At 40.0% G+C, this 102,180-nt stretch overlaps 1 protein-coding gene across 8 annotated transcripts; it reads left to right on the forward strand.

Moving 5' to 3' along the window:
- The first annotated feature begins 2,941 nt into the window (after positions 1-2,941).
- sulf1 (sulfatase 1) lies at positions 2,942-99,145 on the forward strand. 8 transcript variants are annotated; one of them, XM_053227982.1, is made up of 21 exons: positions 2,943-3,105; positions 3,240-3,320; positions 55,791-56,146; positions 72,624-72,850; positions 74,174-74,413; positions 76,645-76,796; positions 78,559-78,728; positions 81,042-81,192; positions 81,265-81,440; positions 81,563-81,691; positions 82,011-82,067; positions 83,276-83,411; positions 86,112-86,322; positions 87,000-87,255; positions 88,414-88,510; positions 88,915-89,009; positions 90,448-90,525; positions 91,936-92,108; positions 92,253-92,395; positions 93,407-93,530; positions 97,219-99,145. In XM_053227982.1, the coding sequence occupies exons 4-21, from the start codon at positions 72,679-72,681 to the stop codon at positions 98,013-98,015; spliced, it is 3,357 nt and encodes a 1,118-aa protein (XP_053083957.1). In that variant the 5' UTR covers positions 2,943-3,105; positions 3,240-3,320; positions 55,791-56,146; positions 72,624-72,678; the 3' UTR covers positions 98,016-99,145. The 8 variants fall into 8 exon arrangements, with proteins under 8 accessions (XP_053083961.1, XP_053083957.1, XP_053083964.1 ...); XM_053227989.1 differs by adding an exon at positions 95,579-95,612 and having other exon boundaries at positions 2,943-3,320; positions 97,176-97,313; XM_053227987.1 differs by adding an exon at positions 95,579-95,612 and having other exon boundaries at positions 2,944-3,320; positions 97,219-97,397.
- Positions 99,146-102,180: the final 3,035 nt, after the last annotated feature.

A 102,180-nucleotide genomic window follows, 5' to 3' on the forward strand; every position in this document is an offset into this window, starting at 1 on the left:
ATATAGTGTATATATATATATATATACACACACACACACACGCACATACATGTACATGTATTTATGTATGTATGTATGTATGTGCAGTCAGATTTGACAAATCAAAACCTTTGATTTAACATTGATTTGATTTGATTTAACCTTTGAATTAACGTTCATTAACTCGTTCCTGAATCACTGAGTGTTTAGTTTACAGTGTTTATTCATTAATTCTTTAGTAACTGCCTGGTCAGGGTCACAGTGGTTTATATTTTGAGAAATAAAACCAACTAAATTTGTTTAGAAAAAAGTGCAGACAGGCAGTTTTTATTTATGTTTAACGGTCCTGTTCACATCTTCAGTTGAGTTATGAACTTTGCAGTGTTTCCATGGGCAGAGTGGTACGGTTCATATATAATAATAAACAAACAAACAAATTATTACTACTACTACTTATAATAATAATAATAATATGAACCACCTTCCTGTTTAGGCCACACCCAATTTGGGTTTTAAAGCTGTATACACATAAAGATATGCATATTTGGAGTGTTACACACACACACAAACACACGCAGACATACATACATACATATATATATATATATATATATATATATATATACATGTATAGACAGAGAGAGAGAGAGTCAGCGAGACTGTCATTGTTTTACACCCCTAATACATACTGAATATGTACATACACACTAAATTCCGCTTATATATAAAGTGTCATAGTGGAAAAGTCATCTGGATCTAAAGCAGTGCTGAGAGATTTTGGGACTTTCTTAGTGGAAACTTTAGATCATGCAGATAATAATCCTAGCCATATTTAGTTAGGGTGTATTTCTAGACTGCATGCTACTACTTCTATCTCTTCTAAATACATAAACTTCGTAAAACTTCAGTTTATTAGGAAAGTCGAATTCTATCCAGTTGTATTTTTCTCTCCTTGAAGAGACATTTGGAAGGTTACAAATAACATTCGTTATTTTGACTACTGATATGTGCTGACTCCAGACACTGCTGCAGGACTTCTGATGACTTGTAGTTGTCAAGATATACACCAAAGCTGCTCTGACATAGTGTTTAGTAAAGTAGTCTGCCGTTTTGGACATAGCCATACGCCTCTACTGGGATAGAAAAGGATCTGTCATGTTTACTTCCTCCACTTCTAATGACGTTGCTGTCAATAAGCTGAATCCCCTCTGATCAGCCAGGCACACTAGGCACATCTCCCAAGGTTGTAATCTCACTAAAGAAAATAGAGCAAACATGCTTTCGGGTTTGTCCGCATTTATAATTTGGTCACACAGCCCTGCAGTGTTGTTTTGCTGTAGGCTCTGTAAGTCAGCCTTAATGCTCTTATTAAATTGGATCATTCATCATGCAAATATCCCACAATTTGAGATCATGTTGAACTAATTACTAAGTGACTTCGCCTACAGCCCTACAAAGTCGAAACAGGATGTTTACATGGACGCTTTGAGTTAAAAACACAACCATGCTCCTTCTGGAGGCATTATGTAGACTTTATTAAAAAAGAAAATTATTGAACAGAAAAACATTTTGTAGATAGAAAATATTATCTGGCTCATGGGGGAAAATGTTTGCAGCAAAGATACTGCATCTAATAGACTCATACCAACACTGTACAAGAGTCACTGCTTTTTTTTTTTCTTTTTTAATTAATAGCTGGTCATCAGTGGTACAGATGTGAGAAAGATTATTCGATTATTCATTCATCTTTGGTAACTGCTTATCCTGGTCACGGTCATGCTGGATCCAGAGCCAGATCCGAACACAGCGAGACGCCACACAGGCAGGAACCCGAACCGATCGAACCCGGGACTCTGGAGCTGCGAGCCAGCAACGGCAACCTGGATCTTTCATAGAAGTTCAATTCAACTTTATTATCATTATACCAGTCCAAGGGTTGTACAGTATAATGACAGTGTATCAGGCTACTTCTTTGGCACAAGACAACAGACAAAGACAGTAGCACAAAGACAGTAGACGAAAGACAGACAATAGATGCATAGACAGTGAATACAAGACATGTGCAATGAACAGTAACTCAAAGGGAAAATGTAGATTTTTAAAATGCAAAGTATATGTAAGCAATAAATATGAAGTCCTATTGGACAGCAGGTGATAGATAGATAGATAGATAGATAGATAGATAGATAGATAGAATGATACAACTTTATTATTATTGCACAGTACCGGTACTCAGCAATGAAATGCAGTTTAGCATCTACCAGAGTTAAAATTAAGTGCAAGTAGAATACACACACACACATATATATATATATATATATATATATATATATATATACATATATATATATACACACACACACACACACAGGGGATACCTTGGGCAGGGTGCCAACCCATCGCAGGGCACAATCTCACACACACACACACACACTACGGACAACTTGGAAATGCCAGTCAGCCTACAATGCATGTGTTTGGACTGGGGGAGGAAACCGGAGTGCCCAGAGGAAACCCCGCAGCACAGGGAGAGCATGCAAGCTCCACACACTCCACAGTCGAACCCCCAACCCCAGAGGTGTGAGGCAGCAGTGCTAACCACTCAGCCACTGCACAAATATATACTGTACATATATAAGAAGAATTCTTTTTTAAAGGACGTATAAAAAGAAATAGTTTCAGGCAGAAGGTTTAGAGCACGTGTTATGTAAAAAAACAAACAAACAAACAAAAAAAAAAACAAGGCAGATAAACACTGCTGAAATTCTGCTGAAAAGGAGACAAAACCAGGATATTTATTACTCCATGTACATTTGTGTCCAATCTCTTTGCTCGTAACGAAGCCATTTTGGGTCCTCGTTAAGAACCGCAGGGGATGTTGGGTAATAGATGGGGTTCTGTGTGAGGCATAGAGGGCGCTCGTGAGCACCGCTACAGCCTCGCGCGCGCGCGCTCACACACGCGGAGGACATTTCTTCTTTCTCATCAGAGAGCGCGCGCGACATTGTTTTACAAACTTCCGACCCGGAAGTGGGAAATGTATGGGACGCCCTTGATGATGAATTGCTAATGAATGTCTTGAAAATAGTCTCCTTCCACTGATTAACTCAAGCCATGTTAACCCAGGTGAAAGGAGAGAGAGAGAGAGAGAGAGAGAGAGAGAAACAAATCACTAGCAAACTTTAGCGAGCTCCAGTGAGGTCGTTCTAATGAAGGAAGTTAATATAGTTTGTTTGTTTTTGGTTTTTTTCTGGCTGTAGGCTACAAACTCATCACACTGAAGCCCAGCTCTCATTAAACTCATTAAGGCATTAATGGGCTTCAGACATCTGTTTAAGCAGGTAAGTGATACAACACTTCAGCTCAATTAGCCACTTTCCTCAGTGCACAGTCATCTTTAAAATCACTTCTGTTTAAAATGCTTAAACAAAAGGGTTTTGTTTGGTTTTGTTTTGTTTTTTTTTTACAAGTGTGGACTCATATCATTTCATATTAAAGGCCAAAAAGGGGCTGCTACTTTAACTTAAAATTGCTGGTTTTAATAAAATAGTTTTTGTTTGTTTGTTTGTTGTTTTTGACACTCCACGAGTTATAAACAAACACACACTGCTGAAGCAAATCCACTATAGCACAAAGTCAAAATTAAACAAATATTAGGCTACATTATAGACAAAAACATGCAATCTTAGCTATATTGCTAATAAGGTGTTCAAAAAAAAAAAACACTTGGCGGTGTGTTGTTACAGGAAATTAATCAACGACAGGATGGTGTTTTATTTCTCTTATACTACAGAAATTTGACAATGACTACATTTTTTAAAAGTTATTAAAGAACAACAGAGCAACACAACATTTTATATTGTAGTTCCTGTTATAATTTGGATGATAGCAAGTCGTTCCCTTACCAGCATCTTTTTAAAATTTTAATTAAGACAAAAAAAAAAAAGCTGTTTCATGTTACTGAGAAACCCTAAAGTGTCAACTTCTATCCTGAAGACTTTCATGTGGTGGAAAACCTACTAACTGTTACAAAGTGCTGACACTGGAAACTCCTTCCATAAATGTTAAATAAACATCTCCTCACAGAAAACTTCACCACATCAACGACGATGTGTTTTGCTTTGTTAAATAATGTTTTATTATTCGGCCTAGTAGTCCCTGTGAATGAGTTGTTACTATAGAAACAATAACGTGTTATGCTGGGAGGGTCGTGCGTACGAGTTTGGAGGTAGTGTTGTTGTTTGTTTTTTTTTGTATCACAATATTTCCGACAGTGATTTGAATTACAGCTGGAACGACTGCCAGAGCTGCTGTTACAGTAAATTAATCAATGCCTTCTGACCAATCAGCTTTGAGAATTCGACAGTGCTGTGGTGTGATAATTTTTATATGGTACAACAGATCATGACCTCTCGAAGGGGGAAATGACCAAAGTTCAGAACACGGACCGTTTGCTTTTCACTGTGTTTTCGGGTCTCCTTCACATTGAGCTCTGCTTTCTGCTCTACTTGGTAGGATGGATTTTTTTTCTTCTTCTGCTGACGTGCTAAGAAACTTTTTAAACACACTTTGCATAGCGTTTCCCCAGACTTGTGCTGCGTGACCTCTTGCGAGTGATTTACCAGAATTTCTTAGTCATTGTGTGTTTGATCGTACAGCAAGTGGACTGGGAACGGCTCTGGCGGTTTTCGGTGTTATCCTGAGAAACTGATTGGGAAGGCTGCAAATCATCGAATCGCTTATGAGAAATGAATAAGCAGAGCAGAATTACTCATCTAAATAAGCCGCCTGGGAGCGCTGCACTTAGACCGATTTGTTTAAGCGTTCCTCAGATAAGCCATTAGAACAATGCACGGAGACTTTTCCAGCGTTTGTTTTGCGATTGCCAGTCATTTTGCTTTTATATGGAAGTGTTTTGGAAAAGTTCATCACTTGATGAGTGTGAGCGATCGTTCTGCCATGTCTTTAAGTGTGTGAACCTGCTTAGGATCAGACCACACTTGGACTGTTTATTCCAGGAAAAGTGGATTTGAAGCCAAACCTTTCTCCAAAGCGAGGAAAGGTCAAAATACATACAATAACATCCCCAAAGCTTTCTTTTTCTTTACACAGTTGTGAGAGGCCAGGGAATTGTTGGCCTCCCTCTCTCTCCCTCTCTCCCTCTCTCTCTCTCTCTCTCTCTCTCTCTCTCTCTCTCTCTCTCTCTGTTTATCTGTCTGTCACTCTCTGTGTCTCTCTCTCTCTCTCTCTCTCTCTCTGCGCCTGCCTGTGTGTGTGTGTGTGTGTGTGTGTGTGTGTGTGTGTGTGTGTGTGTGTGTGTGTGGCGGCGAGAATTATGACAAGTGCACAGTGTGAACTCAGTGGTGTAGGTTTATGGCTGTGGTGACTGACCAATGTGTGGTCACAGCAAACTGTGCAAAGCTGCTCCACAGGTGTGTGTGTGTGTGTGTGTGGGTGGGTGTGAATGTGTTTGTATGTTTGTGTGTGTCTGTATTGTATGAATGTCTGTTTGTTTATTTTTCTTTGTGAGAGTGTGTGTTTGAGAGAGTTTGAGTGCGTGTGTGTGTATGTTTTTCTGTGTATATGTGGGTTTTTGTGTGTTTGTGTTTGTGATTTTGTGTGTGTGCCTTTGTGTAAGTTTTTTTGTGCCTACATTTTTTGTATGTGTTTGTGTGTATGCTTGTGTCTTAGTTGGTGTTTTCCTGTTTTTGTCTGTGTATGTGAGTTTGTGTGCTAGTTTTTGTGTCTGTATGCCTACATTTTGTTTTTGTGTCTGTATGCCTACATTTTGTTTGTGTGTCTGTGTGCCTACATTTTGTTTGTCTGTGTGTGTGTGCGCTTCAGTCTGTGCTTTTGTGTGAGTTTGTGTTTTTGCCTAGATCTTGTTTGTGCTTGAGAGAGTTTGTGGTGGTATGAGTGAGAGTTTGTGTGTGTGTGATGTTTAAACTGTAAATGTTGTAAACTCTGTAATTCCGTGGCAAGTTTTTTTCAGGCTTCCTGCGTTTGAGTCTGAGTCTGAGGTTGAGTTACACACTGACCTCACTTCGTCTCCCAAACCAAAACCCAGTGATGAGGTTACTGGGGAAATTTCAGCATTGTTCTCGATGTACTTTTGTTGTGTTTGTGTTCACATCGGTTTCTACCACTAAGGTAAACATGCACAGTTTTACAGAATGTGTGTGACTGATGAGCCATGGTGCTTTACTTCGGGAGAATTTGGAGAACCCTCACCCACGCTGTTTTCTGAAGAATTTAGCTCTTTCTCTATCCTAAAATATAAAAATATAAAAGTCTTTTAGACAACATGAGCTATAAGGTCTTAGAGGATACAAAACAGGTGAAACAGAAACACGTATTACGAGATACAACACAATTTACTTTTGTCTATCTTTAAGATGTAGATTTAAGATGCAAATAGTCCAACTTAATAATCGAGATATCGAGATAAATTCCCGATATCATAAATTGTCTCAAATCTAGCTGAGAGTAAAAACTTGTTACTTCCTGTGACTTTTGATTTAGGATTTTGGATATTTCCGATATTGTAACATTCATACTTCTGTGTTATGTAATTTAAATTATTGATATATATTTTAAGCTACACTGTGCTATACGTAAAATTCACGTGGAATTTCAATTCTAGCAGCAGTCCCGCTGAAACGGTTACTACAACAGTGTTGGCGACATCAACGGACACGGCAAGTGATGCATTTTTCATGAATATGACTCTTGATGTAAAATATGAAAGCTCATCAGATGAAGATGAAACGGAAGAAGGGAAGCCGATTTCACCAGATGCACCTATAACGGGACTGTACACGTCAGTGTGAGCACGTGACATTTTATCCATAATACTATGAATGAAGTAACAGTATCATGCTAAACAGTAAAAAATAAATCATGATAAATCACAGTATGTTGTTGAAATGATACTGTAGATTGCCTTATTTCTATATTTCTATGCTTTTTTTGTGGGGGTGGGTGGGGGGGGGGGTGCAGTAAAAAATTCTTGTAATGATACTGCAGGTTTAGTTTCATTTGATTATAATCACTTTTTTTTTTTTTTTTACATGAAATTTTAAATCTAAGATGATTTAGTAACATGTGGTAGCATTGACTGAAAAAGTGTGGAGCAAGTTAGGGAGTCATGATTAACTGTAAGCCTCAAAAATCCCCATTTTTTTCCTCATGATGTGCGTTTGTCCATCTCTGGCCAGATGCTCCTCAAAGCCAGTACGTCTCCTTCCAGATGTTCTTTCCAGCGTGTTGTTCATTAGTGGTTTACCGTGAGTTAATAAACAATACCATAAGGTAAAATGTGCACCATTAAATAGTGAGTAAATGCTTATTAGGCTTAACAAAGAGGCTTAATCTACCATTGCCTTGGACTGGACTCGGACTGCTGATGTTAAAGTTATGATTAGATGATATATGAAGCGTGATGAGCAAAATCTTTTGAAAATGCGGATTTTTTCACAGTGGCTGTTAAACTGCCAAAGATATGGTCAGTTTTAGAGAAACAGGCTGTGGTTTTCAAACTTTTCAAGCCAGATACTTGTCTGAATATGGCCTGTTTGGATTTCCATACCGCGGCCCACCTTTTCATCATGCGGCTCAGCAAATAAATCACTCTAATTGTCTTAGGTCACTGGTGGAACATGATACACTGACAGCAAGTCAGTCCTCTGTGCTGAGCTTTGGGGAACTTTCTGCTGATTGTCCCAGAGTTCAGACCTCAAATCCTATGATGTCCTGATGTCAATACCAAGCACACGAGTTTATCATTGTTCTCCTAAGTCCTATGAGTCAGGGCTGTGCATGATAACACGGCCACTGATGCTGGGTGTGACGGACGAACGCTTCCTTCTTTAATCCTCCCTCAGGGAGAGAAGATCCTTCAAATCGTCTCGGTTCCTGATTCAAAACAGGCTTTGTGATTCATGGAGGCGATTACCATGCAGCACACGACGACTCAATTGTGTAACTGGCAATTAATTTTCAGTGGGTGGGGGTGGGGGGTTCGGAAGTATTTTCAGCTGGTCTGCACCTGCAGCGCCTGACACGTCTTCTCAGTCCAGGCCAGATATGTGTGTTGTGTGTGAACGATAGCTCTAGAGAGAAGAGAGTGGAACAGAGTGCTTGGGGTGGTCAGGAAACGAGAGCGTTTGGATTAATGGGTGCCATGCAACCAGCGAACGTCGCACTGCTCTGCCTTTTCCTCATTACGAGCCAAAAGTCTGATCTCACTTACGCCTGACGCTGATGGGACTCTGGATTTTTCCCCATTCTGAAACACTTTAGCTCCATTTCGAGCTGATCCCTCACCCAATTTTAACAGATGAATCTTCAGAAATGACCTCATGATGAGTTTGATTCTACTCTGTTCTATTTAGCATGGCCCTATTATTCTCTGCTTAGAGCTTCAGCACTTGTGATTCATCATGTTCTGTTGTTGTGGGTGGTCCCATATGGATATCCTGAAGATCTGCACTTGCCTAAAACCCAATTTATATTCAAGTCTCACCCTTGGTGCAGTGGATAATCTCATCTGGAGACTGTAGCTGTAGTCATGAAGATTATCATTTGCTTTTCCCATGAGTCCTATTCACAATACTGAGCATCCTTTCAACACACTTACTTACTGTACGGTTTTATTCTTCCCCGAATCCACACCGGACACATTGCGTAAGCGTTGCTTTAAGACTGCAGACAATCCCCACAGGACATATCTCGGCTGTGTTTCCGCACTCGCTACTGGCAGGAGAAAGAAACAGCAGCGCACTCTTTCTGTTTTGGCAACTCCAGCATTTGTTTATCTGTTATGAGTATGCGAATTTAAATTTCCAGTGATTTTAACTGTTTAATGTGGTGTAATTAATGGAATAAGCTCAGCTGGCTCGTCACAGTCTCCGGAAACTTGAAGGTAGTCCTTGCTGCTGAACCAAAAGTTCAAGGGATGGAGCTAGACCTGATCCAATCTAACCCACGAGATGGTGTACAACATGGAACAATACATTTGTCAAGACTTTCGGGTTCAAAAGTTTCCATGCCCCCTCTCGGCCATGCCAAATTTACTAATTGCACTTACCAGGTTCCTTGTTACCCGCCTTAGTTTCCTTTATAAATGTCCCTTTGTTCATAACTTACATTGCTATACAGGATTATATAACAGTAGTATCATATAAGAACAAGATGAGGAGATCTGTTCTGTACTCCACCGTATTGGGTGCACAGCTACTTAAACATTTTTGCGAAACTGTCATGAAGAGGGCGCTAATGCAACAGACTGGATATAAAGCTGGGACAGGGCAGCGTAACACACTCTATCTGCCCTCTTCCACATACATGCAGCTCACAGATGCTGATACTGTTGGCTAGTGTCACTGTGATTGACAGGGGAGAGAGTATGCCATCCCTCCCACCCAGACAGCACGGCCAGTTTTGCTCTCTTGACACCCAGCCATGGATGGCCATGGATTGCGATCTCACAACAATTGAATCATGACATCTTTGTAGATTATGGATAGCGTATAGAAAGTTTGGTTTTACTGAATTTCTATGGAGTTTATGCTTCACTCACATGTCTGAGTAAAAAAAAAATGGAAGTAGTGTAAAGCAAGGGCAGCATAGTGCAGTATTGTGTGCTTCGCTAACGCACCTTGAGCCGATCATCAAAACTTTTGGAATTGCAAATGGAAGTAAATAAGCCCTTAACATGAGATCCTATTAACAGGTATCACCCAGAAAAGGACAGGTTCCCTTTTGAGTCTGGCTCCTCTGAAGGTTTATTCGTCATCTCGGGGAGTTTTTCCTCGCCACTGTCACCTCTGGCTAGTTCTTTAGGGATCTAAATCTACATGTGAATTTCTGTGCAGCTGCTTTACAACTGTGTCTATTGTGAAAAGCACTATACATATAAAATTGAAGTGAATTTCTTAACGATTGACAAAATGAGTCATAAAAAGTGCTTGGCTGCATGTTGGCTTTCCGGCCTTTTATTTTCTCGCAAATGAGATGTCAAAACCAGCTGTCTGAAAGGACTCCTCTCTGCAGAGTCACCCAGATGAGTGTTTCATTCACCGCTTTGATTTATTTGGACGTGGATTACTAGGACAGTGATGTTTATTCGTCGTTTGACCTCGTCAAATGCTTCAGCGAGTCATTTGAGCCTCGAAAAAAAGCTGATGTCCAAACCATTGGAGAAAGTACATCAGGGTCTGTTAGAAGCAGAGCAAGAAATGACTTAAGACATGTAGCAGCCGGGAAAATATACATGGGTCTAATGTTGCTTTCACAAGCTGGACTCGTCAAGGTTGAACTCGCAATTAGCCTCGTGAAGGAGGCCAAGTTGAGTCCGACTGGAATTTTGAAGGGTGCAGGTGCAGTTTGTGGGGAGGATTTACAAGGGGAGAGACTGCTTCATAAAGCTATCGGAGGTTTTAGGAGCTCTGGATGCGAACAAATCTTGCATGAGCTAATGTGTGAGACAAGTGTGGACATGAAGGGAGAGTAATTTGTACATGTTTGGCAGGCAGACAGTTTTGTTGCTGTTTTGAATGTGGGTGGAAGACAGTTCTCTTATCAATATACTGTTCCCGAGATAAGGCATTCCCTCCTCTCTCGATTTCCTTAATCCACCCATTTGCTTTGTTGCTAAAGTGATCCTACACACTTCCGTGTTCTGCTCTAGGTGTCACTAAACAACATGGTATTGGCAGAAATCGCTGATTTATTGTCTGCAAAGCCGTTCCTTGGCACATCTGAGCACCAACTTTTTTTAACCATCCTATCATGATTTGGAAATTATTGTTCTTTGTGGTCAAATATCCTTTTTGGATCTGAATTTGCTTTGTCACAAGCTCATTCTGTTTCATAAGGCTGGACAGAATTCTGTTCCAGAGGTTTTCAACACAATATGTGAACAATAAAGTGTTCAGAAAGATTGAAGCTGATGACTTCTGTGCATTGGCGCTGCTCACGGTAGTGAATGGATCTGGTTCTGGGTTCAGATTTCTCATGGTCACTCCAAAGTCTCTTTCTCTTCCAATATCACTGGTGGAATATTGTAAATATATACTTACCTTTTATTTCAAGTGGGTGGCAAGTATTGTGTCTTTGTTCTAACGCTGGTTAGTATTTGGCTCTCTGTAGATCTGAAGCAGTGAATTTTGCGCTTGGCTGATCAGGCTTTTCTTTTTTTTTCCTTTGTTCAGCTGTGTGGCATTGCATCATTTGTTCATGCACAAGAGAAATAACAAAAGGTCTGGGTTCTGCACTCAAGGAACGGTTCAGCCAAAGACCTGAAATTTGCACAATTTTCCCCTTACCGCAAATAAAATCCCTTAGCCAAGACGTGTAGTGTCCAATGTTTCCTAATGTAGACGAATGCAGCTAACAAGTGAATGGATGCTTAGTAACCAGTTCATTTATCAAACTCAGTAAACATAAGAAATGTGGTAGTCATGAAAATCCATTTTGTTCTTGAAAACATTTGTATGCACCTAGAGCTCCTGAGCTTGTCTAAATTTGCACATAAATGGGCTAATGTGAACCTCAACTAATGTGAACCTCAATTGATTGGCTTCAAATCAAATAATTGGTGATGATCTCCTGCAGTTTTGTATAAGCGTTTATGCTGTCAAGATGACGTTGCTTATTTATTTCAGTGAATTGAATGAAAATCTAGTGAAAGTCTGCCGTTACATGTTAATAACTTGAAAGAAAGCAAAGAAAACAAATCCATAAACTAAGACAAATAAGAAGCTTATTGAAATAAATTCAATTCAGTTTTATTTTATACACTTTCAACAAAGGACACTGTCACAAAGCAGCTTTACAGAAATCTGGATATAAAATTTAAATTTACATTTTTCAGGGTTAGACATGTGATTGCTGAAAGGATCATTTAAAAAAATGTTACTGCATTGGGAAATGGTAAAAACTTATTTTTGTAGCTAGATTATTTTCATGCGAATATTAGTTGAACCAGGTATTTGTCATTTTTATACATATTCCATCCAGCTAAGAAAAGGATGAGCCTTTTTTTTTTTTTTTTTTAATACATATTACTCAGGTGCAGAGACTAAACAGTTAAAAATGTCCATTATTTATGGACTGCAAGCCCTAAAAAAGGAATTTCTTTCAATTTTCTTTAATAGTTTGCAGTAGTGGTGTATAGAGCAGTGTTCCTCATTTGTGCCAGGCTTCCACAAGAGGGCACAGACGATATGACTTAAACCACGTCCATGCTCTCAGATTTCGTGCGTTCGCTGATGACACGTTGGTTGGAATTTTCCCACTATTAGGAACGGCGTGTCCAACAAGCCTTACGGGAAAAGGCATCAGCCATTAGTCCGTGTGCCGGTAATGGCTCTGCGTCCTCAAAAGCTGTTTATGACTGCTGATCCTAACAGTGAAAGCTGTGTCTAATCATCATGTGTGTGTCGCACGCTGTTTCAAACTGCAAAGAGGTTCGGTCATCACTGGCTACTGACGTTTTCCTCTTACTGTCACTGTTAGGATTTTACTGCTCCTGTTAACATGCTGCTCGTTATTTCTAAACTTAATGAGTGGACCGTCATACTTGGAAAGTTGTGTCGCTGAAGTCTTTAAGTTCACGAATTTCCGCTGTTTGTTTGACGCAGCAGCACATCTGAGAGCCATTTCCTTTATAAGAAGTCTAAAAGTATGTCTTTAATTCTCACATTTGGCATTAGAAGGTATTAATTTGAGTGGAGGCCGCCGCTGATTGCACTCTCTCCGCTGCCGAGCTAATTGATACTCAGGGCTAAAAGGAGGGCAAAGTAAACACAGGACAGCTGCATTGCTGCTTCAGCACGGACCAGGCTTCCCATAATGCCCTTCCTGTGAGGTCGGAGGATGGCCACACAAAAGCAATATTTGCCCAATCCATCCAAGCAGAGCTCCTCAATTGGGAAGTTGAACTTTCCCATCGCTTTGCTTTGCTGGTCCTCTCTCGGTTTTGGGGGTTGTGTGTGTGTGTGTGTGTGTGTGTGTGTGTGTGTGTGTGTGTGTGTGTGTGTGTCTGTCTGTCTGTTGGGGGGATGAATGATGCTTTCGAGTCGATTGTTGACCTGAAGTGTGTGTGAGCATGTATTTAGCTCTCTGTTGGCACCTTGTGGGAACATTCGCCTATTTCCTGATGCGTTGAAATGAAAAATCAAAAAACAAAACAAAAAAAAAAGTCGAAACAAAAAAAAAAGTTGTATTAATGTGAATTAATTAGATTTTGCATAAATTGTAAGCAGTTTTACTCTTAGGTATGAATTAAAAGCAATCCTACATTAACGATTAATTGTGCGTAACAGGTCGGATTTATTCCACAAGACTGAGGTGATAATAAATAAACACAAACATACGTGGTTTGTGTATTAACAGCACTGTCGTGCTTTCAGGTAACGGTAACTTTTTTCGTACAAATGTTTAGCTTTTTACTCATTGCATCCCCAGGGTTAAGGGATAAAATCAAATAAAAGAAATATTTTATTTTGTCTGGTTGGTTGGTTGGTTGGTTGGTTGTGGGGGCGGTGTGATCATTACCTTATTTAGCTACATGGATCGACAAATCATAAATTTATTAGCTAGCTCCAGTGTGCTGCCCAGTATGTTTTTCCGTTGCCCCGAAACCTAATTTACTCGGCTAAAATGTGTCAACTAACATACTCTAATAATGTATTGCGAGCTAGCTAGCTAGACAGATGTGCTACTTCTAATATAGCACATCATGTTTGTGTCTTCAACTAGAATTCAGATAGCCGTTGACCAAAGCTTTAGGTATGAGATGTGATGTTCTGTGGTTAGCACATTTGCCTTATACCTCCAGAGTTTGGGGTTCGGGTCCCACCTCCGTCCTGTGTGGGTGGAGCTTCCAGGCGGTTCCTCAGGGTACTCTGTTTTCTTCCCCCAATCCAAAAAATACAAAAAGTACAGAAAATGAATGGATGGATTCTGACTAGTGTCTTTATTTTCTGTTGACTGCAAGATGAGTGAATGTTGTGCTATCAGGAGACAGCTTTGCACTGCGCTTTATTTTCATCAGTGTTTCCACTAGGCTTGTGAGATCGTGTGTAAAATGCCATTGTCCTATTGTGCCTCTAAGTATCTCCAATTGATGATAGTATCGACTGTGGCTCAAAGGGGGGGAGAAAAGGGGGAAAAAGAGAAGGGGGCGTGTCCAGACATACATAACACATGTCGTGTGTACATTATCTCTTGCCAGTGGGGGAAAAAATACCATAAGTGGGTTAATATTTGGTTGTAGATGCAATCACTAGCAGTAGTGTTTAGTTTAATTACTTGTTAACAAGGTCTGGAATGCTGGCAAAACTGAAATCAAGACTGGAAAAAAACACAACGAGTTATTAGCTGTAACTAAGCTCATTAAAAAAATTTAAAATAAGTAGAAAAGCTACACATGCTCGTGCTCTGTTCTGCAGCAGCAGAGATGCTTGTTGAAATTCTTGTATAGTGAAGTCACCCTGATAAACAACATGCGGTTTCATTTCTCTTATTTTATCTCCGTGTTCATGTTTCTGTTTGGTAAACACACTAAGATGCGTAAGAGAAGGATGTTTTGTTGCTCTTCTTCAGAGTCAGACAGCAGGTTATTAAAATTTGTATAAGATACAAAACAGGCGAAAAGAAATACGTATTAAAAGATACAACATACTTCATTTTTTGCCGATCTCAAAGTTGCAGATGCCACGTTTTGATGTCAAAGATATTTAAATCACCCGACTTCAGAACCATTGCGGTAGTTGGAATCCTGGAATCCTGATACTATCATCAATCTGCCCAAGCGTAGTTTCCACATAGCTGAGTGCTGCTGATTCTGAAAAGATGGTCTATCTTTGTACAGTGCTTGCTAATTAATCCGGCAAGTCAGTAGAAAATCGTTCGTAGAAGATCGCACCTCGGAGGATGTGTATAGTGCAGCAGGGGGTGGAATTCGAATTGAGTAGTAGACACTATAGCAACAGCATCGAGGTGCGTCACAAAACCGTAATGCACATTATGTTTGAACATAGCTACATACCAAACGAAATCTTGTTTCGTGAAAGCCAATAAGAATTAGGTTTGCTTTTTCTGGTTGTTGAACCTTACTATGAAGTAAAAACGAATGTCACGGACACACAACATGGCGCAGGGGTCAGTGATTTGTCCAATGCATTGATTTGTCCAATACAGGAGTCAACAGCAATACGTGCATGTTAGTTAATCTATGTGAACGTAAACAAACTGAAATCCATATAGCTAAACAATTCACCGCTCCTACTTTTGTTCTGTGAAATGGAAATTCGCATTTTTTCCATTAAATTCGTTTGACCCTTGCCCTGTGTAGCTTATTTTAACTAAATGACTACCATGTGCCCGATGTGAATATGCAAGCTGTGATTGACAGTTCGTGCTATTTCAGCTTATATAAGCTCTTAACAGTGTCTTGAGGGCAGGTTCACCATTCGACACAGCACACAATCTGTTCCTTTGGTCAGCTCGTGTTGTTTGAACGTTCTGGATGCAGTGTTGGTTCTGAATTCATTACTGGTCTGTGTTGTCAGTTGCTAGGCTATGAGTGTGGATTGTTTGCTCGTGTCTCAATGCTGAGGATGGATGAGGGCAGCAGTGGACAGATGGGTTGGTCTGACTTTTCCTCGCCTCTTTCTGACCGTGTTTGAAGAGACGTGGAACCCCCTCGAGTTAAGGAGAATTGTATTTGACAGGGTGAAATACATGACCGTGGCTTAAATGACACAGATGGAGGTCTGTTGATGGGTGTGTGAATGTCCCTTAGCTCCTCTCGTTGTGGTCATTAAAATGAGCTCACCTGGGCGGGCGCCAAAGCAAACACCCTGCCTTTTTATTATTGATCTGCTTTGCTTTGTAGAATTTTACAAACGTCTCTTCCATGAACCAGCACGGTCTTGTAGTCTTCAGATTTCCTAAATGGAATAGAAATGTAATGTAGATGATGTTGGCGTGGTTGCATGATTCAGAGATGGGAGCAAGCCAGACAGACGTGCCCACTCTTAGTAAAGCTCAATGAGTAATAATAGCCGTGCATTGTGAAAGGCATTGTGAAATGCCTTTCACAAAAGTTATTAACCAACGTGCCTTTTTGTAGCAAGGAAGTGAAGTGAATCCGTCGGCGTGAAAAGGTCTGTAAGGAGTGCATTGAGTTCATGTTTACCAGGAAATACAGCGCAGAAGAGACTAGCTCAGTGTTCATCCAGCAGTCTGATTCCGCATTTAGGATTTGTTCAGGTCTGTTTATCACATAATAGTAGTAATCTGTATTTATTACTTTTCATTTTGAGTTCAGTTTTTATGAACCAGGAATGCATCTTTTTCAGTCTAAAGCTGGCTATTGAAGTGATTTTAGCAGTCCTTTAAGAGTATTATTTTTATTTTATTATTTTTATTATTTTTAAAGATTATTTGTATTTTATTTTTATCACACTGTATAAGATGATCCCACTAAAATTTTGCCCAAATTTTGTTATAGACTGTGCGATAACGTGTTCTCCATGTCCAATTACACAACAGAGATCCTCTTACGATAGACCTGCGATTAAAGAAAGTTACTACTTTCTGCTTCCGTCATCAATCAACATGATCATAAAACGGACACCTTCTTCAAAGTGAGCTTGAGGTAATAAGAATATGTTTTTCGTTAATGAAAAGAAATGTTTACTTTACATTTCTGTACACTTTTCATACATGTTTTTATTTATTCATTTATTTATTTTATTTTCCGCCCATTTTCTCTCTGATTTGGTCTTACCCACTTCCTAACTTCCCCCATCTCATAACAACTACCAACAGAAGCTCCTGCAATCTCCTGATGATGGGGCTAATGCTTTTCAGTTGGCCACTCAAGAGACTTTTCTTTTAATTTTTGGTATCTCCAGTTCCGTATTTGTAGCCATCTTGTGAATTTTGCGTCATCCTATGCTGTCCTGCTATTGGTGGCTTTTAGATAAGCATCAGCAGCAGTCACACTGAGATTTTAATTAAAAATTTTGAACACTACCAGAACTTTGTCGATTGCTATCTTTGGTTGCAGTGACACTAAATTAGACGGCAGTGAACATGTCATGTTAAAACTCACAACCAAGAATTCTTGAACAATGAGCAAAATCAGGCTGAACCCTGGCTTAAGAAGACACATGGGATGGACACTCACAATGCTATGTGAAAAGCTAAACTAATACTCTTGCTTTTTGCAAACTTTACTCCAGACTCATTTTCCTGTGCTGAGAAATGAATAGAGAAGCTGTTTACTTTTAAACACGTTTACCAGACCAGGTTTACAGGTACACGTTTACAGGTAGTTGTTGGGTGTATTTTTGTGGAAGGTTTTAATTTCGTACCATCACTTACAGTTAGAACTACTCTGAGTTGCTGTCAAACCTTCTGACCAATCAGAATCGAGAATGCTGCGGATCTGGCATTGCTGGATTCCTCAGGTCAGTGAAAGCCGGAGGTTGGGTTTCTGACCTTCTGAGCAGGCACTGGAACCCTGCAGACAGGTGCTTGGAGCTGGGTGGAAAGGTCAAACATGTCAGCCTTTTCTTACATGCTGGAAAGTCATCATCTCTATTAGCTTCATCCACAAGCTGTGAGCTTTTCATCGTTATATCTTTTAATTGCACCATCTTGGCATTGAAGAGCCATTTAAAGGATCATTGTGGCCTCATAAGGCTGATTAAGGCAAAGCTAGGTTTTTTTTTTTAAACACCGTTCTGTTGGTGTTTAGGATCATGCTGGGAAAAGGTAAAGTTCAGGGGCTCTGGGTAAAGGGGTCTTTTTGAAAAGGAGCACCATGGAGCTGTATTAACATTGGGGTTAAACTAACAGGGGGAAAGAAGAGATGATGTGGGCCATGTTTTATGTGTAAAGCCTTGTATCCAGACCACAGGGAGCCAAAACTGTTGGCCTTTCCTCCCTCAGCTCATTCATGCTGATGGGCTGTCAATCAAACGGGTCAGCCTTTAACCAATAAAGTATACATTTGTTTTATGATTAAATTCTAGTTTGCTCTTGTTTTTCCTAAGAAAATATATATATTCTGTTTCCTTCAGATATGGTTCCAAGTTGAACCCCTAAGAAGCTACTTCTTTTCACTGTCCTTCAGGCTAATATATTGGTCAGCTGGCCAGCTAGCTAATTAACTGGTAATACAGATGAATTAGTTTTTCCTGTGTAGTGAAATCTTTAATGCCAACTAAAATAAGCTAAAACAAAATTCATCTTTCTTCTTTAGGTTTCAGGGCTTTTCAAGCAGTTTAAGAATGTTCAGGCAAAAATCTTTGTTAGATAAACTATATAGACTTTTTCCTGAGCGAAAAACAATATTTATAAGTAGCTGTACTAGGGATGTACCAAAATTTCTGACAAAAAAAAACTTTCAAAAACAGTTTTTTGGTTTTTGATGGAAAGATAATCTGAATATTTTCAACAAAAATAAGAGTGCAAATCTGCCCAAGGACTCTTCCACTACAGTTTTGCCACACCACCTTAAAGCCTGACGTCGAGGTTAATATGCAGACCACGTACTAGTTTTATACTGTTTGTTTATTTATTTATTTATTTAAATTTATATGGGATATATTTTTATGGGGTAGTACCCCATGCTATACATGTGGGATTTATTGATTATGTTTTTATTTATTTTTAAAGTTAATTTAAATTTAATTTTTTTTTTAAATCTAATGTCAGTTTGGTTTTGTGCAGAGATCTACTGAAAAGATTAACTTTTCAGCAATTATTAATGCTTAACCATATAATTAATCCTTTTTTAATGTTGACCCAACAGTACAAAATGATAATTAATACCAATTTTAAAATAATCAGCGCATTTTTCAGTTTCAACCTAAATGTTCATTTCAGTGCATCAGGAAGCTTTCCCTCTAACCCCTCTTTTGTTTAAACCCCTTTTTATATATATTTTGAGCACAGTTTTTACTTTTTTTTTGCTAAGTGAAAGCCCTTTTCTAAAAGAAAGTCTGAGGTTTAAAAAAAGCACAGAAGGAAGGCCTCATTGGTTAGTAGTTTGCAGCAAAAGATGTCTTCTGCCAGGTGGTGGGTAAAGGAGAAGTATTTTGTCAGGGCAAGACCAGACCAGTTAGTTTACTCTCCAAATGAGTGGAAATTGCATTGTGAATCATGGCAGAACAGCAAGTGTGTGAGAACAGGATGCAGGCGGGTGTGGAATGAACACAGCTGGCCAGGTTGGGCTGTTTGCTATCTGGCAACATGGAATCCGGGGGCAGCAGATAGCACTCGCTGCTCCAAACGGACGGAATGTGCCTAATTGGTCTAAAACCTTCTTTGGAGAGGAAGAAGAAGAAGACAGGGTGTGGAGAGGATCAGTAAGAAGGTTGTTTTTAAAATCCAGACCAAGGAAGTTCAGCCAAGGGGGCAGAGGGATGTCATGGCTGAAATGTCTCCCTATATGGCAACACTTGGTTAAATAGTTCCACAACATTTTCCTAAGTGAAGACCTGACTCATCTGTCCTGATCTCCACTGTTTACACTGCGGTCTCAGTTTTCAGCAATGACTCTGCGAGATTAGGATTTCGGGTGTCATTGGTCATGGCAGGAAGAGTCAGAGCTACTGTTTTAAAAGGCAGGCAGCCCGAGACACAGGAAATACGCCTACATGTGGTGACATCATCGATGATGAGCTACCTCTTCCAAATATGTTATTTGTTATGTATGAGAATTTTCTATAATAGACCTCAAACAGTTGATTTTTTTTTTTTTTTTTTCCATTTCCAGTATTGTTGCATTTTCTTGCTTTTAGAGAAAGTGTGCATATTCCTAAACACATTTAGTCAGACTGGATTTCTAAATGAAAAAAGAAACACTGTAATGTCCATGGATTTGAATAAACCTGTAAACTACATTTCACTCATGCTAAAGAAATTTGCTGTGGTTAAGGTTTGCTAGATTAAACTGCATTCCACATTTTTTTTTTTTTAATTAAAATTTTTTTTCCTGTCACTTTCTCTTTCAGCTTATACTGACAGTGTGATAAATTCAAGAAATTTTTGGTAATGCAATCATTACCAGTGTGTATCTGGGATTTTAGTCCCAGATGCTTTTCAGTGAGATGAAAACAGATGGGATGCTTTTCTGCTTACCACCGTTGTAAAGAGTAGCTGTGTGATTCGCTGTTAGCTTGAACAAGTTCAGCTATTTTCCTTGGACCTCTCGCATCAGTAAGGATTTCCACCCACTGATCTGTCACTCACTGGATGTTTTTTTTTTTTTTTTCTTTCCCCCCGCACACCATTCTGTGTGAACTCTAGAGAAACTCTCTGTTGTGCATGAAAATCCCTGAACAGTGGTTTCAGAAAGGGATTAACATTGCCTCAGAGCTTCTTCCATTTTACTACATGGTTATACATCCAGAGGTTTATTTCTTTATTACAGCTCATGCCATCCAGTGTATTAGTTAAGGTGTTTTAAGAGCATCTGTTAAGACAAATGTTGTCCTGTTTTATTGTCTTTTTATTGTTACTTCCTCATTCGTCAGGTTGAAGGACTGATCTGAAAATTGCTATGCTATGAATAAATTTTTAGCTCATATCACTCCAATAAACATGGCATGCACTCAGCGTAATTACATTTTGGTGTTTTTTTCTTGTGCAACCACAAATAAAAAAAGTGAGCATAATTTATCTAGCTATCAAGGCCTACATGTTAATAGGCGTTTCCCACTCTAACCTATATACAATCAGTAATTAGACCTATTCAGGCAATTCATGTCTCCTCACTTCCTCTCCTTTCCTACCTGGCTGCTATCACCTTCCTCTTTCTTAGAGTCAAGAGACTGTAAAATGCTAATACTAACTCATTACGAGTGCTGAGTGCAAATGAAAGAGGTTCAGGCTTTTTCAGATATGTATGAGACGCCTGTTATTAAGCCACCTCCTGTTCAGCTGAATGACTTAATTATCAGTAGTCTTCTACCACAGGAAACTGGATTTAACACCCCTCCCAACACACACACGCACACACACACACGGCTGATCTTGGTCTTTGTGCTAATGTTACGCTACAGCTCCACTTTTTCTGTTTGACAGAATATGTCTTTGTAAACATTGGAGCGCTGTAGTTGGTCCGTCTTTTGGCTTAAAGAAATCATTTTTCCATGACGTGTGTCACGCCTGCAGACAACAATGTATGCTTGAAGTCTGGAGGGCTAATTTGCACTCAGACTTGTATTTAACAGATGAAGACTTATGACACCCATCAACCTGATTTACCTCCGCATTCACCTTTCTTAACGCCACAGCATTAGTTTTTGATGGACTAAATTTAAGAGCCCATAAACTCCAGTTGCCACAAGCAGCTGGTAGGAGTTATTCTCTCGAGGATCTCTGAAAATAAAATGTTGCTACGTGATACGGGCCCCTCGGGAGGGCCTGTGTAAACTCCCGATTCAAGTCTGGACTGAAATTTCATTGTGGCCGTTTCTCTGCACCCTTGAGATCATCGAGGAAAAGTGATGGCTTTTGAAAATTAATGGGCCAGTTTGTTTGGGTTAAGTCTGAGACGGTTTTATTTTTAATTACAGCGCGTCTAACTTAGCATGTGCTAAAGATTTATGGTGATAATCCAAACATTAAACCACATGCCCCTCGTCGGCCCTTGTGCTTGGTGCTAAAGCAACTGGTATGAAACCTTTTTGTCTGATGGCAGGATGGATTTTGGTGCTGATTATTCAGAATAAGAAACACTTTAATAATAGTAACCAGTAGGGCTGAGTGATATGACAATATAATAACAATATTGTGATAAATTATGGTACAATATCCTTTTCTGAGATAGTGGTATTAAATTTTTTTTTAAAAGGCTTTTATTTTTTTTTTTTTAATAATTACAAACTGAAAGTAGCTAATATGATGTTCAAATTTTGTTCTTAATCTTGTTTCTTTTTTTCTTTTTGGTGTTGAATACTTTTAAATATTCTAAATAGAATATAATTATCATGAATGAAAGTGTATTTTTTAATATAAAAATATTTTATAACTATAAAATATATTTATAATTTATTGTAAATCCATATTTATGTAAAATTGTTTTAATATGTACAAATTAAAAGCACATTTGTTGTTTATAACAGTTTTTTTTTTTTTTTTTTTTTTTTGCACATGCCACAATTACTAATGAATTTTTAATTTAATTTTAATTTTAAATATTTTTATTTTATATAGTTCATCATATATAAGGTAACTTGTGCATTAGCATTTTTGCTGCAGAGGTTGAGTTTACTTCTTTTCACCCACCCCTAGTGACCAGTGTATTCATGTCAATAAATAGCTGGCTGGAAACTGCAGAAACTAGGACTTATAGCTGGAAACTGCAGAAACTAGGACTTATAGCTGGAAACTGCAGAAACTAGGACTTATAGCTGGAAACTGCAGAAACTAGGACTTTTTGCATTTAGAAAGTGTTTAGTTTATGAAGTGAGCCAGGAATTGGAGAATTGGATGAGGTCTGTGGTGCTAGACCTGGTTCTCAGCCTGGTTCTCTAGGTGTTGGTTTAAATTGAAGCCAGTTTTTTTCTGTTCTGAGAATCTAAATATTAGAGAGCTGTAGCTAGAGCAGGCCAGTCTTTGTCAAGGAAAGAATAATTTCTCACCCTTACGCCTTTTCCGATGTCTATAAAAGCTTGCCGCTGCAGTGCCAGGAGCGCTGGATAAGGTGTGATTCTGTCGTGCTGGAGGGCCAGCTTTTCCTCGCCAGCTCTCATTTCCTCTCTCACATGTCGCCGTTTTAAACATATGCTAACATAATGTTTATTAGCCTGTTGGCACTCATTTCACCAATTGCCGCTTCCGCTAATGTAGCTGGTGTGGCAGGTGTGTTGAAAAACTTGCAGTTGGAAAATACTTAAAATGCTCTTTAAGTAGGGTTCTGGCTGGAGTACTTGGAAGTGCTTGCGATGAGGTTTCCAAATTTGCTTATACCACCGCTCTTGTTAATGCCCTCCCCCCTAATCCCTCCCACGTCTTTCTGAACCAAGCACTCTTCCATCATCTTCTATCCCGAGAGCGGAGATGTGGGTCAGATCTGCTTGGATGAGTGTGTCAGCCTGATGCTCATGAAATTGCCGCACCATAACAAAACTCCAAACAAAAGCGGGTTGCTAATGGAAGGCTTTAGCCAGGGTCACAAGGCTGCTGGGAGCTTTAAAAAGCGCTGGCGTTCTGGGATGGAGCAAGCAGCCAGTACCGCCTGGAGCTGCTCCTTGGGATTCGGGTTATTTCAACACTCACCCAAGCACAGTGTCGCACAGAGTCAGAAAATCAACCTTAACCAGGACAGGAAAGTTACGACCGCTTGTCATGAACCACATGTGATGGTGCTCTGAATGTTTGAAAGGACTTTTGATCATGCAGAATCTTGATTTGTCTTATACGGCAAACCGAGGTCATCACAGTTACATGGAACATTCCAGTGTTTTAACAATGGAATGACTGTTAAATACAACACATTCATCTCTCTGGTGCCATCATGATGCTGTCTCAGAGGATGCTTTTGAGCACGCACCCATGCACCTTCTCTAAACAAACCCTCATGTTGATAGCATCCAACAGACAAAGGAATGCTGCAAACGTAGCCGTGCACTAATCTGATCCTGATGCCTACCTCTGCTTTTCTGTCGTCCATCAGAACAGTGTGTCCTGAATCTGAAGTAGAATCTGCTTCTTTCCTTGGTGAAAAATTCAATTTACACCATCAACCAAGAAATGTTTCCTTGTAGTACTGGAGCTACAAGGCTGATGTAGCTATGTTGCCAAAATCCTTTCAGTAAATATCTGCTGAAAACCACATACAGTTCTTTGGCTAATGGCATTTTAGGATGCAGTAATCTGTAAACATAAACAGAACTGATCTGTGTAGCTGAATGCACCATAATGTTAAGAGGTGGCCATCTTATACAACCAGAATCATAATTTTCCTCAGCACGGTTCGGTATCATGCCCCTTAGTTCCATCTACCAAAGTCTGAAGATGGAATTGTACCCAAGAGCTAAAAGTAATGAACATAAAATGAGATTGCATAGTGGGTGGCACTTTTTTCCCCTGCATTTATTAGTGTTGCCACCACACAGCTCCAAACTCCAATGCTGGTAGTTAGATCAGCTACGCTAAATTGCTCCTAAGACCAGCATCCTATCCATGGTGTATTCTCACCTCTTGCCCAGTGATCCCAGACTCTGGATCCACCATGACCTGATCAGGATAAAGCAGTTACTGAAGATGAATGAATGAGTTCATGGATGAATTAGATTACATTGCTTAATGTAATTTCTTCCCATCTGGAAGGCACCAGGTCAGGTTTCTACACAAAATTGTCTAAATGGCCCAAAAATCTGTTCCAGCATGACGGTGCCCCTGTGCCTAAAGTGAGACATGGTTTGCCAAGGTTGGAGTGGAACTCGAGTGTCCTGCACAAAGCCCTGACCTCAATCCCAGTAAACATTTTGAGATGAACTGGAACACCGAATACACTCCAGGCCTCCTTGCCTGACAATCAGTGCCTGACCTCACTAATGCTCTTGTGGCTGAATGGACACAAATCCCCACAGCCATGCTCCAAGATATAGAGGAAAGCCTTCCCAGAAGAGTGGAGGTTATTATTAACAGCAAAAGAGGACCAAATCTGGAATGGGATGTTCAACAAGCACATATGGGTGTCCACAAACCTTTGGCAGTATAGTGTATCTCGCCTCAAAGTCATCAGTTCTTGGACAACTGGAATCTTTTTCTCTTGTTGGAAGCAAGTGAAGATTTGTACTCACGGTTCCAGTGAGAACATACATGACCTGGCTGACTGACTACTTCTGAGGTAAGAGTGTGTGTACCTTTTTGATTTCCTTCCTTTAAAAACTACATCTTAATCACTGAGTTTGTTTCCTCTCTAACCATACGGGACAGCGATGCTCCTTCCGTCTGCTATATTAAGATACCTTGTTTGTTGATAGCACTGGCTCCAAATAGACTTTAATTGCTCCTGTGTGTCCTGCAGGCTGATGTTGGAGGCTGTTATTACTCTGTGGGAGCTTCCTTACAGACCTGAGCAGAGGAAATCTCATCTCCAGCCCTTCCACTTTCCCTCTTAACTGTCTTGCAATCCTGCGAAGCTTTCAAACAAAAGCCGCTGGATAAAATATCTCAGGAACTACCAGGGGAGTGGATGTTTCTAAGTTTGGTTCCACTTACGGATTTTTTCCGTCTGTCTTAACTGCACCCTACGGTATGCTTGCACTGACATAAATTCTGTTTTATTTGTGTCTCTTTTCCAGAGTCAGTCAAATTTCACCCAGCTTTTCCAATCCTAGAGGCTTTTTTTTTTTCTTTAAGGCAAGACACTACAGGTGATCAGGGTATTCTGTAAGCAATAAATATCACACTCTTTGCCAAAGGATTGCTGTTTTGTTTAGTTTTTTTCTTCCAAAATTTGCATTTGTTTGTATATAATTATATACGTGTACATTATAACACCAAAAATCCAGTTTTGAATGATGTTAGAGTTATTTTTCACTGTGAAGACACTCTAAAGAGAGACTTTTTTCAGAAAAGTTTGTTGGAAAAAAATTTCTTTATTGTTTAAACAAGAAAATACCATGCGATTTTAGAAGAAAGTTTTTATGCCTGTTTTCAGTATAAAGCTACTATCGTAAATTCAATAATAATCAGTATTTTGAGAAATTCCTCTGTAATAAGCTTCTAAATAGGGATAGAAATGAACATTTCATGAATGCAGGTCATCTATAAACTGACTTCTGGTTCTGCACATAAAAGATTGTGGGAAAAACTAGCTTAAAAATGAATGTGATTTCATGCATTTTCACACAAGTAAGTGTGGTTTATAAGGTTTTTATACTATAGCACAGTTGTTGAATCAGAAGGTATGCACTCATTTTCTATAACAGCAGCTCCGACAGTTGTTCCAGCTGTAACATAAATGACAGGCTTATATTAATGGGCTCATTGTAATGCATTATCGTTTCACAGGCGCTTGTATGGTGGCCACTCCATAGAATCTAAGGCTAATAATAAAAAACAGATTTAAAAAACATGTTTTTATTTAACAGAGAAAAACACATCATTGATATGGTGAAGCTTTCTGTAAGGGGGCGTTTATTTAGCATTTATCGAAGGAGTCTGTGAGCTTTCCAACACAGGAAAGTCTTCAGTACAGAGTGTTTTGTGGTTTCTGTTGTGTTGTTTTATTTATTAATAAATTAAAGATTGTAATTGTTGGCAGATTGCTGTGGCATAAGGGGAATAAAACACTTCAGACCATGCTGTTATAGGAAAATAATCAACTCTGCTTCATGTTGGGCAACATGACCCTGCCTCATCATTGATTATTTTCCTATAACATAATGGTTAGTCTTGTGTTACTCCTTATAGCTTTTTAGGGTTATACAGAAAGATTGTGCCAAGTGGGCGGAGCTTAAGCCTTGATCAGAGTTGCTGATTGAAGTTTCAGATAATACAGTGGACAAGAGTGGACCGCAACAGTGAAATAACATTTTTTGCTGCTGAGTTTTGACATTTTTATTACTAAAGTTTATCCAATAGACTAAAAAGGTATTGACGTGACCAAAATCGCAATGGTTTCATTAATTAGGCCACATGGGGAAAATCCACTGACCAACAAGTTGGCCCATTCAGTGTTAGCGTTTTTTTTATTTAATTTCTCTACCCACCCCGACCAGGCTGTCTTACATTCCTTATGCTTGTCTATTGTGTGTATCATGAAGACCAGCCACAGAACCCTCTCTGTCCATGTTCTCCCTGTCAGCTAGGAGTTCCTCTAATTTATGACTCACTTCCTAAACAAAATATAGTTGCAGGGCTAAGTGCACATATCAGCAGCCCTCGGAGAGGAAGATGGGGGGAGGCTTTTAGGGCACGTTGCTTTGGGCGTCACAGCAGGTATAGGCTGAGATGCTGGGGGCTAAAACACTGAGGGTCTCGGGTGAGATTAATGGAGCCCTTGTGACAGGAGCTGACATCTGGAGAGTGACGCAGAGAGCAGACACCTGAACGCCGCCGCTGCTGGAGCGGAGGGTGAGCTCATGGTTTATTTTCACAGACGAAATAGCTGCTTATGAGTGCATGTGAGCGAAATGAATACGCTGAGGTCAAACTTCGTCCCACGAGGACGTGCTCTTGTCTTCAGAGAGGCTTTTTTCCAGATCGATTTATGATTTGCGCGGAACTCTGAGCTGCACTTGAATTCAGCAAGGTCCGCCAAAATAAATCGGTGGATACGCAGGTGTAAATCTGAGCTATCCGTCAGGGATTTGGGAAGCTTGCGTGACCAAACGTGGTAGTTGTCATGTCATCTCCTTCACCTGCTCTGAGGTTCCTAAAACAGAACAAAATTAAGCCTTCAACGGGGTATATAAATGTGTGTTTGAAAGTACATACATCTAGGAGGATGTTTGAATGTAAAAGATTGTGAGGATTTATAGAAAGTCATGTTTGATTATACAATTTGTGATGTAGCTACTCTCTGTTTCTCTCAGCTTGTAAAAAGTTGTCAAGATAAAGATGGAGGTTATGGGATGTTATTTCAATGCCTGGTGCTGAAAAGTGGAACAAGTGGTATACAGTTTCAGATGAGTGCACGTGGAAAATTTCATCTAGAAGGCACCAAGTCATGTTTATAGAGTTGCTCTGGCATTTATATCCATATTTATATTTAACGAAACGAGTGTTTCAGCAAGAAATCACAACAAATGTCCCTTTCAAACCAAATGAATTCCATCAGCCTGGACATGCTTTCACACTGGAGCTACAAGGGTCATGTAAAAAAAAACTAAAGGTAATAGAAATCTTACTTTTCTGTATATGCTTCCCCTTTCTTGCTTTCTTTCTGTCTGCCTGCCTGCCTGATTGTCTTTGAATAATATTTTTCATTAGAATTTTTCTTTGTCTGTCTGTCTTTCTTTCAGTTGTTCTTTCTGTCTCTCTGCCTGTCTCTCTCTTTTTGTGTCTGCCTTTCTTTCTTTCTTTTTTCTTTTTTTTCTTTCTTTTTTTCTCTCTTATTCTGTCTGTCTTTGATTTAGCCTTTTTCTGTTTTTTGTTCGATCTTTCTCTGTGTCTATTTTTTTTCTTTGTCTCTCTCTGTGCCAGTCTTCTTTCTTTCTTTCTTTCTTTCTTTCTTTCTTTCTTTCTTTCTGTCTGTATGTATGTCTGTTTCTTTCTTTCTTTCTTAAATTAGGTATTTTAATTATAATTAAAATTATTAAACTAAACTAATAATAATAATAATAATAATAATAATAATAATGTCTTGCAAGCACATCTCTTGAATTCTGGTCTTTGACAACAGGAATCACATTCTTTGCCTCAGTTTGGTATCATTCCTCCACTTTGGCTTCGTCTGCCAAAGTCTGAAAACAGAATTGTAGCAGAAACCTGTTACTTATGAGGATGACAATGAAGCTCTGCTTTTAGGTTTAATTTGTAAATACAGACTCTTCCCATATATTTTACTTAACTGTTTATTTGGAGAAGAGATTACATAGCCTAACAAGTTCACCTGAGGCATAGGAAAATTTGAGCACGTGTTTAAGAAAAACATTCTGGGTGAGGGAGACTTCCATTATTTCTTGGCTACATCATGTTCTCATATCTCTAGCACAAAACTATAGAAACAAATGTCTTTGGCTTGGTGTAGGATTGTGTTGTTTGGCAAAGAAACCTAATCATTTTACCATATTATGTGCTGAACACAGATGTGCCTTTAATTTATTTGACAAATTCTTCCCATTTTATTAGATTAGTCTTTAGTGGTGGTGTCAGAGTAAGCTTGGTTAAAAAGCACACTATCATATGTAAAACTTAAAGACTACACTTCAGATATGTAAGGGTCCTTTACTGCATAAATGGAATCAATTTTAAATCCCTGTTTTAGGGTGCAACATAGAACCTTTAGGGGATTTCCATAGGGACAAGCCTAAGAACCCTTTAGAAGCATAATGAGCCTGTTGGGCCAAGTGGAAAATGTGCTTGATCAAAGTGTGGTTTGATGAGTTCTCACAGGGCAGTAGGGTAAGTACTGTGTATGGATGACATCGCTGATGTCTATCTGAAATTAGGAATCGGCCCCTCCTTATGTGCATGCCTAACATTTTCTGAGGTAGCATTAGTGGCTGTGCACTATGGAATACAGATTGTTACACCATATAAATAACTCCTGCTGACATAATTCTCCAGCGGATCAAAGCGTTTGCCACAGCAGCGTATGTGCTGAGAGCTACGTCCGTCCACAGCATATAGGAAATAATGAAGCCTAAATAATGACAGATGACTGTCACAAAGTTGTGAGGGGGGAAAAAAACATTCCTCTGTTTGATGCATGTGTTTCTTCTTTTTTTTTTTCTGAATTAGATAATCCAGATGTTCCGAGCAGCATGTACTGAACAGCACAGGTATTATCAGAGAGATTGTAAAACCCGATGCGAGAGGAGGGAGTGAACGGTCTTTTCAGATGGTCAGTAGCATCTTGACTTTCCACTAGCCCCTTAAAGCCTTGCCCTCCTGCAGCTACTTTCATGATGGCAATAACAGGAGAACCGGTCGACTGCCTCAGAACCCCTCTTTCCATGTTCCTCCATCTTTTTTTTTTTTTTTTTTTGGAGATTGCATGCAGTGTAGCACATTTCCACTGCCATTAAAAGCCAAAGTGAACAAATGTATGATACTGGCATGCCTCAGAGAAGATGGTTATTTACTGTACATCATAAAACAAATGCACAGAGGCCCACACGGATGTGATTACGAGCTCGTTTAATGCTAGAAGCAGGATGGTATGCTGTGTCTGTCCAAATACATCTTTATGATCAAATGGATCATGTGCAGAAATGATGGAAGAACCAACTCAGCAAAGTAGATATGCAAGAAACTGAAACATGCAATCGATCTGGAAGTTCATTCTTCGAATTTATTCCAACACCACCAAGCATGTCTAATAAATTCTTGCCATCCTTTTTCAAGTATAAGTATACAGACCTTGAGTTCCATACCCTTCCTTTTGAAGGTTTAAAGACCCAGCCAGAAAGACATTGTAAAAGTGTCTGGAGACTTTTGGAAGTCAGCAGAAAGTCAAGAGAGCAGACAAGCAGCATGTTGTCCAATATAAAGCAGTGTGGAGCCATATTTGCTGACTTGAGGGCTGGCATCAGCTTCTTATTGGGCAACACAAAAACATAGACCTCGTCCCTAGAATTATTAAACTGGCCTGGCCTTTCATTCAAGCATTCTGAGGACAAGAAGGGGGCAAGAGCGCGAAGTTAGCATTTCGGTTTTTCTCCATTTAGTTTGCAAGTTTCAGAGAGAGCTGCATCTTGCTGACAAGTTTATTATCTGGCCAATTCTCCAGAACATCCTCCAGAATAAATGATTCTTGCTCTCCTAAGACCTACCATAAAAGCTTTTTTACACAAGCACTATTCCTGCCAGTCAATAGGCAACGTGTCACCCATCAATATGTTGGCTCATACAGACACTATTTAATTCAAAATGCATCCATTGATGGAGGTCACTCACCAGTAAGCTTCTGATATTAAAGTCTAGAAGTTTCAGGAAAAATCTGATTCTTCTAATGATTGCATGTAACTTAATGAACCAAAAATGCAACAAAAAAAAATAACCTTGAGGCTCTTGAGTGGTGCAACAGAAAAGCATTCATCCTATTGTCGAGAGACCGCAAGTTAGAATCCCAAGGTAGCCACAGCCATCTGTGGCCGGGATTTAAGGAAGAAAATTGGCAGTGGCGTTCTCTCTGGGTAGGAGGGATGGTATACTCCCTCTCCCCTGTCAATCACAGCAAACTTAGACAATCATAGATACCTTTGAGCTCATGTATGTGGAAGAGGATAGATAGCTCTTTCCTCCGAGTATGTTACAATGCCCTGTGATTGAGGATGAGCAGCAGTTTGAAAAGATGCAATTGGCTGGCTTCACGTTCACGTGTCATGTGATAGCCTTCACCCTCCCTGGTTCGTAGCTGGCTCACACAGGTTCACTTCTTGCAGTCGAGTTGATTCAGAGTCACATCTCTTTCAGACTGCAATCGAATCCTGCAATAGTTTGCTTAGAACTAAACTGAGACGCTCAGACATTCTCAGAGAAGTTGTTTTGGTCCGGACCCGAGTGTGATTGAAAACACATGGATTTGCCATTAGGCTCCACAAAGATACCAACTGCTGTATTCTCTCATTCCCTTTTGTCCATTTGTCTTACAAAACAGCAATATACACAGCACTAGCTTTTAAGTTGAAGATGAATTGTGTGACTTTTGTGAAATGCAAAGGCACCATAAAACTTCACATGTGTGTTATGAGGTCTGCTGGGAATTTTTAAGAGGAATAATCGTAATCCTTCTAAACCTGCCTAATAAAACTCACACCTACTTTATTACCGTTAATTTGTTTGAAACGAGAAACTGTTTTATGCCAGCAATAAATTCCCAACATTTCAGCCTTTCCATTTGAGTTTTAATATTTGATATAGAGTCAGCGAGGTGAGCAGATGTGCTTGAGTGTGATCTGAGGATCTTCAATTGGCAGGAAAAGGACCTGCCTTTGTGAGAGCTCAAGCCACTGAGGCAGATTCTGCAAGAATGAACTTTTTTTTTTTTTTCTGTAGGACAGGAATAGAGGAATTGGTTATCTAACAGACTGTGTTCTTGGTAGGATTCTGCTGTCTTCCTGAGTGTGTTATAATATGTAACATTTTACCATCGTGGAGTCTATGCATGTGGTCCAACCTCAGTAACCTTAATGCAATTTTCCGTACTTATCCATTTATTTGATCTCAAAAGTCTCAAGGATTATTTTTATAGGGCACTGATCTCTTCATCTCGCCTGTTTTTACATTTTTGTTTTCTGAAAACAAGCAGATTTACTGTTTTGCACAGCAGGACTGTGATTTAATGCTTGGCATCATGTGCGTCATGATCTGCAACTTATCAACTGCAAATTTTAAGAACACACATACTCTACTGCAAGCGCGGGGAACGAGGTTGCGATAAGGCTTGGTTTATTGGGACGTCTTGCTGTGTTAATTAGAGTCATTCGTATAGTCGCAGCTCTTGATTTGGACCCTCGGTGCTTTCCAGTTCTTGATGGTTTGTATTTGGCGTCATCAGTGGTTCCATTCAGTGCCACACCGAGCTGTGAATTGGGATTTTAACTTTAGCAAACGTTTAAGGACAATATTCTTTCCAGTTTAGGGTTGATGTGGTTTGCTGCACATTCATCATCCAGCCTTCTGAATGAAGCGGTCATGAATGACTGATCATTTGACGAGTCTCGAGCACTCTCGAGTCTGATGACCACCAAGGCACTGGAAGAGGGAAGCTCAAATAGTATCCAGATTCAAACTAATGGCAAAGAACCAACTATGTTTTTTGTTTGTTCTCTCAAAAAGATTTGTTTGATGCTGAATATTGGGAGATGTTCAAAAGCGCTATTTATTTAATAAAGACTTTAGTTCTATAGTTGGATCTCTAAAAGCTTCTCCCTATTATCAGCACACCACCACAGTAAAGACCAGAAAGTTCCACAAGAACTTTGTGTACTGATGCTTATTTTCCCTTTAAGGTATGTCTAGTGTACTGTGGCCAATTTCTTTGTTTTACTGTTAATTATCTTTGCATGTTTAGCATGTCCAGAGCTAGCAATGTCACATGACAGCTTAAAACAAATTCAGAAAAAAATAGGCATGAATTTAGAATTCTGTTTTTCTGACAGTCCAGGCCACCCATTTACTTATGTAAGGAATGAAAGAACTTGGACGTGCAGTTACAGGAAAACAATCAACAGTGTGGTGCGATGGCGCTTAACGTGAAGCGGAGTTACTGTTACCACCCCGCAGTTACCACATATAATTGCACACACGTGTAACAGACGGTCTTAATTGAAAGCCAGAGCAAGATCAACATATTAAGAATGAAAGAACTCCGTTTTGCATTGTGCATAATCATTCATATCATTTTATCATTGTATCATAAACTTTAACATAACTATTGTCAGTGATGACACATCCACACAGCTGAAAATGAGGTCATAAATTCAGTGGCAGCTTGTCCATAGTGACAGGTGGGGAAGAGCCCAACCGTATATTAACCGTATATTAACTAATATTAATGTTTAGAAAACCCTCACAAAACCTTCACAAATCCATACGTTTAAAATTCCTTAGAAATACTAATTTACCTTTTCTGAGTGATCAGTGATTTAAAAAATGTTGCTATTTGAGAGATATAAGCTGATGTTCCATTGATTTGGCCACTTTTGTTGATGTTGCGCAATCGTGGGCAGCAGGCTCAGCTCACTATTTAGCTCATTATTATTATTACTATTATCATTATCATTATTATTATTGCACCTAGTGGTCAAAAATGGGGACTAGAACAAATATTAACAGAGGGCCTTTGGGGCAGGAAGCACCTTGCCCCCTGCTTGCTCTATGAAGTGCAGGACAGTTATTATAAAACAAATAAAACAGAAGAAATTACATTTCTTCCTCTTCGTCTCGCGCACCGTGACAATGGCTGCAGGAGCCACACCTGCTCTATTGAATACATTTTAATTTCCTTTAAAAAATTTTTTTGGTAACTGAGTACTGACTCATTTCACAACATATCTTCACATATACATGCATATTGTCTTGTTGATGGGTGACTTAAGCTAGATTTATCATTGTAGTCTGTTGGTTTTTGAGAAATTGGTTGAGTTCTTTCTCATCTCCAAGGAGCACGTACCTGTTTATAACAAGTACTACATCGATTACATGGGGGAGAAAAACATGTTACTCAAAGGCATGTCGAACTATTTTTTGAAAGGGTATTTGACGTAAGTGTATGTAGAGATCAGGCACGCACTGCCATTGTGCAGCAAATTTGTGGTCACCGCCTCACACATCAAGTATAATTGCTATCACATGATGATGTCATACACCGAACAATGTGGTTCTTTGTGGCCACAGCGATGTGGTTCAGACGATATGCTAGAGGATCCCATTGCTGAAAGTGTTTGATTAATGATCTGGGCTGCCTATAAATGGCGTCTGGCATGTTGAGCTCTCTCTGTTGCTGAGCAGAGAGCACCGTCTCTGTTCCAGGGTGCAAGAGCTCCGAACTGTCACTACACTCCTCGAATGCCTTTTGTGTAACAGGAATCCTGACTGCCTTGACACAAATGTGGTATACATTCACGGGGCAGCTATAGGGATGTGTTTGCCTTGTGGAGGCCCATAATGGGTGGCCAAGTCACTTTGATAATGACTCTCACTGCCCTCTCTATTTCAAGAAATGACACAAAAAGGAGTAATGGTCTCGAGAGAGACTATTTAAGGCATAATTTTACTGCCCTAACATCTCAACTTCATCCATCTGACAGGTTATCTTTCACATATGGAAAAATCTGCTCTGTATAATGCCTTTCATGTGGTTATGTCCAATGTAGCTAGTCTTTTACGATGCAAAAACATTATATCCCATGTTTGGACTGTGGCTGCACTGGACTTGCAGCGTTTTGCAGAGAATTCTGTCAGACTGGCTGAGGATTAAATGCTTATTTAGTTTAAATTATTATTTGATAATAGTGTAACTAGTTAGGTAAGTTCCGCATGGTATGTTCTTGCACGTTATTATTATATCACAGTGCGGTTTAATTCTCAATTCTGATCATCGGATGTTGATTAATTTTCTAAAACAGCAGCACTGACGGTAGTTCCGGCTGTAGCACAGGTTTGTATTAATGTGCTCATTGTATTACGTTATCGTTTCATAGGGTGTAGTAACAGCTAATCCAAACTTATATGGCAGTTGCCACCTAAACAGATTTTTTAATATGTGTAATCATTGATCATGATCGATCATTTTCTGTGAGGAGATGTTTATTTAGCATTTTTAGAAGTCTACAGTGTCAGTTTCTTCATAAGTTACATATTGTAGAACTGAGTATTGTCACTAAGCAACATATTTGGGATATGATGAGGCCAATTGAGAAAGCAATATTCAGACGGCCGTTTGCTAATTCCATATTTTGGTAAATTTGAAGGAAATGTTGCATGTATCCTGCTTGACAAGAACAATAATGATAAAAGCGTGAGTTTTAAAGCCATGGCAAACAAAAAACCCTAAAACTTTTAAAGGGACTGGGTTCTTGTTGAAAGTCTGGAAAAGTATGGAATTAAAGGCACTGTTTTCCAGACATGGAAATTCAGAACCACTGCAGTTCTAAATCCTTAATACCCATTACTTTTCATGTCCCTCCATTGTGTTCAATTTGCAGTTAATAATCTCTAAATAGCAAGAAAATTAAATGACATCTGGAAATATCATTCAATTAAAAAAAAAAAATCAATATTTTTTGGAAAACGTCTGGAATTTTTTCATGATGAAAAGACAAGAAGTCTCCCCTTTTAATAAAATAAAATCCTGCCAAATGTGAAACAGGTAAACAGTTTTTTCAAAATCTGTTTTATATTGTGATAAATACTACACTAAGTTATTGAGAATGTGAGAAATAGTGAGAATTAGTTGCTGTTTATCTGTTCTCAGAGGTGAGCTAGTGTCGTATGATCATCTCAACCCTCACTTCTACATTCCCCTAATTAGAACTGCTGCCAAACCTCTGGATCTCCTTAAGGTATATCTAAACACAATCTACTTTGAACGTACAGACATGATTTTACAAACAAACCTCTGTCACGACGACATTCAGAAATTTAGATATTCAGAAGAAGTTCCTATCTATTCAGTAAATGATCAACTCTCAATTTATCCTGCTCCAACTCAGCTCAGTGGCACTTGGCAAAGTCTCATGCAGATACAGTCAGCTTTGGTGATTAAAGGCTGTAGAAGCTACCACGGCTCAAGAAGTTTCTTCTTGTCAACATCTGTACATTACATTACATAACATAAGTAATTTGTCTTATGTTGTTATTTAATGTAATTAAGAAGCAATGTCTTCTGGATCTATAGTTCTATTTCAGTCTTAATCTGAACCTTGCTAACGCTACTAATACTACCTTCACCAAATCTGCACAAGTGTAGTGCTGCATATCCCATTTTGCCTGCATCTATCTGAAAATAAAATTTCAACAGTACCAACCCCCACCGGAGTGTTACATAACAGAACTAGACTACTGCTTGAGGGGAATAACATGACTAGCTATCTAGCTTACCTAACAAGTCAACTGCATAAGCTCACTACGGTACTTAAGCTGTAGGGTAGTGTTGTTAGCTAGCTAATATCACCAATAGCTAGGAATCTGTGAAAACCCGTATAAACACAAATATGGCTGCTACTTTCTACACAGGCAAATTTCTTGCATAACATGTGACAAATAGTAGCTAGAACTAAGGAAAGAAATTACTATGGAAGATGCTTGAAGATCACTTCTCGGTCTACAGGACTCAAGTTGCTCAGCCCAGATGGCCTGTTCATCTGCAGAGCTTTCTCAGGTCAGGCTTAGCTCAGCCAGGTAACATGAGATTGCTGGGAAACTCCAGAAGACACACAGATTTTTTTTTTTTTTTTTTTTTTGCTCCAGCAAAAATTTACTCGGCGTTTGAATCGATATTTCTTAGGACTGCACAGTACTGATAGTCCGTCCTCAAAGGTGACTATGAGACAAAGCAAAGTACTAGATCAGCATAAGCAGATTGTGCTTGATACACTAAAAAAATTATTCAAAACCTCTCGACACCAATACATTCAAAGATTGTGCCTATTTAAACAAGTGTAGTTGTAGCAAAATGGTGGCAAAGCTTCTGTTTTTATTTAAGATGGCTATAATGTTGCAGAATTTCCATCCGTCATTTTGTAGGCCAGATACATTGGATTTTGGGTTTATGGAATGTCTGAGTTTGATCAATCATCAGATATTAGTTGGCTTTCACCTTCTGGCCTCATGGTCATTTTTCTCTGGCTTCTCCAGTGGAGGTGTTCATTTTCTCACTGCAAGAGTTCATGTAGTCCTTCAGCATCCTGGATCAGTTCACACTGTTCATCAGTATTGTGGTTAGTGGAAATGGTTTCAGCTGGAAGCCTTTTGCAGCCTAACCAAAACGGTGTGACTTGGATGCCGTCCCACAATTTAATGTTCTGGTTTTAAAGCATTTGAAATGAACATGAAGTGAAATGAAGGGTCTTTCTGAGCCTTTGTTCTTATGCTTTTTCTACAGCTAAAATGTTGAACCTGCTCATCCTCCCCTTCAAGAGTTTGAAGAACTTAGGTATTTAATGTAGGGTCTTGACTATTAACGGAAGTCATTTCACATGAAAAGGGATTTGTATGGTGGATGCTGTGTATAATCTAAGGATGATAATAATAATAAACAGATTTAAAGAAGTGTTCTTTTTTTTTTTTTTTAACAAAGATGGTGAAGTTGGTTGTTATGACCTGTTTATGTAACATTTATGGAAGGAGTCTCCAGTGTCAGTGCTTTGTAACAGTCAATAAGTTTTCGATCAGAGTTTTGCACTTAACATTTTCTCGGTAACATGACAAGCTGGGTTTTTTTTTTGTCTTAAAGTTAATAAGAGAGAAAATACAAGTGAGGCTGCTCTGCTAAGGGAGCGAATGTTTATGGGTGTTTATAACATCAGTAACAACAGAAACTAACTTATTTTGTGGAAATTCATAACATTACATGTAACTATAAACACTACATGTTGTTAATTAATAAACTAAAAATTGTAATTGCTGGCAGATCACAGTGATATAAAAGGAATAAACGCTTCAATCTACTTCCAGGTGCTAACAGTAACTCTGCTTCGCCTCTGCTTGCATGATTGATGATTTTCCTAAAACAGCATGGCCCATCAGGTGTTGTTCCTTATCTCCTGCCTTTGTCCTCACCTTGTGCAGGTGGTCATTTCTCATCAAACGTTTCATCAATAGTTTCTTAATAAGACCAATTTTCATACAGGTATGAAAGGATCCTTTGCTGTGGGTCCAAGGAATAAAACCAGTGACATTATAGCACTGGCCCCTGCAGACAAAAATGTCCTTTGATGTTGTCTCTGGTTATTTTTCTGGTTGACAGATCAGAGCGGATTCTGAAGTGAAGTGCTTTGATGCTCTGGGTAAATTGCACATCAGCTTCTTACAGTCCTGACCTGCAATGGAGAATAATTTATACACTGAGATGCAGAACGAAAGGGTGCCCCACAAGTCCGCTGTCAAGAATGTGTTAGTTGGGAGGAAGGAGGTGAGGTTTCCCGGCGGTGTCAGTAAATATTGGAGAGTTCAAAATGCCTGCACAAATCATTCCACATTCACATGTCGATTGGCTCAACGCTTGTTGTGTTTGGGAAGAAAAAGACTGAGCTTTTGGTGTATTTTTAAGTGATAACTCATGCTAGCGTGCTCCTGCACAAAATAAGTAAAGGTCTGGTATTATATCATCAGAGTAAACGTCACTGGATATTGTGGCAGTATAATAGACATTGAGACGATTAAATTGTCATCACACAAGCTTACTTGTGTATGTATCAGGTATGTCAATCCATTAACCACCCAATACACTTGAAACTCTGTGTGTGTTGTTTTGGATTAGCAAAGAATGACAAAAAATGTATCCATCTTGCCCAGAAATGGAAACACAGCAGTGTTTCAATAGCTTGGCTTGGGCTTTAATATGTTGAGTCCTAAATAACATCAACAAAATGTTTCTGAAAGCCCATATATATGATAGCATTACATTTTTATGAGGTAGTGGTGCTGACAAGGTAATTTGTAATATTCAGGGTCTCAGCCTCAGGAAAAACAGTTTATAAAGCTCTACACCACAGACGGTCTCATTTAACAACATCGGGGCAACAAAAGAGGAGCTATTATAATGTGATTTATTGCAATCATTTCTACTAATAAATCAGCGTGAGAAATAAATAGGCTTCATATAGTAAGAATGAAAGTTTAGGAAAGGCTTCTGGCATTTCAAGACTGTGAGAGCACAGAGTGCTTTCTTTTTCCCCCCTCCATAAACAGAAACCATTGAAGCCTGAGATCCGGTCAATTTAACTTGGTGCTTGGTGGCCCGTCTTGTCTGTAAGAACCAGCGCCACTCATTATGATGCCACTCCCCAACTCATCCTCATCCTAGGCTCCAGTGAAGGTATGGTAAGGATTTCCTCGTGTGTTAGTTTATTTTCCGATGCCTGGAGGTTCATCAAACCTTGGTTTTATGGCAAATGGTTTAAAACCGTCACGCTCTAAGAAAGGTCTGGTTCTGGTTTTGTGTAGACCATTGGGTAAGGCCACACTCAGGGATACAATCAATCAGTACCACATTTGCTCTGCCCGGGAGAATGCATACTGGGGCTGCTAACTGTGAAAGCACTGGCATGTCTGCACCATGTGGTGAAACATGAATTGCCTTTGTTCCATGTCATATTCTGAGCTTGATATATATTATTAGTGGTGGTTGCTGAGAGTTTTTGTCACCATTTGGCTTGTTGTATTGTTTCTCAGTGCCATACTCTCTGGCAAAGTTTTTATATTACTGCAGCTACTTACAGCATATATCATTTTGTCACTTCTGTTGAATTTGTTAGTCTCGGTCACACTTCTTTGGGAGAGCCTTATTAACCCTTTAATGAACAAGAGCACAAGAAACAAGTGAAAATTAATTCTTTTTTTTTTTTTAAAACATATTAGGGCTCAAATAACGGTTCACAATTGCAATTTTTATTTCAAAGTTTTTATCTCCCAGGATACAATACATATTTAAGGTATATATGTGTAAGATTATTGATTAATAAAACTTTACCGACTGCTTTAAAATATTAAAATCATTGGTTCAGACAAATCACTTTTTGCATAATTTTATTTAAAGACACTGATTGAAATAGGACAGTTAATGTGGAAACACCCATTTGAAACTCTCAGCACCTTATTGGCAGTAAGTTAAGGAAGTAGTTCTGAGAATTTTAACCAGTCACCATGCAAAGCCTCGCTTTGCACTTGTCACACATGATGGAGGTTTGTCCAGGGAACTGGTCAATCTCAAGTTACCTAGACTGTGGGACCTTTGGCTGTTTGATGATCTCGCATGGTTGTGTTTGGAGGGTCTTTCTCTCTTGTCCTTCACAGGATTGATCAGTGCTTTGGCCACATACATCCTAAAGCCTTTCAGGTTCTGCTGTTTCTATTTCAGTGCTTCTGCATTGCAGAGATGGAGCAGCTAAGCATTGTTTAGAGGAATATCGATCATTTGCCAAAATATGCTTAGGTACCACGGGTGGGAATTGGCTGGAGTGCGATCATCATGTCTGCCAAATTGACTCTTCTCAGGCAGCATGCACATGCTTCATTTTAATTTTTTCAGATGTGTACAATCAACTTGCCAAATGAAAGCAGGATACAAGCTGCTGCCAGTATAAATCTAGCTTAATAGTTTACTAATCTTTACATTTATCTTCTAAGTAATTTAATATTTTGCATATCAAAGTATATAGTTGCCTACCTATACAGCTTTCGTCTTTTGTTTTGGTAGTATAAAGATTTTATTCTCTAGGTCAGCAATAGGTCATTTTTATGTAATCTTCAGCACTGCTGTAAGCAAGTTGATTGATGAGCCTTATTATCCTCTGGGAGAGCTGATGCTCAGAAAGACAGTTCGGCCAACCATTAGCAACAAGCACCACACACATGCCTGCGGAATGAGAGCTCTCTAAGGTAGGAGTGAAAGGTGATGTTCAAACACCATATGTCATCTAATGATGAGCTTGTGTCGCCTTTTGTAATAGGCTTCCCTGCTTGTGACAGCGACTTATCAGTGCCATAATCAGTAATGCTGTCCGAAGTGTTTTCTTTACACTGATACGAAGGTCTATATACCTTTTTCAGCCTGTGATGTTAAGTCTTAAATGTAAAGCTTATCTTTGCATTATCAGGGTCCTCTTGAGTGTCCGGGCCCATTCACAACTCCCTGTAGAAGCCCAAAACAAACATTCCAGAGAAAACAGTCCCAGGCTCATAGAAGGTTAGTCGTTGCCCCAAGTCATTACAAGTCAGCTTTGCCTTAGCTTTTTGGCTCTGTTTGCTTATTGTAAATCACAAGTGGCACTCATGCCTCGAGGTCAGATTTACTTGGTATTCACTGAGAACAGACTAAGGTAAGTATGAGCAGTGTTAACAAGGTAGTGCCTATTTAGACAAGCATCTCTCTATCTATCCAATTTAGCTTAATCTGAAAGATCTAGCAAAAGGCCCTGCGTAACAAATTATTAATGGCTCCAAGAAAACTTTGAGAGTTTTCATGCTGATTTACCATGTGTGCAGTCAGCACACCCTCCGGATAAATCGAGAGGCGGATTGATTTATGAGGAGTCCCCCACACTTACCCCCGCCTCAGGCAGCCATGGCAACACTGCATCCCTTGGCTCTAGGCGCTCAGACAGAGTAATGTGGGAACTGACCCAAAGTACTGTACTGTTCAGCTCTTTGTGAAATCATCTGCACCTACAGGGCATTTCAGACGTTCTACCTGAAAGGCTTTGCCTTCCTCTCAGGCCATCACACTGTGCCTTCCTGAGATTTTCCTATGCTTTGCCTTGAAATGCAGGTTCAAATCCAGTATTTATGATGCTGTTTACCACAGTCCACGTGTTTCACAACAGCACATCTGTGTTCCAGTAGACAGTTTTTGGAACTGGCACTGTATTGGATTGAAGGCAGTCAGTGCAAGCGAAGGAGGGAGGTGATATGTCATGTTAAATGCTACTTTTACTTTAACCTTTACAGAATACTGGCCAAGACATTTCTTGGTCCTTGCTGCTTTTCTTGGCTCAAAGCTTTTTCCTCAAGCTTTTTGTCTTTTAGTTTATTAAAACTCTGAATAACCAGGCACCTGTTATTTTCGCACAGAGTTGCAACTCTGTAAGCTACAGATCTCCCCCCACAGACAAAAATTGGCCAGACCAAACTTGCAAATTATGACTGGTATGTGCCGATTTTCTCCGTAGGCCCTGCAGTTCTGTGTCGATGCAGTCCAAGACTCTTATGGAGCAGCACGTCATGTTTTTAGAAGTTAGGATTTATAATCGTGCTTGCTTATTAAAAACTTGCTGACCTTGACATGGCAAATCAATACTTCTCTAAACAGCTTGTCAAGTTTCATTCCCAAAGTAAACATAGGACGTAATGAAAATAAATGAATGCATTTAGACCCGCTACAGGAGCACTGGTGGGGTATAAATGTTTCTTTCTCAAAGAAGCAAAACTTTTATCAGTTTTTCCATAAACCTGTTTGCAGATTTATTTAACTACCAGCCTGGTTGCTCAGCACTGCTGCATGGAAGTTGAGTGGGGTGCATGTTTGCAGAACATTAAAACCCCAGTTTGTCAGTCAATTGCTATGAGGATGTTCTCTTCCAATGTTTGCCATTGCCTCTTCCTTTTGAGCCTGCTTGCAGAGGTATGGCTTGTTCTTACCTGAACCAAAGTAGTGCCTAAGTAGTCTGCAGTACAGCTTTTTGACCAAGTAATGTTGTTTTGAGTAAAACAAAGCCGTTCTCTGTGAGCAGATTCAGAGATTGGGGAGGAAAAAGTGAGTGACTCAGGATAGGCATTTGAGAAAAATGCATTAATCATGTATTCTGTTTGGTCAAGTTTCTGAACCTATACTTTCAGCAAAGCAGGGTTGAATGGTGGTGGTCCCTTGGGGGATTATCTTAGACTGTGGTGGATGCCCCAGACTTCCTTCATTGTGAATATTATCTGTTCTTTGAGATGCTTGGTCAAGCATTCTTTACATTCCCACTCAACTCAATCCATCACCCGTTTATGTTACTTGTGTCCTCTAAGTTGCTCAATGAACACCTCTCATATTATTAATGCTAGACCATTTCTATACGCGTTTAAATACATTTCTGTAGCAGTATATCAAAACTCCAGAAAATCACAAGGATAAATTGGGACATTCCAGTAGTAGTCATGGACTGAGGTGGGAACTTGAGCTGGCTGTATGGGCAGCTGAGACTTTAATTACTTGACTAACCCTGGAGTCTCTATACTATAACCTCTGAAAGTGAGGGTAGGGGTCAGTTGCACTTCCCACATTTCTTGTGATGCACTGTAGCAATAGGGTCGTCATGCCGTGAGTAGCACAGCTACCCACAGGACTTTTATTAGGAAAAATCAAACCAAAACTGCTGCCACCACACTATGCAAAAACACGTAGCTTAACAATCTGCACACTCAAAGACAGCATGTGATTCTATTTATAGCCCTATTAATGATCATTAAGCTGTTGTCCAGATGTTCTCCTTTGCAGTGTTTCATGTCTAGTGCGATTGTGTCAACCAGCTTGGCACAGGCACAGTGGTTCCAAGTGTTTGACTTCTATGCGTGTTAAAAATGTGTTGCTGCCTGTGAATGACTTTGAGTACATTGGTGTTGTCAGTAGAAGTCAGTGAAATGTGCGTCCCTGCTCGCAAGCTTCATGCTTTGGCATAAATCTGCATAGTTTCAAGATGGGGGATCTGCATCCCAGTAAGGGCCCCCTCCTGTGGAAAGGACCACAGCAAACATTTGACATTTTAAAAACAGACATTTGGTATACCTCCTGGTAGTGCAGACGCGGATAATGGTTTAACGCTGTGGCTGGGATGGTGCATGCTTGCAGGGGGCTGTCAGACATTCAAATACAGGAGGATTGATTTCACCACATTCGTTCGGCTGAAGGAGGCAAGAAATGGGAGAAGAGTGTTGAACCTGTCCTCCTGCTGTTTCCGTAAGGACTTGGCAGTGTGGTGATGTGCGGCCAGCTGGCCTTGCTTTTGGCTTTAGTGGTGGGATAGGACTGGGTCCTATGAGGATACGCACACTTGCACACCAAAAGAAAGTGGCTAGCAAAGATGGAGAACCCAATCTAAGAGCTGGGTGGTCTTGGTGGTCCTTGTTCTGCCTTAGACACATCTTTTTCCTTCTTTGATTCCATGTCTTTCTAATGGAGCTGGTTTTCATAGTGCCACAGCAGGGTTATCCCCTTTCGTGATCCAAGGGCTTTAGAGAGATCTATTCAGCTGGAAAGATTTCACACCAGCCGTGTCCAGAAAGTGTGGCATGGCAGGGCGGATTACATGGGCGGTTTTGGAAAACATTTCGGCAAAATGACACGTTAGGCCTTGTACAGTCAATTTGAATATCCAAACCAGAGAGAGTTAAGTTTCTATGTGAGGTATAAAAACGAAGGCTAAACTGAGGCACACTTGTTGAAAACAAGAAGTTTTGGTAATCATATTAAGGGGTAAATACATTATTTTTGTGAAAGTGTAATTATTTGTCCTGCTGTGAATTTAATCTCTTATTCTGCCTTATTTCATCAAGAATGTCAAATGTGTCTGTAAAGCATTCAACAACGTCTGTGTCTCACATAGTTTATAATTTCAGCTCAGTCTCCAGTACAGATCTCATTAATCTTCTGTAAACTGAGCATGTTTTCTCAACTTAGCTGAACCCTCAACAAAGGTTCAGTCGAAGCATTATGAAACTTTTGTGCATTAGTGTAAAACAGTTTATCTAGGCTTTAGCTTTTTTTACGTATTATGGTAAAATCATGGTAATGTTTGGTTGGTGGAAACATAGAAAGCCTGCCTTGTGTTTTGCTAGCTTTAGGATTTATTGTGCCTGGAATTTTGTCAGACTGAGATGTTTGTTTTTATCTCTAATTGCAAAGATGAAAAATAATGCAGAAAGATGTTTAACAGGAAGGAATTGTTTGCCACTGGCAGTTCCTGTGTAACTTTGCCTTATGGAATCGCTCCAGTCCAAGAACTCGTGTATATAGAAAAGATAGCTCTGCCATCTCTAGTCTGTAGCAAACAGGATATGAGGTATGAATGATTCATGGGTGCAGTATTCCAGGATTAATCAAGACTAAAACATGATTCAGTCTTCTCGTTTAGTCTTTGAAGCCTGGAGAATAATATAATAAAATTATATTATTCACTGAGCAAAGATGGCACAAACATTCATGTGAAGAGGGAGCTGGTACATCTGGCAGTGATGCAGCATGCACTTGAGAAGCTTTATCAGATTGAGAGCTCAATTAAGAGCTGTCAGTAGGCTCAGGTAAGAGCTAACAGTGAAGCTTTTATTTTCCTTTTTGGTTTTGCTGACACTCCAGGAGAACAAAGACTGTACTCTTCACCAGGTGCTTTAAGGAGATCTGTAAACCAGGTTTTACTTTCTTCCATTAAGCAAAGATGGGGCCTTTTCATGGGTCCAACTTTTTCAAATTACTTAATGGCCACAAGCCTGCATGTCTGAACTATTATGGTGCCTGTGCTGTGCGTAATTGCCTAACGCTCAAGATAAGCCACAATTGGATGGATGCTCAGAATTCCTGGGTTTCTGCATACCCTGTGGACTTGCTTCTGAATGTCTTCAACAGCAAAACAGGACAAAAGTTTTGTCATGCTCTGAGTGGACCCAGACCTCAGTCAGTAATGCAGATGGTAGGTCTGTCTCTAGATGCCTTCAGGCACCTTGTTGCAACATGTCCAATCTGATTTATGCCTCCTTGCAGATTATGGAAGATGGTTGGGAAAGATCACACCAGCTGAACGATACTCAGTGATATAAAGTCAAGAGATTGGGGCTTGTAGGAGGAAGGAGAGGAAGTGATTACCCTTTATCTGACCACCACTGCATCAAATCGGGGATCAAGATGACTTGGAAGTAGTAGGCCAGTACTACTAGTTTACCATTTAGTCTACCATTTAACCAGCCATTTAGTCTACTACCTTTTTTCTTTTATCTTTTTTCTACTATCTTTTGTAGCCATTAATGCTACTTGAAATTTGTGCTTCAATTCCATGCTGAGCATTTACACAATGGTGCTGGATCTTTGACGTAAGCGAATGTGGTGTTCATTGGTGACATTTGTTAATTAGACCAGTAAATGTGCCCAATGCTGGAACTGAGTGCTTTGGTGCAGTGCAATGGGGAGAGGGCACCTAACTCTCTGCTCATACATATGCAAGCACATCTTGAGAAAGAGGTTTGGCTGAATGTCAGGGGAGCACTACAAAAGATTGGAGCTTGACAAGAGCCTGAGCTCCCTGCCAGCCCGGAGGGTTACGGAGTGGAACGGAGGGGCTCAGCCATGTTTACTAAGATCTAAAGCAGACCTCTAAAGCTCTGTTTGCATTTTATTCACTAACTCAGCTGAAAGGTACATAGAAGTCTTTCTCTCTGTCCTTCCTCTTCGAGCATTCTTCCTCTTTTCTCTTTGACCAAACAGCCGAATACAACAAATATGTATGAGACACAATAACATGGACTAATTGGATTATTAGTAGTTTTGTTCCAGTGGTCCAGGCAGTGTGGGCTTGGACTTCTCCCCGGAGACCAACTAGCAAGCTTTTCTTTGGCTAAATGTCATCACATACATGAAATGGTTTTCCTGTTTCTGTTTCTGTTTTTTTTTTTTTTTTTTTTGGCAGAATGTGTAATGGAACGCCTAACTCGCTTTATTTCGGACTGCTGATGAAACTTCTGACCTCTGTGTAGAAAAAGCACCATGGCTGCCCCATTGAAGCCAACCTGACTAAGATCAAACACTCAAATCCTGAATGCAGCACATTTCTTAGATGCTTGTAGGGAGGATAGCAGGCAGACAGTGGGGGTAGGGGGAGATGGCAGCAGAGGATCCCAAACCCCCTTTATATACAGGCCTTTCTATTGCTCTCAAGAGGTTTGTCAGACCATCCTCTTTTTTTCTTTTGCCATTGTTTACTATCTTTGTTTATTCAAAGACACAGTTAGCATGAAAGTGACAGAAGAGTAGTTCCTCTGTCTTTACAGGATATGCTGGGTTTACTACTCACAGAAAAACAATGCCTGGTACAGAACGGTCGTGACTTCTTAACTAAACTATGGAGTTAAGACTGTGGGTGATCTCAAATTTGAAAGAAGTATTCTCCTGAGATGTATTTTGGGGATGTATTTTGGGGACAAAAACTGTTATACTTGTCTCACATTAAAAGTGCCCTTTGTGCCAATAGAGCACACTTTAAATCCCAAACACGGTGGTATTACTGGAATTTGCACCTGTTGGAGAGCTGTGTGATCTTTCTCAGCCTTCTCAACCATGGCTGCTCTACAACTCTATTGGCATTCCACAATAAAATGTGATCTGTGAGGTCAGCTGGGCATCTTTGTGGTCTATTTCTAGATTTTCTTTTCTGCAAATACCTTTTTTCCCCCCTGATATTTCAGTGTTGATTCAGTTTTGTTATTTGGCAGTGGTACTTTTATGTGAATTAGGCATTTGTAGTTTTTGATGACATCAGAAATGACATTCATCATATACCACAGTGATGTTGAATTCTCATTTCTGATTGGCCAGAAGGTGTTGATTAAATTCTATAACTCCAGTTATTAAAATAGTTCAAGCTGCAATGTTTGTATTTTTAAAATTAAATAGGGACTTGTACAGCGGATGCTACATCAGTGGATTTTTTTTTTAAAATAAACGTGTGTAATCATTAATGTGAAGTTTTCTCTGAGAAGTTTAACATGTAAGGAGTCTCCAGTGTCACTGATAAAGCTGTTCTTTTAAGTTTTTCAAAATGGAAGTCTTTGCCGTTTCTTGGTAATATGACAAGCTGCATTTTTTTTGTATTATTAAACTCAATGTTTCTATTAATTTCTCTGACGTTCCACATCATTAAACATAACAATAAATGGATAAAAAACATCTTATTTTAATAAATAAAAAATTGCCTCTTGAACATCAGGCTGCATCCAGCATTGATTATTTTCTTATGATAGCACATCCCAAAGTGTTTTATTCCTTACATAATACGTATCGCTGAACATTTGATCACAGAGAGAGTCAGGACACAGGCAGCTGATATCTCACATCAAGGGAAAGGTCACTTCTCTCAGAGCAATACATGGAAATAACGTACTACACCAGCAGTTTGTCCCTGCACAGAAAGTTTGTAATATCGTGGGACTGGTTGATTATTCTGAATTGTATCTGAATTGTATGGAAAGTCACATCATGACTGATCATGAGGGACATGTTTATGTTTTTAAACAATGTGAGGTTTGATTAACAAGACCACACATTATTTTAGCAACAGTATGAAAACAGCATGGTATCTCTTTGGGTAGTTTATTTTGCATTCTTAAGCTAGTCGTCCTTTTTGGTGTTTATTTTGGCTATTTAATCATTTACAGAGTCAATGCACAGTTTAATATTGTCTAAAAAAGATTTTCAGCTTCTTTTGAACCACAAAGATTGAATGGGATAATGTAGCAGAAACAGTGTACGTCACTCTGACTTCCCTGAATGCCGTTCTTTGTTATTGGATTGCTATTATCCGTAAGTAAATGTACCCACACTAGAATCCTTAACTGCAGCCATTCCCAGCACAGCAGCTGCTGTTGTTCATAACTTTGAGTGTGTGAGTGGTCCAGACTCAATCTATTGTAGCACGGGGCCCATAATGCCCTTTTTCTACTGCCCCCTTCATAAACAGCCAGGTGTGAGCACTCAGGGAGGAGGGAAGGAAAGGGGACCGCTTGGCTCTCCACACCTACACTGAGCATCGGCATTTCCATGCTTCCTCACCAAAAGGGTGTGCTTGTAAATGTTATTAATAACTGGTGGGGGCGATAAAGCTGGAGTACTCCTGCCATTGTTGTTTAGTTGGTTGCTTGATGATAATTATTTCCTTGAAGAGAGAAGGAGAACACGGGGCCAGATTAAAGTGTTTCCCACCCCGAGTGCCAATCACGACTTGCAAGCTCCATGCTGCTTTCACTGCTGGAGAAGCCCAAAATTACCCATTAAAATAAGCCACAGCCAATCAGGCCTCTTTGCATCTCCTACGCTTGGGTTCCTCTTCAAAACTGAAGTATTTGCGTGCAGCAGAGCCGTGTGTGCCTGTGAGTTTACTGTGCATTTGCTTTAATCAAACTTTTATTTCAACTGGCAGGGTGCACCAGGCTGCTTTCTCATTTGAATCCTTTTATTCCTTGAAGAACGCCACAACTTATGCAGTTTTAAAGGCTGCTACTTTGTTCTGACCTTCTCATGCCCCTTTCAAGGTGTAGTTTTTTTTTTTTATATATATATCTCACAGCCATGATCTCTTGAATGACTGTTTATGCCATCTTGGTGATATACTTTCTTCTTGCCTTGTACTACAGCTCCCCTCCTTGGTTTTTGTTATCTAGATTATGCCTCTACACAACACACCAGACCTGAATTTGCTCCCTCACTGCCCTGGTGGCGGCATGCTTTAAAGGATTATATCCGACCGGGCATTTGGGATGTTGTAGAGCGGATAGGGCCTCCATGCTTCAGGATTTGGCCTTTCTGCCTTGTTCTTGCCTTTCATTTGAGGGTCTGAGAGGATTAAAAGTGTGCTTCCGGATACACCGCATTGTTCCTCCAGGAGAAGATGGAGGGCCTTTCAAAGGTCTGAGGGGTTAATATGGTGGCCCAGCAGGTGTAGCCGGAAACCACTAACAGTGCCGAGTAAAACTTGTATTTCTAAAAAGCAGATAAATACATGATTATGGCGCATGTGAGCAAGCTTTGATAGTTTATTGGTTAATCCAAGTGGGAATACATTGACCTTCTTGCTTTACATATAGTGGTTTACTGATGCTGAAAGGCTCAAGTAATGTTATAATAGGTTAGTCAACATATTATAGGTCACATAAGCCATATATACAATTGTGAAAACTGCAAACTCAGCTACATTACGATTAGATATTTATGCATTCTCCTAATATGTTTGCTTATTATGTTTAAAAGGGATTTGGTCTGTATTTGCTTGTCTCTAATGAAATTAGACATGGTGCTTTCACAGAACTAGTGTACGTGTGTGTGTGTGTGTGCGCGTGTGTGCGTGCATGGGGAAATGTGTGTGTGGTTAAAGGGTTGCATGTGACTAGTCCTTTCCCCCCACAGTCTCTAGAGAAAGTCCCAGAACACAAAGGTCTATGGTTACAGCAGAGCAAGAGAGCACTTCGAGTGTTATGAGCAACTTGCCCCTGAGATCCTTGATCTTTACTCTTGCTGACTTTCAGCCACAAATGTCTAAATGACTTTGTGCTGCTGTAGTGGTTTAGTTCCTTTAGGGCGAGTGCTTCCTCTCATAATGACAGCACCTGATTACGGTGCAGCCTTTTTAGAAAGTGCCCCTATTTTCTAGATTTATTTTTGCTGTACTCCAGGTAGAAAAGACCCTTTCACATTGATCAAAGGGACACACTTTGCTCCCCTCTGTCATCCTTAACCACAGAACTGCCTAAACTCTGCAGCCATGTTTTTTCACTTTGAGGTTTCATTCAAATTTGTCACAGGAGGAGGCATGCAAAACTGAATTGCTTGTCATAAAGGTTATGAACCTTTTAAAGCCATAAACCAAGAACTTTGCCTCAGGCTTAACATTAGCATTTGTACAAATGTTGGTTTGGGTTTGGATAAAGTTGTATGAAAATGGAACAGTGAGCGCAGGTAAGTTAGGGAAGGAATTCATGAAAAAAAGACGGAAATGTGCGCCATCCATTCAACTCTTTAAAGTGTTACTCCTCTAAAAGGTAAGATTATTTGACCTCTCATGCTCTGTCTTTCTATATGAGTCATCTAGACTTTTTCCTCTCACAGAAGCCTTCAGTTGTCTCCCTCTGTCTGTGTTTTAATTGAGCACTGTGAGTGTATCCAGAGATCAGGTTCAGACTTTGAACTTGTCTCTTCCCATTAAATGCCACATGTGTCTCCCTGCATGAGCTCTTTTTTTTTTTTTTTTTTTTTTTTTTTTTTGCATAAATCCTGTTTGGATCTCTCTTTGAATCTCTGGAGCTTTATTTACTCTGTATGTACATTGTATTACCAGGCACATGTTTAAATGCATAGGGCTTTTCTAACACATCTAGTATTTCAGTGAGATTTCCAGGATGTTTTTTTTTTTTTTTTCTTTTAAAGAATGCGTGCTAGATTTGACTTCTGTCTGTACTCTGGATTGTACTTAATCCTAGTACTCTATCTGTCTCGTTTGCAGCTGCTCCCCATCTGCCTTAAGTGTGTAATTAGCAGTGCTTTCTTCTAGCCTTTTGGACTCCCTCTGGATAGTAATTTTTTGCATGCTGCTATTCATTGTTTTGGCATCCTAATGCATGCGAGGTGCTGATGTGGGTCGTGACATCTAGCTTCATGATTCCACCGTTCCTTTGAGCGTTGGTCCTCCTTCATCCCTACGTCACAGTCACCATCCAGACGAATACCTTGCATTTTATTTGATCTGTCTTTCCCTTCAGTTGAGGGAAAAAATGGTTTTCAGCTGAGGTAAAGATTTGGATTGCAGGGTTCTGCTTTTGTCTGGAAGGCCCATATAGCTACTCTGATGAACAGCGGTGATAATTCAAAGCCGGACTGGGCAGATGGCAGACTCAAAAGAAGTGACGACTTCTGTTTTCAGTTTCAACCTCTGCAGGCGTTATGGACTGCTGGAACTAACATTGAGAAACACTTCAAACATCTAACCCTTATTGATCATTCTGGTTCTTAACTGCTATTTTTTATTTTTTTTGCATGGAAGTATGCATGCATAAATTCATTTGGCAAGAAATTGAGTCTTTGCCGCACAGGATGTTCCTTGTTTAACTTGCGCAAGTGAGTCAGTAGGGATATCGTATATCCACCAAAGACGATTAGAATGAAGTTGCAATGTTGATGGAACTTAAAGCCTGTTGTGCATCCCTTCATGTGTCTTGTCCACTTTTACCCCCTGTGTACTGGCTTTCATGTTGGTGAGAAGTGAATCTTTATTGACCTTGGTACAAATTGATGGCTCACGTGTAGTTAAACAGAAGTTCTTTGGTGTAAGTGCTCAAAAGATAGTACTTTTCAGAACTTAGAGATAATGGCCTTTCCTCCCATCAATTAGTGTTGGATCAAAGGCAATGATTGATGGGACACCTCTCTGTTTAGTGATGTTATTAATTCCCATTTAACTGTTTTTGTATTTTCAACCAGTTTCAGTGAAACCTGATGCCTTTGGATTCTGTGAATATTGCAGATCTTTGGATCTTGATATCTGTGGGTATGTAAATATACAGGGTGTCCCAAAAATCTCCATACATTTTTTTTCATGCTTAGTTTGTTATATATTTTTTTCAGATAGCCTTTAAGAATGCTTTTGACAAAAGAAGAATGTATTGAAATCAGTTTCATGGCTGGATCAGGAAGCTGTTGCAAGGTTGCAATGGACTTTAACAGGAAAAATGGCAAGCAGGTCACACAGGACACTGTTACCAAACTTATTAACAACTTCAAAAAGACTGGAATTATTGCTGACCAACTGAAAAATGGACGTCCACAAGCATCCATTGACGAAGGGACAGCCGATGTGGTGCTGGCACACATAGTCCTCTATTTTGGGACACCCTGCATATAATAAGATAATTTATCACATGGGTTTTTAGTTATAAGCAGGCAGCTTTGCGAGTGTCTGTGTGTTCAGCTGTCATGCTGTATGGAAGCGTTTTGGAGCTGAGACGCAATGCACCGTAAACCCTATACCTAACCTTCAGTCTACCCCCACAGCTTCAGCTGTTTTTCCCTGGCATGAAGTTGAAAAGAAGCCGCTGTGACCTCTGATCCTGAGATGGGAACCCAGCAGGATATTCCTATTTATATTTCGTATAGACTAGCTAGGCGCTAATGTGCCATGTAAGCTTAACCGTTGCATCCATGTTGTCTGTAGCTATATCGGTGGGATGGAGGATTTATCCTGAGATCAGACATGATGCATTTTATGGCATTCAGCATCTGGCTTTCAGATGTAACCTTGTAGTTAATCTGCTAATATAATAAGCTAGGAAGTTCAAATCCCAGGACTACCAGAGAACCACTGATGGACCCTTGTGGAAGACCTGTAACCTTGCTACTGGTATATCTCGGGGGGCGGGGGAATGGTAGGTACGAGTCCCCAGTTTAGACCATTTCTCTTTCTGTCCCTCACACTGTCCCCGCTGTGATGCCAGCTTCAGGACCAGTGACACCCTTCAGATCTTATTGAAGCACAATGAATGAGAGTAATGAACCAAATAACCCTCTCAAGGTCCTTGCTGCACCTGCAACCCTCATTTGAGGGCGGAGTGCCTTGCAGGGGTTAACTCTTGCAGGGATTGTCCTCTCTATACCTCTGTCTCATGTGTGTCTCTCTTCAATGACCTCCTGCAGGGACTTTAGGCTGTCCATGGACAGGATGAGTTCAAAGTGTCCACCCTCCTATTCTATCAGGCTTTCTCCATTTTTGAAAGACTCTCTCTTGCAGCAGCATTCAGCCTCTTATAGCCTTATAATCAGCAGCATTGCGTTCCCAGGCTTGCCCGACTCTCCTGTTCTTCCAAAAATTAGAATAATGAGCTTGCATGCCTAGCAGAATTGCAAATACTACAGTAGACATGGTGAAGAATGTGTCCAAGGATATCACTAAATAGCAAACTGCACCATGTGATGTAGACACCATTAACCATGCCATCTTGGATGAAAATTCTGAAGTCCATCGAGCTGTTGGCCCCTGCCCCTTCACAAAGACTTTAGGGTCATATAGTGTGGGGGTTGGAGGCTTGGTTAAGGTTTAAGGTGAACAAGAGGGAGTTGAGAAGGAGTGGGGTGGATGAGGGGGTTACCCTTTGTGAATTTGCTCAATCCAATTTGGGCTCTGCACTTCCCCTCCTTTGCAGATCTTGACTAAACCAAGAGCAGGGAGGTTCACATATCCAAATGAAAATGGCTTTTGTTTCCTTTAATTTAATATCCTGCACTCGGCAAGTAAATAGAAGAATTTCTTTTCCGACGGCGCAGTTCCGCTGGACGTGCCCATCTAGAACAACATGCCGAAGAGACAAAACACATGATGGATGCGTTTGTCTTATGCGTCATGTCTCATAGGCGAGCGTTTTGAGTGAAACTGTTTGATTGCACGCACTGCATGGAGAGGAGACAGAAGAGGAAAACCTGTCTGACAGATGTGATCGGGGCATCAGACCTGCGGCTCCTCCAAGGCTTTAAACAGCTGGCAGGAGGTTAAATGTTATTCTTTTTTACTGAATTGCTAAGTCATGTTTTGCCATCTGGTGGCCCCTAGTCTGCTTAGCTCTTAATCAATACAGAATAAGCCAGATTGAACATATTAGTGGTAGATGAAATACACAACTAGTTGCTAGAATTAGCAGACAAAAGGAGCACTAAAGAGCTTCAGCTTCCTTCGCCCTTGATGATTCGCGTTTGTTTGGTTTTGACCGCTGAGAGGATTGTGGTCTGCGAAGATTGATTAGTGTGTGTGTTTCGCGGGGGTCGTCCCAGACTGAAACTAATACCAAGGGGAACAGGTGTGAATGCGGCTTTACAGAATGCTAATAGGTCACTTAGCAGCCTTTGTTTGCATTTCCTCACTCCTGATGAACTTACTCGGATGTCACGGCCATGCTGGAAAGTGGATTGGAGCAGTACATTTCATTTCAAAGCTTTGATGAAGTCCCTGGTTACTAATGTTACACATTAATGTAGACATGAGTAGGGGATTATTGGAAGTGCTAATAGCATATGATTGTATGCCAAAATCTATAATAGAGACTGGTGACTTTTTGATTTGTTCTCTGAGTTTCAGAGAATGCACTCTTAGCAAGAAAAGGGTTCCTTGTGGGTTCCTGTGATTGATGGTTAAGGGTTTCTAAATGGAGTCATCATTAAAACTCTGTGAAAGGGAAATCCTCTGTTGTGGCTTATTATATAGATTCTTTAAGTGTTTCTTTGAGGGACAAATCAAAAAACCTCAAAATGAAACTGATCATGAAAATATCACAATACTTTATTTACAGTACAATTTTTATTAACATGGAGTGTTTTTTCTTGTAACAGCGTTTAAAATGTCAGACCCACATTTTAAAAAAATTAAAATTGAACTATGAAAAACTAAATTTAAACCTTATTGCAGATAGTAAAGTATATTATGACCTCCATTGTGAATGTATGTTATAATAGTATCTCACCTTAGACAAGTTTATCACGATGGAGTTGATTTCTATATTGATATTATATCATCCGTTTGCCCAGATCAAATGGACAAAATGTCAGTATAATTCAAATTAAATAAGCATTCTTTGTCAAGTTTCTGATGTTGTGTTGCTTCAGGAAGTTTAGTTAAACTGATTTGCAAACAATGATTAACAAGGTTACAGAATTTCACCAAACAGCATTTGAATTTGAATGCATTTGCTAGAGATTTACATTCTATAGTCTCAAAAAAATGGATTTTCCAGCAAGTCCTTTCTGTTTGCGTGTTTTCATGCTGATAGATTGTGAAAGGCAGGAATGTTGCCTGTGGTAAAGATTTATCACACCTAGGCGTGAGTAGTGCAGTCTCAGTGTTCCAGAGACTATTTTAGTGTGTGTCCTGGCTTCTATATACACCTTGATTCCTGTGTTTGCTCTGTGTGTGCGTATGTGTGTGTACAGAACATGGGAGTGCAGATTTCTGATAGTCTGGAGTGCATAGTTGGTCGTAGTTGGTCAGAAGGTCCCCCCCCCCATACACACACCTCTCCACACACTCAATGCCCTCCCTCCCCTTTCCCTTCCCTCACTCTCTTTCTCGCATACTCACACACTTTTCCCTCCACCCATCAACCCACCCCCTCTCTTTTCTCTCTCTCTCTCTTCCTCTCTCTCTCTCTGTCTCTGTAATTCTCAGGTTACGGTGACCGGAGTTTGCAGACATCTCTAGCGTCCCCCCCCCTTTTTTTTCCCTTGCCTTGTGTCCTTGTCCCTGCCTCCAGCCTGGGAAGAGCCACCCAGCGACCTCTCTGATTGGACCTGCTGGTTTGTCTTGACGCGGGTTGAGCGGTGCGAACTGGAGGACGTGTTTCAACAGATGGTTAGGGTTTGGTGTGTGTCATCACATTGAAGAAAGGATTAGAGGAGGAAGGTTGTCCTCCGGGAGCTGTGTGGTCCCCACTTACAGCAGCGCAGCTTCAGGAGAGAGCGCAAAGTGAGGACGCAGTTCTCGCTTCATCTGCAGCACGACACTTTTCCGCTCTTGTGTGTCAGGTACTTGGGCTTTCCTGTTTTATTTCTCCTTTTCATGATTTGAGCTGATTTATGTCTCAGATGACGTGTGCTGTCAATTTTGTAAAAAAAAAAAAAAAAATCAAAAATTATTTAAAAAATTTAATCCCAAATTGCCACATAACACTTTTATTGAATTTGAGAAATTAGTTAATGAAACACGTTACTGTTTCAGTACTCTAAACTCAAATAAGTGAACAGGATGGAACTTCAGTCTGAACATCTTAGACAAATTCCAAATGTCCTTTCAGAGACAACAGTTAATCCTGCTCATTAGTCATTTTAAAAATCGTTGTCTTGTACAAATGTTGAAAAGCTTCCGGACTGACTGTCAAAGCTGAGACATGCACTTGAGAATGGAGTGGGGGGAGCGGCGTGAGGAATTCGTGGCTCGCTTCAGTTATTTAGCTCCAGTGAGTCGCAGAGAGAGAGTTGAGCATCGAGCAAGGGTATGCTGTGCCGTGTATTATTTATGTGTGTTGCTGTGGGCCATGTGTTGCAGAGATCATGTAATGAAAACAGGCAGGTGCCTGGAATAAAGGCATAAAAGCATAAAGCACCGGTGTATGACTAATGTTTATGGGTAGTAATCAGCCGTGCATGTGTCTCACACACAGATCTAAATGTAACTGACAAAACCGCAAATGCAAGGTCAGTGAGTTCAGCATGAGTCAATTCATTACTAATGATCAGCGTGGCACGGCAAGAGGATGTGAATTTAGTAGCTGCTAAGTTTATTGCTGTTGCCTAAAACGACTGCAGTCAGATTTTTACTGCAATTTATTTGACGTCTTAAACTGTCAAGAGATTATTTGCCTGAATTGTTCAAATTTATTTATTTGTTTATTATTTAAAAAAAAAAAAAAAAAGAGCTCCTGTTTTCCAAATGGACAAAAGGTGAGGTCACGGAAGAATTGAGGGAAAATGATAACCAGAGAACCAAACATGTTTTTCTTCTCCCTCTTTTCTCTGCACTGAGACTGATATAAAATAAATCATAAGTAATCTGTGCCAGCTGTTCAGAGCTCTCCAAAACTCTCCAAAGCTTCTCTTTTCTTCAATCTTTTTATTGATACAAAGAGTGTTCCTTTGACCCTGCTTCTTTTTCCAGTCCCCTCGACACCCCGTTCAAAGCGCCATGTCCATCAGCAGCACTGTTTTAGCGTACATACATTGTTGATTCTCGTTTATTTGACCACCGTTTTGAAACACCGGCTCCGTCTTCGATACCGTAATCCTATTGCCAGCCTGCATGAGATATGAGATATGACCACCATTTTTCCACTGATCCATAAACAGTGCTTGCAGCTGTTGCAGATTATTTGCGATTCCTGGGAAGCCTGCGCCAACGCAAATATTAGTCCTGTAGCCGTTTAGGCAGCATGAAAGTTTGCCTCAAGATTGGAGGCACATTCAGAGTAAGAGGTCTTGGAATAATAAAGTGAAAGTGTGTAACGTGCGTTACGATGAGTGGCTCTCAATCACACTCTTTATATTGTGCTCTCGTTTTCCCTTCCTGACGTTTCTCCTTTTTATTCATGAACTCAAACCAGAAGCAGGAGCCTGTTTCTTTCCCACCTCCTCCTCATTCTCGTGGAGAAAGCGTCTGTTTGCAGACTTCTCCACTGCGTCTAAGTAGTGCCGCACATGTTCTGTCTTTCTGTCAAACAAATCCCCGATGCCAGACGCTGAACAATCCGCGCTCCTGTTGCCGTTTAGCACTCGAAGCAATGCTGTTTTATTTATCCAATATTAGCGTTACAACTTGTGAGTTCACTGAGGTGACGGGTTGATTCTAGGTGAAGGCTACAACAGACCTGAGATTGATGGAGTTCGTCTGAATCTTATTTACTGCTCTCATTCGTCACTTCACCAGATGATCTGATGATTGGCTTTCGGAAATTATTTAAATTTATTTTTAGTTAAAAAGCCCCTTACTGTGTCTTCCTAAAACAGTCCACATGACGGAATGTGACACTAACATTGCGTAAACAACAAATACTCATCTTTGACAATTTTTGAGATTCCTTTTAGCCATAGTAGAACATTATTACTCCCATATGAACAGCACACTCTTAGAAAAGTGGGAAAAATCCATCTAGCATGTTAAGAGGACTCCTGAAAGTTAAAGGCATGGGCATTTGAGACATTGGTATAGTTTGAATAATATTAAAATATTTAAAACTTTTTTCTTTTGACATGGTTGATCTATAAAATTATATGTTTTTATTTTTTTGCAATAAAAGAATTGCCACACAGGGTTCTTTAACAATGGCCTCAGCATTTTTTTCCCCCTCTGTCTTTCATTTGTGTAAGACCTGAAAAGCCAAACCAACTGATGAAGCCAGTAACTAAATACACTGCACTCGGGTTTATCATCAGGTTCTTGGTTTTTAAATGTTAGAAAATATTTGATTTGCACTAATTATTCCACAAAAGCACTTCATTTATGAAATAAATGGTATACCATGTAAGTTTTTCCTTTCTGAAAAGGATCCTAAGAACCCTACGCATCCCTAACCGTTTTCTAAAGGTGTAAGCCCTAAAGATTTTCTGCTTTTTACCAACTGTCAGTTTTGTTTTGTGAGGAGGCTGACTAGGCAGGGAGTGCAATCTGAAAGAGGAAATCATGCTGCGCTCTCAAGTAGCTGTTTATCTCTGTACTTAATAACAGCATCCCACAGGAAGTGAGGCCATGCCTTTTTGAAGAGGAGGACTGCGAATGTGATGGCTGTAATTGTCAGCGCACAGCTCGCTCTCTTTTTCTTGTTTGTCACTGTAATTCTAACTAAACTGTGTCAGGTTTGTAATTTCATAGCCCTTGATGTTCATTTGTTGACTTTCCGTGGAGGGGAAAGTCCTTAGCATGAGAATGATCTGAGGTCCGGGAGGGCAAGCATCACTCCTTTTTCCTCATAGAGAAAAAGAAGCAAAAGGGAATAGTGGAGAATGTGAGAGCTGTATGAACAGAAAGAATTAGAAAATGATGTCCGGAGAGATAAGAAGACTTCTCCGTTTGTACGATTTCGCTACCAAAAAATGTATTTAAGGTTAAATGTGTCTAAGGCAGCCAATAGGATTCACAGATACTGAGTGGAAGTCAGATGACTACACAGCCCCGGCCTGAGTATGTTCTCCCCGCCGCCTCACTTCTGTCGCGCAGTAATCCGACAAGCTGGTTTAGATTTGAAAGGGAAAAAGAGCTCCACGTGTGTCATGTGCAATTAAGTGGCCGTCAGAACAGATCGGAACAAGGGCCGTTCAAAAGGTGACACAGCCGGGGAGCTGGTGCTTTCATCCTCTGCTCTGCCAAAAAGGAGATAATGGAGAACAATTTGAGAGGAAAAAAAGGATGGGGGGGGGCCGATGAGCGAACATTCAACTCTTCTAATAAAAGACAGCATGAGGCACTTTAGCTGCCTTTTTCCCCTTTATACTTCTGCTACAGGACACATCATTGGGGGTCTAGTGCTTTGTTTGGACCAGAATTCTGTTTGATCCATTTTGCTGTACATCTTCGTCTACCTTTCGGAGCAACGTGGAACCCACAGGTTTGTAGTTATGCAGTTTTCCGTGTGCATGCATGCACCAAAAAAAGAAGACCCAAGGGTGGTTTTAAAGGTACCTTTTGCCTGACTGGTGCGTGAATTTGCCAGAGGATGCATTTCCACTCACTGCTTGACTGACTGCTGTCCCATGCATGTCCCTCAGGACATCCACACACTAAGTGGCTGTATACCCCTAAAACATTGACCTGCAATTCATCAATAATCTCTGAGACCAACAATTAATTCCAACTTCCTGCACGACAATTTCTGCCCACCGTGCTAGGATTGGCTAGTAGTCTGACAACTGGACAGTTGAAAATAGAGACAAACATCCAGCAAAAAAAAGATTTGTTGAAATAAACTAGTATGTCTCCACTGTTTCTCGAGTTCATCAATACTGTTATGGTAGTCCAATCAGCAGACTTCGGTGAAGCAAAATAAGGCTCACCTATCCTTATTTATTTATCTGGTTAGTTAAAATAAATAATGTTCAGGCTTGCTTGACTGAATGCCATTTCGCACTCAGACTGAGCAAAAGTGGAAAAAAACATGAAGGTTTCCTTTTGATAGTTAAATGAACAGCCAGAGAAACAGACAGAGCAGAGTTTTCAGCCAAGTTTTGGGATCAGCGGTATTTATGCATGGCATGCTAGCAGACTTGGCTCTCCACATCTCATGTTTGCTCTTCTGGCACCAACACAATAAATGTGCATGAATGTTTGGCTGCGTGGTCCTTCCAAATGAATCATATGATTGAAAAGATCATACACCTCGATGGGGAGGCGGAGGTTTGAAACGCAGGTGTTGGAAAGCATTCGTGAGACGCTGAGAGTTAATTGAATTACAAATGGTGCGTTTGCACGCTTCAAGAAAGCCTCGCACGTTTATACCACTTGCGGTGGAAAGAAGGGCCAATCTCAGCGCAAATTATAGGCTCCGTCTCTGTCTTTCTCACTCACTCTTTCCCTTCTCGCCCGGTTTTGCTCTTGCGCTCTCTTTATTTTTCTTTCTTTTTTGCTTTCTCCCTCTCTGTTTATACACGTGTGTGTGTGTGTGTGTGTGTGAGAGAGAGAGAGAGAGAGAGAGAGAATACAGAGACAGGTTGAAAATCGTCCTTCTTTAAACGACTGTCATCTTCACCGTTATGCGCAGCAGTAAGAGCTCTAACCTGTGACAGATGAGCTCTGGGACAGTGGTTCTCCCAGTCCAGGTCTTTTCTCACATTTCCCACGACTCCTGTCTGCACACGTTCCACATTCTGGGAGTGCAGTGTTTCGCAGAGAGGCAGAAGCTCCACGGCTGGAGGCTGCTGACAGAGTTCTCACCCCTCCTCAACGGGGCACCGAGTGGAATTCCTGAAAGCTCCTAAATGCCCCCGAGAGCTTTGCAGATTTTTGGGGGGCTTTTACTTTTCAACGCTGTTGAGCTGTAGTGTGTTAAGTCAACATGTATGGAAAAAGTGGGCTGATTGTTCCACTCTAAAAACTTTACTAATGCCTCCCACTGCATTGGAGACCACTTATTGCTGGGACACTCTCTTTACAAGAAGGTATAGCTTCTAGTTTATATGACAGTCTTTATATAATTTGTAGTTTTGGATGAAATCACAGTTAAAAGTGGAACCAGGTGGAAAGTTTAATTCGGAGGTATAAGTATGTCTTCAACGTAATGATGTTAGTACAATAAACAGAGTAAAGTATAGGTATTATGGCAGGAGAGAAGTGCACTAAATTATAGCAGGTCTCTGCTTTAAACCATATTATATTATATAAGTTTCAGCAAGCACTCTGGCAGTCTCCATTGGTCAGGCCTGGTGTCTGTGCTGTATAGATTTGGAGTTTAAGCCCAATTTAATTAGACCCACCTCATTACAGTAGCACTCGTAATCCGTTTTCCCTTCGTAAACATGTGGTTTGGTGTTATTATTCCAAGCTTCATTCTGTAATCATTCAATCAGTCAAAAGCTCCCAAAGTCTCAATAACACAAACCACTTAGACAAGCGTGACGTGCTAACAAAGCCTTCGATTCCCGGCACCGCGTCGAGCAAATCCGTGGAACAAGTGGCCTGGGAGGCATGTTCATTAATCATTAATGGGTCTGCACGGGTCATTATGTGTGTAAACCGCCTCAGTGGAGTCTTCGTGCCCAGCCATGGGCGTGAGTAATGAGCCTGTGAGGCATGACAAAGCTCTGGAGATGTAAATGACTCGATTTCAGTTCCACCTAAAGCACCATGCCAGCGCTTTCTCGTTTTTTTTTTTTTTTTTTTTTTTGCTCCCACCAGTAAAAATAAAAGAGAGTAATGTCTGAAGCTTTTGCCATGTTTCTTGAACCAGAGTGCAAGAATCCTTATGAAATATAAGGATTATTGAAGTGGCAAAGTTGCTTTAGCTCAAACTCAAACCTTAAAGTGGCAGCCCGGCAGTCATGGTTTATTTATGAAGAACAATTACAATTACGTGGGTGGAAACTGCCGTTTGATATCGTCGTTTTATGGCACGTTGATGTCTCTTTGGACGCTTTTGACATGGAGACCAAAAAAAAAAGACCACAGTGTGTAAAAAGTCTTCATTTGGCAGCCCGTTGTGTGGTAGCGGGTAGGTTTCTGAGCTACAGAATGGAACTAAAGTAGCGCTGGAATATTTTAGGTTAGATGTTACTTTACATTGACATCTGGACAGAAATGTCATGTTTATGTTGAAGCTGCCTATATTTTCCTCAGAATGATTTATCTGTCATGTGGTGAGTTGGAACCGTTCATCATGGTAAATCTGTTTTGGGGAAAAAAAATAAATATTCATAACGAGACAAAGAAACTCTGTGTACGTATTCTTTATAGCAGCTGTAATGTTTCCTCAAAATTTCAACTTTTTGTCCCCCATTTCTTCCCCACTCCCAAAAGACCCCATAAAATTTTTTTACTGTGTCTGTTTTTCTGTTATTTGTCATTCACTTTTGATCAAAGGCTAAATCTTTTGACAAAGACCCTCTGCTGTTTTTATTAATTTTCCCTACTTTCTTCTTTCAAGATCTGTTTTTCTGTGCTTTCTTTATTAACTTAGTGCTTATAAAAGAGCCAGCGTCCTGGAAGCCTTTTAAACATGGCACAACTCGACCTCCCGCCTGAGAGAGAGCAAGGAGAAAGCCTTGCTTGAGCAGCAGCAGTTTGAGCTTGAAAAGGAAAAAGCCCAAGAAGAATCCTCCAGTAGGTTTCACTAGATGGTTGCCAGATTTGAACAGTTCCTTTGTGTTTTTGTTTTGTTTTGTTTTTTTTATTACCCTACCTGGCAACTTAAGTCTGTTGAAGTGCATATTAAACAGCATGGTAAGTACCTGAAAAATGCAGAAGGAGGCTGTTAACTCCGCTCAGCCTGGTGCACTCCCTTGCAGGTGGCCTGGACTCTCAGACCTCCTTGAGAGGAGTGTTAATCACTTCTAAGGTCTGGTTTATACTCGATGTGTGACTTTGTGTACACATGCACAAACAGCGGTAGTACAAGCATCATTGTTCGCTTACTCACCTGAGTGCTTTTTGTACATCTGGGTGATTAAAAAGTGATCACATGGTGCTAATTTCTGAAGAAATGCACAACCGATGTTTTTGTATATGCGTATACATCTATGTATATGATATGCATCGTTCAAAGCAAGTACACTTTATGGCTAAAAGTATGTGGACACCTGACCATTACACCCCTTTGTGCTTCTTGAATATACTGCTCCAAAACCATGGGCATCCATGTCCTCTTTCCTGCTGTAACACCCTCCAATCGTCAGGGAAGGCTTTTCACTAAATTTTGGAATGTGGCTGTGGGGATTTGTGGCCGGTCAGGCACTGATGTTGGGCGAGGAGGCCTGGGGTACAGTCAGTATTCCAGTTCATCCTGAAGGTGTTCAGTGGGGTTGAGGTCAGGGTTCTTGGCAGGCCACTCGAGTTTTTCCACTGCAACCTTGACAAATCATGTCTTCATGGAGCTCACTTTGTGCACAGGAGCAGTGTCCTGCTGGAACAGGGTTGGGCCCCTTAGTTCCAGTTAAGGGATATCTTAATGTTAAAGCATACAGAGACATTCTAGACAATTGTGTGCTTCCAACTCTGTGGCAACAGTTTGGAGAAGACCCACATATGGACGTGATGATCAGGTGTCAAGATACTTTTGACCATATCGTGTGTAGTCGAAGCTTAAAGCTAGGCTGAGGAGTAACAGAACTCCTACAGTCATGGAGCTGCTGTGGGCCAATATTCGTACCTCATACTGCTGTGGAACCTTTGCTGTAATGCTGTCAGTATCAGCTTGTGGGATTTCTGAGGCAATGGGGACCTCTTTTCTGTGGTTAATAATGGATTATGGAATATCATAAAACTCTCCAAGGTCACATTTTCCCTCTCTTCCCAGCCTGAGCTCTCAGACATGAAGACTAGCATAGACGACAAGGCTTATCTCGGGGATTAGTGTGGGGTTTTTGCTGGGTTTAAGAGTGTGAGAGGGCTCTGTGACTTGCGGCTCCCATGCAGTCGTATGGTTGCCAGGTGTCAATTTCAGCTGTGAAGATTTTGTAGGCGCTCATCTATCTGCTGGTGCTGTCTGGGTTTCCGGTGACTGGATACTCTGCCTTTATTTGGTGGGTGGCATGGCAAGGTGGCATGGCTCCTAACTGAGTCAGTCCCTCCCTTTACTTCATCACTTCATACCTCAGATGAAAGTTTATAATCTTTCGAGACATTTTGCCCAGTTCCAGGTGCCTTGACTTGATTACTAGACTTTCAAAATGTCTAAAAGACATTTTAGCAGTGTATCGCAATGTAACCCTTGAAACTAGAGGAGCTTCTTGTGTGTTTTAATAATTTTCCTCTTAGTACATTCCTCTAGACACACACTCACAGTTCCCAGCAGACCACCTGGTGCCACAGTAAGCAAGACTTTGAAGTCTCAGAGTTGGATTAATTTAATCACATATTTACCAGCATTTATAATTAATGAAAGGTCCCCTGCCAGGTCAGTTGACTACAAAGCTTCAATACACCCTCTCTGTTTCAGTCAGGGATTAGTTTTGGGCCCGTTCTCATTGTTTCCCCCGAATATTACTCAGTGCCATTCCTCACAAACCACATCATCAATGTATTAAAATTGGTGACTGTAATAAAATCTGAGCCTTTGTTATCCATGCCCCCATGCTGCTCCATGTAATCAGTAAAAGCTAACAGCTTTGAGCTAAATATAGATTGTTTTATAATTATTGCACTGTGCAGGTTAGGTTGAGCATCTAGTGTTGTCCATATGTACCTTTTCATTTTTAAGCTAAAAACTAATCACAAGATCGTATTTTTTTCTCTGTGGGTTGTGAGAACCTAAGATCCTGGGTACGTATGTCATGTTCACTCTTAGAATTTATAATTCTCTATGTTGAGTTGATCTACAAGGCTGACACAGTCATCCCACTAGGGCTTTGGAAAGTCACCATCAAGTTAAAGCCCCCAGATCTTCACCAACAGGACTAGTGGCAGGGACCAAATCTACCTCAAAATGATTGAGACTTTCCAACTTTTTGGGTGTGATTATATTTTGGATCTCCTTCAATTCCCAATTCTTACTTTCTTTTTTTTTTTTTTTTTTTTTTTTTTTTTTTTTTTTTTTTTTTTTACCACCCAGTACTATAGAATATTATTATATTCTTAAGGTCACCCCTAGCATGGAATTCTGGACTTAATTTAGTTTTGTATGAATGCACAAGAATCACTTGCCTTTACATAATTATGTGAGTTTTATTAAGAGGGGTTTATTTAAAGGGCTGGTGTTTCATCTTTTAAGCATGTGGAAATGACTGTCTGGGTCGCTCTGCAGAGGTGTGTGGTATGTCATTAGTGAAAGTCAGTGTGTCTACTGTGTGGGCATTCTCTCCACAGTGATTAAGTCAAATGACCCAGCGAATCAGGAACAAAGTGAAACCACTTCAGTGGGCCAGTGCATTCCTCCTCTCACCACGTAATCAGTGCTTAAACCCACCAGCAAAAAAAAAAAAAGCTGCTCACAGAGCTCTGCTTCAGAAAATGAGTACATTTGGACATTCTATATGTTGGATATCTAGGTTAGATTCTTTCAAGGCTTGTGTGGTTTATAGGCCCATTTCTTTGCTGGTTTAGATGGTGTTTGCAAAGAGTGGTCACAGAACCATCCTGAATTTGACTCATTTCTTGCCCGTACTCTAGGTTTTTATGGCTTTAACATTGTTTTATTCCTTCACATTTTTAAGGTCAGCCATAGCAACATAGTGTTACTAGGGCTGTGTGTGTGGACAGAGCACTCGTTGACGGAGGCTCTATGTGCTTGCGGTGTGTTCTGGCCACAGGCCTGCTTGGCATGGTGGGATTTCACACACTGCGCTGCTCAGTGTGCGCGTCCGCCACCGCCAGATCCTGGCCCATTACAAAAATGTTTGCGAAACCCAAACCTCACCATACTCCGCTTCTGCGGATCGGCGGCCACCGCGCCCCTGGTGGGAATAATCAGCATACAGATGCATGCATGCATGCAGCCCTTTATACCCCGCTAAACACACACACACCCTCTTATATACCTCCATCCCCCAGAAGACTGAGTCAGCACTTTCACTAGCTTCAGTTCAGTTCACTTGCTTTAGGTTCATCTCTACCTGTTCTCTACTGAGAAATAAAAAAAAATTGCCAAATTGTGACCTGTAGACAAAGATACCAAGCAAGTTGAGGGTACAACTGGAGATTTGGTTGCTCTTGATGCTTCCTACTTTTATGAATTGCTGCCTGTTGGTTTGCTTGGGATTGGCGTTATCTTGGTGACCCTTACGTTCGTGAATTGCTGTCTCTTGGGTTGCTTGGGATTGGCGTTATCTTCTCCTAGTCAAGAATTGCTCTTGCTTAAACAATGATGATCAAATCAGGCTTCTTTCTATCTGTAATACTGTAATCCAGAGTTCTCCAATTTAAAAAATCAAAGGAGGTGAGTTTTAATGTTGATATTAACTGGTAGACGCCTGCACTGAAAACAGATGTGAGGGAAGTATGAGCTGCATGGACGTGGCAGGATAAAACAGTGTGGTTTGGTCAGATTCTGCAAGCGATCCTGATGCAAGTTGCTGTGGGCCGCCAATGGACAAAAAAAGAGGAAATGTGTTGCACAAAAGGATTTTGATGGATGAAGTGAAAACCCCAGGTTTTCAATTGGTTGCATCAGTCTGGTGGCGCAAGCCAAAGGGAATAAAAGGGCCTGTTATACAACTGCACTAAGTAGGTGGTGAAAGAGGGATTTTCCTTACGGTAAATAGGGGAACTCAGAGCTGTTACATTTACATGTGCTTTATGGGTAATCCCATTATGGCTTAATAATACCAGGTTTGTTGCATTGTAAGACAGATCCTATTTATGCTGAAAGGTCTGCAAAAAAAAACAAAAAAAACAATGTGAATTAACATTGCTCCAGTTATGAATATAGTGGTTTGTTCACAGGCCCATTAAGTGCTGATTGTGGATTTGCATCTTCATTTAACAGTTTGTAGATTTTTAAACTAGAGTTGCTTAGCTTTTCCAAAAAGGACACATATGAGGCATTGATAGTTTCAGCAGGCTGAAGTTTGTTTGGGGAAAGGGAAAGCCTAGTGGTATTTTCATTGCAATTGCAATTTGCCTCACAGCAACAGATGGCAATAAAAATTATAAACTGATCCTTTAAGTCAATCTGATGGTGCTGAACGAGTCATTTACCCTTTTTTTGTTAGGCCAGATGACTAAATTATAGTCCTCCTTCAAAGATTAGTGCACTTGGAGAAAATGTTCCCCATCAGGACACTCCTTTTATTTTCACCCTCAGCTGTGTTAGCCAGTGAACTCTGATATGCATTACATACTTTAGACCCAGGGGACTGTGGGTTGGATTAGCTTGCCTACATTGTAGCTGCATCATCGTTTCGGCCTGCGCCTGCCAAGGCACTCTTTGCTATTGTCTCATAAATCTACATGGCCAAAAACACAGCTGCATTGCTGAGCAGAAGCCTTCATTACTTGGTGTACCATTGTTTATACAGACAGGACAGGGGGGGAAAAAAAGGGATACAGCATAATGATGGAAGTAAAGATTGTGGATTGTGGTGAAGGACCCTTGGTCTGTCTTTCCATTAATCTGAAAATTACTCCCATTTTCACCGGGGGCTCTTTTTGGCAGCTGTGCATCAGGATGAAAGCTGACATAGTGGCCTTTTTGTTTTTCTCCTTTGAACCTTCAAGACTATTTTTTCTCCCCTTTATCCCCAATATTATTCTCTGAGCTTAGCTCTGATTAATACAGTAGAGGCTAATTTACCGGGTCATTTGGTCTAATCCCTAAAAACAATAACTGGTGAGAGATGATGCTCTTTTTGCTGGTCGGCTGTCGTCCAGAAGAAAGTATTGCTCTGTATGGCAGGGAGGCCCACAAAAAGTGGCAGTACAAAACAGATGTGCCTGGCAAATGAGCTTGCAAAAGAAAAAAACAGAAGCTGATGACTTTCGATGGTCTTTAATTTATTTGGCAAAGTGCGTAGTGTATCATAGTTTGCACTATTGTCTGGGGTCTTGTTGTGGTTGTCATAATTGTATTGTATTTATCAAAGCTGTTTATTTGTAAATGACTTAAAGCTATCCTGAAACTAAACTTCATTCAGACTCCTCTGTGTGCTTGTGTTCCTCACCCATTCATGCACCTCTCCATTTGTGTCCATCCTTCAGAACAGCACAGTCCACAGGATTCCTGACTGGCATATTCATTACAGCCTTTGGAGCGTGTGCTCTTTAGTCCTCGCCCCAGGCAAGCACAGCCGCCCGGCTGCTTCTCAGACGTCCACCGATCTATGCAGCCACTCTCCTGGAGCAGCGACTTGTTCGAGAACAAAATAGTGGTTGTTTGTAGGGCTACTTTAAAGCTCTGGCACCTAGTTGCACTTGTACCTTATACTGCAGCACAATTGCTTGCACAATGGTTTCTCATGAGCCAGTGCAGGCTGCCAGTTCTTCAGCAGGACGTTTCATCAATAAACATGAACATTAAAATAGCTGCATGCCAGGCCTGTGCTATTTTGGCCGGAGTGGAATAGTGGAAGGCCAGCAGCAGTGGTCTGCTGCTTTGTTTCCTTCTGCTCATGGAAAGCGGTAAAGTGGACGACTGCACTCGCCTGAAAGCTCTGAGGCGGCCAAGCACTTTTCTTAAGTGGCGGGTTAGCGCAGAACTCGTATCGGCACATGCCTGAGAGGAGCCTCTGACTATCACCAGGCCTGTTGGCTCAGACCCATTTTTGAGTAATGGGGGTAATTAAAACCAAGCTGTAATTCCTGACCTTTCAGAGCTGAAAATAGAAGTGCTATTTCATGCTAACCATTTTCTAAAATTGCAGTTCTCTCGTTTAATTTCAGTCAATCTGTTTGATTTGTGGTATACTGGTGTGGTAATTCTGCTGAATGGCAGGAGGCTGTTTAGGTGCTAAATAGCTGGTTCATCATAAAACAAACCACATCATTTGGGATCACATCACACAAGAAGTTTGAATGTAGGTGTAGTGCTGGTGATTTGTTTTAAACGCAGCACTGTCAGTGTTGGTCTGTGAATTCTGGCTCTGACAGTCCCTCAGTCTCAGCCACATCACTTTGCTTGTGCAGTTATTATTTTTGTTTGTATGCAAAATTTTCTGACAAATTTTAATTTTCTACCAGTTCTATTTCCCAAAATATAAACAAACCAGTAGCCCAGTGGCGTGCACGGGGTGGCGCCGCGGGGGCTCAAGCTCCTGACCCTTCTGTCTCAAAATGTAAATGTGCCCATCTGGTCATAGTAAATAATAATAATAATAATAATAATAAATAACAGCACATTTCTACCATTGCCACTACCAATAATAATAAATACAAAATAAAATATTATTAACAAACTTGTAATGAATAGTTCAAAGGTGCGTGATAATGAGGTTATTGGTGGATGCATTAGGCGGCGGCGGGGTGGAGCGGTAGGCAGAGGTTCCTTTACAGTGCCACGCAACAGTCTCTTAACCGCAAGTCTTCAAGTTACTTCACGAGCCGCAGGTAACATGGAAAATTTAAATTTATGCTACCATGCTATTGTAAATATGGTGAATGCGGCAGCTTACGAGTTATGCTTAATTATAATAAAATTATAACTCGAAGAGATGGTCAGACGATTCAGAGGAAAGGATAATAGTTCAACTGGCATTATCCTCAGAGCCTTACAGTCTAACAGTAGCCAAATGGTCAAAAGGAGTAGATCCTGGTGATTTTGAACTTGTGAGAACAGTTAGCAAGTTCTGTGGGGTTGAGGAAGAAAAGGTCTTCACAGAACTTAGTGTTTCATGCATCCTACTCCTTCCCCAAAAGCAATGTCCAGGAAATGCTCAAGTGCCTAAAAGACATTGAGATTCAGACAGTTTTCCCCTCTTTCTCAACTCCTTAAAATATATGCACATCACCTGTCTCCACATCTACAGTCCAATGGTCATTTTCAAAGTTAAAACTTGTGAAGACTTCGAAGACTAATGAAGAGTAATGTAATGAAGAGAGGCTCTCTGACCTACTGCTACTCTCAGTTGAGTGTGACATTCCAATTACCCATGAGCAAGTCATTAAAATATTTAAAAACACCAGAGAGACGAGTACTGCTCTAAGTACAGGCGATTTATTTATTTATTTATTTTATTTAAATACTGTAAAAAAATATATATATATTTGGTTATGTACGTTAAAGTAATATATATATATATATATATATATATATATATATATATATATATATATATATATATATATATATATAAAATATATGAGTGACACTATATATATATATATATATATATATATATATATATATATATATATATATATATATATATATATATATATAATATGACTTTTTTGGACGCCTGTTTCTATCTGCATTTGTACCTGCTGAATAACATTCATATAAATGTGTAATATGCACATGTATGTGTGTGATAATGCAAATGTGTGATAAGAGAAGGTGGACAGTCTGATGGTTGTTTCAAACCTGGATACTATAGATTTGTAACTAATAGCAGCTGCTGTAGTCATAAAGACTGTCCTGTGCTCATCCCAGGACCCCAGGATGGGTTCCCTTTTCTGTCTGGTTTCTCTCAAGATTGCGTCTTCATATCGTCTCAGGGAGACTTTCCTCACAAGTGTCTCCTCATCACTGTTTGCTCATTAGATCTAAAGCTACATCTGGATTTCTGTAAAGCTGTTGTTAAAAGTGCTAAACAAATCAAATTGAATTGCCCTGGGTGTAGGCATGTGTGTGAAATCTGGTGTCTGAACCCTGTTACCCATCCACTAGGGGTTTGTACAAATAGTGCCAGTGTTTGCACAGCACTGCAGGGAAGACTTGGCCGGCTGGCTCTCGTGCTGCCTGTCACAAACCCTCGCTGTCCAAAAAAGCACTTAAAGGTCCATCTGAGAAACTGCTTATCAGCAGCCGTGATTTTTACATGTTTAACGTGAATGTGTGTTTTTTTTTTTTTTTTATGTTGTGTGCAATCCGTGATCTGCTAAATACAAATGAAGCATATCTCACACACTATTCGTAGTAGGTTCTTTGTGACACTATTTAATGTTTGACATTCAGTAAGTGTGTGAATGTTATTGGGAAGATTTGTGTACAGTGATGATGAAAACGCAGGTGCATATTTGTTTCAGTCCTATTTGTTTCAGTTCATCGATTCCAGACACAAAGATCGGCCATCAGGCAATCTGGTGCCCCTGGAGACATGCACAGTAATGACTTTCATGGTCAAATGTATGCGTCAGTCATATATGCACTTTTTTTTGCACCGTAAATTTTGGTCTAATTAGGTTGGAAAGGATTCATTTTCAAAAAAATTCTAATTAGTTTGAAAGGATCCCCTGGCGCATGTGTAAAACTGTCTCCCAAGGCGCAAAAACTTCTCACATGGCGAAATGTGGCCAGCGGGACAGGCTTTGTCATTTTCAGTGATGCGTAGCCCCCCCCACACACACACATACTCACACACACACACACACGCAGTAGAGAGGTTAATGTAGCGGAACTTTCGCCTCCCTGTCCTCCCTCTCCTCCCTCTCCTGGGACCCTCATTCCCCACCAGCCATCCTGCAGGGGTCATCACACTCAGATCATGATTGACACCTCGGCGCTAAACCCTGATTGGCTTCATGCCGTTGTCACCGGCCAGTGGGAAAGCTTCTGTGAGTGGATCTCAATGGGACAGACAGGGAGAGAAAGAAAGAGAGAGAGAAACTGTGAGAGAATACTGGTTTGTCAGCACACACAGGAAGCGAATGCACTGCCCTCAGGTCTCTCCGGTTTTTGATTGTGTGTGTATGGAGTTGAGGAGAAAGGAAAAATTATGAGAGCAGGATAAACACTTTGCAGGTAGGATTTAAAAGATTATATCAAGTTTTGACTTGTGCATTTGCTGACAGCTAGTAGCTCTGAGTAAAATCATTTTGATGAAAGATGATGTTGCAAACATACAGCAAATACCTATGAATGCATTGTATGTAGCACGCATTTATCAGGATATTTTGCTGGAAACTTTAAGTGGTGAATTTGATGCGACAGATGTTTCTGTAAAATCTTTGCTTCTTTTGGTTTGTGGATCCTGACTATACAGAGATGACATTAAGTTTAAGAGCCTCTGTAAATGATTTATCAGGTGTGAGCATGTTTAAATATTTAGCCACATATCTGGAACAGTCATTTAGGTTTTTTCTTTTTTTGTCTCAGTCTTTAAGACCTATTCCATTTCTCTTAGCCAAAGTAACATTTGCTTTTACCACAGTTTTCCACAAGTTTTTACATATTAGATGCACTTATGTTGTGACACGCCATTTCTTCCTTTCTTTCAGATTGGCTTGTGAAAAGCTCCATAGTGCAGCAGCGTCATCCTCTCTGTCTTCCATCATGAAGCCCGTGTGCCTGGCATGGCTGTTGGCCTTTGCCCTGGCCTCTCCACTGTCCTGCTCGGCCTCCACCACACGGAGTCAGAGCCTTCGGGGCCGAGTGCAGCGAGACCGCCGCAACATACGCCCCAACATCATCCTCATCCTGACCGATGACCAGGACGTAGAGCTGGGTGAGCACATTTCCTCTAGAAGAAGGTTCATAAACGGGGCAAAAAGTTTCATGCCTAATAATCTGCAGTTGAAATGGACAAACTTCATGAATGCACCTCAATGTAAATTTTAAAAAATGTAATAAATTAGTGCAAAGATGAATGCTTTCCCCTGTTGAACTGTATAATCAGTTAAACAGAAAATTTATTATAATAATAATAAGTTGTTGTTAAAATTATTATTATAATTCAGTTCAGAGTGCTTTACAGTGTAATGAAAAAAAAATGAAGATGCAAAAGGTAAAAAAAAATGGTAAAATAAGTAAATAATAATGAAATAATTGCAGTGACAGAAAGAAAAAAAAGTCAAAAATAAAAATATAGATAGAATAAAAATACAATAATTGCAAGCTATATAAAAGTAATGTAAACTTTTGAATCTGAATGACATGCAAAAAAATAATTGAGGAAATTTCATGTTAGAGATTTTTACTTGATTTAAAAATGATTGTGAAGTGAAAGGTTTGACATTAGGCATCTAAGAAACATTGGGTCATGATTTCTTTCCACAGTCTGTTCAATATGGACATTTGGAATATGTTTAGCTATTTTTAAAAATTCAGAAACTTGTTAAAGCCCCAAGCTGAACTGCTGTTAGCTACCTGTTACACTGGGAAGTTGTTTGTGCTTCTTGTTCCTATGGTAACGCTTATACTAGTTCCATGCTATTAAATTTGTTTTGTGTGAATGTAAACAGAGATTTTTAACATGGTGTCGGGTTTAGGGAGAAGATAAACAGTTCCTTCAAAATTTGCAAAACCATAGCGACTGTGGTCCAGAGCCATGAAACTCTGCTTATGACTCAGAAAGTCTAAAGATTAATTTAATATACAGTTATAGAGAACTTCATTTCAACACTTTGTCCTCTTTCTACTAAACACACTTGTTTTTATGCAAGTTCTCCATTACTAACGTGAGCCAGCCAGGAAAAATTGATTTAGCATTCAGCGTTAGAGTGTTTCTAGCCAGCGTGACTCAGCAGTCGAGTCGTTCTCTGGTTTGTGCCAACACAACTGCAGTATGTCAGACACAATCTGGGAACCTAACTGTCGTCACTTTGACCATATAACACTCAGCAAGCTTCACTCTCAGTGTGTCGCATTAAAGGCCCTTCCAGCCATTCTGCATCTTAACCTTCCAACTGGAAATGGGCTTCTCTGAGAACCTTGACGCTCCTAATCACACAATCACTTCAGTGTCTCGAAGCACGAAAGGTTCTCTGTGTTTATTATAAGCTGTATAAATATCGGGATCATTTTGTTTTTTTTTACTTGTTTCTTCCAGGCTCATTGCAGGTGATGAATAAAACTCGTAGAATCATGGAGGAAGGTGGCACAATGTTCACTAACGCCTTTGTGACGACGCCCATGTGCTGCCCGTCCCGCTCGTCCATGCTGACGGGGAAGTACGTTCACAACCACAACACATACACCAACAACGAGAACTGCTCCTCTCCGTCATGGCAGGTACAGCATGAGCCTCGCTCCTTCGCTGTCTACCTCAACAACACAGGTTACAGGACAGGTACGAATATCACCATCCTGCACTTAAATTCCAGTTATGCTGAATAGTTATATTTCTCTGCTATAATCGTATACTGTATTTGATAGTGTGCATATTTTTGTTATGCCGCAGCACTGTTGCGTTCTCCATGCTGATTGGTCAGAATGTGTTGATTAATTTTCTATAACAGCATCTCTGCCAGTAGTTACATAATATAGTAGTTCAGATCAGAGGTTTATATTAATACATTATCGTTTCTATAGTAACAGCTCATTCACAGGTACATGGATAGCGGGTGCTTCATGCAATCTAAGGTGGCATAATAAGCAGTGTTAAAAATGTATGGAAGGAGTCTCCAGTATCAGCGCTTCAGGACAGAGGGAACGACTGTTGATAGATGCTATAATGTAAAACAACAGGAACTAATTTATTTCCTGGATGTTCCACAACAATAAACGTAACTAGAAACGGATAAAACGTATGACATGTTATTCTTTAATTAATAAAAGTTGGGATCATTGGCCAATTGATATGAAGGTATGAAGAGGAATAAAACACTCTGAGACATGTTGTTATAGGAAAACAATCAGCTTGGGGGGTTTTAAGAGTAACTCCACCTCCAGACCAGTCGTGGATTATTTTCATATAACTGCATGCCCCCAAGTGCTTTATTCCTTACTTATTTCTGACAATCACATGGTTTCATGGTTCGTGAAAAAAAAAGTTAATTGAATAGGCAATTTAGGCAATGTTTTTATAGTGTTTATTTTTATTTTAGTGCTATTTATTTTTTAAACCTGAGCAGAAGGACTATATGTTATCGATGCTTAGATAAATTCGTCATGTTTCTTAGATATGGCCAATATCAGTACATCAATAACGCTCACTCCTTTTTCAGGGTTAAAAAAAAAATCATGTTCATGTTAAATAAAATTGTTGTTAAATGTAGTGTTTTACTTTCTGTTTGCGCTTAAATATTGTGCTATACTTTATGTCATTGAAATATACTGTGATGTGAGATTTTTGCCGTGTCATCCCACCCTACTGTGATTTGGCATTTCTTGCTATTGGCATCTAACTGACTTTTAATTTGAAAGATGTTCTGTGCCTCATACCAAGTGCGAAATACACTGTATTAGCAATAGTTTATGGACACCTCGCCATCACACCCATATGTGCTTGTTGAAAATCCCATTCCAGATTTAATCCCCTTTTGCTGTAATAATAACCTGCACTCTTCTGGGAAGGCTTTCCACTAGACTTTTGAGCGTGGCTGTGGGGATTTATGCGAGCACCCACAAGAGCATTAGTGAGGTCAGGTACTGATGTTGGGTGAGGAGGTCTGGAGAACAGTCAGCGTTCCAGTTCATCCCAAAGGCATTCAGTGGGGTTGAGGTCAGGGCTCTGTGCAGGACACTCAAGGTCTTCCATTCCAGCCTGCATGGAGCTCGCTTTGTGCACACGAGCAGTGTCATGGTGGAATAGGTTTGGGCCTCTTAGTTTCAGTCAAGGGAAATTGTAATGCTACAGCATACAAAGACATTCTAGACAATTCTGTGCCACAGTCAAGTGTCCACATACTTTTGGGCCATATATTTTATGTTGAATATTATGAGGATCTTTAGCTGTTGGTCCCTGCTGCGAGGAGTCAGTGATTATTCTGAAATTTATTATACATTTGTAAATGTTCTCTATAACTTTAAGGTATTTCAGACCCCCATCAGTAAAATCCCAGTGACGTGTCAGTTCACATTCATTCCAAAGGACAAATTTCTCATACTCTTTGCACTTTGTGAGCTAAAGCTAGCCTAAACCTCATCGAGCACCCAGTGACCTGCCCATGAGTGAAACTGAATCATGTTTATCAATGCAGTGCTTTTAATAAATGCCTCTGCTTTCTTTTGAACCTATAAAAAGATGAATGAAATTTTTAAATCTAGTAACAGTGAATATTAGTCTGCAGTTAACTTATTACACAGGCTGGCTGCTTGCCCAGCTCTTGGGAGTTTTAATTTGGCTTTAAAAAAAAAAAAAAAAGAGCTGGAGACTGAAGGACCATGTAAGCAGACTTTTAAAAGCAGTGCACTCCTGGATATCATTAAAATGGAGGCATTGAGAAATTGAGCTCTCAATCACTGCCTTTTCTTTTGAACCTGTAAGAAGATGAATGAAACTTCTAATCTAGTAAGTAACAAAAATACACGGTAATGATAGTTTTGGCGTTTGACGGCTTGTGTCTTGGTTTCTTGCAGCTTTCTTCGGGAAATACCTCAACGAGTACAACGGCAGCTACATTCCTCCTGGGTGGCGCGAGTGGGTGGGGCTCATCAAAAATTCCCGCTTCTATAATTACACAGTCTGTAGGAACGGCTACAAGGAGAAGCACGGAGCGGACTATGCCAAGGTATGTGCCGGCTGGTTTCAGTTCACAGCTTTGTCGCAGTCACGTTGCAGGGATACATAATCCCATCACCCCCGTTGTTTTTACTTCATGCCCAATTGTAAGGTCTGCTTTCGACTAATTACAGGGTTTGCTTGGTCGTAATCCCAGGTTGATCTAAACTGCTTGGAATCTGATTAAATTAAAGGGAATGTTCTGAGCTGTAGCGGCATCTCATTTGTGCGACACGTCTCATATTTTCAAATGTTTCCCCACCAAGACTCGGAGTGGAAATGGCCTTGGGGCAAAGCTTTATTGGGTTTTAATTTGTTGGGCTTTTTTTCTGTGATTCTTAGAAGATATGGGTGCCATTTAGATTATAGCAAAGCAAATCTGCATGGCACCAGTAATTATGGGCAAAGCAAAAAAAAATCTCAATGAAATTAAGGACTAAATTTAAGGAATGTACCTGAAGGGAGCTGACGGGAATGGATCTTCCCAAACCCATTATTTACCAATGTCATCCAAAGTAGTACAGATTTCCCTGTGTGGAATTTGAGCTGAGGTTTCTTGGTTTTGACTTTATGAGCATGTCTGATGGGTAAATAAATGTTTGGCCTGGTGCTTGGATGGCAACGACTTGCTTGTTTAGTTAGACCAAGGTGTTAAGTTACCCTCAAGCTGCGAGGTGGCTGAGGCCGGAGGTTCCTGCACTGAGCTCTGGAGAACACTCTGTGGCTTAGTGGTTCAGGGGAACATTTTAATCTGTTCCAGCATAGATGTCCAGACTTCGCAGAAGCAGCTGGAATATTGCGGCTCTCAGCTTCAAAGCATCATTTAAATGTTGCTTTTAGAGATCTTCAGACCTTTGGACAAACCACATCAGCCACAATATGTCAAAACAAATATTGTTTTTCAGATAGACTTTTCCTGTTAGATAAGGCGAGGTATGAATACATTCATATTAATTTACATGACAAGCTCAAATCCAGTGAATTGTTGGATTGCTTTCTGAGATTGATGAGTTAGTCCTAGTGTTCACACGGTCTTGAGATGAACCAAATGATATTTATGTCTGGTTCACATCCGTCCTGAAATGCATTACTCAAGTCTAATTCATCTGAGAAATCCAAAAGCAAGTGAGAGAGCACCAAGATGTCGTCAGACCTAACTCTCATGATGATGTGCATGACTCATTTGTGTAAGTCAGTTGCTGTAAATTCTGGCCTGCAGGGATGCTGCAGCTGAACCGAAAACTACACAATGTTTTTATTTTCTGTGGTGAAGTCAAGAAAGGCATTTAAGAGGCTTTTAGGTAACTCCCATACCAGCCACTGTTTGTGGAAGCAGAAGCAGGGGCCTTGTGGCTGTAGCATAACTAGTACAAGGACTAAACCTTAACACCAGACCACGAGGTCCCCTCAACCTTCAGAGACCTCATAGACATTCCAGTGTCAGCCTCAAAGCTGGGAGAGAAAGACCTCACTGTTGTCAAAACACTGTGCCAGCAGGGAGCCTTGACCCCCCTCTGCACTACCGACTGTTGGTGTTAACACCAGTGTCATGTTCGATTATGTGCTGCAGCATCACACTGTGCCTCCCAGAGCAAACACACTTGGCTTGAGGCTACCAGGTCTTGTTACAGTTCTAAGTAATGCAGTTAATTTATTCATTCATTCAGGGAGTTGGCTTTACATTTATTCTTCTAAGCAATCGTAATGTTTACAATTTGTTTCTAAATAATGTTCTTTTTTTTTTTTAAACATGCGTCTTTCACTCCTCCCAGGACTACTTCACAGATCTGATCACCAACGACAGCATCAACTTCTTCCGCATGTCAAAGCGCATGTACCCGCACCGGCCAGTTATGATGGTGATCAGTCACGCGGCACCCCACGGTCCAGAAGATTCGGCGCCCCAGTATGCAGAGTTCTTCCCCAATGCCTCCCAGCACATGTGAGTCCAAAGCGTTCTGAGACAACCACTGAACCCAGTGTTCTGTCTTCTGAATGCATGTCCAGTCTCCTGAAATAAGCAGTCTTCCTGGCAGTAGTTTTGTTGAGTCTAGATATTTTTAATGTTTTGTACATTTTATGGTAATAGATTATGTGCAAGACAAAGCCTGTTTTTCTGGGGAACAGTAGAGTGAGCTGAATGATTGTCATGTAAATGCTATGATAATTTGTCTTGCAGGTAAATGTTGCGGAAGTTTTTGTTTTCCTCAATGGGACTCATATCTCAAATATGTTATTAAAAGGAGACTTTTCATCTCAGGGTGATGACAAGAGTGAAATGCTGCTCTAGCAAATGACTTTAGCACTATGAACTTGAAATGATTTATAATCCAAGTATACTTTTGGCACATGCGAACGGGACGAGCAGAGGAGGAGATATTTTATGGACCACTGCTCTAGTGCCAAGCCAACGATCAGCTTGCTTATCTATCATCAGAACTGAGATACTTTTTTGGCTAAGTTCCTTTCCGACATGGAGAGCCATGACAACGGGCCAGCTATGTCATATTTGCTAGCATCCCAACTATCCTACAACCCCAATAAGGACAGGATTGCACTTCTATTTATCATTGTTTTCACTGTTGTTTACCCTATTATTTCACCTTCAACTCTGGCAGGACTTCCTGACCCCCGACATATCAATCAGTCCATCCATTCACCATGTGCCTTCTGGGGTGTGTGGAATGCATTGTTTCTTTTCCAAGCACCCTTTCATGGGGTCATTAATATATTTTTAGCATGAGCTCATGATTGGGAATAGATGAGGAAGGCCCCTGGGTTTGCTATGACTGGCATATTTTTGTGTTGCTGAGAATCTTGCCAACGGAACAAGGAGGCAGATGGCAGGCAAAATGTAACACTTAGGAATAAATGTGCTGCCATTTGACTCCTCAAATCCATAACAGTCAAGTAGACCTGACAAGCGTCTGCCGCATTTGGTGTTGAATGTAAATTAACAATTCATTCATCAAGAGACAGCAATAGGTATAAACATGCCAAGCAAAGTTGCTGATCTCCTTGCGCCAGCTACGACTGAGAAGCTTTGCAAGCATGTGCATATTTCATTGGCTTGGTAACCAGAACATTACCTAATCTGAAATGCCTTGCTACTTGGGTCCAGCTGGAAATCAAAGTGTTTGCACCGTGAAAAGCAAAAGGGATTGTTGATCTCATTAGCAAAAGAATTTTCAAATGAATCGCGTTCTCTGTGCGCTGTAATCTAACAGTAACCCCCAGTAATTCACATACTTGCAGCATTCTTGCTATTTTCATAATGGCACTAAATGCCAGACTTTCAATGAAGTGGGTTTGCTGTTTGAACACAATACAGGACATCACCTAACAGGCCTCTTAACGCTAATACTACACTCATAGAAAAAGGGGTTCATGAGGGTTCTTTGGATTGTCTTTACTTCCTAAATGGATTCTACTTGGAACTTTCTCTGAAAGACTGCTGTAGAACCTTTAAGCGGTCCCCCAGATGGACAAAAATATGAATAATTTTTTTTTTTTTTGTCTAAGACTCCTGGCTTATGTGAAATACCTAAGGTAAGACCTTTGCAAATTAGGCTTTCCTGATTTCCACACTGCTACATTGAGTCTGGTGGTATCAAGCAACCTGCTGCTTGGAGAATAGATCAACAAGGGAAAAAAGGTCTGAAACGTGGAGGTTAGAAGGTGCTTGGTTATATATCTAGCTCTTTTTTTTTTTTTTTTTAGAAAGGCCGATACACTTGTTTCTTGATTGGTTTCTTAAAAAAAACAAAGATTATCAAAGTCCTTCAGTGTGGAGGTGCAAATCTGACCACACAAACAAGCCTGTGACTTGTTGACTCCTTTTTGATCCATTTTTACTTTCTCACTTGCTTGCCCATGTTTATTTCCCCACTCGTAAGTGCAAATGACTTGCAGTTTGCATCCTAGAGCTCGTCACAAACCTTACTTTCAGTGCCGGAGCCTGCAGGGCTATTAATTTTCTTAAGCATGTGCCAACCCTCAAACTATTTCTCCTTTCCAAGTCAGCCAAGGACTCTTAACTCAAAGGGAGAAGAGATTGTTCCCAGGTTCTGCAAAAAATAATACCTAGCAGGGAGAATGAACTGATTTTCTTGAGCAAATTGTAGGGCTCATGACCCATGAGTGATGTCTGCAAACAATTTACCCACCACACAGACTAACGTTCACCTGTGAAAAGGCAAGAAGGTGTATGTCACGCTCTACGCAGAAATTTAATGTATTGCGCTCCTTTCAACAGCACACCCAGTTACAACTACGCTCCTAACATGGACAAGCACTGGATCATGCAGTACACGGGCCCTATGAAGCCCATCCACATGGAGTTCACTAACTTCCTTCAGAGGAAACGACTGCAGACTCTGATGTCCGTAGATGACTCTGTGGAAAAGGTTAGTCTTTGACATTTTTATGGAAATTTGTGAAAAATGTTTGGCACTACAGAGTACTGTCTATATCTTCAGATATACAATGCACTAGTGGACACAGGCGAGTTGGACAACACCTACATCATCTATACAGCAGACCATGGTTACCACATTGGACAGTTTGGTCTGGTCAAGGGGAAGTCAATGCCATACGACTTTGATATAAGAGTCCCGTTCTTTGTGAGGGGGCCAAATGTGGAACCTGGAACCAGGTGAGTTGAAATTTAATTGAATTTTATCAAATTTGGGACTAGATGAGGGCTGCAGAGTGTTCTGATACATAATCCTTTAAGTTAGCTACATTTTTTTAAGATGATGTTTCTGGATCCCGCAGGAACAATCACCTTGTTTTAAACATTGATCTGGCGCCTACGATCCTGGACATCGCAGGCCTGGATACTCCTTCAGATATGGACGGCAAGTCCATCCTGAAGCTTCTGGAGCAGGAGAAGTCTAACAATAGGTATGCGTAGTATAAAGTATGGTGTTCCATACCCATCCGTGCAAAAATGGCAATAATACAGAGGCACCATCGTTTGCAATATATACACTTGAGCAAGAATCTGTGAACATTTGGAACTTATTTGTGAAGTGTTTGCTACATCAGTGTGGTGCTCGTGAGTTATCTTCATGCCTGTTTGATTATGTTAAATAGATTATGTAAAGGATTCAGAAATATGTTGAACTTTAAAACAAATTTCTCTGAGAGGCTGTGAATGGCACCGTTCCACATGAGTTTTCCATATAAATTTGCTAAAGCTGTTTGGATTTTTGTTTTTCAGATTCAAACTGAACCGCAAACCTAAGGTCTGGAGAGACACATTCCTTGTGGAGAGAGGGTAAACTTGTTATCCATTTCTGTTCTCAATTATCTGTGCATTGTCATATGAACAGCATGTCAAAGTACTGTAGATAAAGTTATTGATTTCATACTTGGAATATGACTGATTATTGAGAATGGGGTTAGTTGGAGTTTGGGAATGGCACTTCCAGTGATTAAATCTACTCGCTACACTCGTCAGATGTGTTACAGTAACTCTGCAACACAAACACACCCTCCCCTAGGCACTAACTGTATCCTATTACGTGCGGAATGAAAAGTTTTCATTTGATAGCTTAGACACTTCAGATATTTCTCAGGGTTCCAGTGAGCGGAGCAAGAAACACAGCAGAGCTATCAGATGCACCCTGCAGTTTCTCCTTACCCCAAGGCAACTCTCTCAGCTGTCACTCCACCATGACGTTACTACTAGAAGAGTATAAGAATGTGCTGTGGTTGATTTTATTACTCCTTATGTATTGCATGGTGAGCTGACCCAGCTCTGGGGAGTGCCTGTGAAATGCGAAACTCCTAAGTGCAGCGATCCCATCAATCTCATTGCGTGTTTCCCCTCACTATGCGTGCATAACGAGCACATGGTGAGAAGCTCATGGTCCCCTGCAGTTCATCTTTGTCCACTTGTGACTTGGGAAGGTTTTCGGCAGCAGAGCAATAATAGAGAGAGCCGCTGATCATTGCTGGCTGCCCGTCATGTGATGAAACGACCGCTGTGCATAAAATCAGACCCGTAGTGCTTTTGCAAGCTGCCCATGACAGTCCCCAGGTTAATGAATCGTGAGATTAGTATTTTAACCACTTCATTAATCTGATGTAATAAAATGCTGCACTGATCCGCCTGAGCTCCATTTATGGCCGCGGTCTCCAACCAGATGGTCGGTTTATTGTTTGGTTTTATTTTTGTTTTGGTTTGCGTAGCTATGTAAAATGACCTGGAGCATGGTCGGGCCAAGATTAAATGCAGCACCTCAGTGCTGAGAGACAGATTTATTCAGTGTCAAGAGGCCAGAGCGGTTATTTCTGTGGGCTCTGACTGAGAGGAGAGGCTATAGGATGAGAGTAATGTAGAGAGGTGAGAGAGCTTGACTTGGCACAGTTGACTGAGACTGACCCGGGCATGGTGACCAGGCTATTCTGGCACCCAAAACCTCAGTGTAGCAGCCAGAACGAGCCTACAGCAGAGCTCACGAAGCCTTCCTGTCTTTCCAGCAAAATTCTGCGCAAGAAAGAAGAGACCACGAGCAGCGTGAGCACAGCGCATACCAACAGTCTGCCCAAGTACAAGAAGGTCAAAGAGGCATGCCAGCAGGCCGAGTTTCAGACGCCCTGTGAACAGCCTGGACAGGTATGTGTTTTTTACTCCCATTTTCTCTACTACACTGATAGTTTGTAACTCCACTGGTTCTGTGCTCACCACATTCACCTTGGTGATTTTATTAATTTGCACTGCTTCAAAACAGCACCTTTTCCTCCATCCAAAAGGTAGTGTTCACAGCACTCAGTCTCCTGAGTTGTTGTATTGTAATTCAAGCTGCCATTTACAGCTATTGAAGTGTAATTAGAAATTGGTGTGCTTAGCAAGAGAAACTAATTCCCTTGTAGTTCCTCTTTCATCATTGGCCTATTAACCAGCATGCAGCACGCCTGCTCCGCTAACCCTCAGCAGCATGGTGGCAAATTGCAGCAGAACAATACAAATTGTAACAATTTCAGGTAGCATTAAAACACAGCCTGGATTTCCAGGGCAGTGTTAATGCGAACCAGGTTGGCTTTTATAGCTCAGTTAAGTGTTGCCTCTAACACCCAGTCTGGGAATTTGATTAAAAACAAAAAAAGTTTCTCTGAAGGGGTTCTGGGTTTGGGTGTGAGTGTGCAAACTGTGCAGACATACAGTATACACACACACACACACACACACACACACACACACACACACGCAGGTATAGGCGCTCCAGTCTAAGGAGGAGTGGAAAAGTAACTCTACTGTGTGTCTGGAGAATATCTACCCTTTATAATTATTGGCACCCTTGTTTGTTTTTGTTTTTTAAAAGGATATGGGAAAAAATTATTCGTGGTTAATTATCTTAATATCATATTACTATACTTTTTCCATTGTTATGGTCTATGTGAAGCACATAGACAAAACCTCCGGCATTGAGATCGAGTCTGAGCTTGTGGACAGCTTCTCTTCCTCTCCCTCTCTCGGAGTTCGCTAGGAATGTGACCCGAGCCACAGCTAAAAGCTCTCTAAAAGCAGCAGTAATGGAAGACTTCACCTGATGACTGCTGTCCTCCTCCACTTCCTGTGGTGAAGTCAATGAGGGCTGTGTGTGTGTGTGTGTGTGTGTGTGTGTGCACTCTTAAGTGTGATTTTTGAAAGAGGGGGCTTGTTTGTGTAAGCTCCTCCTGGTGTGGTTGTGTAGTGTGTGAGAGTTTCTTTCAGTTCTTGTGACTTGGATGCCTGGTTAGTTTGAGCAAATTTGCATTTCTCTGTCATTCTGGAGACACTGAGCATGATAGCGTGTGTGCAAGATCCTGCAGAATTGGCCATGCATGACTGTTTGTCTAACTGCTGTTGGAACCAGATCGTGTGAATGTGTGCGTACAAATCTGAGTGCGTAAACAAAGCTCGCATAGTCAGGGTGCGTGTGTGTAAGAAGCGAGGAGGTTCATTTAGCAGGTTCACCTGCCATACAAACAGAAATCCCTGAGCCACTGTTTCTGTCTGTCTGTCTGATCTAACATGAGCATTACCCGCAGGCACAGAAGCAGGAAATCTGAGCACGCCTGTGCCTTTTGTTCAGACACGGTTTCCCACAGCTGGGAGCAAATGTCTGAACTGTGAGAGAGTCCGCGAGAGTGTGTGTTCACCAACTGACACCACCAAATTGGAGATTAGGACCACATTAGCCTCTGGTCTTTTCTTTATGGGAAAGATTTGAAGAGTGGGGCCTCTTGCTATTGCATGTTAGCCGGATAACATTTTTAACAAAAAGAACATTAACGTCTGCTCGTGACATGCACCTTTAATGCTCATTAAAGAGGCCCTTGTGCTCATAATAAATCGGTTAATGCTAGAGATGACGTTCATTCCGCAGCCTTTTGTATTTGTGTCAAAGATATAACATGTGTATAGTATATTAAATTATGTTATACAAGAGAGCCATTCTTGAATCTGATTTGTCAGAAGGTGTTGATTAATTTTCTATTTCATTCCAGCAGCTGTGACAGTAGAGCCAGGTGTAAATCGCAGGGTTTATATTAATGCGCTCATTTGATACGTTATCGTTTCTATGGTTACAGCTTAAACTTGTATGGTCGAAACTCCAAATAGTCTATGTCTAATAGTAAACAAAAATTGTGTGAAAAATTTATAATTCTTAATAAAGCTTTCTGTAAGAAGATGTTAATTTAGCATTTTTGGAAAGAGTCTCTAGTGTCAGCGATTTTGTAACAGCCTAAACTGTGACTTTAAAATTCCCCCCACAAGAACATCTTTTTTTTCCCCTCCTTAATTTTGTCTTATTAACTTCAAGAGAAAGAAAAAATAGAGGACAATGCTGAGGGAACAGCTCATTTTGTTAAATAAATTGACATCCTCATAATAAGTTTTTACAGATTTTTTTTGTTGTGTTTTTTGATGTTTTATTATTCTTACAGTGTCATTTTATGTTTTTTTTTTTTTTTATTTTCATTCTCTCAAAAGTGTAACTGGAAATGACATCTCAATGGCCTGATTTTCTGTTAAAACTATTTAATGGAATTGCTGAAAAATCCTATTATGAAGCTATGAAATTATTTTATAGCGATTTGTTTTTCTTTTTTCGAAAGCCCTTTTCGCCTTGGACTCTACTTGCTCTTGTTAGTGACTTTAAAGGCAGGCTGCTGTCCGTTCAGTTCAGGGTTTAAAGTTTGACAGTGGCTCTTTGCTAGTTCAGAGATTTGAATGTGCAAACTTGCAGTCATTACCACAGATACTTAACCACTGACCTACCACTGATTTTATTCCCTCATTTACTGACATCAGTGCTGCTGTGTTTAACAGAAATGGCACTGCGTAGTGGATGTTGCGGGGAAGTGGCGCCTGCAGAAGTGTAAGGGCAGCCTGAAGGCAGCGTCCAGGAAGAGGGCACGCAGCCTGAGACTGCGCTCCTACAGCGCCCGTGGGAAAGAGTGCCACTGCGAAGACAGAGCGTATAAAGCGGCAAAGAGTGAACGCCGAGCACACAGACACCTCTCACAGAGCAGCAGACAACGTGAGTTAATTTAGACAGCATTACTACTAATACAGAGAGTACACGAATATCAAGTTAGGAGCTTGCTTTTATTGTACAATTTATTATAGCTCTTGCCTTGTGATATATACTGCAGAATTGTTCGAAAGCTGAAAATTTGATGTCTTGGTGCCATCTACTGGGTACAACACGCATGACCAACTAAGTAGATATTTGATTCTGTAAAAGTTGATGTTGTTCAGTAAGGTCCAAAAGACTGAGTACAACTCCGAGACAGTGTCAGTTGCTTAATATAGTTTTTCATTTCTCTAACCATATCACATAGATATTCATCAGCATAAGTTTAAATAAACTGTCATTATTGACTAATGGCAGTATGCACAACAAAAGAACCAGTCTTTTTTGTATTCTTTGTTGAAAATATGACAATTTTAAGCAAATGATATGCAATTTATTATATTTCAGCTGAATAAAAGTGATTTGTCTGAGCTTCAGTGGCTTTTGCCTTGTAAATATTAATATAAACTGAGTAACATTTTTCATTGGTTCTTGACAATTTACTCACTTTTCTATTTATGTACATTAAATTCAAATATTAAGTCATATATTTGCTGAAGACATTTTTCTACAAAAATGTCTTGAAATGAATATCACTACTACTCGTAACGCAACAAATCCGTGTGTCATTCGTGCACCAGGTTACAGGCCGCGTTTCGTCCACACTCGGCACGCACGCTCGCTTTCAGTGGAGTTCGAGGGTGAGATTTACGCCGTGGACCTGCAGGAGGATGACAAGCTGGCTGCAGAGCCCCGGCCGATCAGCAAGCGCCATTACGAGCCCGATACCTCCTTTGACCCTGACTTTAATCTGGAGTCGGATGATGCTTCAGAGGAGATGCTGGCTGATGATACTAATGCTGTCGGCTACCCCAATTCACTCAAAGTCACACACAAGTAAGAAGAACACTTCTTACTTCTTAAGATTTCATTACAGCTGCTTTCTCATAACAACTCTTAAAGAAATAGTCCTGAATTTTTCAGCCTAGTTTCTAATATACGCATCCATAGTGTATTCCCACAAACCATAATTTAAATGTTCCCCTGCATTTACTTTAAACATGTATAATGTCAACATTTACAATATTTGACTACTGGGACAATGTAGAGGTTTAAGGCTATTCTTTCTCATAATCATACTGTAGTGGGAAAATAGCATGATTAACCAGTTATTTTATGTTCAGTGAAAAATTGCGTTCAATTTCGCATATCGTTTCATTCCCTGTACCTGTTTCTAATCTCTGTTCAATAGTGTGAACAAAGTTAACACTACAACCATGACAATTTAGCAGTACGGCTCTTATGATGAGACAGACATGAGAGAAACTCTTCCCAAAGCTGTTCTCATGGCAGTTTATTCAACGTTCCTACAATGCAGTAAAAAAAACTGTGGTTATTTTTTATTTTATGCTGTCTCTGAGGTTGTGTGGTATTCATGCACTTGAAAAAGTAATCTCTGAAAATACAGATTTAGAGCTTAATGTGCGAGGACCTTGACTAAACAATTGACCAAATTCAAGACATGTCCTTAGACTTCTATTACGAGTAAGTTATAATGGAATATAAGAATATAACTGATTTCCTGTGACAGTTCCTGTCTCAATGCTGGGAAATGTGTCTCGATAGTGCAGATGCCGTTGATGGAGGTTAGGTTAACAAACACTGGCGTACGCTTTCAAAAACACTATTATGAAGAAATTGCGTGCATAACAGTTCTTAATGTGTAATTAAAATGCTATTGTGAGCCTCTGTCTAAAGTTTCACTCTATTATAGCTGTCATGCAGACGAGATTTAGCTAGTGGGTAGGAATCGGATATGATTAAATTAAGAAGAAAATTTGTTAAAAGTTAAAAAAGTTAAAATTGATATAAAAAACTAGTCACCTGAGGGCTATGATTACTTTAACATCTCTGACAGTGATCTGTACTACTCAGGGTATCATATTTTTGTGTTCTGTATTGTATGGTATGTTAACAGGCAAGATGTACTTGCTGTATGTTATGTATATGTATGTTTCTGTTCCTCTCACTAATTGCTGGAACGCTGTCTGACAGATGCTACATCCTGCTGAATGACACCGTGCGCTGTGAAAGAGAGATCTATCAGTCTTCCAAAGCCTGGAAAGATCACAAGAGTTTCGTCGACCAGGAGGTAAGCAGTTACAGGTTGAACTCCTCAGCAAAAGCTCATGTGAATTTAATGTCCAAATTAAAGTCTGGACCAGTAGATTAGTAATAGCATGCCGTACCACTTGTGTACACTCGAAAGAAGTTGAGGTGCAGCAGTGTTTCAGTTCATCTTTGCACTTTTCACAAAGTTTAGAATTAATGACTGCGAGTGAGGGGCCACAGCTGGAGTAGGACTTAATGTTGGAAATAAAGCCAGGGTCTGATTTAAGTAGGAATGTGGGGATGTCGTACCCCAGGTTTAAACAAGTCAAAAAAATATGTCTTTATTGTAAAACTGTTACTTCTCAATAATTTTTTTTATAATAGTGGCAAAATTGGCTGTACAGAGCAAAAGTTTTTTCTTTTTTATCTTTTCAATTATCACAGATCGAGCTGCTCCAGGATAAGATGAAAAAGTTACGAGAAGTCCGCGGGCACCTGAAAAGCAGAAAGCCAGATGAGTGTGACTGTGGAAAGAAAAGGTTTGTCCTAATTACACTCGCTGCCTCTTTTCAGTTTCTTATCCGAGCCAACGTCAATAATCCGTCACTCTCCATGTACAAGTCCCTCCGCAAGTTTACTGAGTGCTAACTGGAATTCAGAGTGACCGTATGAGACGGGTGCTGATGGAGCGTTAGGATTACCATGACACGGTGCCTTTGAGAATTTCCCTTCCGCTCCATGCTGCTGCGGGTTGTTTCCTCCGAGTGGTTAAGTCACTATTTGCCGCGACAGCCGATTCATTGCCGTTTGTTGAGTGATTGGCCGTCACGCCGCCTCCAATCCTCTCGAGTGCACTTTCCGTCTCTGACTGATGGTGATGGATCATTTTTCAAACTGCAGATCCAAGAGCAGCAATGCACTTCTTATGAGTGCGTATGGGTGTAATGGCTTTCAAGTGTAATAATAGTTGTGGGAGAGACGGCTCTGCTCTGCCTCTGAGCTCATTTTTATATTCAGCACAGAAACCTGCGCCACTCTGGTTAATCACATTTTTTTTGCTTGTTCATCTCAGACTCCTAGTAACATTATGCTGGTCATAATGTACAGACATGAAGTAATAATCTTAAAATAATGGGGATTTATAGGAAGTGTATTTAAAATTGCATTAATCTGAACTGGCTTGCCTTGAGTTTTAATTTCTTGTCCGTGTTCTCAAGATATGTCCAGTAGTATTTAACTGCAAATCCACAGACCAACAAGTTGAAGCCTTTAGTTGCACAATAGAAGCCCCTGTTTGAGCAAAATTAAATTCCATAGAAAAGGAATTGCATTGTGTAACATTAGCAATAATCATTTAAGATATATCTTACATAAAATTAGCTTTCTGACAAAAAGATGTCCTCTGTTTTTCTTTTTCTTTTCATATGGTTGTAAAAAGCTCTTAAATAGCTTTTAAATATAGCAATGAAAGGATTCTGCGTCAGAGTGAAAAGCTATCAGATGTGAAATAATGTGAAATGCAATGCACACACTGTATTGCTTTTCATTAGTGAAGTACTGAATAGCAAAAACTTAAAAAGTCTAAAACATAGTACAGTTTCTCATTCTTAATTTGCGCCGACATCAGAGCATTCCAACACTAAGAAGACGAGATCTTTTTGAGTGGAAATTGGTTAAAAGACTTTATATGGGTTTTTCCAGCTTGGAGCTCAGACTTTTTGGAATTGACTTGGCTAAATTTCACTGCTAGCTGACTTGGCTATCATTAGCTAGCTAACTAACATTATAATATAAGATTAAGGCAGAACTTTTATGAAAGATGTAAAGATATTGTAACAGTCATTAACATTAATAGAGACAGTGCTGAATCGTTGCCACCCAGTCATTGGTGTTGAGGCTTCCGTTTGGCTAGAAGAGGGTTTGGTCTGTGGGGCTGCAGCCAGATTTCACTCGCTGTTCTCTCTCTATCAAACACAGCTACTATAGCAAAGAGAAAGAGGACAGAAACAAACCGGAGAGGGTGAAGAGCAGGAATGGCCGTCTCCATCCCTTTAAGTGAGTCTCTTTCCTGCCTGTGTGTTGTATGTGTGAGGTGTCTGTGTCCCCGTCACTCTCTGTAAACAATACTGGCTCCATGTTGCACTAAATCAGGTGTCTTGCATGTAGTGTTATGGGTTAACTTGTTGCTGCATTTTTTTCATCTTGTGTGAATCTCCAACACAGTGGTGAGGATCCTGCAGTCATTTGGTGCATCGATTGTGCACGTGCTCAGAAATCAACACGTCCGCATGGTCCAGTTCCAACATAAATAGTGGCGGCAGTATAGCACCATGTGATGCTGGGTCCACAACTCAATAACAAACCGATGATGTGTGCTTAATTGCATATTTATATACTACTCTAGACTTTTATTGAGTACCATCACTAACAGTTTTCCTATTACAGTTATTTCAAAACCTCTTAAACCTACCATAAGGTCTGCTTTGAGTACCAGTCTTCTGGATTTTCTAGATGAGTAAATATTTTTGAATGTATGATGAGGGTTTGTGATTTGAGACGCAGATCATGACAACAATCACACCGACGGCAGAAAGTTTGAAAGAGAAATGGATTTTACTTTTTAATGTTACTGTGCATGAAATTGATGAACAGTTGGATTTGGAAACCAGACGGACTGAGATGTTTTGGCTCTGGCATGCCATCTAGTGGATGCCACTTTTAATCCTCTAGAGGTACATAAGATGCACAAATGAGTATGAGAACAATGTCGCTCACATAGCAGTAAATACGTAACAGTTTACTAAGTAAATGTTTAGCATGGATGAACATGATGAGTAGAATGTTTCTTCATGTTTCCGTAACCCCAAGCCACTTCCAGACGACTTTGATATGGAGAAGCTAATTGTGTGCTTTACTAGTTGAAAATCACATTGTTTTAGCCTTTTAAATTTCTTTCCAAAACGTAAAGAATTGTGTTGCTCCACCGGTAATAGAAATGTGGCAAAATTCTAAATTATTGAAAATATTCAAGCAGCACATCTTTCTTTTCATTTAAATCAGGACTGTTGGTGCTTTGTGTTGGTAGTGAGATAGTTCAGGAGCTAGCTGAACTAGCATTAGTTAGCTACATGTACAAACTACTAGGAGTTTAAGATAAATGTAGTCATTGTTTTAATATTTTCAACTAATGTATTTATGCTTGATTTTATGAGCTGAAACGCAGATCTATACAATAAGCTTCCTGTCTGGAAGCCAGCCGTTGCCTCAGGAGGGTGACGAGTAATAGGTGCACAGCGGTGACTTTAAATGCCAGTGACAGGTTTAGAGAAATGTCCTACTTGAAAAGATCACATTCTCTGTTCATCATGCTGTAAAAGACCAGATATATGAGCACAGGTGACAAATCCTGGATGTTGCAGCAACGTTCACGAAGATAAAGATCTAGATGTCTTGTGTGTTCTGCAGAGAAACGGTGCAGGAGGTGGACAGCAAGGCCCAGCTCTATAACGAGATCCGTCGAAGGAAGAAAGAGAGGAAAGAGAGGAAGAGGCAGAGGAAGGGAGACGACTGTAGCCTGCCTGGTCTCACCTGCTTCACCCACAACAACGACCACTGGCAGACCGCCCCCTTCTGGAACCGTACGGAAAGAATGCACTTATGTTTTAATGCTTTTAAAGAGACAGAGCATTCCAGTGCTAGGACATTTCTGAATATCAGTCAGTTTCCTTCCAGTATACTGTGTTTGGCAGTAGGCTTAATCAAATTTGGATTTGTTTGTACAGTGGGAGGTTTCTGTGCCTGCACCAGTTCCAATAACAACACATACTGGTGTCTGAGGACCATAAATGAAACCCACAACACGCTCTTCTGCGAGTTTGCAACTGGATTCCTGGAGTACTTCGATCTGAACAGTGACCCTTACCAGGTGAGTCGTTCAATTCTAACATCAACAATTTTATTAAATACATAAATATGGTCTTAGCAAATACTGTTCAAAAAAATTTTTTTTTTTTTTACACACTGTGAAGACAGTCTTAACAAAAAGGTTTTTACAGAAGATTTTAAGATTTAAGATTTCTTTATTATTTAATAAAAAAAAATACCATGCACCATTTCCAGTAATGTAAATCCAGCAATAATCAACATTCTGAAAAATTTCTCTGGAATAACCTTCTAATTAGGGATAGGAATGAACATGTAAATTTTCATAAATGCAGGTCAATTAGAAACTGAGCTTTTTGATCTTAGATTCTTAGAGAAATGATTCTGAGGAAAACTTTTTTTTTTTTTAATACAGCATGTTTCCATTCTAGTTAGTGTAGTTTATAAGCTTTATGAATGTGATCATAATGACACATGAACTGACACATACATGTATAAGGAAACAAACTTTTCAGATGTATGTGTATGTATGTGTGTGTGTATATGTATGTGTATATATATATATATATATATATGTTCAAAGTTGCTAAGTTTCAAATAATGGTGATCATGAGTGGACATGAAATAGGGCTCCTGAGTAACATAAGAGCGAAGCATTTGCCCTATTGTTGGGAGATTGAGTTTAAATAGCATTTTCCTCTCAGTGTGTTACGCTGCCCTGTGACGCAGAGGTTTGAAAAGGTGCAAGAGGAAGCATGTCTTAGCCTTCACCCGTTACAGTTTCTGTCGTATGATAGGGGATATACACACACACACACACACACACACGCAAGAACTTATTTGCATATTGCATGCATTTAAGTAATATAAGTAATCTTGCAATAGTAATTAACAAACAATATATTGTGCGATCTACCTATGTTCAAAACCACATATCCACTACATACATAGTAAATATAGTATGTCATGTATGGTTCATATGGTGGCAGGTCATTTTGACATACCTTGCTGTTTTGAATATAACCTGAGTGAGAGGACGCTTGTGTGTTTGCAGTTGAGCAATGCGGTTTACACGGTGGATCGAGACGTCCTGAACCAGCTCCATCTGCAGCTGATGGAGTTGAGGAGCTGCCAGGGCCACAAGCAGTGCAACCCCAGACCCAAAAGCACAGACACAGGTATCAGTCTTTTTCGCTCTCGGCTTTAAAAACATGCTGGACCTTTAGGCTAAGACACAAAGTTCTTGTGACAAATATCATCATGCTCATATTTGACACAAAGTTCTTTTTTTTTTTTTTTTTTTTTATTTATTATTATTTGGCACTCTGTATGTTCCAGCATGTTTTAATTGTTGTGCACCATTTCTGTGTATTGCATGATGCATGACAATCTGACTATATCTGTATATAGTTGTGGGTTCTGACACCATGTTCTTCCCACCTGTACACCTACCTCCATAATAATTCCCCTCTTAATCCCTCAGGAAGCAGAGCACTGATGCGCCATGTTTTACATTTCTCTCTCTTTCCAGATGTATAGCCAGCATTCACATCAGCAGTGAAATAATAATTTTGTCATTTTCATTTCTTTTTGAGGCTTGTTCAAACTTCATAAATGTGTAAAACATTCAAAAGGTTTCTAAAATATTTCTAAAGATCTCAACTTGACCCTACCTTTTCTTGTACTGTATTTATTCTAAGAGTGGAATTAAAGTGCTTTACAGTTAGGAAAATATATTTGTAAGCCTCCCTATTTCTACATAACCACCAAGCATTTCAGTGATCTACAGCCTAAGACACTGGAATTGATTTGGGTTAACCAATCATTTTAACTGTTGGGTATTTTTCTAAAGGGATGGCTGATATATCACTCAGGCAGTCAGTAAATCTTCCAAAAACACTAGCCATGTGTAGTGTAAGTGTCCAAGCAACACAAGATCTCTCATAAAAATGATCCTCATATACAAACTGCATGTTGTTTAGTAGGTGAATTTATTATGTGAGGAATAAAACACTTGGGGTGGTGCTGTTATAGGAAAATAATCAATGACTCCACCCCAAAGTGTGTTATTCCTCTTTATACCACAGCAGTTTACCAAAGATTTTTTTAAATTAATCAAAGGATAACATGACGTCATCCATTTTATTCATTTAGAGTTACATTTAATATCTATGAAACAAGTTAGTTCCTGTTATCACTTACGTTATAGCAGCTTTGAATAGTCTTTCCCTCAACCGGCTCTTTTATTCTCTCTCTTGAAGTTAACAAGAAAAAAAATGTAGCTTGTCATGTTACCAAGAAAAGCTAAAAAGCACAAATTCCTCTTTACAAAGCTCTGACACTGGAGACTCCTTCCATTAATGTTAAATAAACATCTCCTTGCAAAAAAAAAAAAAAAAAAACTTCCATATAATCAATTTTTCTTTAAAAAAAAAAACTGTTATTTAACATTCACCATGCAAATCCTTGTGAAAGTTGTTGCTATAGAAATGATAATATATTAGAATGAGCACATTAATATAAATCTGTGATTTGAGTTACAGCCACTGTCAGTTCTGCTGTTATTGACAGTTAATAAGCACCTTCTGACCAATCAGAATCACGAATTCAGTGGCGCTGTGGTATAAAGTGAATATAATAATGGGTTAGCTGGAAAAATACGTTTGCAGAATTTTCCACTTATCTGAAATGTGGTAGCACAGGCAGGAGATGTCTAGTGCTGACATTTATTTCGAGCTACGGGGCCAGTGGAAGTCTATTTCAGCCAAAAATCTTTTCTGTAAATATCTGCCTCCAGTTTTTCAGTAGTGTTCCACAGACCCGTGACACAGTGTGAAATTTATTTACAAATGAGAGTACATGGCTTAACAAGGTTATGTGGTGACGCATCTCTGTGCAAAACTAAATTAGCAAATTTAGTTGATCGATTACATTTGGCAGGAATGGAAAATTGTGTAAACTGTTTACTTAAGTGTGTCTTTTCTTGTGCAGCTTAAAACTAGTCTGTTTATCACATTTTCTTACGTATAGAGACATTTGTCCTGTAATCTTTTTCTCAGACGCTTGATTCTTCTGACTGTGTCTTATCTAACAGGGTTTCTCTTTAAGGGTTCAATGCTGCGCATGCAGAACTACAGCATCAGTGTCTCTTATCTTTTTCTTTTTTTTTCCTCCCCCATCCATGATTGACACATTAACATTTGATTGCTTTTATTTTCCTGATCAGGGAGTAAAGATGGAGGAAGCTCTGATCCACACAGGTATCCACCTTTTTTGATTTCATCCATGCCTTGTTTCCATATAACTGCATGGGCCAGCTCATTTCCACTAATCCACTAGGACGCATCGAGCTAAACGTTTGTGTGCATGCTGGGATTTGTGCTAATAAGATTAATTCAAGCGGTTAATTCCAACAGTACATTTTCACAAATCAGCAATGAAATGAAAGATATGAATATATTAACGTCTTGTATATCAGCCCAACTGGTTTTTACTTTTTACTTACAGTGCGAGCAAAACTTTATGTTCAAACGTTTGTAGAAACTCATTGGTAAGATTTCATAGCCAGGAATGAATGAAGCTCAGTCGAGATTTTAACCTCGTCACTAAAGCTGCTTGAACAAATATCACTGCAGATCTTTAGCCATTCTCACTGGCTTTATGTTTATAACTGTATGTAGTAAAAAAAAATAATAATAATAATTGTTAAAATTGAAAAATTGTTAGAAATTAGAAAGATTTTCTTCTAAAATTCTAGGGGACACAGTAGGTTAAGTTTGTACGTTAAATTTCTCCTCTTAGCCCCCAATAAGTTTAAGTACAAATATATTTCTATGCGTCGTGATGGAAACATTATAAATATACATGGTTCATCAGTTGTCTTTAAAATTCAGTTATATGCATTAATGTTATTTGTTCCTCTAAATAAAGGTAGAAAATAGGTAGCCTGAAGTTACTACTATGCAACCTTGTATTTATTCTCTTAAATATGATGCTACCAAAAGAATTGATTGCAAAGTCTGAAACTGAAACCAATTATTACACACATTGAATCCAGCATTTTCCAACATTCTTTATTTTTGTGGAGATCCGCTGTCTCTCTATTCTTTTTGTTTTCACTTTAAAATTTTTTTTCCTTTTTCTTGACCCGTCGTCTTTTTGGCTTTACCTGCTTACCAGGCAACAGCAGCATCGAAAGTGGTCAAAGTTGAGGAGGCCAAGCCTTTCATCCCTGTGAGTCTCAAAGAGTCTGAAACGTTCTCTCCATACTCATCCCACCTAGTCGTCCATACTGTTTACACACCAGAACCTAGATACAGTTCAGTGCTGATACGGCGTGGCTTTGCTGCCCGTGTCTGGTAGTCCAGCGATACTGCCTGATCTGCTTTGGGGAATCCTTGCTCCATCGAGGCCGTGCACCTTTCCCTAATTCGCTGACTTGCAGATTTCCATTTTCTTGCATTCTTCTGTATATATTTGTGGGGACCTTCCCATTTTCATTCATTCATTCCAGGTTACCTGGACTCTACTTTTCAAGCTCCAAAAAGGCATTTATACATTTTGTTGTGTTTTTGACAATCCTCAATTTGTAGGGATTTTATCCATCTGTGTGTTCAGGCCATCGAGATCTTCTGGTTATCTGCCAATTTGATGTCTTTCAGTGCTTATTGCTTTAGATGGTAGTGGCTTTTATGCAAAATGTTGCCATCATGTTGTTCTGCACTAATTTATTCGCTCCATTATAATTTTTCGAGGCCATGCATGGCTGCATGTTTTAGACACCATCCAAACTTGTGCTCCAAAGAGCTTTTTCTCTCCCTCAGATTTGGCTGACCGTGTCACCCTGTTCTCCTTCCCTCCCTCCAGCACACAACCTGCATGGGGCGGGCGCCGACCTTAAGCTGCCCAACTTCACTGAGGACGCCAACTGGCAAGGACTGGCACAACTGTACAGCGTGAACGAGAGTCTGTTTGAGCACAGACACGACTACAGTCCCAGCCTGGAAGACTGGGCCAACTTTGCGAAGGATGTAGATAGTATGTTTGCACTGCTGAGCAATTTAAAGAAACTGAACCAAACTGAGACGCTGGAGCCATGGGCAGACCTGGGGTCGGGGGCCGGGGATCTGGAGGAGTCCAGTGGTGCAGGAGTTGCTGAGCAAGTGGTGCTCACTGTAGGACCTCAAAAACCTACCCCCATGACCCCTCTGACTCCTCAGTGGACCCATAAATCAGCCAATGATCTCCCAGAAGGACTTCCTACTAAACCTTCGGACCATGCCTCAAACCGTTGGGAAGACTTGAGGCCTCAGAACCTGCAGAACGTGCTGGACCGAGAGGACTTGAGCTTCAGCGGGAATGGACTCACCGAGCTCGAAACGCGCCATGATTTTCTGTTCGGCAGCTCCACCTTGGAGACAGAGCAAGATCTCAGTAGAACAAGAGGAGAAAAAGGAGGACATATTACAGAAACTGAGGAGGAGGAAGACATCTTTGAGGCCCAGATCTACCTACCAGCCATGCTTCCATCCCAAGCAGAGGAGACAACCATATCCCAGCCTCCTCTACAAAATCTCCATATGATCCATGTCCAAGTGCCCCATGACCCTCAGGACCCAGAAGGCAGTGGTCTCCCAATTTCCCCCTCCAGCACATTGCTCTGAGGGAAAAAAAAAATGACCTGAAGCCATTTATGCTTAGAGACACTAAGTGCTGGAGCTCAGAGATTGGGCTAAATATTGTATTATGAGACATAATTTTATTGTTTTTTGTTTTTTTTTTTTTTTTACTGGTGCTTTCATTTATTAGAAATCAGTGTTATGTGTTTTGTAAGATATGCCTATATATATATATATATATATATATATATATATATATATATATATATATATATTTAGAGATCAAGAACCTTAATGCAGCTTAAATGTTGGGTTTATGTAAATTTCAAGTAGAGAACACCAGCAACACAGAGCTGTAATGTATTTTTGTAAAGGATCACAAGTTCTGTTGGTGAAACCATTGCACTCAGACATAAAAGAACCACAAAAAAAAGCATGGTGAAATGGTGAAAGGTTTAATGCACTTTCTCAAAGACTGACCATCTTAACAGTACATGGAGGACACCAGGCTTTAACCTGAGAGCACAGAACAACCAGAAAGACTCTACAATATTATCTAAAATATATCTAAAATACTCCTGGATAAGGAGGTTACAGTCCTAAAGTCCAGATTTTTTCCATTGCCCTTATTTTTAAAATACTATTCAGATTTTTATGCATTAGTAATTGTCTAGAAGAAGGTGTTTGTTTTCTGTTTAATTGCACAACACAACATTTAGGTTTACAGTATTACACCCTGCTTGAGCACATTTTTTTAGTCACGTTGTTGAGAGATTATAAGGTGAAACTGGTTCATGGGAATGGTTTTGGTTCATTCCGCAGCTGTATTTAGTTTACATATAATGCATACACATGCACACGAGCACGTTCACAAGATTTTCTGAACCAGCAGTACATCAGCCTGGGATATTAGCAGATCAGAGGAAACTCTGGCCGTTGTGAACCTACAATCAGAACCAAGTGCTGCTCTGTGTCCGTACTCGTCCTCTCGCTCTTTATTTTGGAAACAGAAAAATGTCTGATTTTTATGGCTGAGGTAAAATATGTTGATCTCTGGACTGGTTATACTGAAATGCATAAAATGCTGTTTTTTTTTAATCCATTGGAGGTGTTGAAACAATTCTGGCTTCTGGAAAGCCAAGAAGCTGTTATGAAATAAACCTTTGTCAAACCTGGTTGCCATATATATTTTTTGTTGTTCAAATTAAACTTCCTCTAACTGCATCTTTCCATCTGCTTAATAAATCACTCTGGAGGTTATAAAAACAATGTGGCTTTTACCACAACAGTAATCCTTTCTTAGGCACTGATTTTCTTTCCTTTCTGGGACTTAGAGACTATTTATAGGCAGAAATGAAGCCAGTACCCATAGTTCATGCAGGAATCTGCTGTTCTGATCAATGTCTTTCTTGGCCTGAATAGTTTTTCCCAATACAGGATGATTAAAAAATGTTAGGACTTACGACAATAAAACGTTAGGTTACTCAATCTGGTTACTCAATCTGGTAGACAGTTTACCAAAAATTAAGGAAAGATGTTGGCGGTAATTGATAGCATTTTTCAAATTTGGTGTTAAATCATGTTACTGGATTCGGTTCTCGTCTCTCTTTTGATCTTTCATCTTTCGTTTCTCCCTGTGTTTTTTTTTCTCTGTCCATGTTGTGGACGGTGATCAATATTTTCAATAGCGAGTTACTACTGAGAGTGTAACTTGGTCTAAGACAAAGCTCAGTCTCTGCCAAAAAGCTGGTTCATTATTCTCCAAAACTAATTCTTCATCCAATTTCACTGTGTGGTCTTTCATTGGGAATCTTTAAAGAGGGACCTCTTTAAAGACGTAGGTTGTGGATTACAGAATGAAGAAGGTAAGGATAAACGACAGAACAACAATTGCAGCTCTAATCAGTATGGAGTGATGGATCACCACTGCAAAGTCCTTAACCACGAAGGAAACACAGTGTGTCCACAGGAATGGTGTACAAATCTGTGGCAGATCCATGATCATGATTAATAGTTCAGCAAAGCAGGCACTTAATGCCGAGAACAAGTGATTCTGCAGCATTCAGGAGCTCACTGTATGAAAATAAAGCGGCTTGTCCATATTTGTGTTGTGACTCTTGCATTAAGATGAATGAAATGGCAGCACAACCCCAAGTGTTTTATCCCTTACTTACAGGACAAAGCTCTTGTTAGGTGTGTGAGCACTGCTGTAACTGAGCTTACAGCTGGGTGCAAAAATTTGCATCACCCACTGTTTTTGAAGAGGGGTGGGGAATTAGTCTGTGGAAAAAGAATTCCAGCAAGTTAAACATGACATCTGGGTGAATCCTGCAACAAGACGACAATCCAAAATATAAATCAACCGAAAATTAAAGAAGGCACTGTATGATAGAGTTATATCATGTCACAATGACTGAGATGATCCAAAATGCTGCTCACAGGTTAGGAAAGAAGTTTGAGACAGTTACACAAACAAAGAATATGCATACAATTTATTAGAGAATAACAACACAACATTTAACTATTTTTATAACTTATGGATTTAAAAAGCCATTACTATCGGTTTCTCTCAGCTCTGTCAAAAACAAATGATACATTTACTTACAAAGTGCTTTTCATTTTAGTTCCAGTATATATTTGTGTAAATGACCCCATGTCAAAAAAAAATGGCAGGAAAGTGCTCTCTGCCAGTACAGTAGATAAAACGTGATTAAAGTGCCCTCTCGGGTGCCCTTTACAGAGGAGAACATGTGATGACGTCCTAATGGGTGCCATTCGAGTGGAATGAAATACAGTGCCCTATAGGCTCTCCTACATGCAAGAAAATGAGATAAAGTGTTCTCTGTGTGAGATAATGTGCCTCTATAGTAGGAAAAATATGAATTAATGCCCTCCAGGTCCTCCCTCCCCCTCTCCCAGTTCACCACATGTATGATGTGCCATTTTTAATAGTTTTTTTTTCTCCCCTGCCCGTCAGCCATGAACATGATGGGCCGTGATGGACAGCCTGTGTCCACTAAAAGATACATCATTATTAAAATAATACTATCATAATATATATAGATTCATAACCCATCATTATTAAAGTTATAATAATTATTATTAAGTTCATATCTGTGATGGATTGGTGTCCCATCCAGGGTGTATTCCTGCATCACACCCAGTATTCCTGGGGTAGACTCCAGAGCCACAGTGACGCTGACCAGCATAAAGCAGCTCCTGAAAGTGAGTGAGTGAGAATGAGTGATTCATTTATTAGCTGATTTGATTGGTACCTTGAATTGAGTGATTTTAAGCCAAACCTCAATAACTCAAAAACAAGTAGAGTATAAATAATGTCTACTTGGACCTTCTTTGTTTTCAAAGACTATCCCTCAATTGACCAGGGATTTTGCGTTTAAGAAATCTGAACCTATCCATCAGCAAAAAATGTGATATTCATATTCATACTGTAGCAGCTTTCATACACAGATGAGCGTGTTTTACATTACATTAACAAAATATAACAAATAGGAATGTTTTTAAAGTACAAAATAAACTACGTAAGAAAGATTAGTGTGTAAGGTGAATAGTATAATTAAACATGAACATGAAACAAATAATAAATGGATCATGGTGAATATATTATTATCGATTCTAATCTAAGATGAGCAGTCTAGAGTTAATGGTTTTACTCAAGGGCCCAGCAGTGACTCCGGCAGTCCTGGCTACTAGTACAAAGCTTTAAACTCTGAGTGAAACTAGGCAAGTGATTGTACCACCAGATGTCACTGTTGGGTCAGAAACATGAGTTTGATGGCTGGTGCAATTGTCCTGTTGTCATTTCAAATGCATTAGGAAAATTAGTCAACTGTAGCTCATAAGTATGGAATCATATAATATTGATATTGTGTGTAAAAAGATATTTTTGGTGTCATACACACATTTATGTTTTCGGAAGTGTGAAAAATAAAATCACATACCATACATGTGAAAAACTGACGTGAAAATAAATTCATTATGTGTAAGAAGATGTGAAACTAAATCATGTCTGAAAGAAATTACATGTGAAAGTAAAAGCACTACATGTGAAAGTGTACATGTGAACAATGTGTGAAATATAAAAATTCACAAATGAATAATCACATGATTTGTGTGACTTTTCTGTAGGAGAAAAACAGTAAATAGCTTTGACCTGATAATCTTGATTAAACCTAACGTGCTGATGTGT

This window comes from Pangasianodon hypophthalmus, chromosome 22, assembly GCF_027358585.1.
Source record: "Pangasianodon hypophthalmus isolate fPanHyp1 chromosome 22, fPanHyp1.pri, whole genome shotgun sequence".
NCBI classification, from domain to species: domain Eukaryota; kingdom Metazoa; phylum Chordata; class Actinopteri; order Siluriformes; family Pangasiidae; genus Pangasianodon; species Pangasianodon hypophthalmus.

Bases quoted from the DNA above. Each gene is read 5' to 3' on its own strand.
- sulf1 (XM_053227981.1), top strand. From the start codon at position 72,679: ATGAAGCCCGTGTGCCTGGCATGGCTGTTGGCCTTTGCCCTGGCCTCT. The intron at 83,412-86,111 runs GTATGTGTTTTT...TGTGTTTAACAG, and splicing joins CCTGTGAACAGCCTGGACAG to AAATGGCACTGCGTAGTGGA. The intron at 92,109-92,252 runs GTACGGAAAGAA...TTGTTTGTACAG, and splicing joins GACCGCCCCCTTCTGGAACC to TGGGAGGTTTCTGTGCCTGC.